The sequence below is a fragment of the Bufo gargarizans genome, unplaced genomic scaffold (genome assembly GCF_014858855.1).
Source record: "Bufo gargarizans isolate SCDJY-AF-19 unplaced genomic scaffold, ASM1485885v1 original_scaffold_1742_pilon:::fragment_2:::debris, whole genome shotgun sequence".
Taxonomy (NCBI): Eukaryota; Metazoa; Chordata; class Amphibia; order Anura; family Bufonidae; genus Bufo; species Bufo gargarizans.
Genome location: NW_025334490.1, coordinates 36,946 through 181,124, shown reverse-complemented (window position 1 = coordinate 181,124; position 144,179 = coordinate 36,946). Strand labels below are relative to the sequence as shown.

At 44.6% G+C, this 144,179-nt stretch overlaps 1 protein-coding gene across 2 annotated transcripts; it reads right to left on the bottom strand.

Annotated features, from left to right (window-relative positions):
- Nucleotides 1-33,797: 33,797 nt before the first annotated feature.
- Nucleotides 33,798-127,375, bottom strand: FBLN1 (fibulin 1). Of its 2 annotated transcripts, XM_044274413.1 has the most exons (17): nt 127,250-127,375; nt 89,663-89,771; nt 85,753-85,891; nt 83,703-83,856; nt 83,545-83,607; nt 83,162-83,263; nt 81,243-81,380; nt 80,505-80,642; nt 79,486-79,629; nt 78,929-79,057; nt 78,566-78,691; nt 78,323-78,442; nt 78,007-78,138; nt 77,809-77,932; nt 52,231-52,367; nt 50,930-51,064; nt 33,798-34,682 (listed from the first exon to the last, which is right to left on the bottom strand). In XM_044274413.1, the coding sequence occupies exons 1-17, from the start codon at nt 127,305-127,307 to the stop codon at nt 34,543-34,545; spliced, it is 2,088 nt and encodes a 695-aa protein (XP_044130348.1). In that variant the 5' UTR covers nt 127,308-127,375; the 3' UTR covers nt 33,798-34,542. The 2 variants fall into 2 exon arrangements, with proteins under 2 accessions (XP_044130348.1, XP_044130349.1); XM_044274414.1 differs by lacking the exons at nt 33,798-34,682; nt 50,930-51,064; nt 52,231-52,367 and adding an exon at nt 57,835-58,287.
- Nucleotides 127,376-144,179: the final 16,804 nt, after the last annotated feature.

Genomic DNA, 144,179 nt, shown 5'->3' with positions numbered 1-144,179 from the left:
TGTGGGTAGAAATTGAACATGTTACGAATCCCCACCTCGCAACAGGCATATTTTGGTTGCCCCCTAACTCCCTATGCAACCTCCCGCAGGCCCATTCTGATATGTTCCTCCCTACTTTAGCCGCCTCATGGATAAAGTTTGCAACCAAACTAAATTTGGCTAAGATCCCAGGTCCCCTTTCAGTGCTTACTGATCACCCAGATTTACCTGTGGGACTAAGGCAGGTACCCGCCTTTCGTGCTAACCACACATCTACTGTCAGACTGAGGGACGTCTGTTCTTCTACTGGGATACGCCCTCTAGAGGACCTATCGCACATACTCCCACCATCTCCCGGAAGATGGTTCCTCTATTTTCAGCTCAGGGGTTTTGTTGGTTCTCTGATGCCTGGTTTGCAGTCCCACACATCTCTAACAGATTTTGAAAAGCTATGTGTTGCTCAGACGGCCCCTGGCCATGCTATTTCTTTACTTTATATCATGTTGAACGCCGAGGAGGCTGAGGGCAGCCAATCTGGAGATTCCTACCCCAAACTCAGGTTTATGCTTGATTGGGAGACGGAATTGGGTGATACATTTACTGGGGATCAATGGAAACGTTCTTTGCTTCTTACGCATAAGATCTCTATATCGTGTAATCTACAAGAACTCAATTATAAAATACTTACCAGATGGTATCGGACACCGGAGAAATTGCATCGGTTCTACCCCTCGGTTTCTGAACTATGTTGGAGATGCCATAGTGATAGGGGGACCATGACCCATATATGGTGGGGTTGTCCGAGACTTCACCCACTGTGGATGGATGTCTTCAAACTTTATAATTTTCTATTCCGGGCCTCCATAGCATTTTCCCCTTCTATCGCTCTGCTATCTATTTTCTCAGGGTGGATTTCGCATGTTAAAAAAGGTTCATTGAGGCTCTTTGTGCTGGCCATGAGGCAAATTATCCCATGCAATTGGAAGTCAACCGAAAGATTGAAAAGGATCACTTGGGCATCGGCTCTGGATGCGCTGTTTCACATGGAAGAGATGTGTGCCTCTGATCGTAATCAGATTCCGGCGTTTCTCCGGAGTTGGGAGCCATGGTCCAGGTTTAGATCTTCTGTTTCGTTCTCGGTTTGGGTGGCATCTGGGGTGCTCCCTGATTCCCCTCCTTAATAGTACCTAGCTATTCTCTAGTTATGCCCTACGATTTCTCCCCCTCCCCCCCCCCCTCCTTTTGTGTGTCGTCCTGTCTTCCCCCCTTTTATGTCAAGATTGTCTAGAATTATTGGCCTTTACATCATTTGTTTGAGGCCTTGTTAATCCCTTCAGGGCCTCTGTTTCCGCCGACTTCTGTCGGCTGATTGTTTGCTTATACAAGTACAGATACATGCGTATGCCCTGTTTTTGATGCTGTACTGCTGTTTACGACTGCATGTCGCAATGTAACCTTGTGCGCGGTTTGTATACTGCAATGTGTGATGTTCTTTTATGAGTACGAGAGATAATAATAATAAAATCTTATTGAACCATAAAGGAAGCTTATCATGAAAATGCAGTGTAAGTTTTAGGCGGCATGTTATAGAGCAGGAGGAGCGGAGCAGATTGCTGTATAGTTTTGTGGGGAAAAGATTCAGTATAACACGTCCTATCGGTGATTGACAGCCTTCCATATTTGATTGTGAATACAGAAATAGCTGTCAATCTCTGATAGGACCATCTTCTTGACTTTAAATCCCACAATGAGCAGGATTTTTTTTTATGCTCATTTTATTGAAAAGCACTTGACAGAGACATATTACAAACCTTTGCATAGTACTGTACAGCAAGAGTACAGCTCATTGTGCATAGTTTGTGTAATACACAAAATAGGGACAAACATCAACAGGTAATTAAACAGATATTGCCTTGTGCACATTCATGTTTGCTGGCTGGCTGGTTGTTGTGTATAGAGCTATGTATTATGTCTTGTATTGCAGTAGGAGAAGGATAAAAATTGTTGGTTGCTGACCTCATTCAACGTTCTGCGTAGTCTGTCACATGCACGGTATATTGGGTCTGTGAAGACCGGCACCACGGTCCCCGCACCCTGTCATACTTAAGCGGTACCTTTCTATGCTTATATACCAAAGAGATAAAGGGTGGTATCTGGTTAATTTGTATCTTCCCCATACTCAGTGTGGGAATGTTATGTGAACAATGGATTAGGGGGCACACTACTAAAGAGATAGAGTGCACTGGCGGTTCAGTACTCCAGACAGGCCACATGGCCCAAGAAAACCCCAATTAAATGCACATCCACTAAATGTAAAAATAATATATCAAATTTTATCGGGAGGAAGTCGGACTTCACCAGCGATGCACGTGGGGTGTCATTTCTTTGACCCAGGCCCACCTTGGTAGTCCTTTTACCTTTATTTTATTCAGGTACTAGGTGTTTTGATGCCATATTATCACTTATCATTCATTTATTGTGGATTCTATAGTGCATCTTTGCTGTATACTATTGGATACTGTTATTTTGGACTACACACATTGCGCATATGTGTGCCTTTTGGTGGGAGCTGTGTTGGAGTCTTGTCTTATTTTGTACCAGCACGTGCTATATTGTATACAATTTTTAATCATTTCTGTGTGTTTTTGTAGCCTGATAAAATGTATATATAGTTTTCACATTTAGTGGATGTGCATTTCATTGGGGTTTTCTTGGGCCATGTGGCCAGTGTGGGAATGTTAGGACTATATCATCTATGCAATACATTTTCGTACCATGGATAAAGCCTCCCAAAGGAAAATTCTAACATAATGATCCCACTGTTCCGCGTCCAACAGCCCAAGTAGGCAGTTGTCAGGAGTAAAGGGAATTGTAAGAGACAGTAAAGTGGATAGAAATTGGACTACATCTTGCCATAGCTGGTGAATGGGAGGACACATCCACATCATATGCCAAAAGTCTGTCACCAGTGCTTGGCATTGAGGACAGTTTGTGGATGTAGCTCTTCCCATTCTATATAAAGGTATCAGAGTCAAGTATGTTTGATGAATAAAGTAGAGTTGTATGAGTCTATTAATTATACATGGTGATACTGAGAGGTGTGACTGCAAAAAATCATTTACCAAAATATCTAAGAGTGTGGGAATTTGCCCTTTCCATTTGTCTATTACTTTCAATGAGGTCATTCTATCAGCGTGGATGTTCCTAACTGGTTCCCAGGAACTTCCTTCTGGTCCATAACTTCACTATTCAACAAGATAATGGTGCTGTCTGCAAGTAACTTGGAGTGAAAGACCTTATGAACCACAAGTTCCAGCTGACCATGGACAAGATCAGGTTGCAGTGTAAAAGAAGACACTGACTTAAACGGTTATTCCATCTAATTGTTTCCACAATGTGTTGCATTTAACACCAATACTAGCTGAGCCAAAGCCCATTGACCTTACTCCAGTGACTTTACAATCCTGACCCTCTGTCAGAATGGTGGAATTTCAAACCCCAGTGAATGAAGATTCTTTGGGATAAAAACTATAAATATGGAAGCATAGAGAGACATTAGTGAATGCATGAAACATAAGGCAAACTCTTCCCACAGCAGAAACTTTGAGCAATGGTCATGTAATTCTGAGACATGACACCAGAGATGTTGCATTAATGAAAGGTTCACTCTCTCACTCTGACCATTAGTCTGTGGGTGGAGAAGCTTGGAGTAATACACAAATTAGCTCAGAAAGCTTTCTAAAATCTGGCTACAAACTGTGTACCTCTGCTAGATGCAATATTTTCTGATATAAGTCTCATCACTTCAAAAATATAGCCAGCAGATGAAAAGCAAGACAAGGGTATGGAATGTACCATCTTACTGAACCTGTCCATGAAAACCTGATTGGCATCTCACCCTCATGATTTGGGCAACTCACTAACAAAGCCCATGGATATGTGCATCCAAGGTCTCAGTGGGAAAAAATCTTAATTGATCAAAAGGTAGGGCACTACATGTCTTATTGCAGGCACAGACGTCACATTTCCCAATACAATTCTCCACATCTTTTACCATGGCTGGCCACTACACAGATCTAGACAAGGTCTTACAGATGAACAGCCAACTTGCTACCATGGCATTCCTAAAGAATGGCATACCTAAGATCTCTTGGCAAAACCACAGTTGAGTGAGTTTTTTGGAGGTGAGTCTGAGCCTGCAAGAGTAAAATAAAAAATGTGCATTAACTCTGCCACAATGTTATTAGGAGGAATGATAGAAGAACGTACGAGAGTCTTCACATATTTTTGTAGAAATCTATGAGACAGGGCATTGGTTTTTAGTTTTTTGGCAGGTAATAAAATCAAACCTACAAAAAAACAAGGCCACTCTAGCCTACCTTGGGTTAAGCCTCTTAGCTTCTTATGCATTGTTATGATCTGTATACATTACACCACAAGTGTAAATTTGGATCCTTGGTGCCTCCATTCTTCAAAAGACCAGTTTTTACCAGACAACTGCCAATTTTCACTATCATAGTTTATTTCTGCAATAGAAAATATCCGATAGAAGAAGGCACAAGTATGCAATTCATGGTCTTGAGGATGCTCTTGTGAAAGAACAGTTCCTGTTCTCAAATCAGAGTTGTCCACCTCAACAATATACTGCAGCTAAACCTCTGTATGTCTTAAAATATGAGCAGAAAATAAACACAAACACTCGTTCATTGGGTAATTGGAAGGTTTAAAAACATTGTTTGCTGCCAGCAAAGAGTGATTCAGTATGGGGACGAGCGATGGCATTAGCGATCGCTCACCCTCATACTGTGGAGGAGATCTTTGCATGTAATAGCAGTAGTCTTCTCCGTTGACAAGAAGGCAATTGCCAGGAAGGAAAGCTTCCTTCCCAACAATCGCTTAGATCAGCGGTGGGAAACCGTTTTGCTGCCGAAGGCCAATTGGATATTTGCAACATCGTTCACTGGCCATACAAAATTCTCAACTGAAAAATGTGACTGCTATATAATTGACTTTGTGGTAAGTTACAGATATTGTGCTTCAATTACAAAAAATCCAAAGCATTGTATTCTTGCAGCACAAAATGCCACCTGCACTATATATACTGTATATTATATGTAGTACAGGCACCATTTTGGCCAAATATAGCAGTCTAATTTTTAAGTTGAGAATGTTATATATTTAGTTCTTTATTTGGCATTAATGGCAGCCAAGCTCATCCAGAGAGGGGTTCACCCAGCTTTCACTCTTCCTGCCACTCCCTGCCTCTGCCTTTGGAACTATCCCTGCCTTTGTCCCTTTCTCAGATCTGCCCCCCCCCTCCATCAGACTTTCCAGCCTACATTAGCGTCAGATCAGACCCCGCCAGATTAAGATCACACCTTCATCAGATCTTAGCTAGCCTCATCAGCCACAGATCAGACCCCTCAGATCAGATCCCTGTCAGACCCTCCTCAGTCTCCATTAGCCTCAGATCAGATTTCCCAGCCTACATTAGCCTCAGATCACAACCCCATCAGACCCCCCCCCCCCCCCCCCCAATCTCAGATGAAAGTGGTCATTAGCATTTGCACTATATGCTCTGGTAGGGAGTCGGGGGCCACATGAAATGATCCCGCAGGCCGTATGTGGCCCCTGGGTGAGAGGTTCCCCACCTCTGGCTTAGATGATCTGCAGGTCTAATATAAGCCATAGAACCGTAATGGAAGCACTATTCAAGAAAATGATCTAATAAACCTCATATAGTAATTGACAAATCCAAATCTCTGCACCACCTTGCCATTGGTAGGAAGTGCCCAATGTGGCCTGGGCTTTCTCTAGTGGCTCTCCAGGAGTTTTACATTAATGGCATACCTTTAGGATAGCTCAACAGGGGCGTAACTACCATAGCGGCAGACCATGTGACTGCTATGGGGCTCAGGGCCAGAGGGAGCCCAGTCTTAGTTGGGATCAACCCCTCTTCTACTGGAGTTCAAAACCTAGTCAGGACTCTACCCTCTAAAGCAGGGGTACACCCATTTTTTTTTTTGGTGGGGGCCACATTGTCAGACTGAGGGAATCCCAAGGGCCGAAAATAAAAGTTAAAGGGGTATTACCAATTGATATCATGCATTTATTGCATATTGTACATACAGCATATACTATGAAAAATGCATATGAGCAGCCACAAGACATACACATACATGTCTGTCACCATATCGTTGGAGGCCACACAGAATGATATCAAGGGCCGCAGGTTGTGCACCCCTGCTCTAAAGGAACAACTTTTAGCAAATTAAGCAGTGGGAAAATAGCCCAACGGTCATTGAAAAGGGTTTAGGCAGAAACCCTTCTGTCCTGTGTGGGGGGCCCAGATTGATCCTTGCTATGGGGCCCTTCTCTATGTACTCCACTGCTCATCAATATCAGATTGGCAGCGGTCTGACTTCCTGCACCCCCACCGATCAGCTGTTAATGCAGCAGCTTTACCGCCAGAAAAAGGCCTAAACTATACTGTCTACGGAGGGTGATGTCATTCTAATGACTAGCGCTAACCCACCATCTAAAGTTCCAGATCTGCAGAATATTCCTTAACTGTCCTGCATTCTTGGTTCAAGGCATGAAGATGAGTCGCAGTTGATGTTGCAGCATCAGGATCATCATCGAGGACCAAGTCCCAAAGCTGATTGAAATGCATCCGAACTTTGTAAAGCAGCATCTCTAGATCTAAGACTAAATGCCCAAGGCTAAGGATATCCCTGCAAGTCGTAAATTTTGGGTCTCTGACCCCTGATGATCTAGGCTTTGAACTAAAATACAGTTTACGATACTCATAAAAATTTATAAACTGAGTACAGTCACCAGAAAAACTGTTTTATAAATTTACATGAATTTCAGGAAAACCGAAGTAGTATCACAGCTAGAGATGAGCGAATTTTTCAAAAATTTGATTTGCACGCTTGGATGAATTTCTCAAAATTTTTTGCTTTGTTTGGAATTATTTTTGTCACAAAGCTAGTTAAATCAGCTATATCCCAGCTTTCAGGGAGAGTATATCTCAGTGTACATCACTGTGCCTTGCAGCAACATGCCTAGCTAGTCCTTTCTGGTAGTGAAACAGTTACTATGCGTCAATATAACAGGGAGGTCTCATACAGCATATGGATGTGCACATCGTTCGTGCAGGACACCAACAGTCCTAGCTAATCCCTAGATAAACAAAAAAAATACAGCAGCCTTTAGTAAAGTAAAAAAAAAAACACTGCGCGCCCCTGCAGAAGCTGTGTCCCAATGACTTTTTAGTGGAACAAAGAAAGGACATGGAGGCAGTGACAATAAAGTAGTGGAGAAAAAAAAAGGTTCTTTGAATTCATGTTGTAGCAGTGCAAACACATGCATTTGAATCACTTCTGTTAGCTGTAGAATGACTGTGCATCACTATTAGGATTAGTTCACACTTCACTTACAGGTAATTTACAGGTCAAAAACACAGAACAGGTGGAGATCTTTTTATAATACCTTATCTGAGAGCAGGATTGGCTCCTGATTTTGGCTCACCATACAGTAACTGCTGGAATTAACTGACCAAATCAGGTCAAGTCAGGTCAGGTATAATTTTCTTAAAGGGTTTCTGTCACCAGAATTAACCCTATTAAACTAGCTGACATTAGCGATATGTCAGCTGAACCTAACTAGCCTATTCCTATTTTTATCTATGCCCCAGTTACTCCAGAAATATAACGTTCATATGCTAATTAGCCTCTAGGTGCAGAGGGGGCATTGCCCCTGCTCCTAGAGGCTCCGTTCTCCCACCTCTGTACATGCCCTGCTACACTAGATTGACAGGGCCAGGCAGCCTTCACCTCCAACTGCCGGCCCTGTGTGCTGGGGAAATCTCGTGCCGTTCGGTATTCGGAGCAGACAGCGCCCTTCACTCACTGCACCTGCGCCGAATACTGAACGGGACGGCGCAGGCGCGATATTTACACGGCAGACAAGGCCGGCAGTAGGAGACCAATGCTGTCTGGCCCTGTCAATCTAGTGTAGCAGGGCGTGGCCAGCTGTGGGAGAACGGAGCCTCTAGGAGCAGGGGCAAGCCCCCCCCCCTGCTCCTAGAGGCTAATTAGCATATTATAAAAGCTATATTTCTGGAGTAACGGGGGCATAGATAAAAGTAGGAATAGACTAGTTAGGTTGAGCTGACATTAGCACATTGCATGTCAGCTAGTTTAATAGGGTTAATTCTGGTGACAGAAACCCTTTAACTGTGCAGTGGCCCAAGATTCTAATGTAGTGGGAAAGAGCTGTCTCATTTTCACTTTTTGTGTAGTGTCCACATTGATAGACAACCTGTTCTGTTAGTGGGAAAGAACTGCCTCATTTTACACCGTCTGCTGTTTCCTCCTAGATTGATAGATAGCCTATTTTGTTAGCCACTGATACAAGTAGTGGCTGTAAGTTTGTATTAATGTCACTGTTTATTTTTCCCTTCTTCTGGTCCGTTAGAAGAACAACCCAAGAAAATGGATCCTGTCTTTTGAGCATCCGCCTTCACACAGTCAGTGTTTGGTCAGTAATTGATCAGTATTTGTTGTAAGGCAAAAACAAGATTGGGTCCAAAACAGAGATGACATGTAATGGAAATATTCACATGTATTCTATGTTTTGGACCCACTCCTGCTTTTGTCTTCTAAATCATGAAAAAAGCCTGATATAAATTACTGACCGTGTGACCGAAGCCTTATGGATGCTCCAAAGACAGGATCCATTGTGTTTTCAAATTTTTTGCTCTTCTGACAGATCAGAAGAAGTGTAAACAGTGATATCAACAAGGCCAGAGGCACTAGTGGTTAGGGTGGCAACAGTATGAGGAGTCAACATAATTGCTCAGTCACAGAGTGGTGAAGGTGGCAACAGCATAAGGAGTCAACATAGTGGCCCAGTTGGGGAGGGGAGGCAACAGCAGTGGCAGTAAATACAGAAGATGGTGGGAGTCGTAGAAGAGGACAGCAGGTGTATGACATCAGGCGGGTGGCAGCATCAGAATAGTGGCTGAAGCATGTGGCCAGAAGTAACGGGCCATATTTCACAATGTTCTGCTGTGGCAGCACACTTCAGTCAGAATACTACTGCCACAATTATCTAGTCTGATGCATCAATCACCAGTGTGTTGAAATCCTGGCTAATCCATGCCTGATTCATCTTTATAAAGGTTAATCTCTCAACATTTTGTGTTGACAGGTGACTTCTCTTTAGGGTAACTATGCCCCCCACCTCACAAAACACCTGCTCTGATGCCACACTACTGGCTGGGAAGGAAATCTTGGGCAGGGCAAACTCGTCCAGTTACGGTGAAAATTCTAGTTCGGCTGCCCAGTAGTCCAAGGGATTTTGGATCTGGAGTGACGGGGTGCAGTCCAAGTGTGCCACTTCCTGCTGGTTCAGGCTCTGCTCCATGTCCTGCTGCTGGCTGTTTTCATCAGTTGGCGGGTGAAGAAACATGCTCATCAGAGACTCGAGATTCAAGTAACTGCTGACGGAGCTACTGCTGCTCCTGCCCCCCAGCCTCCAACAATCATGGCAGTGAAGCATGAGTTGAGAGCAGAGGGTCCCCCTGGTCAGACCTTTGTGAGGATGGACAATGGTGCACATAGGCAGTGACAAACTGACTACATAAGATGTATCAGCATCTGCTCCAGGACGTGAAGGAGTGGAATGACATCAGTCATCCTGTAATCCTGGCGACTGACAAATAAAGTGGCCTCATCAAAAAGCTTGAGCAAAAAGCAGTTGTCATGCATAAACTGTCACTGGCTTACATCAAAGTTACACAGGGGGAGTACTCCTATTCACCTGTATCATCAATAAATTGTTCACAGTCTTCCTTTGTTCATATAGTCGATCCAACATGTGGAAGGTGGAGTTCCAACATGTGGAAATGTCATATATGAGGTGATGTTGGGGAACACCATTCTAACTTTTCAGCTCAAGGAGGGTGTGTTTTGCACAGTAAGAGTGGCTAAAGTGCATGCACAGTATCCTGGCCATTTTTAAGATGTCTAATAGTTGGGTGGAAGACTTCAGGAACCGGGTTACAACAAATGCCGACAGAATGTTCTTCCTGTTATCAGTGACCATGGTTCAAATTTTCAGTTGGCAAGGAAATAGTCACAATTAGATTTTTTGATGAAGGACGTGGAGCAGTTTGTTCCTGTGGTGACTCAATTTGCTCAGGCTGGCCAGGTGCAGAACAGCATCACACTGCCCTGCTCTGCATAAGTGGTATGCTGGTGGACCACTCAGAACTATGCCTACAGTGGAGGCTGAGGACTGGGTGGAGGACGAGGAGGCAGATATTGTCCATGGCCATAGTAACAGCTCCACATGTTGAGCTGCCATGAACTGTACCAAACACCAACAGGCTCAATGACTGGCCCACCTTCTGCTGTATATACATATGCATGGCTGGTACAGCTTTTTTAGCGAATTAGTGACAGCTTGGGCCTCTCCACCTTGGCTCAGCACAAGCCATCAGTTCTTTGAAATGTGCAGAGTCAACCACATGGAAAGGAAGGGACTGTAGTACCAGCTACTTGGCAAGGAGCACGTTCAGCTTTAGCACCATCGGATGAGTGTATGCATACTGTTCTTTCTTTGCATTCACCTCGGTGATCGATTTATAGCAAAACAAGTGACGAGGAGGAGCATCCGGGCCATTAGACGATGGGATGCTGAGGTAATAGAGACTTGACTGCGGGAGAAGGGGTGGGGGCCACTGCAGAAGGAGCAGCAAATGAAAGAGGCAGGTTCATAACAGGTAAGGGCACAGAGCGTGTTCCTTCCCATGCTCTCCATACAGTGTGTAAAAACTCTCTCTACGATCGTCCTACACTGTCCCCTTACTCTCCCTATCCAATATTCCTCAATTAAAAGCTTTTAGCAACACTGTCCCTAGCGCTTGTCACATCACTTTCTATGCTCAGCTCACAGTGAAAATGCAGAAACCGTGTGGGATGAGGCTTTTAAAAGGCTGCAACGTCACATGGACTGGCTAGCTGTTGATTGGATTTCTGCACGGCCTCTTACTTTTACTTTGTAACACATGTAGCTGACATTTTAGGAAATAAAGATTCGTTACCACGAAGCGCTAATTCCACAGGATGTTTTCCTTCGCTGAACACTAATTGCAACCCTGCAAATTGCGTTGTATTTGTTCCTGAGTTACTAAGCTGGCTATTCACAAGACTACAGAACTGGACTTCGTCTAGACCAGTTGTCTTTTTCTAACAGTGTGTCTGGGTACTCAGGTGGGGCAGAATTGCATAACAACTGGTTGGTTGCCAGAAAAATATATGAAGCGCATATCAACAAATGTAGACAGAAAATACACAGAAATACCACGCTAATAGATAACAGGAACCAAATGACGGTGACAACTAAGGAGATGGAAGTTCAGCAATGATACATATGGCAGATGGAATTTGGTTTACAGAGCAGTGAATCACAGTGAGAATAAATATAGACACTACTGAACACATTTTGTTGCAGAAATTTCTGTGATCGAAAATCAGCTCTCTTGGCAAGCACATGGATTTCTGCACACCCCATTAAGATGATTGGAACTGATTTTCAGTCACATAAATTTTTGCAACCAAATTTACCATGTGTGAAGGCACCCTTACCGGGCAAGACAAATCGAAACCAAATAGAAATAGAATTCACAACAAACTCAACTACCATGCAGCAATGAAAGCTAGTAGAATCACAGGTTCCAGGATAATCTGATACTGTACCAGTGGACTAGACTATGATACAAGAATCTGGAAAGATATGCACAGAGATTTTTCTACAACAGGCCAAAAGGCACAGGCACTCTGAAAACTTAAAGACAGGCTAGCCAATCAAAAACTGTTCCTTAAATTAACCATGCTAAGCAGGTTTATAAGATGAACCAAATTCAGATGTAAGGCAGTTGCAAAGCAATTACCTAAAATACAGTGAAACAGTAAACAGCATAGAATGAGGCAGCAAATAATCCCAATGTAGCTAATAACAATCCCATGGAAGTCCCAATACTTCTACATCTTCTCATAATTAATATAAAGGGGTTTTCAAGATTTGAAATTTTGATTATCTATTCTTAGGATAGGCCATCAAGATCTTTATATTTTTTTTACTGTGTCATTACTCGGTTTAATAGATAAACAGTATACAATATGCTACTCATCCCACTGCTTTTTTTTAAAATATATTTTCTATTACAGAAAATCATGACATGGGTACGAGTACTACAAAGCCCACATGTCGGTTCTTTTTAATGTCCCTTCATCAATCCTTGCATTGAGTGTTCAGAAAATAAAACAAAAAAACAACAACAGGGACTTAACATCCCGGATAAATGGGAATAATAAAATAAAAAACACTTGAGGATCTAAAGATGAATTCACCACTCAGAGTTGAACTGCCTGTAGCTAATAACAATCCCATGGTAGTCCCAATACTATTACATCTTCTCATAATAAATATAAAGGGGTTTTCAATAATTTAAATTTTGATGATCTATTCTTAGGATAGGCCATCAAGATCTGATATGTGGGGTCTGACACCCAATAAATTAATTGAAGGTTTTTCAATAGAACTCAACTGCATTACGGGGCACAGCCTCATGTTCCTGGTAAACAATAAATGAGATGCAGTGTTCATTGCAGCTTACTGACTGGTAGCTGAATCAGCACAAAATAAAGCAAACAAAATTTAATCCAAATTGTGTACAATTGGAGACACATGGAGGTACAGTATGGGCCCATGGTATTCTAGAGCTGCGTGATATTGACTTCATATACAGTCATGCCCATTTATAATGATGTAAGTTTTTAGAATTCATAATATTCATTAGAGTCCCCAAGATCTAAATGGGACCAGTACCTAGAGGAAATCTCTAGCAGAATTTCTTGGACTCCTAAAAACATTGTTATATTAGAGATGATTTTACTGAGAAAACTACCAAAATGTAAGGAAACATTTTTTGCCTTTCTAAGAATCTCAGAATAAACTAAGTTATTGAAATCTCTTAGTCAGAGTATCCCTCAGTCCAAACCTATTTTTGGCTTATTTCTAATGATAGGCAATTAGCCGGTAACTCTATATTCTGATTTGCATTCCTTTCTGGGTCAACGAACCATACATTGTCTCCATTCAGTTCAAGGTTGTACAGCAATTAGACATACAAAGATACCATATTGGTTTCCAAGGCTGTAGCCTGTTTCCAAGTTTTAACAAGGACAAACTAAGAGAACTTATTTCGATTTTTATGTGGTTTGGCTTTATGAGGTGCTCAAAAGAGGAGGCACTCATATTCCCCTATACAAGTTGCAAATTCAAGGTCTGAATGGCATTGAAAGCGGTTTACAATGGAAGGTCTGTGGTGGAAGCAATGACCTTAAAAATGAGGGATCACATCTCTAGGATTTCTATAGTCTTTATCACATTGTAAGACAATAAGTCCTGTTGGGATCTACCACTGCAGTTTGGGCGCCTCCTGGATAAACATGGATGGTTAACTGATGATGTAGCTTGACTTGACTATGCACGCAGTATTTATTCATACAAGCTGTGTCAGCAATACTTGGATCTACAAGACTACACAAAGGGAGAGAGTTATCATCTCCCTGCGCCAGTTTTCTGGTGGAAAAAATTACAAACAACAACTGACTTTTTAAATGCAATTGCGACAAAATATTGATGCAAGTGGAGTTTCTGCACTGCCCTCACCACTTTTCTGAAAAGGAGGAGCGGGGGAAAGCTTGCCTGGTAAATGTATCTTCTTTTATGCCAGTTTTCTGGTGCAAAAGAAGACTGGAATCTACGGCAGCTCTGAACTGTCGTAGATTTCAGTTTAGGCGCACGTACTTCCAGAGTATGCACCTGGCAGTGCAGGGAACATCATAGACTGGTGTAAAACAACGGTCTGTGATAAATCTCCCCCATAGAGTATTGGAAGACAAGTGTCATAGTAATTTACTTATTTCCTAATTGGGAATTCTGGGATAATAGAGGGAGTGTCTGTATTTGGGATCTCTTTAAAACTAGCCAGATTAGCTACATCGAGTGTTTGTCTGATGGATCCAGACTGTCTTCTCCATACACAAATGGCCCATTGACTTGAATGGGCACCATGTAATGTGTAGCTCTGCAAAGGAACTGAACACTGACTTCCTCATTCCTCACAGATTAAGCTATTTCATTTGATCATTGACGATGAATGGGGACAAAACGGAAGCGTTTTTTTCCGATCCTATGATGGATCTCAATACCGGAAAATATTAACGCTAGTGTAAAAGTAGCCTTAAATGATTAGCTGTTCATTCCTCATTGCTAATTTGTGTGTGGATACTCACCCCCTTTTCCCTCTTGTGCAAACCAGCACTAAAATATATTGAGAAACAACTCATTAGCGCACACATAATGTTAAGGACTCAAAAAGTCCTCTCAATGTACTCCAGCACCTGTATTAGAGGGCACAATGGGGGAACGGGGTTGGGTATCCACATACAATTTACCGATCTAGAGACAAGTGACAGCAGGACCATGTAGAACTGTACTTAATAGGGTTTGCAAAGGTGACAGATTAACTTTGTGCATAATTGTTATGTTCTTCCTGTAAATGATGTCTCTACTGTCCATACTGGTTTGAAGGGAACCCACTTTCTTAAAGACTAAGGGGCACATTCCTTAAGATGCCGGTCTTAATAAAGGTCCATAGCTGGCGGTGGATCCGCCGAAGTTATGAAGAGGCGCCAGTCACTTCATAACTTCGGCACATCCAGCGCCAGTTCTAAATGTATGACCGCTTACGTACTGTCTTACATTTAGACACTGAAAAAAGGCATAGAAAATCACTAAAACGGGCCTACCAGCCCGTCCCCTTCCCTGCCACAAGTTAAGACCTGGTGTGAGCAGGGCAAAGTCGCAGATAGCAGAGAAACTAACCATTGCGCCTCCATCTGCGCCTGAAATATGCCTAATTTAGGCGTATTTCAGATTAGTAAATGACCCCCTAAGTTCACTGGAAAACCAAGTCACTCATCATAAAGTTTGATTAGTTGCAGCTTCTATATTTCTACACGGTCAATTGTATAGCAACTTGTATACTTGCTGTATGGGTGACTTCCATTTCATTACATGTAGCTACATGTACAAAAGTGGTCACAGGACGTTAGGACTACCTCTGAGAGCCACAGTAGCTACAGTATTTAAAATAAGGGGTGGGTGCTAAAAACATTGAGTTACATGCTATCCTGTAATCTCAGCATTTCAGGGTTAAAATAATATTGAGCATATATTATATATTGCTTGTCAAACTATTCCCCAAAGACCGCACTGAATTCTTGACCCTCATTTGGAAACCAGGGTTGCATTTTGTGTTTAAACAAGCCAACAATTTGCGAATGGAACCTATTTTTCCTGCAGCTTATATATAACATAAATTCAGCCACAGAGCGAACAGTCTTGAGGGTTTCAGCTCAAATATATAGTAAAAAATGTAGTTGTGCTGAGTAATGGTATTGTAGGGCCTTTTATATCAACATTATTGCGACCTATATTCTGGCAGCAAGTCATTTGATTTAACCTCCCTGGCGGTATGATTATGACAGGAATTTTGTACCAAAAGTGGTACAATTTTTTGCATAAATATTTTATGGGCACAAATGACAGTAAAATGGCAGGCAAGGGTCACTGTACAGTCAGATCTGAGGTTATACAGTGTAATCCTTTCAGATTACAATGTATAACCTCTTTTATGTGTGTTTGTCACTTTTTATGCTTATATTTATTTGAATTTCCCGCCAAGTTCCACTTCCCATGCGCAGCTGCTGCTCGCAGGGAACGGAACCAGGAAGTCAAATGCCGGCCGGTGTTCTGCCAGATCTCTATACCTTGCGAAAAGTCTATACCGGAAGTGACGCGGCCGCACAGGAATCAGCTGGAGGAGGGTGTGCGCTGCACAAGCGCACATCCACTGGCTTAGGAAAGAATCATTGCAGCGCCGCGATAGAAGTACTTCGTGCACCGCGCACAGAATTTGCAGCGCAAAATGTTACATCAGATCCCCCTACCCCTGAGAGCGCACGCGCGCACAAATCATCAGATCAAATCAGGATGAACTGCACTGATGATTTATGCGGGGTAGGGAGATCTGATGCAACATTGTACGCTGCAAAATCTCTATACCCCTAAGTGTGCACACGCGGTACACAAAGTACTTCTATCTCGGCGCTGCAACGCCCTCCTCCAGCTGAATCCTGTGCGGCTGCGTCACTTCCGGTATAGACTTTTCGAAAGGTATAGAGATCTGGCAGAACACCGGCGCTCTTAGCGGAGGACATCGCCGGATCGCCGGCAGAAGGTGAAGGGACTCTGCAATGTTACCCCGAGCGCGGAATGTTACGCCCGGGAATACCGTCAGGGAGGTTAAAGGGGTTGTCTCACTTCAGCAAGTGGCATTTATGATGTAGAGAAAGTTAGTACAAGGCACTTACTAATGTATTGTTATTACCCATATTGCCTCCTTTGCTTTCTGCATTCATTTTTCCATCACATTATACATTGCTAGTTTCCATGGTTACGACCACCCTGCAATCCATAGTGCTCGTGCACAATAGGAAAAAGCATCGGCCTCTCTGGTGGTCGGGACTGTGGGAGTGCACATAGGCTAGTACTTTTCCTATAGTATGTAAGCACGACCACTGCTGCTGGCTTGCAGGGTGGACGTAACCATGGAAACAAGCAGTGTATAATGTGATGGAAAAATGAATCAGCCAGCAAATGAAGGAATATGGATAATAACAATACATTAAGAATGCCTTGTATTAACTTTCTCTGCATGATAAATGCTATTTGCTGAAGTGAGACAATCCCTTTAATATGTTGTTTTTCCCAAAAATCTGTATGCCCCTACTGTTAATGGAATTTATCATTTCAACCATGCACATTTCTAAAAGAGATACTAAGTAAGAGACTGACTAATTGATTTCTGGTCATGGTGTGGCACCAGTCACTGTTACTGGCCTGTGAAAAAATGTCAGGGCAATGACGGCTTATCTTATCTCACTCAGAGAGGTAGCAGTTGTAGCAGTCACAGTGTTATTATGGGTTGCATAGTTGTCAACTCAGCCTAATCAATCACCCATCAATCAGAGAGCATACTTTTCCTCTGATTGTCACATATGGGGTCATTTTTTTGCAGAAAAGGAGTGAGAAGATAATTGCTTGACCATCTAGTCACCCTTCTGGGCCTAATTATGTTTTGTTTTTTTATTCACACCCCAACCCAGACATTTTCCAGCATATGGATCCCAGGGTCAAACACACAAACATCTATAAAGTTTACATGTTAGGCCTTTTTCACGCCAGCCAGCGCCATTGATTTCCATTGTTCTGCTCCATAATAAGAGCAGACCGAAAATAATTAAGCTCTAGATTCTTAACCCAAATGCAGCCACAGAAATCCCATAGGGTCCATTCAGTTTCCACTCAGGAGTCTACTTTTTTAGTGGAGAAAAAAGCCCTGCATGCAAGACTTTTCTGTATTCTGTTTTTGATGGAATCTGCAAATGGAGCATGCGATGTATATATGAACAAGCCCTTACAATATCCGGACTGGATGTCTTTAGTGTAAAAATGCGCACCAGTAGTGTTGATCAAGCACCAAAGTGTTCAGGTGCTCTGGCCAAACACATCGGGATGGAAGTCAATGGGAGAACTTGAGCTTTAAACCAGGCACCCCCTGCTCTGAAGAGGGGAGGATGCCCGGTTCATAGAAAAAGGTCAGAAAATGATGAAAACACACCTAAATGGTTCGGGAACAGCATGGGGAGGATGTCTGGATGCATCTTGGACTCCCAGGTCGCTGCTGGGAACGATGTTGTCCGAGTAGTACGCCACTTTTGCAGACTGACAGTAATACGCACCAAACCGAAGATAAAATCAGTTTAAGAGGAAAAATTGTTAGGAAACATTCTTTCCTGTATATTTACTTGTATATAAAGTGCAAGTGCTGCCAAAAATTACAATGAAGAGGCACTCAGATACAACCTGTATATCACATAAAGGAGGGCCTCATTCACATTGTTGTACAATTGTTCAGGTAGTGGGACTCCTACGCTCATAAAGCCTATGCACTAAGTGAAAGGGCTGCCAAAAATTACAAAGAACCGACACTCCAATAAACCCTTCATTACACATAAAGGAGGGCATCATACACAGCCTTGAAAAATTATGATTGATGGCCTGCTGGTGACCCTTTAAAACATTTGGAGCAAGGGCCTGCTGATCTGACCATCTAAAACATTATGGGCGAGGGCCTGATGTCACTTCGGTGATTCTAGATAACCTGGGGCCAATCGCACGTCCCTGTGATGGCGATGATCCATTTGGATGTCTGACCTATCAACTTTCGATGTTATTTTCAGCGCAAACCATGTAGACCATGGGTAACGGGGGAATCATGGTTCGATTCCACAGAGGGAGCCTGAGAAACAGCTACGGCTACCATATCCAAGCAAGACAGCATGCGCGCAAATTACCTATTAGGTATAATTAGGTGAGGGCCTTCAGGTGAGCTGACCCTGTAAAAGATTGTAGGTGAAGGCCTGCTGGTGACCCTCAAAAACATTTGGATCAAGGGCCTGCTGATCTGACCATCTAAAACATTATGGGCGAGGGTCTGCTGCTGCTTTGGTGGCTCTAGATAACCTGGGGCCGATCGCACTTCCCCGTGACGGTGACAATCCATTCGGATGTCTGCCCTATAAACTTTCAATGTTATTTTCAGCACAAACCATGGTGACCACGGCTAACAGGGGAATCATTGTTCGAGTCTGGAGAGGGAGCCTGAGAAACAGCTACAGCTACCACATCCAAGCAAGGCAGCATGCTTGCAAATTACCTATTAGGTATAATTAGGTGAGGGCCTGCAGGTGAGCTGACCCTGTAAAAGATTTTAGGTGCGGGCCTGCAGGTGAGCTGACCCTGTAAAAGATTTTAGGTGCGGGCCTGAGGGTAAGCTGACCCTGTAAAAGATTGTAGGTGAAGGCCTGCTGGTGAGCTGACCCTGTAAAAAATTATGTGTGAGGGTCTGCTGGTGAGCTGACCCTGTAAAAAATTATATGCGAGGGCCTGTTGGTGAGCTGACCCTGTAAAAGATTTTAGGTGCGGGCCTGCTGGTGAGCTGACCCTGTAAAATATTTTAGGCGCGGGCCTGCTGGTGAGCTGACCCTCTAAAAGGTTGAAGGTGAGGGCCTACAGGTGAGCTGACCCTCTAAAACATTATAAGCGAGTGCCTTCAGCAGAACTGACCCTGTAAAAGATTGTAGGTGAAGGCCTGCTGGTGAGCTGACAGTGTAAAATATTATATGCAAGGGTCTGCTGGTGAGCTGACCCTCAAAAAAATTATATGCGAGGGCCTGCTGGTGAGCTGACCCTGTAAAACATTATATGCGAGGGCCTGCTGGTGAGCTGACCCTCTAAAAAATTATATGCAAGGGCCTGGTGAGCTGACCCTGTAAAACATTATATGCGAGGGCCTGCTGGTGAGCTGACCCTCTAAAAAATTATATGCAAGGGCCTGCTGGTGAGCTGACCCTGTAAAACATTATATGCGAAGGGCATATTTGCGAGGGTATTATATTCGACGAATAATCAGGTGCTGATATGATGGAAGAGAAGAAGAAGGATGAGAAAAGGAAGATTCAATCATATACCCTTGTTTGTGGTGGAGGGGGTGCATGAGAATACAGTGTATTCAGTACATTAGAAACAACACATTTAAAGTGCCTTTATGTTCATCAGCTTTGGGGGAGTCGAGAAATCATGGTCAATCCAGGCCTTGTTCATTTTTATAAGAGTCAACCTGTCAGCATTTTCAGTTGACAGGCGGATACGCTTATCTGTTATAATGCCACCAGCAGCACTGAATACCCGCTCAGACAAAACGCTGGCGGCAGGGCAGGCCAGCACCTCCAAGGCGTAGAGCGCCAGTTCATGCCACGTGTCCAGCTTGGACACCCAGTAGTTGTAAGGCACTGAGGGATCATTGAGGAGGCTGACACGGTCTGCTATGTACTCCTTCACCATCTTCCAAATTGTTTCCCTCCTTGTGACACTAGGTCGCACATCAGGATGAGGGTGCTTGTGGGGTGTCATGAAACTGCCCCAGGCTTTGGAGAGTGTTGCCCTACCTCTGTTGGAACTGCTGTGTGTTCCCCTTGTCTCTTCTCCTCGGTCGGACAAGGAACTACAGACTCTGCCGCCAGTGTTGTCAGATGGAAATTTTTGGAGCAATTTTTCAACAAGGATCTTCTGGTATTGCACCGTTTTGCTCGTCCTCTCCACCAGAGGAATGAGAGATGAGAAGTTCTCTTTGTAGCGGAGGGCGAGAAGGGTGAACAACAGTAATCCGTGTTGTCTAAAATGCGTATAACGCGCGGGTCGTGGGAAAGGCAGACTAACATGAAGTCAGCCATGTGTGCCAGAGTACCAACAGGCAAGACTTCACTGTCATCATCCGGAGGATCACTCTCAATCTCCTCCTCCTCCTCCTCTGCCCAATTAAACTTCCATGGGTACTTCCCTTTGTAGCGGAGGCAACCATCTCCTGCTCCTCCTCTTCATCATCCAATTCACACTGAGAAGACGAACTGAGGGTGATCTGGCTATCACCCTGTTTAATGTCTTCCCCCATTTCCACCTCTTCCAAATGCAAGGAGTCGTCCATAATTGTGAACAGTGAGTGTTTGAGTAGAAGTGGGATGCTTACGCTGATAATAGCGTTATCGACCCTCACCATCTGTGTTGATTACTCAAAGTTTCTTAAAACCTTACTTAGGTCAGACATGCATGCCCACACCTCGCTTGTGAATAGCAGAAGCTGACTGGAAATGCGACGACCATGTTGCAGCTGGAATTCCACTGCTGCTCACAAAGCCTGACCAACATGTGGAACGTGGAGTTCCATCATGTGCTCACGTCGCACAACAGCCGATGAGCTGGCAATTTCAAGCGCTGCTGCAGCGTTGACAGACCGGCTGAAGCTGTCGATGGCTTGCGGAAATGTGCACCTTCACCAGTAGCTCGGGCAAATTGGGTTAGGTTTTGAGAAACCGCTGAACCACAAGGTTGAACACGGTGGCTAGGCATAGGATGTGTCTGAGCTTGCCGAGCTTCAAAGCCGCCACCAAGTTACGGCTATTATCAGACACAACCATGCCTGGTTGTCGGTTGAGTGGCGAGACCCACAGCTTAGTCTGATCTATTATCCCCTGCCACAGCTCTGTGGCGGTGTGCTGTTTGTCCCCTAAGCATATCAGCTTCAGCACGGCCTGTTGCCGCTTCCCCACTGCTAAGCTACACTGCTTCCAGCTACCGACTGATGACTGACTGGTGCTGCACACAGATAATTCAGAGGTGGAAGTGGAGAAGGAGGTGGAGGAGGAGAAGTGGGGTTTGGAGCCACTAACATAGGTGCTAAGTGAAACCCTGATCAACGTAGGGCCCGCAATCCTTGGCGTTGGTAGCACCTGTGCCATCCCAGGGTACGACTCTCTCCCGGCCTCCACAACATTCACCCAGTGTGCCATCAGGGAAATGTAGCGTCCCTGGCCAAATGCACTTGTCCATGTGTCCGTGGTTAAGTTGACCTTCCCAGTAACTGCGTTGGTCAGGGCACGTGTGATGTTACGGGACACATGTTGGTGTAAGGCGGGCACAGCACACCTTGAAAAATAGTGGCGGCTGGGGACTGCGTAACGCGGGACAGCCTCCGACATCAGGCTGCGGAAGGCCTCAGTGTACACAAGCCTAAATGGCAACATTTCCAGGGCCAGTAATTTGGAAAGCTGCGCATTTAGTGCTATGGTTTGTGGGTGGGTGGCTGAATATTTTCGATTGCGTTCAAAGACCTGGGGTAATGACATTTGGACGCTTTGCTGGGACACGGAAGTGGATGTGGTCGCTGATGGTGCTTGCGATGGTCCAGGTGCAGGGCGGGAGGCATCCGGGGCTGCGCCTTGGACAGGGGATTGGCCAGCACGTAACATAGAGAAAGAGGAAGCAGTGTGTGATTGTGGACCCAGGCGTTCGTCCCACTTATTACGGTGCTTGGATGCCATGTGGCGGATCATGCTGGTGGTGGTGAGGTTGCTAGCGTTCACGCCCCGGCTCATTTTCGTATGGCACAAGTTGAAAACTACTATTTTTTTGTCGTCCGCACTTAAAAAAAGCGCCATACTGCGGAACATCTATCCCTTGGCAAGGGAGATTTCCGCATGGGGTGCTCTGTGGAGCGGCCTGTTTGGTGTGGCCTGCCTTCTCCCCTTTGGCACCCCACTGCCTCTTCCAGCCTGTTGGGGTGCTGCAGATCCCTCCCCCTCTGTACTGCTGTCCTCGCTCGGCTTTCCACCTTCCCAGGTTGGGTCAGTGACCTCATCATCCACCACCTCCTCTTCCACTTCCTAACTCTGATCATCCTTCTGATTTGTTGACCTAACCACAACCTCAGTGATTGACAACTGTGTCTCATCCTCTTCATCAACCTCTTGAGACAGTAATTGCGGTTGACTCATTGGCAATTGTGTCTCGTCATCATCCACCTCATTAAACACTAATTGCGTTCCCCACCGTCATGTTCTTGTGACTGTGGATGCTTAAAATGTTGGGAATCAGGGCACAAGATCTCATGTCCCTCTTCAAGCATGCTTGGCGAGAGGGCCAAATCAAGTAATGGCGATGAAAAGAGGTCCTCTGAATATCCGAGTGTGGGATCACTTGTTTGGCCCTGTACATGGTGGGACGAAGGAGGATCAGGGTGAGGATTGCTTTGACCAGACTCCTAGCTACTGAGACTGACTGACTTTGCGAGCGTTGTCCTGTGCCGTCCTGCAAAGTGGGACATGAAGCTAGGTATCGTGAATGATTGTTTTTCTTGTGCTCTGGCAGCAGGCACAGTTTCTCTGTGCCCAGCGCCACGCCTCTGTGTGCACCAACAGCATCACAGCCACTTCCCCGTCCCTTACTGCTCGCCATCTTCATTTTAAATGTGATATATGTTTGAAAGTATGTCACACGTACAGTAGCGTAGGATTTGGAAGTGTATGCCCCAAAAAATTTAGAAAGGTACTTGTGATGAACGTTATACAGTACAGGTACCACAGGTAATGTCACTGTTCGCAGTGTCTACGGAAAAAGTACACTGGATGTCACTGATATTTTAGGGATGCGCACACTTTTAACAGGAGATGTGGCGCGGATAATTTAACTGTCCGCAGCGGACACTGTCTATGGAAAAAGTACACTGGATGTCACTGATATTTTAGGGATGCGCACACTTTAAACAGGAGATATGGCGCAAATAATGTAACTATCCGCAGCGGCCTATTACACGGTATTTAACGCAGGTGCTGTCACACACAATAGTCCTTAAAAGGACTTTTGAGTCTCTGAAAAGTTTTTTGTATAAAAGTCTTCCTATTACACTCCCTACACTGTCTGTCCCTTCCTATGCACAGCTCTTCCTAACACTGAGCAATTTAGCGCAGGTTGCGCTACAAACGTATATTGCTGCTGTCACACACAATAGTCCTCACAAGGACTTTTGGGTCTCTGAAATGTTTTTGTACAAAAAAATATTCAATTACAATCCCTACACTGTCTGTCCCTTCCTATGCTCAGCTCTCCCTGACTACGAATGAGCCGAACATGCGTCATCAAGTGCTATATAGCACCCGATTACGCTTTCCGGACAGCCAATCACTGTAATGCCAGTAGCCAACATGGCATTACAGTGAGGGCAGTACTTACCTGCACGTTTATTGGCTGCATAGCGATACTCTTCCTGGTCCTGTTCTGGTCGATGGTCAGGAGGAGTATGAAGTTGAACGGGTTATTGACTCCCGAAAGGTCCAAAATTCGGTTCAATACCTAATACATTGGAAAGGGTATGGACCAGAGGAGAGGTGATGGGTCCCCAAAAGGCATATCCATGCTGGTAAGTTGATTGCTGAATTTTATCATAGTATTCCGAACAAACCGGGTGGTGAGAGCCCGGAGGTCTCTTCTCAAGAAGGGGGTACTGTCAGGCAGCCAGGGAGACAGGCGCAGTCTCGCCAGAAGCATGTCACCAGTGCACCAAGACGTGTCGCTTATTCTCCCAGGGGGTCTCTGGCCCTCCGGCAGAACATCCATCACTCCTCGCTGGCCACGAGTGGAGGGTTGTCGCCTCTGGAGGGAGGAGCTAGTAAAGGTTCACACTTTACGCACGTGTGTCACCTTGTGGGATCCATTACAGATCTTGGTGTTGCTGTCATTCCCAACGCTGACGCTGGTCAGGGTTCCCGGGACAACGAAAACCCCTAGCGTCAGCTGTTGCCAGGGAACCTCTGTTGTCATGTCTCCTGACTTGTGTTGGGAGGTTCCTTCCTCTGCACACTCTCAGCCCTCACCTGTGCTTTCCTGGTCTGAGGGTGGAGATTGAATGTGACCTCATCAGTGTCAGGTGATCTGTGGAGGGATACTTAAACCTGATATTTTTCCCCACTCACTGCTAATTACTCAGTTGCTCCCCTGGCTCTGGATCTGAAGCTATCTGGTGGGTGGTTTCTCTGGTTATTGACTCTTTCTCTGACTCTGGGTTTGGTTTTGGTTATCTTCTGGTTCTTGTGCCTTGGCTTACGTTTACTGACCATTCTCGTGTTTCCCTATTGACTATTGCATAGTATCATGGTATTTACTTAGGGGGGTTTTGCCTAACTGCAGCCGGCAACCAGCCACCAGCTGCCCTGCTGTTGACACCTGGGAAGAGCTCTGCCAAAGTCGCCCTTCCTGCTGGAGGCGGGTGAAGAGTACCCCGGCCCTCAAGGGTATTCAGAGTGTGTGATGGCTTGCGCAAAGAGTGTCTCGTATGCCGCGTTTGCTGGCCGTCAATTTGGCTTTATCATTTCATTAGCATTACACCTGCCTACGGTTCTGTTCAGAGACTTTAAAGAGACAGAGAGGAGTACTACAACCTCCACTATTGCTGCTGTCTATGGACTTCTATCAGGGAGGGATTGCACTGTTATATTCCTTGGAACTGTGTCTTGTTTCTGTCGGATGTACTACTACTCCTATCCTGCATTTTTGTAAAGGGAGATTTATTTATTGATACCAGCTGTTGTGGTTACTGACTCCACCATTCACCAGTCATTGCACCTGCTTTCCTGCTACCAACAGGCAGAAGCCTCAATACCAGAGTGTGCCCCGAGGGATTCACTGCACGGCCCTAGGGAGCCATAACCACTGCTCCAGTCCTCCGCTTGTTCCTCCTTGGCCACTGATGCTTGGCAGTGGTTGTTATGATCCACCCAGGAACCAGTATAGAAAGTAACTATGAAATAACTTAATTTTTAGTCTCTAAGGCAGTGTTTCCCAACCAGTGTGCCTCCAGCTGTTGCAAAACTATAACTCCCAGCATGCCCGCACAACCAAAGGCTGTCCAGGCATGCTGGGAGTTGTAGTTTTGCAACAGCTGGAGGCACACTGGTTGGGAAACACTGCTCTAAGGGACCTGGACTCGTTACCATTAGAAATGAGCGAAGTTTAGAAAAATTAAATTCACAAAGAAATTTGCTTTGGGACATATAACTTTGTCACAAAGCGCATTTCTTTGTAAGTAGCGGGCACAATGACTGGGAACAGCGATTGCGCTATTCCCCGTCATTGAACCCCTCAGATGCTGCGTTCATCACCGATTGCAGCATTCAGGGCCTTCTTTACCAAGTTGCTCCTGGGGGGCCCAAGGCAGCTGCCTCTTGAGCCCTGCTGGCCACTGCCCCGGGTGTCAGGCTGTCAGCTACACAGGGGGTGCTGCCATGCCTGCCGGCACTGAGTCCAGGCATCGTACTGTGTTAGAGCTGTGATCTAGGACCTTAGATGACATCATCACCATGTGACTAGTAACCTAGAAATATTACTGGTCACATGGCTATGAGGTCATCACAGGTCCTACCAGGAGTGTTGCAGAAGTTAACTGTGGAGCTTTTTTGTGTGAAGATTACATCAGAAAAAGGTGACAGGGGCTGTTATGTTAATATACTGTAAACTACTGTATAGTGGGGTGCTGTATACTGTGGGGGGCCTTTATACTGTGTGGGGGGCTGTATGCTGTGTGGGGGCCTGTATACTGTGGGGGGACCTGTATACTGTGTGGGGGGTTGTATAGTGTGGGGAGGGGGGCCTGTATAATTTGGGGGGGCCTGTATAGTGTGGAGTGCTATACTGCTGAACTGTATACTGTGGGGGTCTGTATACTGTATACTGTGGGTGCTGTATAGTGTGGAGTGCTATACTGCTGTACTGTATAGTGTGGGGGGCTGTATCGTGTATAGTTTGGGGTGCTGTATACGGTGAGGTTCTATACTGTGAGGTGTTGTATACTGTGGGGTGCTGTATACTGTGGGCTGCTATACTGCTCTACTATATACTGCGGGGTACTGTATAGTATGGGGTGCTATACTGCATACTGTGTGGTGCTGTATACTATAGGGTGCTATACTGCATACTGTGGGGTGCTGGGGTGCACTGTAACACTAGGGTGAGCCGAGCCCTGGTCTCCTTCCTGCAGAGCGGTGCCCACTTCCAGCCTGAGCCCAGCTGCCCAGAGCACTGATCCTGAGCCGCTGGAGTCTTCAGAACTGGAAGTATTTACAGTCATTCACTGTACTCTACCAGATGTGTGGATTTTTTGTGTGTGTGTTGTGGTGGAGGGCGTGATTGCCTGCTAAGGTGTGGGAAGGCGGGATCCAGGGGGCCCAAGTAAATTTTTGCCCAGGGTCCAATCAATATTAAAGACGGCCCTGGCAGCATTTGAGAAATTTAATGAGGGCTTTCAGGGGTTAATCTATATTGATGACGTCCTCTCGCTGGCCCGCGTAGTGACGTCATGCGTCACCGCACATGAAATATTTTGCAGATTCTTCAATCAAGATGGCCGCCTCTTTGCACTCAAATGGATGAGGTATGTTTTAATTTTTTTACCGCCATTTTAGGGAAAATTGATTCGTTACCACGAAGCACGAGGAAATTCAGCTCTGCGGTGAATCAAATTTTTCCTGAAATTCAGATCAAAGTCCTCTTTGGATACTTTGATTCGCTCAACTCTAGTTGCCAGTCCCCAGGCAACAAGACCTCCATGGATTGACGAATCAGTATAGGTAAATGATGATGTAGTGAGCAACTAAACTCTAGGCAAAAGATGGATTTTCAGCTTCTGCCAAAAGGGCCATATTAAAACACAAGATGCTGATTTTTTACAGAAACTTCAGTGACTGTCCCAATCATTAAATGGGGCATGCTGAAATCCATGTGCTTGAAAATAAATCTGTTCAGATAAATAGAACTGATTTTCAGTTGAAGAACAAATCTGTGTACATATACCCTTAAAGGGATTGTTGGTCCTGAAGTAGTGATATGCCGTATACAGACATGTACGGTATCCGCTGCCGACCAGTCATCGTCCTCAGTGGTAATTGGGCACAAAGAGTAAGTATTCTTAGTGGGAAAATCCCTTTTAACTTTCTGTACAGATTAAAGCCCATGAAATACTTCCATCTTGAATAATCATTTAAGCTGAACCTGTCACTATGAGAATGCAGTACAATTTGCAGGTAGCACGTTTTAGAGTAGAAGGAGCTGAGCAAATTGATATACAATTAATATATAGTTTTATGGTACATGAATCAGTAAAACTTAATAAATGTAATTTATTCATTTATATCTTTGCTCTCACTGGGCTTAGGAGTCATGCTGGCGGTCCTACTTCCAGATTGACAGCCTTCCTTGCATAACTGTGTGACACTGCATTCAGACAGATAGCTGTCAGTCACTGATTATTACCACCCACATGACTCCTAAGCTCTTGCTCTATAACATTCTGCTTGAGGATTGCAATGTATTTTCATGGTGGCAGGCACACTCCAGGAATTAAGAAAAGTAAAATACTTAAATATTACCTTAGTATAAATATATTCCCAAATACATTTCATTAGCTATAATGGTTCATTTTGTCTAGGGAGCAATCATTAGGAGTGGTAATAAATTAGCACACACAAAACCTGTCCTAGTCACACAGCAGGACAAGTTATTTCACAACACTGAGGTAAAGAGCTGCCTCATCCTCCTCTCTGCTCTGATTGTCAGGGATTATGATCCTGAATACAGATGATAAGATCTTCAGCTGAATCTCTGTAGAAATAGAGTTCATGAGGAGACATAAAGTACAGAGACGATGGACAGTACAGGATGTGGTAATGTGGGCCTGTTGTAATGGAGAAGGCATACAAGTGCTGCTACTCATTATCTATACCCCTACTATCCTCTTTATACTTCATGTCTCCTCATGAGCTCCATTCCTACAGAGATTCATCTGAAGATCATATTAAACTGTATTCAGGATCATAATCCCTGACAAGTAAGAGAGGAAGAGGAAGATGGTACAGCTCTTTAACTTGTCATCCTGAGTAATTAGGACAGGTTTTGTGTGGACTAGTAGGATGGCGGACATTTTATTTTTCCTGATTGCTCCCTGGACAAAGCGACCCATAAAGGTATTTGGCAATTTATTTATAATAGTAATAATTTAATATTTAAGTATTTTCATTTTCTTAATTCCCGGAGAACCCCTTTAAGTTAAAAGATGCCAGCTAAAATAATTTTTCAGGAGACTAAAGATAAGGGCTACAGAATGTATAGTTAGAGCGCCAAGTCAATGGATCTATCAGGTTCTGATCGAGGGACTCAGCACTCTATTTAAATCCCTTCCTGGCCATACACTATTGCCAGTGATAGTCTATGACTCACCAACTGTGTTCCTGGTTCCTGCTCCTGTGCTTATTTGGATCACTTGTGCTTCTGACCCTGGCTTGTCTTCTGACCACTCTCTGTCTCTTGTTTAGTACTGCATAGGCCGTCAGGTTCTGACCCATGTTCGTACAACTCTGGTATTGGGTTTGTCTATCTTTGTTTGTTTCTCTATCCCTGCACTTAAATAGCTTAGGGACCGTCGGGCAGTTACGGTCTAGCTATCTAGAGCCTGTACTGCAAGTAGGTAGGGAAAGTGGGTTGGGTTCTAGCCTGTCTTTGTCTGTCCCTACCTACAGTTGTAACAATCCCTATTTGTGTGTCGCCTTATCCTGTATTATTCTTGTATTTCTGATACAGAGCTTTACATTTTCTTCATAGTGTAAGAGATCGCTCTCTCTCAGGGTGTCGCAATCACAGACTTCTTCGCAGACAACAGGATTTACTGTCCAAACTGGTGCTTTATTTTGGCACTTCAGCACCCGCACAAACAGAAGCATCAAAAATAAACACCTGCCCGTCTGGGCTCTAACTAATACACAGTACTTTTCCCTGACTCACCTCTAAGCACAGCTTATACACAGGGACTTCAGCTCCATCCCTTAGCAGATCTGGTCACGAACACTAGGGGAAGAGATCTGGCTACACGTAGCCTATTGGCCCCTCAGCCCTCCTGGCTAAGACCACCCAGAGCCTCTGTAGGCCTCTGTTTCCAAGTTTTCTCTTCCCAGACTGACTGTCACGAGGGTGTCAAGAGCCACGTCTGACTCCGTTGTACCCAGGGTCAGGAAGTCGCAGCGGGTGGCTGCGCGCTCTATGTCTAAAGATCACGCTGTTTCTTAATGATAGTTTTCTGTGTTTGCCTTACTATCCTTTTTGTCTCACTCAGGGATCCGTAGCTTCTCCTCCTCAGCTGTTTCTTGTCTGTCACTCCCAATCTCCTTATATTCTCCTCTCTCACTTCTCTGGTTGCCAGATATAGAGCTTCCTGCCTGGACTTCTATACTGACCCACTGGAGCTGTGAATCCTGGTTGTTGTTCCAGAGTGTTACCCTCCGGATCCCTGTTGGGCTTTTTGTTGTCTTCTGTTGTCGCCCACCTGGGATTATATGTTGTCTGTATTGTCTGTCCTCCCCTTGGTGTTTTCCTTTAGAGTTAGTGGTGCGGATTAGTGTTCCCACCGCCCTATTCACTATCTAGGGCTCATCTTAGGGAAAGCCAGGGTTTTAGGCACGCGATCGGCGTACGGGTGAGGAACCCGTCTAGGGACGTCAGGGCAGTCAGGTGCCAGCCTCAAGGTGAGATAGGGGTCACCATCTTTCCCTCTCCCTTGGACAGAGCCTTCCCTTTTCCCTCCCTTTGTGTCACGTATGTGATAGGCACACCGGTCGTGATACTGACACACAGAGGGTTGGTTTTATCCCTCCTTGATTACAGCAGGCCTCACCTATGATGGCCTCAGGTAAAAGAGAACATACGTACTGGAAAAGTGTGGACTGGCAGATCCCACTACCAAACCTATCCACCAGTCCAAATGAAATCCAGCCCAGAACAAAATGTCAGAAGTCAAACAAACAAAGTCACACATGCAGAGAACGCTAGTGAGGTAATAAGACCAATCACAGGCAACCTGTGGCCAGCAGGTTAACTGTTTAAATAGGTCTAATTGATGGGTCACGTGACATGGCGAGCATCACGTGACCCATGTTCATCAGATCTAAACACCTGAGCGCTGACTCATTGCCATCAGCGCTCAGTTCCCCCCTGCTCATTGTCTAGGGGATGAAGGACACCGGCCACGCTGAGGAGGCGTGCGTGGCCGGGTCCTCCCTGAGCCCCTTGTTACTATGGAGACGAGGACGCCTTGCTCCTCCTCAGGGATAGGATGCCGGTGGCGCTCCAGGGAGCGAGCATGTTGTGGGCTCAATGTTACAGCGTATGAGCTTAGCGTATACTGCTTTATTGTTGAGTTTGATGTATAAACAGTATGCACTAATGGTCCCAGCTGTCTTGGGTGTATTTTTACTTAAGCTATTTCGGTTACATATTCACTTTACGCATTCTTAGCACCCTGTCGTATGCAACATAAACTGGGTACATCTGTATGCTGTAAGCAGGGTAAAAAAACAAAACAAAGCAATGTCTACTTTAATACAGCTATTTATTATACCATTAACACAAACCACAACCTCGTACTCATTATAATATCATACAACCCTCAAATAAATTGTTACATAAAAACTAAAACTGAATAATACCAGATAGTTGTGCATATCTGTGGTTAAGAACAGGTTATACATGATGCAGATGAATCCAGTATTTCGTATCAACCAGCAAGCATTTCATGAAATAACATCTGCAGCTACGAGTATGAATCACGACTAAGTATATTTACATTATTAATTAGCAAAAATCAACTTTCGTTTTATCAAAATAATGAGATTTTAAAAATCCATCCAGTCTAATATCGATAAAGCTTAAAGGGGTTGTGTCCGAGTTGTTATAGAATAGATGTATCATACTGGGATACTGTTAAAACATTGAAAACAATTCTCTTGCCTTCCAGCACAGCTCCGATCCAGCGCCAGCCCTCCATCTTCTATCCTGGGCTGCAGCAGTGACATATTATTTTGGCTGCAGAGGTAATGTTCCAAATACTGCAGCCAATCAAAGGCCTCAGCAGTGAATGGCATGAGACTGCTGAGGCAAATGATTGGTGGTATACAGGATATCACCCCTGCATCCACAATACATCACTGCTGCAGCCTAGCGCATGGGACCAAGTGGTGCCGCTAGATTGAAGAGGGCCCTGGATGGTAAGGTAAGGGTTTTTATTGTTTTAACAGCATCCTTGCAAGCTACATCTATAATATAACTATTCAGACTGTGTAATTAAGAGGGCTGTTTCACCTCAGACTTTGATGGCACATCGCTAGGATATGGCATCAAAGTCTGAGATAAGACACCCCCGTTAACAGTTATGCAGCTTACCAATATATTTTGAGATCTATTGACAGCATTTCCAGTCACTGGAAGCAAGCAGACATCTTCAAAACTGTACGGAACTGCTGCATAACTTTTCATCATTTGAGGAGCAAGATTTATTAAGAAAAAAAATAGATAACCCCTTTTAAAATACTGGCAACTAACAGTGGCAAATGGCATATTACCTGACGATATAGAAATTGGACGGAGGTAATTTTATATATTTTTCTTCTCTTATGGACCCTGAACCATAATTACAGAGAACGGTCTGAACTAGATTAGAAAAATAGGATGTTTCTTAACATAAACAGTGCTTCTGGTACTGCAGCTCATACCCATTAAAGTCAATGAGGCTAGACTGTAATACCCGACACCACTCATGGACAAGGGTGGCACTGTTCCTGGAACAATAGAAACATACATATTTTTAATGTCGGACAGAACAGAAAATCCTTGTAGGAATTCCCTAGAGAACTTTGTGAAGAGTGGGTGCTAAGTGAGTCTACAGAGTCAGAAGGGCGGATGATGTGAGGCCACTGACAATGTCAGATTAGTCATGAGGGATCCTAATTTTTATACAGTTTATGTAATGGTAAAAGGTCAAAATTGGCCTTCACATGAACCCTCTAAGCACTTCAGAATGGCTCAAAAGAATCAGGAAACATTTATAAGTGGAAAGGGGTTCAGCCTCTGTGGCTCGAGTATTAATGAGGCCTCTTAGCAAGTGCATAACCACCCTGTAATGGACCTTTAATAAAGCTACTAAATTGAAGAGGTCTGTGTGAGTCAGATATTCCAGGTCCTGGAGCTGAGACCCCCACTGATCACTAGGGGGCAGAAACGCAAATTTGGGCTGTTTTATTTCTGTTCCCGTCTGGTCACTGCTCCTCACAGAGTACAGCTATAGTCTATGGACTTTCTATGAATCCATATACCACTTGATCCATAGGATAACTCATCAGTATCATATTGATGGAGGTCAAACACCTAGTCCCCCCTTCAATAAGCTGTAAGCAGCACCTGCAGTTCTGGAAGAAACCAAGAATGTCCATTACACATTGTACAGATGTGATGTTCTGGTTCTGTACACTGCTTACTTCCAGAACTGCAGCCTCTGCCAACATCTGATTGGTGGGGCGCCTGGTGTCCGACCCCCACTGATCTGATATTGATGATCAATATCTTAGTCCCAGAAAACCACTTTAATAAGGTGCTTCTGTCCATTAGCTGCCTCCCTGACAAAACCTTCCAGACCCACCTATAGTTCATGAGGTCTGGTGCTATTTGTTTCTGTCATTTGACATAAGCACCTCTTCCAGTATTTTCATTCTTCCAGAACAATGAAAATAATTAATGGCAACATGAATGAAGCCTAAGGCCTCTTTCACACTTGCGTTGTCCGGATCCGGCGTGTACTCCACTTGCCGGAATTACACGCCGGATCCGGAAAAACGCAAGTGTACTGAAAGCATTTTAAGACGGATCAGTCTTCAAAATGCGTTCAGTGTTACTATGGCAGCTAGGACGCTATTAAAGTCCTGGTTGCCATAGTAGGAGCTACACTTTACCATGGCTGCCAGGACTTTAGCGTCCCGGCAGCCATGGTAACCATTCAGGAAAAGCTAAACGTCGGATCCGGCAATGCGCCGAAACGACGTTTAGCTTAAGGCCGGATCCGGATCAATGCCTTTCAATGGGCATTAATTTCGGATCTGGCCTTGCGGCAAGTCTTCAGGATTTTTGGCCGGAGCAAAAAGCGTAGCATGCTGCGGTATTTTCTCCGGCCAAAAAACGTTCAGTTCCGGAACTGAAGACATCCTGATGCATCCTGAACGGATTTCACTCCATTCAGAATGCATTAGGATAAAACTGATCAGGATTCTTCCGGCATAGAGCCCCGACGACGGAACTCTATGCCGGAAGACAAGAACGCAAGTGTGAAAGAGCCCTTAGAAAGTTGTAGGCAAAAACTCTATTTTTATTGATCATTTAAACCAGTTTGTGGCATAAATTGTGACTTACAAAGCCACAATATTTGCACAAACCTTTTTTTTTTACTTTACTCACCATTTTTGAAAAATAGGTGATGGAGATGTTTTAAGGTCAGAAAATGGCACACATTTTGTCGCTGTTCTATACCAAGTCATACCAGGAGCAGATTACATTTTCTGACTATTACTCCAAATTGCAAATCACTTAACTATCTTTTCTACACCCTGGCAAACGTCGGGCCCTTACATTTTTGTTAGACAATTAAGTTTACCAGATAGCAAAGTTTTAACAGTGTGTGTGTTGTAGAAACTAGCATTGTTGTTACCACTGACAGCCAATCAGATTCTAGCTCTCATTCTTTTGTCATTTTAAATTTATTCTTGGCTTAAGGCAAATCCATGTAATGTAAGGCCCATTCATATACCCACCTCATATAATAGTGCTCTACATTAATATCTGTTACGAAGCAAAGGTGGCCCAGTCTGCACCAAAAAAAATGTAATAACACCACTAGACCCATTATTTCTGATGTCTGAAATAATGGGTCTAATTATTTGGAAGATCAACTTGTAGATGCTGTGAAAACTGGTCTTTGTAAACGGGGGTGTTACTTCAGAAAAGCCTTTGATGACCATTTGCGACCCCAGTGGGCCATATTTAATGTTACAATGTTAGGCTTCATTAGATACGATTACTGATGGAAATAGAAGATTGTGATATCACTTAGAACCAGAACTCTGATACAAATATGTGGACATTGACAATGTTCTTGTGAGATACCACTCCACCCACGGCATAACTCATCTCCAGCTTCAAAATGGTATGCATTGGCCCCACAATGGGCTTTATTTGGCGCACAACACCTGAGTAAAAAGAAAGAAGAGGTAGTAAGTAAAGATGCTCTGATACTGGAAAATACTTATCCTTAAAACCTGTGAGGAACATTGGCTTGTTTTCAATAGAGACACAACTAACAGTAGCAACCAGCATTATCCTGAGTAAGTAGGTTAAGCTCCAAGATGTGTTATTCCCTGGCTGATACATTCTTTTTAGGAATTTCCCATAATCCTTTCTTTCTGGAAGGTAATATTGTCCATATTGTCTGATTTGCTGGCTAGATAAATTTTTGAGATATGGTGAGATAAGGAGCCTGAAAGTCAAAAGTTCAAAAGATTGTTACCCTTTTGCTCGTCAGTGTAAATTTGACATATTAAATGCTTGCCACTCACAGCCCTAACTAGTTGGTGCTTATGAGCTTGCTTCATACTATTTCATTGTGGAGTTTAATGAATTAAAGGGAACCTCTCATTTGCTTTGGGTTTGCTAAACCTATAACAGCTGTGCGCATAGGCGTGCGCACGGGGTGTGCCGGGTGTGCCTGGGCACACCCTAATAGCCACCTCCGTGCTCACTGCCCGCCGCTGATTCCCCTGTCTGTTATGCTGGCTGCCGCCGCCCGCCGCGCTGTAAGTTAATTTAAAATACGTGGCTGTGGGCGGGCGGCGGCTAGTATTCACATAGGGGGTGGAGTCCTGGAGCCAGCGGAGGCAGAGAGGGAGCCGTACAGTGCGTGCTGTGCGGCGCAGGCTGAGTTGACGTCATGTCACGTCACGTCACGCTGCGTCTGTGTGCACCTAGCGCGCCTGCAAGTTGGTGAGGTGAGGTGGGGGTGAGGGCTGAAGGCACATAAAAAAAGAAGTATGTACCTTTGTAACCCCCTGTCCCACAGTGCTACGCCTCCTCTGTTGTCCCCTGTTTTACCCTGATACCCCTCAGTTATATAATATATCTGAGGGGTATCAGGGTATATTATACAGGGGGTAAAATAACTAGGGGTATCCGGGTACATGAGGGGTAATATAGCTGAGGAGGGCTGGGCTACTATCAGACATTATACAGGGGTAATATAACTTATCTTACCCCTCACCCCTGTATTATGTCCCTGATAGCCCTCCTCAGTTATATTACCCCTGTATAATGTACCCTGATACCCCTCAGTTATATAATATAACTGAGGGGTATCAGGTTAAATTATACAGGGCAGGGTAATATGACTAAGGGGTATCAGTGGACATTATTATACAGGGGTAACATAACTGAGGAGGGCTATCAGGGGACATTATACAGGGGTTATATAACTTATATTACCCCTGTATAATGTCATTGATAGCCCTCCTCAGTTATATTACCCCATGTATAATTTACCCTGATACTCCTTGGTTATATTACTCCATGTATAATTTACCCTGATACCCCTCAGTTATATTACCCCCTGTATAATTTACCCTGATACCCCTCAGTTATATTACCCCCTGTATAATATCCACTGATAGCCCTCCTAAGTCATATGTAATCCGCAGGTCCCCCATAACAGTGTGTCATCCACAGATGCCCCCATAACAGTGTGTCATCCACAGATCCCCATAACAGTGTGTCATCCACAGATCCCCATAACAGTGTGTCATCCACAGATCCCCCATAACAGTGTAATCCACAGACCCCCATAACAGTGTGTCATCCACAGATCCCCATAACAGTGTGTCATCCACAGATCCCCATAACAGTGTGTCATCCACAGATCCCCATAACAGTGTGTCATCCACAGATCCCCCATAACAGTGTGTCATCCACAGACCCCCATAACAGTGTGTCATCCACAGATGCCCCCATAACAGTGTGTCATCCACAGATCCCCATAACAGTGTGTCATCCACAGATCCCCATAACAGTGTGTCATCCACAGACCCCCATAACAGTGTGTCATCCACAGATCCCCCATAACAGTGTGTCATCCACAGATCCCCATAACAGTGTGTCATCCACAGATCCCCCCATAACAGTGTGTCGTCCACAGATCCCCATAACAGTGTGTCATCCACAGATCCCCATAACAGTGTGTCATCCACAGACCCCCATAACAGTGTGTCATCCACAGATCCCCCATAACAGTGTGTCATCCACAGATCCCCATAACAGTGTGTCATCCACAGATCCCCCATAACAGTGTGTCATCCACAGATCCCCCTCCATAACAGTGTGTCATCCACAGATGCCCCTATAACAGTGTGTCATCCACAGATCCCCATAACAGTGTGTCATCCACAGATCCCCATAACAGTGTGTCATCCACAGACCCCCATAACAGTGTGTCATCCACAGATTCCCAATAACAGTGTGTCATCCACAGATCCCCCTCCATAACAGTGTGTCATCCACAGATTCCCCTCCATAACAGTGTGTCATCCACAGATCCCCCATAACAGTGCGTCATCCACAGATCCCCCATAACAGTGTCATCCACAGATCCCCCATAACAGTGTGTCATCCACAGATCCCCATAACAGTGTGTCATCCACAGATCCCCCCATAACAGTGTGTCATCCACAGATCCCCCATAACAGTGTGTCATCCACAGATCCCCCATAACAGTGTGTCATCCACAGATCCCCATAACAGTGTGTCATCCACAGACCCCCATAACAGTGTGTCATCCACAGATCCCCCATAACAGTGTGTCATCCACAGATCCCCATAACAGTGTGTCATCCACAGATCCCCCATAACAGTGTGTCATCCACAGATCCCCCTCCATAACAGTGTGTCATCCACAGATGCCCCTATAACAGTGTGTCATCCACAGATGCCCCTATAACAGTGTGTCATCCACAGATCCCCATAACAGTGTGTCATCCACAGATCCCCATAACAGTGTGTCATCCACAGACCCCCATAACAGTGTGTCATCCACAGATCCCCCATAACAGTGTGTCATCCACAGATCCCCCTCCATAACAGTGTGTCATCCACAGATCCCCCATAACAGTGTGTCATCCACAGATTCCCCTCCATAACAGTGCGTCATCCACAGATCCCCCATAACAGTGCGTCATCCACAGATCCCCCATAACAGTGTCATCCACAGATCCTCCATAACAGTGTGTCATCCACAGATCCCCCATAACAGTGTGTCATCCACAGATCCCCCATAACAGTGTGTCATCCACAGATCCCCCATAACAGTGTGTCATCCACAGATCCCCATAACAGTGTGTCATCCACAGATCCCCCCATAACAGTGTGTCATCCACAGATCCCCCATAACAGTACGCCTGCGCACTGAGGAGAGACTGAAAGCAGGGGAAGATCCGCGGAAGCAAGCAGAGGAAGGCACAGCAGACGACTGAACAGCTTCTTTTGTAAGTAAATTATTTTATTATAGTGCTGAAACTGCTTTAAACTCTAAAGAAAAGTTTTGGAGAGTGTTTCTCTCTTTCTCAGGTCTGAAGCAATATCGAGGAAGAAAGGAAAACTCTTGAAAGCTTGTCTTTTAAGTATTAGGATAGTACAATAAAAAGGTATCCCTGCATACCGCAATACTCTCGGATTTAGTAATCTTATTTATATATACTTATTTAGTTTTTTTCAGTAGTATGATTAAGTGGTGAAAATTATTAGTGACCCCCCCATTTTTGACTGTGGTATCTTATGTGCCCCCCCTATATATTGTTCCTAGGCGCAGAGGACAACACTAGGGTGAGGCCCGGCCTGTGTGTGTATGTATATAATACATATATATATATATATATATACACACGTGCGCGGGGCGTATGTGTTTGTGCTTTAGGGTGCACACCCTAATGCAATAGGCTGCGCACGCCTATGGCTGTGCGTTAGTTTTCTGATAATGCCCATGTAAAACAGGGCCATTATGAGATTACCTACAAAAAAGATGTTAGTTTACTGTAGATGAGTTGGGGACTCATCTCCAGCAACAACGGGCACATGTGCATTGCGCATATGAATCTGAGGACAGTACAATGCGCATGCACAGTGAAGCAAAGTGTACTGCAGTGGTGTATCTTGGTTTTGTGCTTCCCTAGGCGAGACTAAACTCGGGCACCCCCCTAATATAAATTTTACCCACCCCTTCCTGTCAAGGCCAAACCCCTTCATCTGTAACCCCCCACCCCTTCTTCTTTAGGCTCCACCCTTTCCTGTTAGAGCTTCACATCTTCCTTTCTGTATTTAAAAGTGAATAACGAAGGCCAATATTTTGTGTTTTCTGTACCAAATGTTGCATCTATTATTTTAAGAGAATCTTTACATATAATAATATAAAGTGTACATTCAACCACTTTAAAAAGGTCAGTCATCCTGGTCAACTATACTATATTGATCACAGACACTCAAATTGTTTGAATTAGCATGTGGTCAGTCTACATGATACAAATACAATAAATATAAATAAAAGTATCATTAGTCTAAAAATTAAAAAAGCACAACTTCTAACACAAATGTATTTTACAGATTACTTTTTTTTTTTTTTAACAATTTGCAGCTAGAGATAGTACAGTATTAACCCCTCCCTAATTCTCCCCCCACTAACCACCCAACGGGTCCCAAACCCCTTACCCTATAAAACAACTAAGTAATAGATTTTTTGTGAATTACTGTAATTTAAGTACTTAAGTACAGTTTTTGAAGACAGTAGGCTCAGGGATAAGTGCATTGGTGGCCGGAGCCTGGCCTCAGTGTTCATGGTGACCGTGTGCAGGATCCGTTCTGCACTTGAAGGTGATAAGGCTCACCCTAGCGTTGCCAGCCCATGACTCCACCTCCGTGTGACGTCAAAAGGCAGGGGGCGGTTGGGAGGAAGTTAGGAGGCGGAGGAAGTAAGTCTTTCAACTCCTTCACTATGAGTCGACGGCGATGCCGCACGCATAGTGAAGGATTGAATCGGACAAGAGGCAAACAAAATATTTAGCATATTGTGTAACTATCACTAAGCAAACAAGGCATTTTGCTGCCCCATTGGCAAATGCCGCCCTAGGCAAATGCCTTGTTTGCCTTGTGATAGATACACCCCTGGTGTACTGTCAAGGCTTTCATATGCGCAATGCAGTTTCCTCATTAGAAAGGTAAGCCCCTGTTACATGAGAGCATGCCGGTGGTTTAGCACCCCCAAAGAAGTGACTGGGTCTGTTTAGTATCATCAGTAAACTTCCCTGGTGGTTTCTGCTGTTAGCAATTAAATATTTCAAATATATGGGGGAGATTTTTTAAGAACCCTGCTCCAGAATAGTGGCATCATAAAAGTTGCACCCTGTTTTTTAAGAACCCTGCTCCAGAATAGTGGCATCATAAAAGTTGCACCCTGTTTTTTAAGAACCCTGCTCCAGAATAGTGGCATCATAAAAGTTGCACCCTGTTTTTTAAGAACCCTGCTCCAGAATAGTGGCATCATAAAAGTTGCACCCTGTTTTGCGCATAAAATGTGAGACTTTACACCCTTATATGTCACACTTGGCACTTTGGTAAAAAGTGGTTGGGAGGAGGAAGGCCTATGTAGGCAGACAAATGTAAGATTACTTTTGCCAGTTATTTGGCACAAGTAACACTTGAAATGTATGCTAGGCGTCTGCCTCTTGATCTTTTTGGCACATCTTAATCCACAGCTAAGTAGATCAAAACTACTGTTAGTAATGCCAGTCCTGACAAATTCCCACCAAGTCTATGAAGGAGATTTTGAGCTCTTTATGCAGAGCTCTAATTGCTATAAAGATATATATTGTGAAATTAATCTAAATGGCATTTTCGATTCTCTTAGATTAAAATAACAAAATGGTGTTCAAAGGTGGACATTGACTTGAAGAATGGTGGATTCCATGAGGAATAGACCTGCGGAGAAGAGATGGGTCATCAGCGAGAGTCCATTAATCTGTGCTTATTTACATGCTGCTAATAATGGTTGGATATTTTTCTTGTATATATGACCCAATTTATAGAAAACCTCAGTGAATTTTGAGCTTGAGGCCAAAACCCATGCAGACATCACTAAGTTCATCGGCAACACATTGTACATACAGAAGTTAGAGCTGAAAATGGAGTGAGGTTTGGGCTCAGTACAAACATTATGATCACAATGAGGAGTAGTACTAACCTCAGAGGCGTATACGTATCTTTGGGGTTTGGCGTGTGTAAAATGGCTTCAGAATTTGCCTGCTTTGGCCCCTGGGCAAACCCAAAGTTCTTTAAACTGACAAAAACGCAGCTATCTGGAATCACTCAGACTTAAATAGGTTTAACAATGTCTGGCATTAATGCTTCTGGGATCAAACATCTGGCTCGGCTTCCATCGAAGGCTCAGCTCTGTGGCCAGAGACTCCTCTGCAGCCTTCCAGGGACTGTGTGATAAATGTGTCAGCGGCTATTGACTTTACAGGTCTCTGATGGGTCTGAATTAAAAGGGGAGCCCCCATATACAATTAGATGCAACACTGTTAGGGCCTGTTAGTTTCCCAAAAGACATTTGGTATGTTGTAGAGTTCCCTTGTTCAACCATTTCCTCTTAGATCACCCTACTAGAACTTATGTCAAAACCTTGGCTTCATAAGGGGATATTCAGGTTAGCAGGCAAAGAAAATCGTATCTTTTATTACAATCTGCAACCTTTCATCTACCATTTTGCTTCAAATCCAACAATTTATATAAATGGTATTTAGTTATGCCAGTCGCTACACCTACTGCCTTTGAAAAGACTAGCAAGATGGGACTTTTGCTAAGGTGCTACTATGAGACATCAAAAAAATTCTCATTAATCCCAAATTGAATCTTAAGCATTCATATCTGGAATCATGAGAAAATTTCTGGGTGCTCATTTAGACCCTGGAAACGTGGCAAATGATTTTGGGAAATGCAGCAAAAAACTTCTTTCTGCTCCACCCATATGGAAAACCATATGGTATTGCTCTGGTGGCCGTGCTTGCACACTATAGGAAAAAGCGCTGACCTATGTGCGCTCTTATGGTCCCAGTCACAAGAGAGGACGGTGCTTTTTTCTATAGTGTGCCAACACAGCCACCGCTGATGGATTGCAGGTTGGTTGTAACCATGGAAACAAGCAGTTTATAATTTGATGGAAAAAATGAATGATAATATGGATAATCACAATACATTAGTAAGTGCCTTGTATTAACTTTCTCTACATGATGAATTTAATTTCCTGTAGTTAGACAACCCCTTTAGTTTTTGGGCCTGTTTGAAAGTTTGTAGGAATTTTGGGGTCTGTATTAATTCTGTGGTCTGGTCTGGGAGTCTGTATTAATTTTGGAGTCTCATCTGGAGTCTATATTAAGAAGTGGTTGTCCATGTGAAATTTCCATTTAAAAACTTATTAGAATACTACAAAAAAGTTGTGATACTTCTCTTATCCCACTGTTCTCCCCAGCTCTTGCTGGTACTCCCACTCATGGCCGAATGAGGTCGGCGGCGAATGGTGCAGACTGTCAACTGGGAATTTTTTCTGAGTGCAACCCATATATCCAGCTGAGTTTTAGACCTGTGTACCTATATATCTGATTTTCATTATTCACATTAATCATAGGATATCCGCTTTAACCAGCACACACATCATGACATCATTGGTGCACTGTAAATGTATAGCTGACACCTGGCCGCAATAATGGGGATCTGATTAAGGTCATTTAGCCCCTCAGATGCCACAGTCACTAACAGGTCAACAGAGGGAGAAATCACGGGGCACCATTTGGTTGTGATGACAGCCTGGCCCCTTGTGAACATTCCCAGGACTGCCATAGCAAACTGCTTGTTAAAGGTTTTTTTTAAGACTTAAATACTGTATCTGATCGGTGGTGGTTCGACACCTGGGAACCCACCTATCAGCTGTAGTGATGACATGTTTATCAGTCACATGGCATAGGCGCAGCTCTGCCCCACAGAAGTGAATGGGGCTGAGCTGCGATACCAATCACAACCACTATATAATGTACGGCGCTGTGCTTGGTGAGCATGGAGAAGGCTCTGGCGCCCACAGGAGCGCTGGTGCCTTCCCAACCAACTGATGGTGGGTGACCCCCACCTATCAGGGACTGATTACCTATCCAGAGGATAGGTTATCAGTATTTAAATCTCTGAAAACTCTTTTAAGCCATGCCTGTGGTAGAGCTTGACAGGCAGCTGGTAAAAATCCCATAACTTACAAAAGTATTCTATTGCAGCCTATGGTACATGCGATCAGAGGATCATATATGTAAGTCCCCAAAGGGCATACCTCCCAACCATCCCAGATCCAGTGGGACAGTCACAGGTTTTGGCAGCTGTCCCATGGTCCAGGATGCCAGAGATATGGCCTGATTTCAACAGCCTTAGGATAAAGATACAGTTAATCACAGTGGTGTCTCCCTGCTTCACCATTACCTGGCCTGCACTATCCCCAGCAGCAGGCGTGATGTGGTGGCATAATCATCGTGTGAAGGTACTAAGGGGCAATAACTACTGGGTGGGATTAGGCATGTAAAATTGGGCAGGGTTAGAGACATGGAATAGTGTAAAAAAAAAAAAAATCTGCAACAAGCTATTGTCCCTCCTTGGGTTTTTAAGGACTATGCAAAAGGGGACTATACTTTACTATAAAAAAAAAGGTAAAAAATTTCAAAAAATATCACCCCATTCCCAATTTTACATATAAAAAGAAACATGCTTGGTATGGTCTGAAAATGTCAGAATATAAAAAAAGAAAGAAAATTAAATAAAAAGTGATAAAGAAGTTGTATGTATTACACCTCGCCCTACAAAAAAACAAAATACAACTTGTCCCATGAAAAACAAGTCCTCATATGTGAATGGGAAATGTAAAAAGTTATGGCCCTTGAAAGGCAAGGAAGAAAAGGCAACAAAAAAAAGAAGTATCTATCCTGAAAGGGTTAAGGGAGCTAATAGTTGTATTATCTTACAGCACTGAATTTTTTTACACTGTTTGGTCCTTTGGATAATTTTTGGGCTTTTCATGGACATTGAAATTATGATGTTTAGTATTTTTGCTGCACAATTAAAATGTTTAACAGTAAAGTCACAGATACAGTATAAAGCATATTTTTTATTTTTTTTGCCAAAACAAAATCTATGAAAATTTAGTATAGCTGCAATCGTACTTACCCAAAGAATGCTTTTCTAATGTAACTTTTTGCCACATACTGGACAGTGTAAAAACAAAACCCTAAAAACCATGGCAAAATTGCGGTTTTGCATATTCTATCTCACCAATTTTTTTTTTCATCATTGCAATACATTATATGGAGCAAACCAGTGTGATTAGAAATATGTCCTGCAAAAACAAGCCCTCATCTATCTATCTACAGTTGCAAGAAAAAGTATGTGAACCCTTTTGGAATGATATGGATTTCTGCACAAATTGGTCATAAAATGTGATCTGATCTTCATCTAAGTCACAACAATAGACAATCACAGTCTACTTAAAGAGGACATTTCACCAGAATTAAACTTCTAAACTAACTATACAGGCATGTAGAGCGGCACCCAGGGATCCCCCTGCACTTACTGTTATACCTGGGTGCCGCTCCGTTCTCCCGGTATAGCCTCCGGTATCTTCATAGCTAGGCTCCACCCAGGGGAACCTGCCGGCGCCTCCTTCTCCCATGCTGCAGCGCTGGCCAATCACAGCGCTCAGCTCATAGCCTGAGAGTTTTTTTTTTCTCTCAGGCTATGAGCTGAGCGCTGTGATTGGCCAGCTCTACAGCATGGGAGAATGAGACGCCGGCAGGTTCCCCTGGGTGGAGCCTAACTATGAAGATACTGGAGGCTATACCGGGAGAATGGAGCGGCGCCCAGGTACAACAGTAAGTGCATGGGGGTCCCTGGTTAAAGGTCCATTTTAAACTAATAACACACAAAGAATTAAATGTTACCATGTTTTTATTGAACACACCATGTAAACATTCACAGTGCAGGTGGAAAAAGTATGTGAACCCTTGGATTTAATAACTGGTTGGGAGCAATAACTTCAACCAAATGTTTCCTCTAGTTGCAGATCAGATGTGCACAACGGTCAGGAGTAATTATTGACCATTCCTCTTTACAGAACTGTTTCGGTTCAGCAATATTCTTGGGATGTCTGGTGAATCGCTTTCTTGAGGTCTTGCCACGGTATATCAATCGGGTTGAGGTCAGGACTCTGACTGGGCCACTCCAGAAGGCGTATTTTCTTCTGTTTAAGCCATTCTGTTGTTGATTTACGTCTATGCTTTGGGTCGTTGTCCTGTTCCAATACCCATCTTCTGTTGAGCCTCAGTTGGTGGACAGATGGCCTTAAGTTCTCCTGCAAAATGTCTTGATGAACTTGGGAATTCATTTTTCCTTCAATGATAGCAATCCATCCAGGCCCTAACACAGCAAATCAGCCCCAAACCATGATGCCCCCACCACCATACTTCACAGTTGGGATGAGGTTTTGATGTTGGTGTGCTGTGCCTCTTTTTCTCCACACATAATGTTGTATGTTTCTTCCAACTCAACTTTGGTTTCATCTGTCCACAGAATATTTTGCCAGTACTGCTGTGGAACATCCAGGTGCTCTTGTGCAAACTGTAAACGTGCAGCAATGTTTAGTGTTTTACGTATCGTAGATTCTCTAACAGGGATGTTAGAATATGCCAGAGACTTTTGTAAGTCTTTAGCTGACACTCTAGGATTCTTCTTCACCTTATTGAGCAGTCTGCGCTGTGCTCTTGCAGTCATCTTTACAGGACGGCCACTCCTAGTGATAGTAGCAGCAGTGCTGAACATTCTCCATTTATAGACAATTTTGTCTTACCGTGGACTGATGAACAGCAAGGCTTTTGAAGATACTTTTATAACCCTTTCCAGCTTTATGCAAGTCAACAATTCTTAATCGTAGGTCTTCTGAGAGCTCTTTTGTGCGAGGCATCATTCACATCAGGCAATGCTTCTTGTGAAAAGCAAACCCAGAACTGGTGTGTGCTTTTTATAGGGCAGGGCAGCTGTAACCAACACCTCCAATCTCATCTCATTGATTGGACTCCAGTTGGCAGACGCCTCAATCCAATTAGCTCTTGGAGATGTCATTAGTCTAGGGGTTCACATACTTTTTTCAAATGTACTGTGAATGTTTACATGGTGTGTTCAATAAAAACATGGTAACATTTAATGATTTGTGTGTTATTAGTTTAGGCAGACTGTGATTGTCTATTGTTGTGACTTAGATGAAGATCAGATCACATTTAATGACCAATTTGTGCAGAAATCCTTATCATTCCAAAGGGTTCACATACTTTTTCTTGCAACTGTATATGCATTTCCAGGTAGTTGGCACTTATATCTGCAAGGATGTTTCTAATCGTGCAACTGCAGGAGTGGGAAGCCTGCCCACCACCAGGGACTGCAGGGTTCCACATAGAGAAGGCGAAGATGGTTTTCTACTGTCCTCGCCTTCTCTATTGCTGTATATGCAGTGATCTATGCAGGTTTTTTTTTTGGTTTAGGACCACGCTGCTACTTCGCCAATGGGGGAATCTTCAATCTAGCACCAAACCAACCGCATATCTGGACATAGGAAGCAGAATCAACCTCCACAAATGCACTCCTCTCCTCCCACACACTCCTGTGGGATATCGAGAGATCGTACCAATAGTGAAGCACTGATTTCTTCAGTCAGATATAAAGGTTTATTATACTCACAAAGCCAATCTTTGTTAAAAGCATATCACAAATTGATGAAATACAGTTCGTACTCTTGCCTGACCCGGGTTTCACTTTTGCGCTTCTTCAAGTGCTAGATTGAAGATTCCCCCATTGGCGAAGTAGCAGCGCGGTCCTACACCAAAAACGCTTAGACTGACTTTGTGAATACTACCCACTTCACATCAGGACCTGCACTACTAACAATACAGGCAACGTATTAGAGTGAATTTTATTTTACTGGCAGTGATCTATGACCTCTGTATATACAGGTCAGGAATTAGCAATATAGCAGCTTTCTGCTTTGGTCCCAGTGGCCATGTGATCGTTGGGGATTGGGTAACTGCACAGGCTGCTGGGCCTTAGCACACCTAGATCAGCTCTGCTGTGAGGCTGTACAGCATTCTAAAGCATCTGGGGGCTGTATTCCCCTTGTTACCAAGGACATAGCTATAGGGGAAGCAGGGAAAGTGGCTGCCTTGGAGCCCAAACTCAGAAGGGGCCCATCCAGGAGGAGGACTAAAAGGTTTTATTGTCAGGGTCCACTCAGCACTATTATAAAATTACATTATATACAGAGACACTGTAGGAAATGGATGGAGCAGCTTCCTGGCTTGGTCTGAGAGAGCGATCTTGACCACAGTGATCTTGATTAAAAATTTGCTTTGGGGCCTAATAATTTCTAGTTAGACCACTGATTGTTACTGAGGAAAATATGTCAGCCCGTTATAGAAGTCAGCAATAAAAAAGTTATGTTTAAATGTCCCCCAAAGATCTTTTATGATCTTTTGGGGGGCACAAAGAGTAAAAAAAAAAAAAAAAAAAAAAAAAAACTGTCACCACACTCCGCATCACAGCTTTGGCCTCACCCCCACAACCATAACCCATACATCCCTTATATCAAAATGACCATTATGGAAATGGGACATCTTTTTTTTTTAAAGTATTTTATTTGCACTTTGTGCTAGTAAAAAATAGACTATTTTTCCATATTTTAAAATTTTCCCAGGTTTAAGAAAAAACACTAAAATAAAGCCAAATATAAAAAATAAAACAACAAAATAAAGCCTCATGTATCACCAAAAAAGCTGCAAAAATGTGTTCCATAACAGATCGGAAAAAAAAAAACATAGCACATAACTAAAAAATGTTTATAGCACTTGCACTAAATAAAAACTATATAATGGTCAAGAAGGGGGGGCAAATGGCCTGGTCTTGAACTGGTTAAGTTATTACAATAATCACTAGTTGGGGTCACATGACTAGCTGTTATAGTCCCTTAACAGAAGAGGATAGTTGGGATAGTCCAATAAATTCTTACGGAAGTATGTCCTCCATTGTTTTTGAGACCCTGCTGAGTATCTGAGACATTTCTTAACAATCAGCTGTCAGCACTTGCTGTACTTAAAAGGCATAGATGTTACTTTAGCTGAGAAGCAAGGACATTTATCCATCTTCTGGGTAGCCAAAACATGAACTTTACCTTCAGGTCAATTGGTAATTGTATTTATGATGGTCCCAGGTGAAAACAGATGCTTGCTCCTGTGTGGGCCAATCTGAGGTTAGTTAGAGTAGAATAATTGCTTGGAGCAAGGGTTAAGATGTTGTCATAACATATGGGATAATAGTCCCCACCTACACTAATATTAGTTACCAGCAGTGTCGGATTGGCACACCAGAAAAGCAGAGGACCCTCCAGTGGGCCTAGGCTCTAATACCATAATGGGCCCGAATGTCCAGAGAATTTTTTTTTGGGAGCTGCCTTTAGAGACAATCAATTTCTACTAAGGCCTATTTCTTTGAAACCAACATAATCATAAACTTCTCATGTTCTGAACTTGCTACTGAAATTGGTTATGATGGATTGGAGCCCCATTCCAAGTTTTGCTGTTTTGCTGTAAGGCCCCATGGGTTCTTGCAGGAACGGCCTGTGAACTAGAAGTGGCCCTGGAAAAAAACTTAAAAGTGGCCCCATGTTGCAGGTGGTTCCATTTTGAAAGAAGGCAATATAATAGGCAGTGGCAACAGAAGTAGGAGGGCCAGAAATACCCTAGTGCAGAGCAATATACCTACCTAGCTGAACCAAATACCGCAGTGCAGCACAAAATACTGCCACCTGTGCCATAGTATTTAACTGTATAGCTGTCCTGAGGACGTCAAAACAGTTGAATTCAGGAGGGCTGCTGGCCAGGGGAATAGGAGAGAATCAGATCATTATGTACCCGCTTGTGGCTTTGAGGAGGACTTGGGTGGCCCTCCTACTCATTGGCCCACCAGGAAACTATATTAAGTTTTGTTGTGGTTAATGGTGAACACTCTATCACGGTAAAATGGGAAATTACCCTGAGCCTCTACCACTTTGCCCCAAGCATGTTGTCATTTATGAATTATATGATGTCATTATGTGGGCACTAAATAGTGATTTTGGGACTTTTATATATTCAATGTATGGCAGTATGTGGTAGCTTTATGTGGTCAGTGATATTTAGCACAGAGTAACAGTATTATTTAGTACACCTCTCCCATTATATGATGTCGTAAATGCCAAAAGTGGCCACTCGATAAATAAATACACATATGTACAGTAAGTTCTGTATCTAGAGCCTCTCATGGGCACAAAAATCACTTCTATTATGGAGCCCAAGCAGCTTCCCTCACCTTCTCTGGGCACAGATTCCAGGAATTAAAATAACTACCGTACATGAGTGTTTTAGTGCCCTCTGATGGCTACTGCAGGAACTGCAGCGCTCTCTGGTTTCAGCTAGTGGCAGAGAGCGATAACCAATTAATTTCTTGGGCCAATTTTTGATTTTCCTTGTGGGCATACCACCACAGTCAAGAAGCAGATAATACATACTATGTAGTTTTCCTTTGTATGCAGACCACCACTTTCCTGAAGCAACTTAGTAATATACATGGGATGCATGACCTCCCCCCCCCCCCCCCCCCCACCAAAAAAAAAAAAAGTCTTCTTGTTCCATTCAACGTGTTGTATGTGGTGGGGGAGACAACCACAACGATCTTTGCCGAGATAATCCATCCCACCTCACAGGTGTGGCATATCAAGGTGCTGATTAGACAGCATGAATATTGCACAGGTGTGCCTTAGACTTCCCACAATAAAAGCACACTCTGAAATGTGCAGTTTGATCACACAGTACAATGCCACAGATGTCGCAACGTTTAAGGGAGCGTGCAGTTGGCATGCTGACTGCAGGAATGTCTACCAGAGCTGTTGCCCGTGCAATGAATGTTAATTTCTCTACCATAAGCCGTCTCCAAAGGCGTTTCAGAGAATTTGGCAATACATCCAACCAGCCTCACAACCAACCGCAGACCACGTGTAACCACACCTGCCCAGAATCTCTACATCCAGCATGTTCACCTCCATGATCGTCTAAGACCAGCCACCCGGACAGCTGCAGCAACAATCAGTTTGCATAACCAAAGAATTTCTGCAGAAACTGTCAGAAACCGTCTCAGGGAAGCTCATCTGCATGCTCGTCGTCCTCATTGGGTTCTGGACCTGACTGTAGTTCATGGTCATAACCGGCTTGAGTGGGCAAATGCTCACATTCAATGGCGTCTGATACGTTGGAGAGACGTTCTGTTCACGGATGAGTCCTGGTTTTTACTGTTCAGGGCAGATGGCAGACAGCGTGGTGTTGTGTGGGTGAGCGGTTTACGTTGTGGATCGAGTGGCCCATGGTGGTGGTGGGGTATGGTATGGCCAGGCATATGTTATGGACAACGAACACAGGTGCATTTTATTGATGGCATTTTGAATGCACAGAGATACCGTGACGAGATCCTGAGGCCCATTGTTGTGCCATTCATCCACGACCATCACCTCATGTTGCAGCATGATAATGCATGGCCCCATATTGCAAGGACACAATTCCTGGAAGCTGAGAACATCCCAGTTCTTGCATGGCCAGCATACTCACCGGACATGTCACCAATTGAGCATGTATGGGATGCTCTGGATCGGCGTATATGACAGCATGTTCCAGTTACTGCCAATATTCTGCAACTTCACACAGCTATTGAAGAGGACTGGACCAACATTCCACAGGCCACAATCAACAACCTGATCAATTCTATGCGATGGAAATGTGTTCCACTGCGTGAGGCAAATGATACTGACTGGTTTTCTGACATCATCCCCAGTAAGGCAAAACTGTGCACATTTCAGAGTGTCCTTTTATTGTGGGAAGTCTAAGGGACACCCGTGCAATATTCATGTTGTTTAATCAGCACCTTGATATGCCACACCTGTGAGGTGGGATGGATTATCTCGGCAAAGGAGAAGTGCTCACTAACACAGATTTAGACAGATTTGTGAACAATATTGTTCAGCTCATGCAAAATGGGAGGAAAACCGAAAGTGTTGCGTTTATATTTTTGTTCAGTGTATTTTAATGACTGCCATGTAATACTACATGCCCCCTGTAGTTGGCGCTACAGATGATTGCCAGAGGTAAGAAAAGCTAGACCTCCAGTGATCAGCTGATCAGTGACAAGCCCTACTCAAATTTTATAGATTTTTGTAGGAAATGCTCTTTAGCTGTCTTGGTGGAAGAGAAGGAGTACTTACCGACTATGGTTCCATCCATATAACGTTTCTGAATATCAAAGGAGTCTCTTATATTTCCCTCAATGATATGAAATATGATGTCTGGCTGAGGGCCGGGTGAGTATGCAGGAGTCACAGCACGGAGGAAGATAATGTCTGTGGAGAGACATCACATAATGTACATTATAAAAACTGTCCTTGTTGCCCATAGCAGCCTATCACAGCACAGCTTTCATTTCTTAAACTACTATGGAAAACTGAAAGATTAGTCGTTGCCAGGGGCAATAAATCCCATTTTCTTTTTAGACAGTTTTGATTAATTTGGTCCTATGTGTGAAGGAAGCCTCAGGCTGAGTTCACGTCAGCGTTCAGCCATTCCGTTCTCATATTCCATTATAGGAGGAGAACGGAAAGGACGGATTAGGCACATAACTGAGCCTATGGAACCCATAGACTATAATGGGGTCTGCTAGGTTTCCGTTCAGAGGAAGATTTTTGAAGCGGAGACAAAACTGACCCATAGATTATAATTATTATAGTCTATGGGGTCCGTAGGCTCCGTTCGGCTCAGTTATGTGCCGAATCCATCCTTTCCGTTCTCCTGCTCCTATAACTGAGCAGGAGAACGGAAAGGCTTAACATTGATGTGAACTCAGCCTCAGGGCTCATGCACACAAACGTATTTTCTTTCCGCTTCCGTTCAGGTTTTTTTTTACGGACCGTATGCGGAACCATTCACTTCAATGGGTCCGCAAAAACAATGGAAAGTACTCCATGTGCATTCCGTTTTGTATTTCCATATTTGTGTTCCGCAAAAAGGTCCATGTGCATTCCGTTTTGTATTTCCATATTTCCGTTCTGCAAAAAAGTTGTGCATGTCTTATTATTGTCCACAAATCACAGTCCGAGGCCCCATTCAAGTCAATGGGTCCGCAAAAAATATAAAACGCACACGGAACACATCTGTATGTCACATGTATTTTATCCATATTTTGCGAATCCATACTGTAGAAATGCTATCCCCAGCCCATATTGCTCATGTGTTTAGTGATTAATAAGTTACTGTTCAAATTTTCGATCCGCAAAAAACTGATCGCATACGGAAACCATACGGATATGTTTTGTGGAATAACGGAAGAGGACTAAAATCAGGGAAAAAAAAACTCAGATATGGAACGGATCCGTGAAAAACGGACCGCAAAACTACAACGGTCGTGTGGATGAGCCCTAAGAAAGTGGACAAAAGCTGTCACGGGGACACAGGAGCAGAGGAACTTCACTCTTCAGACCAGTAAATTCATGGACTGCCTTCATCAACTCACCTTCTGGATGAATGAATTCCCGGAAAGTGGGCAGAGAGATGACAGTGTTGGATATGGAGTGGACAGGATCAGTTATGCAGTTGAAGTCACTTGGCCGGCAGGATTTAATACAGCGACTATTATCTCTTCTTTCATATCTAAAATGTGATGGAAAGAAATGTCAAGCATTACATAATACCATGTGGTGTGCTGAACAAACAGTACACAGTCAACCGTAGTCTGTGCCACATAACATTGCCAACCATAGGCAGTGCCCCATAACATTGCCAACCATAGTCAGTCCTCATGACATTGTCAACCATAGTCAGTCCCCATGACATTGTCAACCATAGTCAGTCCCCATGACATTGTCAACCATAGTCTGTCCCCCATGAAATTGTCAACCATAGTCCGTCCTCATGACATTGTCAACCAAAGTCCGTCCCCCGTGACATTGTCAACCATAGTCAGTCCCCCATGACATTGCCAAACATAGTCATTGCCAAAGCCTAGTCAGTGCACATGACATTGCCAACCATAGTCAGTCCCCCATAATATTGCCAACCATAGTCAGTGCGCCATTTACATTGTTGACCACTGTCATTGTCCTCATAACATTGTCAACCACGGTCAATGCCACATAACATTATCATCCATAGTTAGTGCCCCCATAATGTTATGAACCATAGATAGTTCTTCCATTAAATTGTCGACCATTCTCATTGCTCTAATAATATTGTCAACCATATTCAGTGCCATTATTACATTGCCGACCACTATCATTGCCCTCATAACATTGTCAACCACTGTCAGTACCCCATAACATTCTATTCTTTAGTAAGTGCCCCTTAAAGGGGTTCTGCCGATCAGCCTATTGAGAAGGCAGCGGCGCTGACAGTAGCGCCGCGGCCTTCTTGCTGTTTACCGCAGGCCCAGTGACGTCACAACTAGTAACAACTGGGCGGGGCTAAGCTCTGTTCACTTGAATGCCAGAGCCGCTGCCTTCTCAAACAGCTGATCGGCAGGGGTCCTGGGTGTGGGACCTCCACTGATCAGATGCTGATGATCTGTCCAGAGGATAGCTCATCAGTTTAAAAAAACTGCAGAACCCCTTTAATGTTATCAACCACAGTCAGTGCCTTCATAACATTGTCAGCCACTGTCTTACCTCATATAATATTTTCAACTATAGTCAGTGCTCCGATGATATTATCAGCCACAGCTATTGTCCCATAGTAATGTTAACTACAGACAGGGCCCCAAAATGTTGTTAACCACTTTTAGTGCCCTCTTAGCATTGTCAGCCATGATCAGTAGCCCCATGATGTTACCGACCACAGTCAGTGCTCCCATAATATTGTCAGCCATGGTCAGTGGCATTATAACACCATCATTTAAAGTCGATGCCCCCATAACATTATTAACCATTTACAGTGCCCCTATAACCTTATCAGCCACTAACAATGTTGTACAATCTAAGGCCTAATTCAGACTGCAGTAATTTCCATCTGTGCTATCTAGACTGCATTCACATGGCACATGAACTCATTAAAGTAAATGGTGCAGTTAATACTTTGGTTGTCTGTTTCTGTCCAAAGACTCATTCATTGAAGTGACACACCCTGACCCCCCTTTCAAAGAACTCTGACAATGATAGGACGCTAGAAAAATCTTTAATCTCATTAGTGGTCTAGTTGAAGTAATGAGGTGACTATGACTGTGTTCTGCATGTGCATAGGAGCATTTAGGAGGACCAACATAGCTTTACACTGCTACTTGCCAAGGGCGTACATACCTTACACTGCTGCCTGCCAAGGGAGTATATACCACAGAACCTGCTTGTGCAGCTATTAGGGGGCCCTTGAAGAGAGGATGTCCAGCCATGGTTGGTGCAATCTCCTTGCTATTGGGTGGCATTGTTAGCATGCAAGTTAGAGGGGTTAACCCAAGGGTTTTGAAAGAAGCCATCAACACTGAACCCTTCTGTCCTGGGTGTCAGAACCTGGCATTAAAATGGGGGCCATTTTGATCTTTACTATGGAGCCCATATCTTCTATATATGCTGGCTGCACTGAATAACACAGTTAATTGTGTGTGTCACGCTGGAAGGAATCCATGGAGGTAATAGTCTTATTGTTAAGAACATTCTGGAGGATTTATCAAAATTGGTGCAAAGGTGGAGCCGTTTCCCATGGCAAACAATAAGATTTCAGCTCTTGGGTCCTTGGAAAATAAAAGCAGTCACCTCATTGGTTGCTAAGGCTGACCACAACACTATTGTCTTGTATCTGTGTTTCAAATGGTCCCCTGACCAACTTAGCTCTTTCCATAACTTCAGTAGACCCTTTGCCCTCCATTCTTCAGATAAGTAGGGCTTTCAGAGGCAGGCCCCACTTATCAGACATTAAAGCCTGGAAAAGTCCCACATTTTTCTTAGTTCTCCCTTTTTTCTTCGAAAGTTGAGTGACAATCAAAATGGCAATGAATGTGGAGATCTCTGGACCCATGTGAGGTACAGGGCTGGTTCTAGCTTTTTTAGAAATATATTATCATGTACGTTATATCTGATTTTCATTTTTTACTTTATTCATTGCATAAAGCTCTTTTATAATCACTAAACTTCCCACACGACTGAAGAAAATTGCCTCATAAATATTCAGTGATATACCCTCTGCTACCGAAATTGGCAGAACTGCAGTTGAATGAAAACCTGTACACTCTTATGACATGTCTGTTTTAGCAATTACAAGCATTTCCCATGTAATACCAATGTAATACCAATGCGCATGGACACATCCCCAATTAGTAACTCTCAGCTGGAACTTTGTTGCAAAAAGCTAGTTATCTGAGTGATCTCCTCAGTATAGGGAGTAGAAATTGGTAATGCCATCCCTCTTCCCCATACTTAATCTTTGTTTGCCGGCAGCATATCTTCATTACACAGCAGGATTTGGTGCCTGCAAACTTAGATTTTTAAACTTGTTGTAAGATTTATATTGCCCAATTGAACGTTGTTTTGGTCTGCATCCGAGTCGCAGTTTTGGCGGTTCGGATGCTGACCCATTCACTTCAATGGGGCTGCAAAAGATGCGGACAGCACTCTGTGTGCTGTCCGCATCCGTTGCTCTGTTCCTTGGTCCGCAAAAAAAATATAACCTGTCCTATTCTTGTCCGTTTTGCGGACAAGAATAGGCAGTTATATTAATGGCTGTCCGTGCCATTCCGCAAATTGCAGAACGCACACGGACTCTATCCATGTTTTGCGGATCCGCAATTTGCGGACCGTAAAACACACAACGGTCGTGTGCATGTAGCCTTATCTTGAGTGTTCATAAAATCTGAGATTAGAGATAAGGAACTGTCAGCTGAGCTGCCTGATAGAACAGAAAATTCAGATCCTGCTACTAGAGAATCTCAGTGCTGTATAGAGAAATTGTTTAATAAGGACTAGTTGGAAAAAGGATTTTTAGCTTAAAATAGGTAAAATGCAATAATAAAAAAAAAAATTGCCTCTAAAAGGTATACATAGCTTCTAAAGGGGTTGCCCTACCATTCATTAGGATAGGTCATCAATATCTGATTGGCGGGGGTCCAACACCCGGCGACCCTGCCGATCAGCTGGTAGAACAGGAGACGGAGCTCCATACGAGTGCTGCTTCCTCTTCACTACACTGCACGTGGTCTTGGAAGCTACGGTGGTGCAGTGTAATGACAAGCAATCACCCCTTTCACTTGAATGGAGTGAGTAATTACACAATGCCACTACTCCAGAGGAGAAAACATATAGTGTAGCGAGGAGGAAGCAGCGCTTGCATGGAGTGTCACCACCTCTTCAGATAGATGATCAGCAGGGGTGTAGGTTAGACCCTGCTCAGCATTGGATGGGAGCTCCTTGAGCCCACTAGAGGGAATTATTCTCTGCGCCCAACCCCCATATCATCAATAAAGTCTATTAGGTTATGATTCAAAGAAATAGACCCTAGTGGCAATTTATTGTCTATAAAGACAGCTCCAAAAGTTTTTGTTTTTTCCTGGACCATTGAGGACTGTATGGAGATCTACCGTAACTGCAGAAGTTCTAATAAGAGAACTGGTTAATTTCATCCCTGCCTGCTTAGATTTCATGATGATATCACAATTGGCGATGTGGATGGGATTTGTCCTGCTGCCGTCAGTACTGACTGCCATTCTGCATGTATTAAATGCCACGGTGTGTGATGGAAACATATCCACATGACAGTTAGAGCTCCATCATCCCATCCCTTAATGCTCAGCAAGACACCTTACACTTAATGTTCCTGTCACATGTACTCTCTTCTTAAAGGGAAATGGATGCTTGCTGCATGTTACTTACAGGGCCCACTATGGGATCAGAGCCCGGGACCACCAGACGATCCTCTGGTGGGCCAGTCCGACACTGCCCCTGCTAGTCGCTCATGGAGTTTCTGCCATGAGTATAAATGGTGGTAAACCCTCATTAGTACCTGAATAAATGTTCTTCATCGCCACTATTATCTCCTCTTTGGACAATCTTTATAGAAACCTGGCAGGAAGTGTTTAATTTTCCTGCAGTGCCACCAGAGGCAAAACTGAGCATTACACACAGTGCCTAAGTAGGTGGGTTGTCTGACAAACAACCCACCTCCAGAATGAGCTAGACCTCTAGGAGAACCCATCACCTCCCTGGAAATGTCTGTTTTTTAGTAAATACTTGTATTGCCAAAAGAATAACATTTCTAGATCATTTTTCCTCAGGGTTATGGTATTCCTCTGTTATTCTTCCTAGAAATATATGGATAAATTGACAATGGTTTGATAGGCCATTCCCCTTATTAACACACTGTCTCCACACACTGACAAATTTAGAGATGAGCGAAGCTAAAAAAAACTTAAAATACTGTAGGGAGATTTGTCTGTGTACAGTATTAGAATGTATGGGCTCCGATGAGCCGAAGTTAGTTATTTACAAAGTCGCGCGGTAATTGATTATTACAGTGAAAACCGGCTCAAAACCGAAGCCAAGTTCAGTTCCAAATTTTGAAGTGTTTTTTTCACTGTAATAATCCATTACCGAAGTTATTCGACGAAGTCTCGCGCTACTTCTTAAATAACTGACTTCTGCTCATTGGAGCCCATACATTCTAATACTGTACGGAGATGAATCTCAGTTTAGTATTATAACGATTTCTTTGCTCTGCTCTGCTTGCTTCGCTCATCTCTACTGACAATGCCAACATTATTCGGGTTTAGCCACACTTACAGGTTCTTGATACTGTTTTTGAAACCAAAATCAGAAGAGGATAAAAAAATAAAAAATAAAATGTATTAGGGATTATACCAGTTCTCCACTTTGCATCCACTCTTTGTTTTGGTATCAAAAACTGCATTAAAAACCTTCCTGTGTGGCTGCACCCTTAGAACAGTGTCACTGTGTTCACACTCTCTTGATAAATTGGAATAATAATGATGAATTGCCAATGTATTCATCCATTTCCAGGAGGAATAACCGAAGAACAGTTCAATACAGAGTTCTAAGATCCATCACATGACTTCTTTAAACCAGGTTCATGCAACCAATGTATTATGACATGGAAACTTTACATATTCTCAAACCACAAGAACAACCGCATGCAACAAAATCAACTTTATTCAATCTAAGAACAAGTAAGAATTAAGAAAAAATAAAAATACAATAATGAGGATGAGCCCCAGAGCGGACATTTACTTCAAAGCTCTGCAGTGACAAAAACATTTAGTTTGGCTATGAACGTGTTCAAGGTCCCATGTCGAATGAGATTCATCTGGATAGTTAGGAGGAAGTCCTGGGGCTCTGTAATAGGCTGCTGGAGGGCCACCAGGCCACTGTGGGAGTTCACATTTTTGGTAACGAAATAACCCTTCTCGTTCCCGCTGGTAATGACCAGTTGAATGTTATCGCCAGGGACAGCATGGGATGGGCCCATACGGAAAATGTCGGTGGGGACTGGGATGTTGGTGGGGAATGATAGGTGGTGATAGGTAATTCTCAGGGGCAGGCTCTGGCACTCATTGTCAAAACAAGGCAAGCGCTCGCAGCGGCTGCAAGAAAAGTGAGAGACAAGACAAGAGAAGAATTAGTGCGCGTGAAGCAAGCCTGTCAGCAGAGCAGGAGAGACAACGAACAAGGGTGCAGTAACCAGCTGACAGGTATGTTATAGGGCAGCTCAAGCCATTGGGATACTTTTTCACTCAGACGCCACTTTTAACATCATTTTACAGGTGAAATGTCCAAAAAGTCCTGTGTAAAAAATAAACCTTCTACTAATTCTCTAGTCACATCTAGAGCAGTGTTCAGAGTTCTGGTAACTACTACTTCTAGTCTGTGAACTATACAGACGATGAGCCAGCAGAGGGCAGCAGTGAGATTCCAGGTCATGTAACTCATGGACTAAAGGTCCCTTTACTTGGGATGATGGACAAACAGATTGTTGGGAAGGAAGCGTTCCTTCCCGGCAATCTGCTGATCGCTAGCGGAGGAGACCGGTGTACTTACATGCACCGATCTCCTCCAGAGTGTGCGTTTCGCACGTTCATCGGGTAATCGGCAGTGCATTTAAACCGCCGACAAGCATTATTATGAACGTTCGTTAGCAATGATCTGTTCGATTCTCGGCCCGTGTAAAGAGCCCTGACCTAGAAGGAAGCAGAATTCTTGGAAAGCTTTTGATGTGAATAGAGTAGAAGATATAAATAGAACTCAAATTCATTCTAGCGAGAAGTGAATCAATTCGTATGAATCCAATTACTTCTGAACACATTTTCCATGTGTGAGGGACTGTACCTCGCAGATGATTCCCCACTCTGCCAGCAGACTAACATGGCCACACATCTCCAAGGCCATGCTAATCTCACCCAATGCGCTGTTACTACAAGTAGTGGTGCATGCACAAATGATATGCCTACAAGAACAAATCAGTGATTGTTCGCACGCTGGTAAAATTTGTTGCAAATTTGCTGTTTCAGATTTGTAGGCCTATCATCGCAGTACCGGCACATGCACGACATTATCATGATCTCAGGAGATATGAGGCCATGATAATCTGATGGCTGAGGCAGCATCCAGAGCTGTAGGGACACTCCTTCACAAGATTAAATCAATTCGCTCATTCACTACCTGAAACGGCAATGCCCACAACTTGTGCAAATGTGTATAATACTGCAGATCGGGCCCTTTCACTTGAAGGGCTGATCTGCAGTACTGAACATGGCCAATCACATATGGACATTGATGCTCCTAGTGGAGAGGGAAACACTAATATTATATACTGATAGACCATCAATTTAAAATCTCTGAAAATGCCTATAAAATCTGAGTAATCTGAGATTGGTTGCTATGGACATTCTGCCTGACAGGGTATCCCTAGTAACCATTCTGCCCTATCGGACGCAGCTGCTCTGGCCACAGCTGGATTGATACCATGCTGGCAGAGTAGGGTATAAACAGTTAGGCTGGTTTCACACGGGTGTTGCGGGAAAAGATGCGGGTGCGTTGCAGGAACATGCACGATTTTTCGGCGCGAGTGCAAACTCATTGTAATGCTTTTTGCACGCACGTGTGAAAAATCAGCATGTTTGGTACCCAAACCCAAACTTCTTCACAGAAGTTCAGGTTTGGGTTAGTTGTAGTGTAGATTGTATTATTTCCTCTTATAACATGGTTATAAGGGAAAATAATAGCATTCTGAATACAGAATGCATAGTACAATAGGGCTGGAGGGGTTAAAAAAAAAATAACAATTTAACTCACCTTAATCCACTTGATCGCGCAGCCCGGCTTCTCTTCTGTCTTTTCTTTGAGGAAAAGGACCTTTGATGAAGTCACTGCGCTCATCACATGGTCCAATCACATGGTTCATCGCCATGGTGATAGATCATGTGATGGACCATGTGATGAGCGCAGTGACGTCATCAACGGTCCTTTTCCTGTGCACAGGAAAGATGAAGACAGAAGAGAAGCCGGGCTGCACGAACAAGTGGATTAAGGTGAGTTTAAAACAAATTTAACCCCTCCAGCCCTATTGTACTATGCATTCTGTATTTAGAATGCTATTATTTTCCCTTATAACCATGCTATAAGGGAAAATTATAATGATCAGGTCCCCATCCCAATAGTCTCCTAGCAACCGTGCGTGAAAATCGCACCGCATCCGCACTTGCTTGCGGATGGTTGAGATTTTCACGCAGCCCCATTTACTTCTATGGGGCCTGCGTTGCGTGAAAAACACACAATATTGAGCATGCTGCTATTTTCACGCAACGCACAAGTGATGCGTGAAAATCGCGGCTCATATGCACAGCCCCATTGAAATGAATGGGTCAGGATTCAGTGCAGGTGCAATGCGTTCACCTCACGCATTGCACCCGGTGGAAATCTCGCCCGTGTGAAAGAGGCCTTAGGCATTAGTAATGCAATGACATCCCTTTCACAGCCTGCATTATCAGATTTTTCTTCTTTTTTTTTTTAATTGTCTGGAGGCAATAAGTGACCCTTCCATCATGAACATGAGATGTTTCTGCAGTTATATCAGTGGAGCTGGGTGTTAAAAAGTATTCCAGAAAGATGGCTTGGCAGGTCAGCTGACCTAGAAAACTGGATGTAAAGCATCTATAGGATAATACTGTGCATTCGGAAAGTCTTTAGGCCCTTTCACTTTTTTCACATTTTGCTATGTTGCTGCATTGAGAGCTTCAGAGGATCTGATTACAAGAATGTGAGGAACTCCCGAGGTGTGCGAACCATGTGGCATCATACCCAAGAAGACTGGAGGCTGCCAATGGTGCTGCAACTAAAAGTCCCGAGTAAAGGGTCTGAACACTTAATGCAAGGTTTTAGTTTTTCTTTTTTAATGAAGTGCAAACATTTCTAAAATCTTGTTTTCACTTTCTCATCATTGGGTATTATTATTTTTTTTATCTTATTTTATTACAAGGTCTCAACATAAAATGTGAAAAAGGTAAAAGGGTCTGAAGATTTTCCAAATGCACTATATATATATATGCAGCTCCATCAACACGTAAACTAAAAACAACATAAAACACATAAAAGCAGACAGGCATGGTCCTAGCTATAAGCAAGATGATGTAAAGCTTTAGTTCTATATAACCACCTATATGACCTTATAGCCATTTATAAGACATAAACTTCAGTTTCAAGTTGACATATTCTGCTTTTCCTGGGACCTGTCAACAATGTAAAGCCACCAGCAAACTTGCTCCAACAGTGAAACATTCTTGCATTATCTCTGCCCCTTCCTGCAGTCACCTGGGGTTTGACACTGCCTACGACATGCATGCTGCTGAGCAGGCACAGTCTGCAGCCTCTCATGTGCCTTAGACCTACTGTACATCACTATCTCTCCAGCGTCCTGCTCACAATTTTTGTAATCATTTATATAACTATAGAATCTGATTAGATGGGATCTATTCACACCTATCTATGGGATGCCAGGACAAAGTCTTGTGAGACGTAGTTAACAAAGCTAATGACTGCAGACAGTGATTTCTACAGCTAAGATGGTAGACAGAAGCTGCTTTGACAAGCAGGTCATAAGTGGCATGAGGGGGCAATAGAGGAACCCTATGGGCAAGGTCAGGAGGTGGTGAGAATGTTTTAATTTCTCTCCTGGAGTTTATCTTTAAAATGTTTTTCTGAGATTCCTTAGGATAGGTCATCAGTATCTGATCAGTGGGGGTCCGACACACAGGGATCACTGCCGATTACCTGTTTTGAGAAGGCACTGGCGCTTTGGTGAGGGCGCGACCTCCTCTCAGCTTACCAAGCACATTGCCATACACTGTACAGCAGCTGTGTTTGGTATCGCAGCTCAGCCCCATTCACTTCTATCGGACGGAGCTGCTACTAGGCCACGCAACACATGAACGTGTAGTCACTCAGCCTAGGAAAAGCGGAGAGAAGGATGTGGTGGTCACAGGTCCTCTCAAACACCTGATCGGTGGGAGTCGTGGGAGTCCTGGGCGTCGGACTCCCACTGATCTGATACTGATAGGTCATCAGTTAGAAACTCTTGAAAAAAACCTTTAAGATTAATCCAGAGCTGGATAAATATTGTGTAGGAAAAATGATCAATTATAGGGAGTTGTTTTCTCTTTTATATTGAATCATTTCTGCAAGTGTTCAAGCTTCTTCAGTGGCACTCAAATAGGTTTCTGCAATTGCCTAGTAACAGGTATCACTGATGGTGGGTGTTAACTCCAGATCTAACAATATGGACCAGATAGGCCTGTGGTTTGTATTGACATGACCATCAGCACTTCTATGCAGCATTTGCCTCAGGTATATAATCATACTAGCTGTGTGTGTCGTTAAAAGATATCAACAGTATCCACTATAACAGTGACATCCACAGCCCCCCACCCCTTAACACTGATCCCTCCCCCACAGTGCCCTATATCCTTAAAATGGGACCTCCACAGCAGCCCACCCCCTTAAATTTGACCTTTACAGCAGCCTGCCCCTTTAACAGTGAGTTCCACAGCACTCCACCCCCTTGACCTTGACAGTGACCTCCACACGGGCGCGCCTCCTTAACAATGACCTCTACAGCCCCCGCCCTTTAACACTGACCATAGGTTACAGTCCCCTTAACTGACCTTCACCATTCCTGGCCCTTTTAACAGAGACCTCCACAGTGACTGCCCCTTTAAGAGTGACTGCCACAGTACCCCGCTCCTTTAACAGTGAACTCCACTGTACCCCGCCCCTTTAACAGTGACCTCCACAGAGCAATGTTTCCTTAAAATGTGACTTCCACAACACCCCACCCCCTTAACAGTGACCTCTACAGCACTCCGCCCCTTAACTGTGACCTCCATAGCGGAACATCCCCTTAACTGTGACCTCCCTCCACAGCAGCCTACCCCTAGGGTAGCCAGAGGTCCGGTTTTAGGCCAGACAGTCCGGCTTTCAGACTCCCTATCCTCCGTTTGGTGTAGGGCCTGGACAGATGCAGGGATGTCTTTTTGAACAGCTCACTCTCAGACAGCAGCACTGTGCTATCTGAGCGTGAGCTGCAGGGAGAAAGTCACCCTCCCTCCCACCCCTGCAGCTGACAGAAGTTGATTTTTACCTTCATTTTTTCATTCCCCGTTGGCTGCGGAGTTAGAGTGGGCGTAGCCTAACCGGGGCGTGGGTTAGCGGGACCTGGGGGCGGGGTTTTTAAGTCCATCTTTAAGTCCGCCCCCTTTAAGTCCACCCTCTGAACTGTGAGCTTTTTGGGGAATATCTCAGGAACGGTACATGCTAGAGACCTGAGACCCGGTCTAAAACCTTCCCGGACACCTGATGTACCTGTGTGCCAAATTTCGTGATTGTAAATACGACGGTGTGGATTGCTTTAGCGGACATACATACATACACACACATACTGTAGGAAAGCGCAAGGATCCGTCATTGACAGAAGATGTGTCACCGAGGTTCCTGGCCTCGGTGAGTTAAGAGCCAGTAATTTTAAATGTCAGTGGCAGCTAGTGCTGACTGACACTTTTGGTTATTTAGTGAGGCTGTGAAGCCGATCCGGGCCGGCTGTTACTGGGAGCAGCCAAAGTGCAAGGGGTGTGGCTGTTCCCCACGTTCCAGGCCAGGTTTTGGTTAGGGATATAAAACCCAGCCAGTAGAGTTGAGCGAACACCTGGATGTTCGGGTTCGAGAAGTTCGGCCGAACTTCCCGGAAATGTTCGGGTTCGGGATCCGAACCCGATCCGAACTTCGTCCCGAACCCGAACCCCATTGAAGTCAATGGGGACCCGAACTTTTCGGTACTAAAAAGGCTGTAAAACAGCCCAGGAAAGGGCTAGAGGGCTGCAAAAGGCAGCAACATGTAGGTAAATCCCCTGCAAACAAATGTGGATAGGGAAATTAATAAAAATAAAAATTAAATAAATAAAAATTAACCAAAATCAATTGGAGAGAGGTCCCATAGCAGAGAATCTGGCTTCACGTCACCCACCACTGGAACAGTCCATTCTCAGATATTTAGGCCCCGGCACCCAGGCAGAGGAGAGAGGTCCCGTAACAGAGAATCTGTCTTCATGTCAGCAGAGAATCAGTCTGCATGTCATAGCAGAGAATCAGGCTTCACGTCAGCCACCAATGCAACAGTCCATTGTCATAAATTTAGGCCCAGCACCCAGGCAGAGGAGAGAGGTCCCGTAACAGACAATCTGGCTTCATGTCAGCAGAGAATCAGTCTTCATATCATAGCAGAGAATCAGGCTTCACGTCAGCCACCAATGCAACAGTCCATTGTCAGATATTTAGGCCCAGCACCCAGGCAGAGGAGAGAGGTCCCGTAACAGACAATCAGGCTTCACGTCAGCCACCAGTGCAACAGTCCATTGGCATATATTTAGGCCCAGCACCCAGGCAGAGGAGAGAGGTCCCATAACAGAGAATCTGGCTTCATGTCAGCAGAGAATAGAAACATAGAAACATAGAAACATAGAATGTGTCGGCAGATAAGAACCATTTGGCCCATCTAGTCTGCCCAATATATCTGAATCCTATGAATAGTCCCTGGCCCTATCTTATATGAAGGATAGCCTTATGCCTATCCCATGCATGCTTAAACTCCTTCACTGTATTTGCAGCTACCACTTCTGCAAGAAGGCTATTCCATGCATCCACTACTCTCTCAGTAAAGTAATACTTCCTTATATTACTTTTAAACCTTTGCCCCTCTAATTTAAAACTGTGTCCTCTTGTGGTAGTTTTTCTTCTTTTAAATATGCTCTCCTCCTTTACCGAGTTGATTCCCTTTATGTATTTAAAAGTTTCTATTATATCCCCTCGGTCTCTTCTTTCTTCCAAGCTATACATATTAAGGTCTTTTAACCTTTCCTGGTAAGTTTTATCCTGCAATCCATGTACTAGTTTAGTAGCTCTTCTCTGAACTCTCTCTAGAGTATCTATATCCTTCTGGAGATATGGCCTCCAGTACTGCGCACAATACTCCAAGTGAGGTCTCACCAGTGATCTGTACAGCGGCATAAGCACTTCACTCTTTCTACTGCTTATACCTCTCCCTATACATCCAAGCATTCTGCTGGCATTTCGTGCTGCTTTATTACATTGTCTTCCCACCTTTAAGTCTTCTGAAATAATTACTCCTAAATCCCTTTCCTCAGATACTGAGGTCAGGACTGTGTCAAATATTCTATATTCTGCCCTTGGGTTTTTACGCCCCAGGTGCATTATCTTGCACTTATCCACATTAAATTTCAGTTGCCAGAGTTCTGACCATTCTTCTAGTTTTCCTAAATCCTTTTCCATTTGGCGTTTCCCTCCAGGAACATCAACCCTGTTACATATCTTTGTGTCATCAGCAAAAAGACAAACCTTACCATCGAGGCCTTTTGCAATATCACTTATGAAGATATTAAACAAAATTGGTCCCAGTACAGATCCCTGTGGAATCCCACTGGTAACATGACCTTGTTTTGAATGTTCTCCATTGACTACAACCCTCTGTTGTCTGTCACTCAGCCACTGCCTAATCCACTCAACAATATGGGAGTCCATGCTCAATGACTGCAGTTTATTGATAAGCCTTCTATGTAGGACAGTGTCAAAAGCCTTACTAAAGTCTAGATATGCGATGTCTACTGCACCTCCACCGTCTATTATTTTAGTCACCCAGTCAAAAAAATCTATAAGATTTGTTTGACATGATCTCCCTGAAGTAAACCCATGCTGTTTTTCATCTTGCAATCCATGGGATTTTAGATGTTCCACAATCCTATCCTTTAATAGGGTTTCCATTAATTTGCCTACTATTGATGTCAGACTCACTGGTCTATAGTTGCTCGATTCCTCCCTACTACCTTTCTTGTGAATGGGCACAACATTTGCCAATTTCCAATCTTCCGGGACGACTCCTGTTACTAATGATTGGTTAAATAAATCTGTTAACGGTTTTGCCAGCTCACCACTAAGCTCTTTTAATAATTTTGGGTGTATCTCATCAGGCCCCTGTGACTTATTTGTCTTCACTTTAGACAGCAAACTTAGAACATCTTCCTCTGTAAAGACACATGCATCAAACGATTTAATAGTCATCCTTTCTAGTGGAGGTCCTTCTCCTTCTTTTTCTTTTGTAAAAACTGAACAGAAGTATTCATTAAGGCAGTCGGCTAGCCCTTTATTCTCTTCTACATACCTTCCGTCCTTTATTTTTAATTTAGTTATTCCTTGTTTTAATTTCCTTTTTTCATTTATACAGGTCCTTCTAAAAAAATTAGCATACTGTGATAAAGTTCATTATTTTCTGTAATGTACTGATAAACATTAGACTTTCATATATTTTAGATTCATTACACACCAACTGAAGTAGTTCAAGCCTTTTATTGTTTTAATATTGATGATTTTGGCATACAGCTCATGAAAACCCCAAATTCCTATCTCAAAAAATTAGCATATCATGAAAAGGTTCTCTAAACGAGCTATTAACCTAATCATCTGAATCAACTAATTAACTCTAAACACCTGCAAAAGATTCCTGAGACTTTTAAAAACTCCCGGCCTGGTTCATTACTCAAAACCGCAATCATGGGTAAGACTGCCGACCTGACTGCTGTCCAGAAGGCCATCATTGACCCCCTCAAGCAAGAGGGTAAGACACAGAAAGAAATTTCTGAACGAATAGGCTGTTCCCAGAGTGCTGTATCAAGGCACCTCAGTGGGAAGTCTGTGGGAAGGAAAAAGTGTGGCAGAAAACGCTGCACAACGAGAAGAGGTGACCGGACCCTGAGGAAGATTGTGGAGAAGGACCGATTCCAGACCTTGGGGGACCTGCGGAAGCAGTGGACTGAGTCTGGAGTAGAAACATCCAGAGCCCCCGTGTACAGGCGTGTGCAGGAAATGGGCTACAGGTGCCGCATTCCCCAGGTCAAGCCACTTTTGAACCAGAAACAGCGGCAGAAGAGCCTGACCTGGGCTACAGAGAAGCAGCACTGGACTGTTGCATGTCATTCGGAAATCAAGGTGCCAAAATCTGGAGGAAGACTGGGGAGAGGGAAATGCCAAACTACCTGAAGTCCAGTGTCAAGTACCCACAGTCAGTGATGGTCTGGGGTGCCATGTCAGCTGCTGGTGTTGGTCCACTGTGTTTTATCAAGGGCAGGGTCAATGCAGCTAGCTATCAGGAGATTTTGGAGCACTTCATGCTTCCATCTGCTGAAAAGCTTTATGGAGATGAAGATTTCATTTTTCAGCACGACCTGGCACCTGCTCACAGTGCCAAAACCACTGGTAAATGGTTTACTGACCATGGTATTACTGTGCTCAATTGGCCTGCCAACTCTCCTGACCTGAACCCCATAGAGAATCTGTGGGATATTGGGAAGAGAAAGTTGAGAGACGCAAGACCCAACACTCTGGATGAGCTTAAGGCCGCTATCGAAGCATCCTGGGCCTCCATAACACCTCAGCAGTGCCACAGGCTGATTGCCTCCATGCCACGCCGCATTGAAGCATCCTGGGCCTCCATAACACCTCAGCAGTGCCACAGGCTGATTGCCTCCATGCCACGCCGCATTGAAGCAGTCATTTCTGCAAAAGGATTCCCGACCAAGTATTGAGTGCATAACTGAACATAATTATTTGAAGGTTGACTTTTTTTGTATTAAAAACACTTTTCTTTTATTGGTTTTGTATTAAAAACACTTTTCTTTTATTGGTCGGATGAAATATGCTAATTTTTTTAGATAGGAAATTTGGGTTTTCATGAGCTGTATGCCAAAATCATCAATATTAAAACAATAAAAGGCTTGAACTACTTCAGTTGGTGTGTAATGAATCTAAAATATATGAAAGTCTAATGTTTATCAGTACATTACAGAAAATAATGACCTTTATCACAATATGCTAATTTTTTTAGAAGGACCTGTATATCTGAAGAATGTCTTATCCCCTTTTTTCATAGACTGAGCTAGTTTTTCTTCTGCCTGAGCTTTAGAAGTTCTTATAACTTGCTTGGCCTCTTTCTGCCTAATCTTGTAGATTTCCTTATCTTCATTGCTCTGGGTTTTATTTATAATTACAAAATGCTAGCTTTTTATTTTTAATGATTTGGGCCACTTCTGCTGAGTACCAGTCTGCATGTCATAGCAGAGAATCAGGCTTCACGTCAGCCACCACTGCAACAGTCCATTGTCATAAATTTAGGCCCAGCACCCAGGCAGAGGAGAGAGGTCCCGTAACAGACAATCTGGCTTCATGTCAGCAGAGAATCAGTCTTCATATCATAGCAGAGAATCAGGCTTCACGTCACCCACCACTGTAAGAGTCCATTTTCATAAATTTAGGCCCAGCACCCAGGCAGAGGAGAGAGGTCCCGTAACAGACAATCTGGCTTCATGTCAGCAGAGAATCAGTCTTCATATCATAGCAGAGAATCAGGCTTCACGTCAGCCACCAATGCAACAGTCCATTGTCAGATATTTAGGCCCAGCACCCAGGCAGAGGAGAGAGGTCCCGTAACAGACAATCAGGCTTCACGTCAGCCACCAGTGCAACAGTCCATTGGCATATATTTAGGCCCAGCACCCAGGCAGAGGAGAGAGGTCCCGTAACAGACAATCTGGCTTCATGTCAGCAGAGAATCAGTCTTCATATCATAGCAGAGAATCAGGCTTCACGTCACCCAACATTGGAACAGTCCATTGGCATATATTTAGGCCCCGGCACCCAGACAGAGGAGAGGTTCATTCAAATTTGGGTAGCCTCGCAATATAATGGTAAAATGAAAATAAAAATAGGATTGAATGAGGAAGTGCCCTGGAGTCCAATAATATATGGTTAAGGGGAGGTAGTTAATGTCTAATCTGGACAAGGGACGGACAGGTCCTGTGGGATCCATGCCTGGTTCATTTTTATGAACGTCAGCTTGTCCACATTGGCTGTAGACAGACGGCTGCGTTTGTCTGTAATGACACCCCCTGCCGTGCTGAATACACGTTCAGACAAAACGCTGGCCGCCGGGCAGCCCAGCACCTCCAAGGCATAAAAGGCTAGCTCTGGCCACGTGGACAATTTAGAGACCCAGTAGTTGAATGGGGCCGAACCATCAGTCAGTACGTGGAGGGGTGTGCACACGTACTGTTCCACCATGTTAGTGAAATGTTGCCTCCTGCTAACACGTTGCGTATCAGGTGGTGGTGCAGTTAGCTGTGGCGTGTTGACAAAACTTTTCCACATCTCTGCCATGCTAACCCTGCCCTCAGAGGAGCTGGCCGTGACACAGCTGCCTTGGCGACCTCTTGCTCCTCCTCTGCCTTGGCCTTGGGCTTCCACTTGTTCCCCTGTGACATTTGGGAATTCTCTCAGTAGCGCGTCTACCAACGTGCGCTTGTACTCGCGCATCTTCCTATCACGCTCCAGTGCAGGAAGTAAGGTGGGCACATTGTCTTTGTAGCGTGGATCCAGCAGGGTGGCAACCCAGTAGTCCGCACACGTTAAAATGTGGGCAACTCTGCTGTCGTTGCGCAGGCACTGCAGCATGTAGTCGCTCATGTGTGCCAGGCTGCCCAGGGGTAAGGACAAGCTGTCCTCTGTGGGAGGCGTATCATCATCGTCCTGCCTTTCCCCCCAGCCACGCACCAGTGATGGACCCGAGCTGCGTTGGGTGCCACCCCGCTGTGACCATGCTTCATCCTCATCCTCCTCCACCTCCTCCTCATCCTCGTCCTCCTCGTCCTCCAGTAGTGGGCCCTGGCTGGCCACATTTGTACCTGGCCTCTGCTGTTGCCAAAAACCTCCCTCTGAGTCACTTCGAAGAGACTGGCCTGAAAGTGCTAAAAATGACCCCTCTTCCTCCTCCTCCTCCTCCTCCTGGGCCACCTCCTCTTCCATCATCGCCCTAAGTGTTTTCTCAAGGAGACATAGAAGTGGTATTGTAACGCTGATAACGGCGTCATCGCAACTGGCCTTGTTGGTGGAGTCCTCGAAACAGCGCAACAGGGCACACAGGTCTCGCATGGAGGCCCAGTCATTGGTGGTGAAGTGGTGCTGTTCTGTAGTGCGACTGACCCGTGCGTGCTGCAGCTGAAACTCCACTATGGCCTGCTGCTGCTCGCACAGTCTGTCCAGCATGTGCAAGGTGGAGTTCCACCTGGTGGGCACGTCGCATATGAGGCGGTGAGCGGGAAGGCCGAAGTTACGCTGTAGCGCAGACAGGCGAGCAGCAGCAGGATGTGAACGCCGGAAGCGCGAACAGACGGCCCGCACTTTATGCAGCAGCTCTGACATGTCGGGGTAGTTGTGAATGAACTTCTGCACCACCAAATTCAGCACATGCGCCAAGCAAGGGATGTGCGTCAAACTGGCTAGTCCCAGAGCTGCAACGAGATTTTGCCCATTATCACACACCACCAGGCCGGGCTTGAGGCTCACCGGCAGCAACCACTCGTCGGTCTGTTGTTCTATACCCTGCCACAACTCCTGTGCGGTGTGGGGCCTGTCCCCCAAACATATGAGTTTCAGAATGGCCTGCTGACGTTTACCCCGGGCTGTGCTGAAGTTGGTGGTGAAGGTGTGTGGCTGACTAGATGAGCAGGTGGAAGAAGAGGAGGAGGAAGTCGAGTAGGAGGAGGTGGCAACAGGAGGCAAAGAATGTTGCCCTGCGATCCTTGGCGGCGGAAGGACGTGCGCCAAACAGCTCTCCGCCTGGGGCCCAGCTGCCACTACATTTACCCAGTGTGCAGTTAGGGAGATATAGCGACCCTGGCCGTGCTTACTGGTCCACGTATCTGTGGTTAGGTGGACCTTGCCACAGATGGCGTTGCGCAGTGCACACTTGATTTTATCGGATACTTGGTTGTGCAGGGAAGGCACGGCTCTCTTGGAGAAGTAGTGCCGGCTGGGAACAACATACTGTGGGACAGCAAGCGACATGAGCTGTTTGAAGCTGTCTGTGTCCACCAGCCTAAATGACAGCATTTCATAGGCCAGTAGTTTAGAAATGCTGGCATTTAGGGCCAGGGATCGAGGGTGGCTAGGTGGGAATTTACGCTTTCTCTCAAATGTTTGTGAGATGGAGAGCTGAACGCTGCCATGTGACATGGTTGAGATGCTTGGTGACGGAGGTGGTGGTGGTGTTGGTGGTACATCCCCTGTTTGCTGGGCGGCAGGTGCCAACGTTCCTCCAGAGGCAGAGGAAGAGGCCGAGGCGGCAGCAGCAGAAGAGGCCGAGGCGGCAGCAGCAGAAGAGGTAGCAGGGGGAGCCTGAGTGACTTCCTTGGTTTTAAGGTGTTTACTCCACTGCAGTTCATGCTTTGCATGCAGGTGCCTGGTCATGCAGGTTGTACTCAGGTTCAGAACGTTAATGCCTCGCTTCAGGCTCTGATGGCACAGCGTGCAAACCACTCGGGTCTTGTCGTCAGCACATTGTTTGAAGAAGTGCCATGCCAGGGAACTCCTTGAAGCTGCCTTTGGGGTGCCCGGTCCCAGATGGCGGCGGTCAGTAGCAGGCGGAGTCTCTTGGCGGCGGGTGTTCTGCTTTTGCCCACTGCTCCCTCTTTTGCTACGCTGTTGGCTCGGTCTCACCACTGCCTCTTCCTCCGAACTGTGAAAGTCAGTGGCACGACCTTCATTCCATGTGGGGTCTAGGACCTCATCGTCCCCTGCATCGTCTTCCACCCAGTCTTGATCCCTGACCTCCTGTTCAGTCTGCACACTGCAGAAAGACGCAGCAGTTGGCACCTGTGTTTCGTCATCATCAGAGACATGCTGAGGTGGTATTCCCATGTCCTCATCATCAGGAAACATAAGTGGTTGTGCGTCAGTGCATTCTATGTCTTTCACCGCTGGGGAAGGGCTAGGTGGATGCCCTTGGGAAACCCTGCCAGCGGAGTCTTCAAACAGCATAAGAGACTGCTGCATAACTTGAGGCTCAGACAGTTTCCCTGGTATGCATGGGGGTGATGTGACAGACTGATGGGCTTGGTTTTCAGGCGCCATCTGTGCGCTTTCTGCAGAAGACTGGGTGGGAGATAATGTGAACGTGCTGGATCCACTGTCGGCCACCCAATTGACTAATGCCTGTACCTGCTCAGGCCTTACCATCCTTAGAACGGCATTGGGCCCCACCATATATCGCTGTAAATTCTGGCGGCTACTGGGACCTGAGGTAGTTGGTACACTAGGACGTGTGGATGTGGCAGAACGGCCACGTCCTCTCCCAGCACCAGAGGGTCCACTAACACCACCACGACCATGTCCACGTCCGCGTCCCTTACTAGATGTTTTCCTCATTGTTATCGTTCACCACAACAACAAAAATATTATTTGGCCCAATGTATTGTATTCAAATTCAGCTGAATATAAATTTGAGGCCTAGTATTTAGGCGCTGGGTGACCGGTATAGATTTACTGACAGAATTAGACTTGGAAATGCACAGTAGCGTGTGTGTGAAGTTATTCTGAATGACCCTATGTGCACCTTGAATATTATATACCCTTTTAGGGATAGATTTCAAATAGCTCTGATACATCAGAAACCACTAAATTATGAAATTGCTAAATTGGGAATTGTATTTCAACCCAGAACAAAAAATGTGCTTTGACGGACACTAAATAACTTGCCCAGCCAGAACAGTACAGCGGTAAAGACAGATTTAGCGGGATATAAATTTGAGGCCTAGTATTTAGGCGCTGGGTGACCGGTATGGATTTACTGACAGAATTAGACTTGGAAATGCACAGTAGCGTGTGTGTGAAGTTATTCTGAATGACCCTATGTGCACCTTGAATATTATATACCCTTTTAGGGATAGATTTCAAATAGCTCTGATACAGCAGAAACCACTAAATTAGGAAATTGCTAAATTGGGAATTGTTTTTCAAACTAGAACAAAAAATGTGCTTTGACGGACACTAAATAACTTGCCCAGCCAGAACAGTACAGCGGTAAAGACAGATTTAGCGGGATATAAATTTGAGGCCTAGTATTTAGGCGCTGGGTGACCGGTATGGATTTAGTGACAGAATTAGACTTGGAAATGCACAGTAGCGTGTGTGTGAAGTTATTCTGAATGACCCTATGTGCACCTTGAATATTATATACCCTTTTAGGGATAGATTTCAAATAGCTCTGATACAGCAGAAACCACTAAATTAGGAAATTGCTAAATTGGGAATTGTTTTTCAACCCAGAACAAAAAATGTGCTTTGACGGACACTAAATAACTTGCCCAGCCAGAACAGTACAGCGGTAACGACAGATTTAGCGGGATATAAATTTGAGGCCTAGTATTTAGGCGCTGGGTGACCGGTATGGATTTATTGACAGAATTAGACTGGGATATGGCCAAAAAATAACCACACTATTGCTGGTTAAATGCACTTGGTGTGACAGCTTGACCAACCACACTACTGAGAGTTAAATGCACTTGGTGACAGGCGCAGCTTGCCCCTGATGTAGTATATGGCCAAAAAATGAACAGACTATTGCTGGTTAAATGCACTTGGTGTGACAGCTTGACCAACCACACTACTGAGGGTTAAATGCACTTGGTGACGGGCGCAGCTTGCCCCTGATGTAGTATATGGCCAAAAAATAAACAGACTATTGCTGGTTAAATGCACTTGGTGTGACAGCTTCACCCTGATGTAGGCTTTAGCCAAAAAACAACCACACCATTGAGGGTTAAATGCACTTGGTGACAGGCGCAGCTTGCCCCTGATGTAGTATATGGCCAAAAAATGAACAGACTATAGCTGGTTAAATGCACTTGGTGTGACAGCTTGACCAACCACACTACTGAGGGTTAAATGCACTTGGTGACGGGCGCAACTTGCCCCTGATGTAGTATATGGCCAAAAAATAAACAGACTATTGCTGGTTAAATGCACTTGGTGTGACAGCTTCACCCTGATGTAGGCTTTAGCCAAAAAACAACCACACCATTGAGGGTTAAATGCACTTGGTGACAGGCGCAGCTTGCCCCTGATGTAGTATATGGCCAAAAAATGAACAGACTATTGCTGGTTAAATGCACTTGGTGTGACAGCTTGACCAACCACACTACTGAGGGTTAAATGCACTTGGTGACGGGCGCAGCTTGCCCCTGATGTAGTATATGGCCAAAAAATAAACAGACTATTGCTGGTTAAATGCACTTGGTGTGACAGCTTCACCCTGATGTAGGCTTTAGCCAAAAAACAACCACACCATTGAGGGTTAAATGCACTTGGTGACAGGCGCAGCTTGCCCCTGATGTAGTATATGGCCAAAAAATAAACAGACTATTGCTGGTTAAATGCACTTGGTGTGACAGCTTCACCCTGATGTAGGCTTTAGCCAAAAAACAACCACACCATTGAGGGTTAAATGCACTTGGTGACAGGCGCAGCTTGCCCCTGATGTAGTATATGGCCAAAAAATGAACAGACTATTGCTGGTTAAATGCACTTGGTGTGACAGCTTGACCAACCACACTACTGAGGGTTAAATGCACTTGGTGACGGGCGCAGCTTGCCCCTGATGTAGTATATGGCCAAAAAATAAACAGACTATTGCTGGTTAAATGCACTTGGTGTGACAGCTTCACCCTGATGTAGGCTTTAGCCAAAAAACAACCACACCATTGAGGGTTAAATGCACTTGGTCGCAGCTTGTGCTGGCGCACCACAAGACACAAAATGGCCGCCGATCACCCCAGAAAAAAGTGACTGACAAACGGTCTAGGCAGCCTAAAAACCGTGAGCAATTGAATTTCAGCAGCTCAATGATGCACAGCTGCAGATCGATCGATTAATCAAGTCCTTTGGAGGAGTTAATCTGCCTAATCTCGCCCTACTGTCGCAGCCGCAACCTCTCCCTATGCTGATCAGAGCAGAGTGACGGGCGGCGCTATGTGACTCCAGCTTAAATAGAGGCTGGGTCACATGGTGCTCTGGCCAATCACAGCCATGCCAATAGTAGGCATGGCTGTGACGGCCTCTTGGGGCAAGTAGTATGACGCTTGTTGATTGGCTGCTTTGCAGCCTTTCAAAAAGCGCCAAGAAAGCGTCACAAAAGCGCCAAGAAAGCGACGAACACCGAACCCGAACCCGGACTTTTACGAAAATGTCCGGGTTCGGGTCCGTGTCACGGACACCCCAAAATTCGGTACGAACCCGAACTATACAGTTCGGGTTCGCTCATCCCTACCAGCTAGCAGTCTCAGCTGGTGGTGGATTATCCTCCATCTGTCAAGGAAGCTGTGGAGTCTGTTTTTTGAGATCTAAGGATGTGTGCCGTGCTAAAGGGCTGAGAGCTGCATTTCTGGGAAGCAGGCCCCTAAAACCTGTTTTGGACTGCTGCTGACAAAACCGCTGACAAGGTGAATGTTTTTTGTTCTGTGGACTTGCCCTGGTGTGAATGAACACCAAGACGGCGAACTGTCATTTTGTTTATGTGTGAATAAACACTGAACTGTTTAAGTTAAAGACTTTGTTTTTGCCTCTGTTCTGCGTCCGTTAATCTGCCTACCAGAGCGAATCCCCACAATACATACACTCAGCTTTATATATTAGACTAGCTGAAGGACCTAGCTTTGCTCGGGTATATTTAATCTATTTAATTTAATGTTTGTGTGTGTTGTTAAAAGATATCAACACTATCCACTATAACAGTGACATCTACAGCACCCTGCCCCCTTAACAGTGACCTCCACAGCCCCCCACCGCTTAACACTGACCCCCCCACAGTGCCCCGTCCCTTAAAATTGGACCTCCACAGCAGCCCACCCCCTTAACTTTGACCCTTACAGCAGCCTTCCCCTTTAACAATGAGTTTCACAGCACACCACCCCCTTGACAGTGACCTCCACAGGGGCCCGTCCCCTTAACAGTGGCCTTTACAGCAATCTGCCCCCTTAACACTGATATCTATAGCGGACCATCCCCTTAACTGTGACCTCCACAGCAGCCTGCCCCTAGGATGGCCAGAGGTCTAGTTTTAGTCCGGCTTTCAGACTCCTTGTCCTCCATCTGGCGCAGGGCCTGGACGGACACAAGGATGTCCTTTTGAAAAGCTCACTCTCAGACAGCAGCACTGTGCTGTTTAAGTATGAGCTGCATGGAGAAAGTCACCCTCCCTCCGACCCCTGCAGCTGACAGAAGTTGATTTTTACCTTCATTTTTTAAATCCCTGTTGGCCGAGGAGTGGGAGGGGCGTGGCCTAACCTGATCAGGGGTGTGACTTAATGGGGCCTGGGGGCAGGGTTTTAAGTTCATCTTTTGAGGGTGGACACATTGTGGCAGGGGGCGTGTCTGGGCCTTTCCTACAAGAGTGACGCCCCTCTGGGCACCTTACTGGCTCATTTGCATACCAAATAAAGTGGATTTTCAGAGGATAAAAACATCTATTGCTGGGACAAAGGAACATCTAGAAATAAGGTACTAAGTGCTATTAGGCCATGGCTTCACTTCAATAGCGATTATCCTAGTGACAAATTTCCTTTAAAGCTCACCTACAGCAATGAAGAAGAATGGCTGGGTTGTTATGGAAACCTGGAGTAAGGGTCCATTCACATGTTCTATTTTTTTGCGGAACGAAGTGCGGATCCGGAAGTGCGGAAAGTACATTCCGGCCCCATTGAAAATGAATGGGTCCGCAGACCCATTTTGCGGACGTGTTAATGGACACTAAAACTGTATGTGGAGGCTAATGGCTTGCGAGCTTCTATTAGCTGATAAGGGTTATGTGACCAAGCTTCTATTGGCTAATGCATTTTTTTTTTATATCTCAGGAACGGTACGTCCTAGAGAGCTGAGACCTGGTCTAAAACCTTCCCGGACACCTGATGTACCTGTGTGCCAAATTTTGTGATTGAAAATGCGACGGTGCGGATTCCTTTAGCGGACATACATACATATACATACACACACATACACTCAGCTTTATATATTAGATAAGTGGACTGATTACAGACTCCTATAGCATCAGTACATTCCCCTCCTAAAATACTCTGTGCTGCTGTGTATCATTTACTAGCCTTCAGTCTTTCATGTAGTCTGTTATCATGTGTAGTCCAGTGTGGACTAAGATAATCATACAAGATGGCTTGGCACCTCCTCCCACAAGATCAACACACTGCTCTCCTGAAATCCTCTGTGCTGTTTCTACCTCCATAGGCATGTGATCTTCTACCAGTCTTGTTTCCTATTTTGATCCAGTAACACTGCCCCTGTCGTATTTCGGCCCGTCCTCACTAATTCTACAATGTTGTGATGCAAATAGTATATTTGGCCATAGGCAATGTCTGTGGGCAGCCTGACATGTCTGTGGACATGTTGCATTTCATCAGCCTGGTCCTCTCTCCCGCCAAGATAAGCGACATCAGGGTCTGGTAGCCACTTATCCGACTTTGAAGTCTTAAGAAAATTACTTTATTCTTGGACCTTTGGCGTTATATGAAAATGGAAAAACTAAGTCCATGGGCTGTGTGTGGTATTGCAACTCAGACACATTTGGTGCCTTTCCTGTGAATTTCTATGAAATACATCAATCAGATGTGAATATGGATTAGCTTAAATCCCGCATATACAATGGATTTACTTACGTCTCAATAGCTTTGCGGTAATTCTTGGGACATTCGAATGAAAGACACTTGAATCCTCCTTGGATATTGAAGCAAGTCTCAGACCCGCTACAGTTATGTGTTCCCGTCACACACTCATCCACATCTGTGAAAGATATATAAATGGATGACACCACGGAACGGTTAACTCTTTCAGTGGCTTCTTGCTTTAGTACGTACCTTGACAGTTTCGGCCATTAGGAGCCAGTGCATATCCGGTGGGGGGGCAGGTGCAACGGAAGCTGCCAGGAACATTGTTGCAACGGTAGGCACATATGTGTCCACCGGTTGGCAGAGCACATTCATCAATATCTATAATTATAAAGGAAATAATATATTAGGAATAAGTGATAGATACGAGATGGGTGGATGATAGATAAAAGCGGAAAGCTTCTTTCCGCTATACAATAGACTGTCGTTCTATGCTGCACAGTTTTGCTTTCGGTCCTTACCAATTAGGCAACAGGAAGCTTAAGCATGAGAAAATAGTTTTTACCTTCACATGTGATTCCATCCACATCGCTTAGCTGGTACCCTCGACGGCAGTAACACTGGTATGATCCATAGACGTTGGCACACTCCTGGCTGCAGGGATTGCTACTACATTCATCCACATCTGAACAATAAGCAGACAAAAATTTGTCATCAGACTAGTCGGCTGTAAGGCAACTGGCTGCAGTAGCAGCCCTCCCCCACTGCTCTTTTGTATGTAGGTTCTTTAAGAAACCGTTCATTATACCTTCACAAGTCCGGCCGTCCAAACCCAACTTGAAGCCAGTGGAACAGCTGCAGTAGAAGGAGCCAGCAGTGTTTTCACACTTGTGGGCACAGACACGACCTAGGTATCCTCTGCACTCATTAATATCTGGAAAACAGAGGCAAAGTGATTCACAGAACAGTGATAAATAAAATAAATTAAAAAGTCTTTAGGGGTTAACCTGCATTAACATGCTCCCTTCCTGGTCTCTCAGCCGCTTCCCCCTCTTTTTTGGTGACTGAGGAGGTTTCTGAGCATTTACAGAGGTAGGTATTCGTTAAATCCTCTGATATGATAATCTGGTATTTCTATAGTCCTCATGGACTACGTGCCTGTAATACTCACCAGCACATGATCTGCTGAGGGTGTCAAAGTGATATCCAGCTTGGCATTCACATCTATAGGAACCGGGCACATTTAGGCAGGTGTGCCCCTCGCCACAGGGGTTCTGGATGCTGGAGCACTCATTTATATCTAAAATAAAGACCAGAATATTTTGCTTTAAATTTATTTCATGAAATCGGAGTGTTGTGTCACTAGAATGAGATGGATTTTTTGGGATGGATACTTTTGAGCTTCCTCAGTATTGTCAAGATCTTTGCTTGTTGTCACTTTCTTCTCCATCGGGCTGCCGATTCCACCATCTTTGCTATGTTCACATGACCTCCTAGCCTGGGTGCGGGTTCTTCCATTGAGGTCATGCCGGATGTGCACCTGAGGCCATGTGTGCCATGTGAAAGTGACACACCATAGTAGGCCATGGATGATGGATACTGACCAAATGACATAATAGGCCTAACTGGCACAACAGGCAGAAGTCTCCATTTAGGCCCTTTAAAAAGTTCTGCATGTTTTGTATAGCTCTTATGGGCACTGCCCGTATGAGAAAGGGTGTGACTTACCTTCGCATTTTGTTCCGTCAGCGCTTAGGTGATATCCCCTTCCACAGTTGACCACGTGCCGCTGACAAGTGTAGGAACCTTCAGTGTTGATACAGGTCTGACCTTGAGGACATGGTGCATTGACGCTCAGACATTCGTTGATATCTGTATAGAAACAAAGAGGGGGAAGGGGGTCATCATGAGGGGAATATTTAAAGTTAGTTTTTCTTGATTCTGCGTTGACGTACTTTGCTTCTCCAGTGTTCTGCAACTCTCCCTACTGGAGTAGCTTTGCAACTTTTGTGACAGTTCCAGTTATAAATCTGTAGTGAAACTCGTTAATGTACCTAACCATGGCCACTTTTCCACCAACTTTTCAGAAATGGAGTGAGTGGTGTAAAAATACTAAACGTTGCAGAAAATTTGCCCAAGTGACCTTTAAGCCCTATTTTGCGACTTTGAGAAGACAGAAATCATGGGGGTGATACATTTTCCCCAAAAGTTAAGAAACCCTAGATTGGTAGGGGTCTGTACCCTGAGAATAGCTGTTTTTAGTCCCGTTGATGGGGGGATGGGGGTAAGTAGGCCACTGTTTAGTCATTGAAAGACATGCCAATTATGGATACTGCTGAGAAACTGGCCTAAGGAGGACACTACCCTTCTTTCCTGCTATCAATGGGCAAATTGGGGCTATGAAGCCCCAAACTTGGGATCCAGTGATCTGCTGTAGAGCCATATAAAATCTGAACTCCTCACCCATGGTTATTGGTGTCAGATGCTATAAGGATTGCCCCAATCATGAGATGCCCTCACCTTACTGTTAATCTATGTCATAAAGGATTCTATGGGTTGTCAGTAGTAGCACCTGACATGATTTTCCTGATTATGTGGTCTCAGTGGAAATACCAATGATGGTGATGGTGGGAATACCTGAGTAGATCAGGGGCAGGTCTAGCATCAGCTTTGTCATATGGTAGAGGGCATAGTAGTCAGCCAGCAAACCTGAAATTCTCTTAAATCCAAACACATTCTGATCTTACCAATACAGTTGCCCAGGGCATCCTGAATGAACCCACTGCTGCACTGAACTTTAGGGTGACAGCGGAAAGATCCGGCCGTGTTCTGACAGTTGAATGTTGGGAGACAGTTGTGAGTCCCTGTTGCACACTCATCAATATCTGCAAATCACAAAATAATACAGCTTCTTGAGATGTTATGAGAGGCAGTTCTGGCCTGCAGCCACTAGGGGGCGTCAATGTGTTATGGAATAGTGATTACTATTCTTAAAAAATAAATAAAAAATAATGACTCTTGCCACCAGACGGCAGTATCCTAAAGGCTTTACTATAGATGCAACGGCACAGAGAAAGTTCAAAGTTAATGTTACCACCAAAAACATAACAATGATAGTATATTGGAAAATTAAGGTCCAATGGGTGCAAGTAGGTAAAGATTAGGTCTACATGATGATATTCTTGCATGCCAGAGTCCGAAGCATCAGAGTGACCCCTATATGGTAGATTGTGGGTGACAGTCCTAGTGTGAACATCTAAGCTCTTTTTAGCTTTACCTTCACCACTCCCTGGACCTCTTCTGCAGTTGTTGGAGCTGCCTATGTCCTCACCGCATACAGTGTCAGAACGTAGTGCACATAGGCATGCAGCATGACCTAACGTTGTCTGTGACATCAGGACGTAGTACAGCGCTGGCAACCATCCTGCCCCAAGTGAACTTTTTGAAAAAACCAAAATATGGTCACCATAGTTTACATCCCATACCTTTACAGCTGTTATCCTCTGTAAGTTCATAGCCAGTGCCGCAGTTTATCTCCCTCTGACAACGGAAGGAACCGATTTGATTGATGCAGATCTGTCCCACCTTACAATTATGTGTCCCAGTGATACATTCATTTATATCTGTGCAAACAGAAACAGGAGATGGATGGAGGTCACCCATGTGCATGGAATAAGTCATCCAAGTCTATGGAAGAAATAGAAATGGTGCAAGCCTGATCTCGTGCACCCAGACCCTTCTTATATTTAGCACTGATCTTATGAAAAGCTGGTAAATTTTACCATTTTAAACACAGCTATAGACACTGCATCTACATTTACCTGTAGAGATTGGAAAAGCTGTAGTTGGGAGGCATTAAAAAGTTCCTGGAATCAGAAAAGGACTGCTGGTACAGTACGGAACCCAAGAATGGTTTAGGGGGTGACAAACTGGGTATATTCCCTGACCTTTTGATTCCTACTTGTAAGTACAGCATGTCAACCTTCACTGTCGTAGATAGTACCAGGGGCTTTACTATTAACCCCCTTAACTACTTAGGCATTACTGTGTGGGGAATATATGGCAGTGTTATGTGGGCATATACACGGCTATAGCAATCCTGAAAGGGGTTATCCCAGGACTAATCTAAAAAATGAAAATCAGACGTCTTTTTCTAACAAAGCTAGAACCAGCCCTGTACCTCACATGGATCCAGAGATCTCCCCATTCAATGCTCTGCTAGATTTATATCAAGCTGGCAGATTAAGGGGAGTGTCTTTCCGGCTGCAGCTCAGGGGGCGTGTCCATGCTCTCCCTATCACAGCGCAGGGGGCGTGTCCATGCTCTCCCTATCACAGCTCAGGATGAAGGAAGAAACTGAGCATGTGCGGCCTTCTCAGTGAGCAGGTCAAAAAAATAAGACAAAAACAAACAGCAGGTGGTGCTATACAGATACATTTTTTTGAATAACTCAGTGGCTGTGCAAAATTTTTAATTACATGCAATTACAAAACTATTCAGATCCAGGTGCTGGTTTGAAAACTGTAGAATATTTTCCATGGGACAACTTGACACTCAACTCATTAAAGGGGTTACAGATGTTGATGACCTATGCTGAGGATAGGGCACCAGTATATGATAAGCTATTCATAGCAGCCAACTGTGAAATAGCACAGTGGACAGAGCCAGAAGGACAGCGCTGTTCTCTGTGTAGTGGCTGTGTCAGATTGCTGAGCTGGTCTGTGTGGGTGCCAGGTGTCAGGCCCCCACCAACTCTGTTAGTTCCTGCTACAAACAGCTTATCGTTGGGGTGCCAGGTGTTGGACCCCCACCAATTTGATATTGATGACTTGTCCTAAGTGTAGGTTATTAATATATGTAGCCTTGAAAAACCCTTTAAATAAACAGTTGCAGCTAATTTGACATTCGCGCAAGGAAAGCAGCACTTCAGGGAAAAAAAACTGTATATGGGTGGGAGCAAACGTAACCTTGATCCAGGGTCCACATAAAAAAAATGCTGCAACTTTGCCCCATATGAAGGAATGCCAAAACCGGATCTAAAAGTGAACCTGTAATATATTGACAGTAGCCATATATATTTTGGATCTGAATCAACCTTTGGATCTTAGCCACCATATGATGTCTATGTGCTCACCTTTATGCCCACCAGCCTGGCCCTATTTCTAGAGATTTACGTAGATCATGTGCTGGAATGGTTAAACTGCTAAGACCATACATGCAAGCAAAGAGAAAAGCAGATGTAAAAAGTATTTAAATGGTGTCTCTGGGATCTGAATCAGAAGATATCTGGACTCCATCTAACATGTCTTCATCACCCCCCAGCTCCTTCTCTGACCCTGGATAAAAACCTGAGTTGCCACTGATATCACGCACACTGCCGAGAGGTTTTGTATTTTACTGATACCGTCACAGGTGACTCCGTCAGGATGGAGCTTGTAACCCGCATAACAGGAACAGACCACGCTGCTTCCGGTATCTCTGCACTGCTGGGTGCACGGCCCGCCACCTGCAGATAAAGAGACATGCTTATTACATGATTTTCTGCTGCATTGCATTGAGAGAGATGTAGGGATTTTTCATAATCCACTATGGAAAAAAAAACTTGCTATACAGATACTGAAAAAATAGCAGACTGCAGAATGTTAAATAATGTAATCTGAAAGACTACAGGAAAGAAACTGAACCTCGGATGCAGCTTTGGATGTGCATGGAGGATAATGAAAGATCAGTGCAAGGTAATAAATATATGTAAAGTCACAATATTACAATCCCTGGCACAGCGCTCACCTCGGCATCTGTCATTCAGGGAGGGGTCTTCATTATCGGTGTTGGAGACCACAGAGTTGTTGGCTTTGGGAATAAAATACATGGTTAGTCACATCCATTACCTCTTGGCAGCTCTATCGTTACCAGTAGTTGTCAGCATGTGATGCAGACTATTGCACCTTCATCCTGGTTGGGGGCTTCATTCCCCTCTTGTCCTTTCACACAGCAGGCTCTGAACACCAGGCTGCATTGGTAGCCCAGGAACGTGCTTTGTTCACAGCTTTCACCCCGGGCCTGGGCTTCTTTACCCAGCAAGCAGCAGTTGCAGCACCTCTGTAATAGAAACAAGAGGCCATAAAGTCCCATATAATATATGTACTACCATGAATCCAATGCACTGAATTGTTCTGGTGGCATTCCTTGGGCTGCCCCTACCCCACATATGGCTATGAGGCACACGGGTACAACAGTGAACTACTGGTACCTTCCCTGCCTATTGGCTACCTGCACACGACACTAGGGGGAGCTCACTGCATGTTGATTTACAGTACAGCTCAAGTTCAAAACTAGATGTACAAGTCCATATGCAGTTATCTCCCTCTAGTGGTGGCTGTGGATATACAGAATTGTATCATTTATCAAATCATAAAAAAAACAGCCCTCCTATCAAGATATATTATCAAATGAATGAGCACAACATTTTGAACCTGGTGTAGTGTCCCACTAGGTAAATGTGGGCACTACACAAGGGTCAATTGGGCCACGTTGTTCTCCAACTCCTGTGGAACAGTGGCATTGTATTTTACATTGCATTTTAATATATATTGCTATGTTACTTATGTGTATTTTCCCTGTGTTTCTGTGTATCAGGCCTGTTAGGGTGTAGTTCCTCCTCCTAGACAGTAGAGGGAGCTAGGGAACCCCTAATATATATAGTCAGGTCCTGTTCAGGGAAGGGTGTGTAGACTCAATCAGGAGTCTGTGTAGAGCCAGAAGAGAGTGTGCACTTTAGCCAGAGAGGAACTGAAGGCCACCTCCTGACATGCTGTTAGATAGCCCAGGCTTCTAGTTGCCACCAGGAGAGGAGTTACCTCCTGAGGAACCTGCAGTTCCTACAAAGTACAGTGCAGAGCAGAGCAGAAGTGTTTCCAGCCAACCTGAGAGCTGGAGGGCAGAAGGATCTATTTAATGCAAGGAGATATATACCTGAGGAAGTTTCCATAACCAAGGATAAAGCCATCAATAGGACATACGGGCCTTGGGATAAAGACAGACAGGATTCTGAGGAAAAGTGCAGCCTGATCTGTAAGTGTTTAACCCTCTGAGTGTCTTGCAAGAACATTGAGCCTGCCATTTGTGTAAGCCTGCTATTGACTGCTGCTTTTATATGGAACTTTGCCAAAAAGACTGTAAATAGTTGCTTGTTCCAGTAAAAGGAAGTTTTGGTTCACCAAAACATCGTGTTCCTCAATTATTCCTATCACAAATCGGTTTGCCACCATTACCGGCACTGGCGTCACAAAACTTAAAGGGATCTTGCCACAGGCACATTAAACCTGCAACACCTAGGGCACCTCACCTACCACCGGCCTGGTCCCTATACACAGAGAGTGCCCCAGAGGACCCCTGTGCCAGCCTCTCCATCACTGCTGTACGCCTGCCCAGGGTCTTTTATGAACTGTGAGTACTCTGTGCAACCCTCGTTCTGCCTAATAACCGTGACCTACCACTCACCTAACCCTGCAGGGCTGCGTACTGCACTGGAATACTGGAAATTAACCTTAATAAAGGCGTTTAACATTTGGAGGCGGTCTTAATGTGGGGAGGGCTTGTTCTGGCTTTTTCCGGATTTCTGTAAACGCCTCTGATTAACACAGGCTCTGCTAATTTGGGTACTAATAATCTAGCAATGATACTGCAGGTGGGTTAGATTTAACAATCTGTCCCCAGTCATAAGATTACAAGGCTTTTAGGACTATCCAGCAAGGTATTGAATATACCTACGACCAGACTACTATAACCATATGAGGATTTGGAAACATACAATATAACCAATTATGCACCAGTTCTGATGGGGGCAGACTTATGAAACTATCCATAACAGCCAATCACATTGCGGCTTTCTTTTTTTTTTTTTTTGAAGGGCAGAATATGAAATGAAAGCTGCACTGTGATTGGGCTACATCTCAGGCCTTGTAGGATCACTGATCCCAGTAGATCTCCACTCACCTTCACAAACCTGGCTTCGCAGCTAGAAGGTTTTTCCTGGTCGCTTGTATCACAAGAATTTTTCTCGGTGGCGATGTTGATGCCGGTTGTACAGTGCAGTTCCTCCAGTTGATTAAGGCAACATTGTTCTTGGATTACACTAAAGGAACAGGAGCAAAGAAATATCAGATGTTTCATGGGCGCGCCTGCTAGAGATACTATATATGCAAATCATGAACTAAGTAAAATAATTCAACATGGCTGTGCTTTTCTGGAAACAGCGCCAAACCTGTATACAGTTTGGTTGTAACATTGCAGTTCCTATTAAAAACTGAACTGCAATTCTAAACACTACCATGGACAGATATGGTGCTGTTTCTGGAAGAAAGACATCAATTTTATTGTAATTCCGGTCAACTCCTAATTTTTGAATAAGGTGTCTAGCTTTATGGGCGGAGGACTAAAGCTGACTAAACCCGATCAGTTCTACTAAGGCCAACAATAAAAAAATAAAAAAAGACTGCAAAAAAACTAAAGCTCATAGGCATCCATTTATGAAAAATAATAATATTTTATTGTTACAAAATCAAGAATATATAAACTACCATTAAAAAAGGGGGGAAAGGAGCAGGAACACCATCCCAGCAGTAGAGATCAATAATTACAGGTGTATGCGTGTCAAAAACCAAACATACATAATCTTTAAATATGTAAAAAGTGAGTCCTAATGAATATGTCCCAAGGATACTACGCAATGCAGCTGCTAAATTACAAAAGGTGCTCACAGAGGATATCATGTAATGTAACGCAACAAGAAGCTGCGGTATATACCCTCTGGAACATATGCAAATTGTACATAACAGCACAAGAATCAGAATAACATGGACTCACTCAAAAAATTGAGACCTGAGTGCCTGGGATGGCGTTACCCCGATGCGCGTTTCGGCATACCTTCGTCAACAATAGCAACAGGCATAAACGTAGACAGGCTGTCTAGACCTGCAATGGCTCTGGCTGATTATAGGTGGCATGCAGGGATATACACCTTTGTCTAGCTCTGTACCAGCTAATGGTTGGCTTACTTTGAGACAGAATTTGATACCAGAATAGTGGCGCAATTTTGATGCCAAACAGTGCATCTTGGGCCCACCCCCATTCCAAGTAAGCTCCACACCCTTCCTACTACGCCCTGCCACCTTTTCTAACAAGTTGTGCTAACCTACCCAATTTTCACCTCTTTTTGGACAGATTTAAGGCGCAGACAGGGCTGGCACCACCCATAAGCAGAGTAGGCCACCACGTAGAGCACATTCTTGCTGGGGGCGCCCACGCTCTGGAGTCTGGCCGCAATAGAAGTCACAGTAGCAGACTGCTACTAGCAGTAGCGTTGTGAAGGGGGTGTGGCGGGTGCGGGCCGCACCGGGTGACATGTCTGATGGGGTGATCCCGGTCCGGACCCAACACGCACGCCTGTGCAGCCATTCCCGCCCCTTTAAATGTACACTGTCCCAGCTCCCTGGTGGTGGTCAATGGGCGGAGTCAAGGGTGGCGGCAAAATTAGCTTTTGCTTAGGGTGGCAAAAATCCTTGCACCAGCCCTGGGCGCAGACACATTAATAAATCTGGGCCTAAGAATTATATTTAAATAATTACTAAGAGGAGCATAATGCTCCTAGTCCAGGATTTAGAGGGGTATTCTAGCCATTTATATTTATTACATATAGATAGAACGGGGGACATCAGTCTTTGGTCTGTGGCCACATCATTCGGAGGTGTGGAGAATTTGTGTGGAGCTGTGGTTGTCAGATTTGTCTCTCAAGTGTTTCCGAACCTCCCATTAAGTTTTTTAAAACAGCAGCAAACATGCTTGGTCACCACTTACTGCTGATGAGAAGGTACAGAGGTCATCAGATGTGATCAGTAAATAGATGATAAATGTTGCCGTGAGGAACCCTATTCTCCAAAAGGCAGTTCCAAATTATTTAATGCAGTGTAGCTACAGTAGGTGCAGAGGTAGTAGTAAAGCACCCAAAGTCCCCTCTTCCACATACGAAGACACCAGTTGGGAGGTCCTAGTACAGATTTTGCATTGGGACCCAAGAGCTTCAAGCTATGCCTCTGCATAGAAGAGTTGACTGGATGTATCTGGATATCAGATGCTGCCCTCTCTAGCTACTGAATAGCACTCACATGTGATTCCTCTTTCAAGTCTTGACATTATCTCCCAGGAGACAACTTTCAAAGAAAAGTGGATTTCCTAATTCAATCTGCAGAGAAGTATTCCCGCTTATTTGTGTCTACAAGATAAGCTTGTTTAGCTAAAGGCTTAGAAAAGACTTCTTTTATGAAGAGCCAGGAAGCCCAGAACCAACTTCGATATCTTCAAATGATTTGTAGAGCTGTACTTTAACCCTGTATCCGTACCCCCTAAACCATGGGACTGCGGTGACGTGTTCTCATCACAGAGAAGGACTTATGAGGATCAGGCAAGGAATAAAATGCCTGTGAACGTTCAAGATACACTCATTCTTCGAGTTGCAAAGCAGATCCTCCACTATGTCATTAAAACGTTCTCATCTTCAGTTATAGGTTTGCTTTTAGCATTGAATTACCAGTTTTCTACAAAAAAAAAATTGTAGATATTTCTATAGGGGATCTGCCTTATTTTTTTCCAAAAACAGCACAACTCTTGTCTGGTGGCTTTGTCTGGTATTGCACTCATTGAATGAGCTTCAATACAGTTGCTCAATGAGCTTCAATGCCAGACAAGAGCAGTTCTGTTTCTGGGGGGGGGGGGGAATCCCTTTTTTATAATCCTGGAAATTCTCAGAAAGGGCTAGAGTATTAAGGATACCTTATATTTTTTCTTATTAAAGCATGGTAAGCTGGTAAGTAGGGTATTATGTGCATACCCCTCCATTAATCCATTAACCGGACAGGGGAGCTATAGAAATCAGTGAAATCCATTAATTTCAGTGGGCTTTCTGCAATGTTACAGGTCACAAAATTCCCCAGAAATGGCAGTGGGTCCCATGAGTGTCGAATAAACATAACAACCCTTTTAAAGATATTGAGGGGAATTTAACATAGATTGCCATTTTACGCTGACCTATTATATCCCCATGCACCTCTTAATAAATTAGGCTCAGCCTCTGGCAGTCCGTGCACCTAAACTGAAATCTATGTGAGCCCCTAGCTGTCGTAGATTTCATTCTTCTTTTAAGACAGAAAACTGGCATAAAAGAAGATTATTGTGTTGGGCCCACCAGCCCTGCCCCTTTCTCCCTCACAAAGCCCCTATTGGGAATGTGGCGAGGGCAGCGGAGAAACGGCACTTGCACAAAAATGTTTGCAAAAGTGGAAGGAATAAAGTTGCAAACATGCTGGCATGGGGAAATTATAAATCACCCCCCCCCCCCCCATTATATATTTCTGAATATCTGATATCTGAATAGTTGTGGTGTATACATACACAATCTGAAAAGTTAGAGTCAGAGTCACTTAGAGTCAGAGTCAGGCGTGAAGAACACTACAGTCCATCCCCAACCTAAAATAGCTGATAACAGAGGGCAATATATTGCAGTCAACTTCACAGAGCTTACAAGGATTTTAACCACAAAACCCATATTTACCAGAGAAAAGAACACCCCCTAGGTCTGCAAGGTATTTGTAAGCAAACACTCAAGTGAAGCAGCTCTGTATGCTTCTCTCAGAGCAGTAAATCCCAGCATGACATATACATCTGTTACAGATGTGCTAGTACTTTCTGGCAATTTGAGTTTTGCCTATTTGCAGATCAGTTTGTAAATGCAACATCGTTTTTATACATGTATTTTTTTCATGTTGCTTGACTACTGATTCTTAGCCTATTCACCCAGCCATATCATATTATTACTTTGCTTTGTTATATGATTTAGTTGGACTTCACTCACCTGCACTGTTTGGAGTCTGGGACAGCAGGCAGGCCAGCACAATCCTGATTCAGTGATGCCCACTCATATCCAGTGGTGCAGCAGACATCTGCCTTCTCCTGAGCAGCAGCTGCAATAGACAACATTGTAGTCCCCATTACATATTTGCAACAATGGTAGAAAGAGTGACTTGAAACATTACATGAATATTTCATGCAGGACAGTCATTGAAAGTCATTGTGGCTGAATAATTCCAGTCAGAGGAACCATGTAACCACAGATAGGTTCTCCCCTTCTCCTCTCCCTCTTTTGATTGCATTGAACTAGGATTTTATAGCCATACTCTTGTATGTTGCTCCAATGGCTGATTCTGATACTGTGAATTTTCTTGAAGGGGTTATCTCATGCTAATGTAAAAAGTGAAAAGCATACATCATACAGTGCACCATAAAGTACATGACAATCAAAGTTAGAACCAGCCCTGTACCTCACATGGATCCAGAGATCTCCCTATTTATTGCTCTGCTAGATTTATATCAGGCTGGCAGCTCAAGGGGAGCGTCTTTTCTGCTGCAGCTCAGGAGGCGTGTCCATGATCTCCCTATCACAGCTCAGGAGGCAGTTTCAGGATGAGACTGAGCATGTGCGGCCTTCTCAGTGAGGCGGACAAATAAATTAGAAAAAGAACGAAGAGCAGGTGACGCTGTACAGATATATTTTTTTGAATAACTCAGTAGCTATGCTACATTATTAGTTACATGCAATTACAAAAGTATTCAGATCCAGGTGCTGGTTTAAAAACTGTAGAATTTTTTTCATGGAACAACCCCTTTAATGGGCAGTATAAGTTTCTGACATCTACATTTCCCAATTAAAAACAAGAGCAGCTTCCAGGAAGGGAAAGAATATTCTGAGACACATGGGCTATATAAATTAAGTAAGGTAGATGACCCGTGAGGGTCTATTCATTAACGGTCAGATGTTAGTAAAAACTGTGGCGGCTGTTCACTGGATGATGTCCTGGGTGGAATGTTCTCTTGGCAACCCCCACCCTATAATGTACTGCCATGCAGTGTACAAATTACAACTAAACCATGCAGGAGAGTGCCCAAAACAGTGTCATAACTAGCTAAATAACCCTTTGATACAGTTGTCACAATGCTATATGGTCACCGTCATATACTGCAAACATAATATACCATACTTCACCAAAATATCAGTGCACTCCACTAGAGTGCTGGCAATATATACATTGCCCTAATAACAGCTTCAAACATACAGAAATCTACTACCGTTACTACAAAATGTCTAAAACACAATTGGTGGTGGGCACCAGCCTCAGGTACCAGGCCCTCATTGGCTGCCCCCTTCAGAAGGGACAACTGAAGCACAGGGCAGGTTGCATGCTTCTTAGCTACCATCTCAAAGCAATCTGATCTAATTGGGTAAATTAAAGTCACCTCCTGGGCCCCATAATAAAGATGGGCCCTGCAACAAGTCAGAAGGACAGGTAGGGTGCAGTTATGGAGGCAGACAAAGGGCAAAAATTTAACAGCTCCTACCGTGATCTTTTGCTTTATATGGAAATCGCCATTGCCCTGTGTGGTTGAAGGGAAGGAACGGCCTGTAGGGTAGCCACAAAAACCTATTGGGGGACATTTATCAGGTGTAATGCTAACGAAAGCTTTCTCAGAAACAGATCATTTTTCATCCTCCTCATTCTTCGTTATGTTAGACTTCCTCATGTGTTAGGTTTTATGGAATAGTTTTCAGCAGCCTGTGTGGATATTCCGGAGACTCAATGTAGAAGTGTGTGCACATGATGCTGCCAACCAGCCGCTGCACTCGCTGTATAGACGACTTGGCAGGCGAAGCCTAACACATCATCCATCAATATTGAAAGCATCAAACTGCTATCCTGAGAGTATAATAAAGCACACACTGATTTTATTTATTTTTCATTCTTTACTTTAAAAAAAATATATAAAAATTTGAAACAGCCTAATATTCAAAGGAGATATTTTTCTCAAAAGAATATATACACTGTGGGAGATTTACTAATCAAAATGTGGCAGAATTGTGGTTCAATTTACCCCCAAATATAGTGTTTTACAACTAATAAAGGCTGTGGCTTGCTGAAAAGGGGTGTGGTTTCACTGTAAAGAGGCTGCTGCTTAAATGTGGCAGCATGCGTTAAAAAAAACACACCAGGCTTGGCCTTTTTTTGGAGCCAAGTAATAGGAGGTGTAAAGTCAGACTAGACAGTCGATAGGTGCGCCAGATTTATCATCCATTATCAGACACCGTGATAAATCTGGCACAGTTTAAGGCTCCATTCACACTTCCGCAATTCTGTTCCGCATTTTTCGGAACGGAATTGCGGACCCATTCATTTCTATGAGGTCACACGATGTGACACTTCTGGGTCTGCTATTTCGTTCCCGAAAAAAATAGAACATGTCCTATTCTTGTCCACAATTGCGGACAAGATTGGGCATTTTCTATTAGTGCCGGCGATGTGCGTTCTGCAAAACATTGCCGGTGTCCGTGTTTTGTGGATCTGAAAAACACATACGGATGTGTGAATCGACCCTAAAGGGGGTTCTCCAGGATCGAGTTTAAATGGCCGCCAGCAACCTTTCCTACAATATAAGCAGGACTGATGTGATGCTGCCTATGATACAGTTGAAACCAGAGGTTTACATACACTATATAAAAAGACACATATGCATGTTTTTCTCAATATCTGACATGAAATCAGAATAAACCTTTGCTGTTTTTGGCCAATTCAGATTACCATAATTAGTATTATTTGACAAGTGCCAGAATAATGAGAGAGATAATGTTTTAAGGCATTTTTATTACTTTCTGCAATGTCAAAAGCTTACATACACTAAGATTACTATGCCTTTAAACAATTCTGGACTGCCCGTATGATGATGTCATGTGTTTGGAAGCTTCTGTTAGTTTTATTGGCAACATCTGAGTTAGGCTACATGCACACGATCGTATGTGTTTTGCGGTCCGCAAATTGCGGATCCGCCCAAAAAAGGGATGACGTCCCGTATGTCATCCGTTTTTTTTTTGCGGATCAGTTTTTTTTGCGGATCCATTGTAATAATGCCTATCCTTGTCCGCAAACTAGAAAGAAATAGGACATGCATTAAAGTACCCTAAACTGTATGACTTGGGACAAACGTTTTGGATATCCTTCCACAAGCTTCTCACAATAGTTGGTTGGAATTTGGGCCTATTCCTCCTGACAAAACTAGTGTAACTGAGCCATGTTTGTTGGTCATCTTGCTGCACCTGCCTTTTAAGCTTTCTCCATAAATTTCCAATAGAATTGAGTTCAGGGCTTTTTGATGGTCACTTCAAAATATTGATTTTGTTATCCTTAAGCCACTTTGTAACCAGTTTAGCAGTATGCTTCGGGTCATTGTCCATTTGGAAGACCGATTTCCGCCCAAGCTTTAACTTCCTGGCTGATGTCTTGAGATGTTGCTTCAGTATTTCCACATAATCTTCTTTCCTCATGATGACATCTATTTTATGAAGTGCACCAGTCCCCCCTGCAGCACCCTCGTGTTTCACTGTTGGGATGGTGTTCATAGGCTTTCAAGCTTCTCCCTTTTTCCTCCAAACATAACGACGATCATTATGGCCGAAAAGTTAAATTTTAGTTTCGTCTGACCACAGGACATGGCTCCTAAAATGTAGGTATTTGTTCCTGTGTGCATTAATCTGGCTTTTTTATGTATCTTTTGGACTAATGGCTTCTTCCCGGCAGAGTGCCCTTTCAGCCTATGTTGATACAGTACTCGTTTCACTGTGGATATTGACACATCATCCTAACAAGGTCTTTTGCTTTTGAATTGGGTTGATATGCACATGTCGGACCAAAGCACGTTCATATCTGGGACACAGAACCCATCTCCTTCCTGAGCGGTATGATGGCTGGACATTCTCATCTTATTTGTACTTGCATATAATTGTTTGTACAGATGAACGAGGCACCTTCAGGTATCTTGAAATTGCACGCAAGGTTGAGCCAGACTTGTGCAAGTCCACAATTCTCTTCCTGATATCTTGGCTGATTTCTTTAGACTTTCCCATGATGCTACACAAAGAAGCAGTGTGTTTCAGGTGTGAATTTAAATACATCCACAGGTATGTCTCTAATTAACTCAGATGTTGCCAATAAACCGAATCTTCCAAACATATAACATCATCATATGCGCAGTCCAGTCTCCTTTCTGGAGAACCCCCTTTAAACTATGCCAGATTTCTCACAGTGTCTGATAATGGATGATAAAAGCTGTGCGCCGCTGTTCCCCTGCTTACCGCCGGGTCCCGGGCGCCATGTTCAGCGGTGATCTGCTGCCAGTGTTTCCTCCTAGCCCTGGCTACAGCATGCTTGCTGCTTGTTTCCTGCAGCATTTCCTTAAGGGTCGGCGCTCGTCACTTCCTGTGTTTTTGTCACGGACACTCCCATGACAGGTGCCAGGAGATCAGAGAGACTGGCAATATGTGGGTTAATCTGACTGGTTCCTTGTGGATCATTTATGTCTGTGTTGTTTTGGTAATGACCACACCTCTTGCAGGTGTTGTTGGTTTGGTCATTTAACTTCCCCTATTTATTACTGCTTACCCCTTCTGGGGGTGCGGTTCATAGCTTCAGTTTCTGGACTCTGGTTATCTAGGCTATCTGGTTGTTGGATCTCGGTTGAGCTCCTGGCGCTGCCTTTGCTCCATGTGAAGTTAAGTGTCATCTTCCCTATTTGTATTTTGTTTGTTGTATTTCCCTGTCTTTTGTATCTAGGACGGAGGGAGACTCCTGTTCATCCTTCTGGTGGAGGAATAGGTTTTCACAAATTCTGTCACTATACCAGGGCCCTACAGGGTGTGTTCGGGCTCTAGGTTCCTGTGTATGAACTTTCGTACTATTGAGGTCAGTTCATACTGGTAGTCAGGATTTGAATTAGGGTTGTACTAGGAGGTGACCTTCTCTTTTACCCTAGTTTCCAGGCCAAGTTCCTGTCCCCTTCCCTCCTGTGCGTGATTAACAGCAAATAAACCTTACCACTCTTACCTCTCAGACTGTCTGCAAAGACCGCCGTTTTCGCAGCATACAAATTATCTGTTAACCATCCTTTTTTTTGCTGGGATTGTTCCTCCCAACCCCTCCCTTCACCTGTTGATTGATTTAATTGTGCATGGCACCAATTGATGTGCTGCCATCCCCTGCCCTATAGCCACCAACCCAACACCAATCGCCTTATAACTACTACAAAGACACTGATCAACCCTTATCTATAATCTTGACAGCAATCACAGCCATAACTACTGCCCTGACACTTGTCACCTACTATACCCACCATCCCAACACTGATCACCTTTATAAATACCACTTCAATGCTGAGCACCTTACATACTGTACACCCTACCAACAGCAATAACTACCACCCGGCTACTGATAACCCCAATAAGTACCACCCTTTCAATGATTGCCCTGATAACTACCACTATGACTCTGATAACCCCATAACTACTGCACTTATAACCCTCATATCACCCTCTGCTCATTATCTCTCATACCAACACCATGAAATCGATCACCCCACAACTACCTCCCCACTGATCAACTCACCTCACTATAACTACCACACTGAGGACTCTTATATGTACCACTCTGAAAACTGGCCACCCTCGTAACTATCACCCCAAATGCTGATTGTCCTGACGTGGCAGAGGAAGTTAAAAGCTCCTCCTGTACCATGAGCCATTCATGACCCTTTCTGTATAACTATACCCTCAGCCCGAAGTGTCAAGATCACTCTCTATTCTTACCACCCTCATGGTCCTTCAGTAGAGCTGGAGTCTGCATGCAACAACGCGAAGCTGATAAAACAATCCAGACATAAAGGTCTCTTTTCCATCCAGACAAATAAACACATATGTAGTCATTCAAGTCATCATTTTCACTCCCAGCATCAATCAGACACAGTGAATAACAATATTGTATAATCACAACAATCCCAAGCCAAATACACAATGACAGAGCAGCAAGAATGTGCTACGCAAATTGGGTACGTCCTCATCTTGCTAAATGAACGCATTTAAAGCCAGCCTTTAAGTGTAAATTAAGTCATCAGGATAAACAATAGTATAGGCGAAACCAAGATTGTCAGCCAACTTGTTAGAGAGGGATAAACATGGACATTTCTACATCATCCACTGGACACATTTTAGTTTACAGCTGGGTATTAAATTAGATTAGATTAGATCTATGTTCTCGAATATGTGTAGAGACTTTGAGCCAAATGATTAGCATCTCACAAGATTGACATAAAAGAGCAATCTTTGTCGTATCATGCAGGAAAATGTTTAGAGGTCCAAATGTCCTGTCCAGGCTAGATATTTATACCAGTAGCATCTACGTTGTAGGTGGAAAGTGGATCCTTCACATTCATGCATGTAAATGTTCTTGAAGGTACTGGAGATATGTGAGATAAGGCAATGATAATAGGAACAAGAATATTTCTTGACACTTTATCAACTGCAAAGCAAGAGATAAGATAGACATTGGGCCAGATTTATCACGACTCTGACAGCTCACTCCACTTTAACATATGGCTAAAGTAAGTTTTAGCCAAGTCAGATTTATGATTGGCCCTTTAAGACTGTAATAAATGTGGTTTGACAGGTACCAGTTTATCAGTCAGTAAGCAGCTTTACAAAAGTCGCACATCTTTACGAAAAAGTTGCACGTTTTTATGAAAAAGTCGCATGTTCTATTAAAAAGTCTCATAAGATAAGCATGGTCCTCACTGGAGTGAAATTGCGACTTTTTTGCGACTTTTTAAATAGCCTCAATAGTAAATCTGTCTAGAGATTCATTTACATAAGAAAACACGCCCACTTTCAGAAAACTGGCGAGCATAGTGCAGAGCAGAAAAAAGTCACAAATTTTTGCACAGTTTAAGCGATTACGCAAAAATTTGCGACTTTTTCACTCCATTATTCTGACTTAAGCTAATGATAAATCTGGCCCATTAGGTTTATAGGGGGTTTTCTTAAGTGTAAAACATGCCCCCCAATGCCCAAGCCCCGCATATAGATAACACTAACCCTGCCCCCGGCACTCACGTCGCTCCTGTTCCCCGCACATCTACTGCTGCATCTCCCCGTTGCATGGATCAAAACATCCGGTGACGGGGGGAGCAGCCAATAGCAGGCCGCAACGGGGACGAGCCTCCCTAGCGTCACCTGCGATGCAGCGGCGGCGTGTGGGGAGCAGGAGCGACGTGGGTGCCGTGGACCGGGGTAAGCATAATCTATATGAGGGGCCCGGGCATTGGGGGGCATGTTTTACACTTTGGATAATCCCTTTAAGGTTACTAAAAAAATAGCATCATGGTCTGCAGTCAGTAGATGACCACTTGAAAGAAGGCTATGGGTCCTCAGGACTTGTTAGAAGAGTGAGGTAAGAAGCATCTGGCAGACTGGCATGAAGTATTGACCAATGCAATTTTTTCTGTAGTATAGTTAAACAAGTTTTTATACTAGGGCAGAGTGTCATTTTGGCATGGTTCATAGTTGGCACTTTTGTCAAAGTTTGCACTTTGATGTCCTCTTGTGGTTGGAACATGTTCCTCAAATTATGTTAATGCCAAAGGTGCTATGAGATAGTATCTCCATGAGGATCTAGCATTGAGAGATTTGGCAGCTGTAGACCTTAATGGCAACATTCAGAGATTACCCAGGAATATGCTGCTCATTATGAAGCAAAGATTTGTTTGAAAAACCATTGTGATCCTGAGTTACAAACTGTTGACAGGCTCTGATTTGACCTCCAGCAACTATGATGGACATATAGTGACTTCTGAGGAGATTCCAGGCTCTTACTGTCATTACATAAAGAGCCTGGGCCACCTTAAAACTGTACACATTCAGTGTATGCAAAGCATGGATTGGGAAATTTGAGACAAGTTGTAGATGGAATGTGTAGGGGTACACTACACGTGTAAGGGGCTTGGGTGAAGCTTAGGCACAGGGCATTTTGGCACTGGACTTTTCAACTGTGTGGGAATGTGTAACACTATACAGCAAGCAGTACTGCCAACCTCAGTATGTAGGGTGGGAGGCAGATTGAGCAGAGGTGGTATATTTTATTTGAGCTGTGCATGAGTGATAAATGATTGATTATTATAATACAGGACATTATAAGAAAAATGTAACTATTATAAGCACAGCTGGCATCAGCATCATGTATAGCTCAGAAGAACAAAGGGCCCAATTGGTTGGGGGAAGGGGGGAGGACATTGCAATCTGTTTCGAGGTTCTAAACAGGAGGACCCCTTTGACGTTATTGCCCAAAGGTCCATAATTACAAATGGACCTGGTCCTAACCAAAACCATACTAGTCCTGAATCCCAGCTACTGTAGATGTCAGCCATATTTATTGCACACATTAAATATTATCTGAAAGGGGTGGTACAAGAGTACAAAAACATGGCTGCTTTCTTCCACAAACTGCTCCTCACATGTCCATGGGTTGTGTCTGGTATTGCAGATCAGCCATATTGAGGTAAATTGGATGTCAATACCACACACAAATGCTGTCAAGGGAGGGTCTGGAGACTCATTACAGGATCAGCCAACCTTTGTGTAGTATGTATGGGCACTTCAATACTTGACACTTAGACATGTTTGAGTTCCACAGTGGGTAAAAGATGAGGCTTCTGAACAGAAGACACCACCCTTAACTAAATTCCCTAAAAGGGTATACGAATTATGAAAATGTTTTTTGTTTTTTTACTGAAAAACTCCTTTGACAATGATTTTAGACAACCTTCAAACTCTTTGAAGATTGTCAGACATTTACTCTGAGTCCACTCTGACTATGTGATAAAAACAGGTGTTCAAAGAACTCTTGCCCTCTTGTCATTCACTTTAGCTTCAAAGCCATCCCCATCATTTAATCTGGAATAATTGCCCACGTTTTAGGACGTGGTTGTTTTGAAACTTGTGATCAAAGAAACAAAAATGTTTGGTTTACTTGTCCAACATGCTTCGAGACAGAAATAAAGATAAAGACTGATATACTGTATATATGTTAAATCTGAATTACAGGATGATTCTTAAAAAGGCTGTCTGGTTTCAAACGGCTTATATTTCCATACTTTAATAGAGAATTTTGAGTTAAAGGGAGTCTGTCACCACATTTGAGCATATTAGACTGATCAAATAGCGTTATATGTGCCACCGAGAACTTAAAAACGGTACCTTTGTTGTATCTAATGGAGTTTTCTTTCAGCCAAAAATGAACTTTTAAGATTCTGTAAATGCGCCCTCTCAAGTGCCCAGGGCGGCGTCTTAGTCGTCCGAGCCCCAGGCAGCACCTCCTCAACGGCTCATAACCCCGCCCTCCGTGTGCCTCTGCCCGCCCGTTTACTCTCCTCCTCTCTCCTTTTCCACTGCACCCGCTACGAATTTGACCGCGCAGCCGCAGTGGAAAAGGAGAGAGGAGGAGAGTAAATGGGCAGGCAGAGGCACACAGGGGGGTGGGCTTATGAGCCGTTGAGGAGGTGCTGCCTGGGGCTCGGACGATTGAGACGCCGCCCTGGGCACTTGACAGGGCGCATTTACAGAATCTTAAAAGTTCATTTTTGGTTGAAAGAAAACTCCATTAGATACAACAAAGGTACAGTTTTTAAGTTCACAGTGGCACATATAACACTATTTGATCAGTCTAATATGCTCAAATGTGGTGACAGACTCCCTTTAATAGAAGGGGGTCCCCATTCCTGACCCTGGGTGGGTACAAAGAGTGTCTCACTCGTGAGGATCCTGTATATGTTTTGCACAGACAGTCCATTGTTTTCAATAAGAACTATGTAATGCTTAATTTCCTCATTGGTAACATAAGACCTCAGGGGTGGTCCTCCTCAGTCTTATGTTATGGCACAGGTTGAGTCACAGCAGGTTTAGGCCCCTTTCACACGAGCGTGACGGATTAGGTCCGGATGTGTTCAGTGAAACTCGCACCATTTTACAAGCAAGTTTAGTCAGTTTTGTCTGCGTTCAGTTTTTTCCCGCGAGTGCAATACGTTTTGATGCGTTTTTCACGCACGTGATAAAAAACTGAAAGTTTACAAACAACATCTAGCAATCATCAGTGAAAAACGCATCGCGTCCGCACTTGCTTCCGGATGCAAAGAGTTTTCACTGAAGCCCCATTCACTTTTATGGGGCCAGGGCTGCTTGAAAAAAACTGAATATAGAACATGCTGCGTTTTTCACGCAACGCAGAACTGATGCGTAAATAAAAAACGCTCATGTACACAGACCCATTGAAATGAATGGGTCAGGATTAATTGTGGGTGCTATGCGTTCACGTCACGCATTGCACCCGTGTGGAAAACTCGCTCGTGTGAAAGGGGCCTTACTGTCAACACAGCAATCAACACATGGTCTCACCAGTCTCCAGTCACGGTCTTGCCAACAACGTGGGGTCTTATAGCAATCTTCTCCATAGAGAGGCACAGTTTCTTAAATGTTTAGTTAACTATAATACAGTTTACAGAAGCAATGGTTGCAATGGTCATTTTGCTGTTGCATCTACAATATGTTAGTCCTCAGGCAAATATCAATGGGACCTCCCTGATCAGAGGCGGATTGGGAAACTTAAAGTTGCCCTGGAAAAAATACTAAAAAAGAGGCCCCATGTTGTAGACTGGTCCTAATGGACAAAAGACGATCAACAAAAGTAGACAGGGACAACAGAAGTAGCCAGGGCTTGTAATACCATAGTGCAGCACAAAATACAGCCCCAGCAGAATCAAATACCACAGTGAAGCACAAAATACTGCCTCCCTCGCAACATTATCCAACTGTGTCAATGTCCTGAGGATGGTAATACAGTTGAGTTCAGGAGGGCACCTGTGGCCGTTAAGCATAAGATCATTATGTACCTGGCCTGTGGCCAACAGGAGTGAGTGTCCCCCTGGACATTGGCCTACCGGGAAATTTCCCTGTAATGTCTATGGCCAATCCGCCCCTGTCCCTGATACAGGGGCTGGCAAATCTCCACAAGATCTCCTTAAAGTGTACCTATACTTAAAAAAAAAAATTATACGTCATAGTGACATGTCAAAGATTTTAATCGGTGGGGATCCAAGTGCTGAGACTCCACCAATCGCAAGAATGAGGAGAAAGATATGCTCATGCGGAACGTTCTCTCTTCTCGCTGCAGGAAAGAGGCTCAGTAGAAAGTCTGAGCCAATCTCAAGCCCTCCTCCTACAGCGTGGAGAGAGTGCTCTTTAGGAGCACTTGTTCCCCACATTCTAGCGATTGTGGGGATCTCAGCGCTAGGACCTTCATCAAAACCTCAAAACCTTTGATATGTCACTATGACACATAAAAAATACTTTTAAAGTAAAGGTAAACCTTTTTAGACATTGGTGGGATATTTCTAGAATGTGTCACCAGTGTCAGATAGATGTGAGTCCAAAGGAGCCTGAAATTGAAGCAGACCGCACCGTGCAAGCTTGGCCACCGTCGAGTCACTTCTATGGGAGTCACGAAAATAGCTGAGCATGTTCGCTCTGCTATTTTTGGCACTTCTATGGAAATGAATGGAGAGCAAACATGTGAGGTGCGCTCTTCTTTATTTTGGGGGGCCCATTCTAAAGATAGTTGCAGGTCACAAAGGTTGGTAATATGATCTTTTTAACCATACATTTATGAATCGTGTGTACTACACAGTGTGCACTCAATTAGATCCTGAACTCTGGATGTCACCTAAACAATGAGAGCTGAGGTCATCCATTGTAGTCATACCATCTCATCATGTCAAACTCTTGGAAGTCATATGTAAAGATCTAGCATAATAATCTCACATCTGGCTGAAGTACAGCTTCTCCTCCATCCAGAGCTGTTTTACATCATATCACAGCGGTGCCAGGACAGGGACTAATAGAGTGGTGGAGAGACAAATCAGCTAGCGATAGTCATTAGTGTTTAGTTATATTGCCTTCTGGAAACATGGCAGGGAGGTGAGGTATAATGGTGACTAACCATTTTTTTGTAAATACCTAAAATAATATAAAACTTCACACAGCTGAGGGTTTGCTGCAGCTGTGTCCACTCTAGAAAAAGCCAAGTACATCAGCAGCACAAACATTTCTCTTGTCCTGATAGTTTCAAGCAAAGATCTGGAGAATAATGAGGATTAAAACACAAAAAGGCAAATTTATGAAGACTGAAGATTCCTACACCAGTAAAGAGGTTGACCAATCTCAGACATTGATGGCATATCGCAAGGATATGCCACCAACGTTGAATAGATGTCAGTCCGACCACTGAGACCCCCTCCTATCTCCAGAATGGGGCCCCCAAAGTGAAGGAAAGCGCACAACTAGGATGGCTACTTGCTTAACCCCAAAAAAGGAGGCCGTCCAAGGCCATGCCCCAACCCACGCCCCCAACTCTGCTAAGTCAGACATCCTTTCCCAGTAACAATGCCTGACAAGAGAAAAAGTAGCTGCACGCAGGCCCGGAGTGCTTCTCTCACCCTCAGTCAGTCAAAGTGATATGTTAGCCTGCTCTAGTCACTGACGGGGGGGTGGGGGGTGAAAATGCGTCAGTCAGTCTGTAGCACACAGTGCTCTTGTCTGAGCATGGAGCCACAAAAAAGAAGGACACCCAAGCATCCGTCCAGGCCTTGCTCTGAAAGGGGGACCAGAAAACCTGACTATCCGGCCTAAAGCCAAATGTCTGGCGTGCTCTCCATTCACTTCTATTCACTCCCAAAACATAGCCAAGCAAGAGTGTTTGGCTATTTTTCAGAAGTTCCATAGAAGTGAATGGCGAGCACACCACACATACATGGGCACCTCTGCATTCACCGCCATAGGACTGCTGGTAAAAGCTGAATCAGTTCTCGGGACGGTGGTCATGCTTGCTCGGCAGCTATCCGATGGTATACATTACAAAGTTATAACATGCAATAACAGACATTAGTCTGCCCCAGCAGAGTAATAGCTACTAGACATCTAGTGCTATCTTTTCACGTCACCTAAAAGTATCCTTATTGTTACCCCTACAGGCTAAATTATAATGTTATAATGCTGCAACCATGAGTTCCATATTTTCTCAAATTTTTTCAGACTGTTTTGTTTCTGGTATACATATCTTTCCAATCGTATCAATGTGTGAATCTTCTCCACCAATTACCTAACTTTTGGGGGATGTTAATTAATCCAGTAATAAGCAATCGATTTTCTTGCTTGATACAGTATACGCATAATAGCTAATCTTTTTTCTGGCGTTAATTGCAGCTTTTTAACATATCCCAAGATGCAAAGTGTTGCTGTCTGATCTACCTGTATACCAAATACCGTATGTAGCAGGTCTATAACCTCGGTCCAGTAGTGTCTTAGTCTAGGCCAATTCCACAAAAGATTAATTAGATCAGCGTTTGGTGTCCCAGATCTTGGGCAGTCATCATCCTCCCTATACCCCATTTTTTTTTCAGTACAACCGGGGTTCTATATACCCTATGGAGCAGATACAGTTGGGAGACTCTATGGGCCTAACTTACTGCCGCTGCCGTGAACTCCTCTAACACTTTATCCCAGGGATGCTCAACCTGCGTCCCTCCAGCTGTTGTAAAACTACAACTCCCATCATGCCCTGCTGTAGGCTGATAGCTGTAGGCTGTCCAGGCATGCTGGGAGTTGTAGTTTTGCAACAGCTGGAGGGCCGCAGGTTGGCCATCCCTGCTTTATCCCATTGTTCTACAGTCAGATCCGTTAAATCCTTCTTCCACTTATCGTATAACTGTAAAGGGTGTTTTTTAAATTGCATCTCCATTAGGCTTGTATAATGAAGAGAAATAACTGCACTAGTGCCCCCTTGTGAACTAGTAAGGTCTATGATAGAATGTTTAGTGGCAGGTACTATCTTCCCCTGCTGTTCCTGTGACTGTATGGCATGCCGGAGTTGCAAATATAGGTAAAACTTGGTTTTCGGTAGTGTAAATTATTTTTGTAGCTGGTATATTCCTTACCATTATCAAATAACTGATGTATGCGGTTAAGCCCATATGCTTCCCAAATCTGGGCATTTGCTACTTTATCTAACTCCTTAAACATAAGGTTGGGCCAAATCGGAGTGAACTTGGTATAACCCGTGAGTCCTGCAATAGTTTTAGCCTTCCACCACACTCTGTGTATAGTGCAGAGCAGGCAAAATCGGTTCCCTACTTTAACCATTGTACCATCCTCTATTGCGGACATTAGGCTTTTACCATTAATCAATTGTTTTACAATCCATCCAGCTGTACTAAGGCCACCATGTCTCCCCAGCCCCTGATATGCTGCAATTGGGCTGCTAAGTAATATATCCATGGGTCTGGGACATTTAGTCCTCCTTGAGTTTTGGGCCTACATAAAGTAGCAAGTTTTATACTCGTAACTCCCCTCTTCCAGATAAGATCCCTGAATATCGCATTCACTGTATAGAAAAAACGGAGGGGTATCAAGATTGGAGCAGTATGTAACATATATAAAAGTTGAGGCATTAAAACCATTTTAAGTAAGTTAGTACGACCGACTATAGTAAGAGGTAGACGAGTCCAAGTCTGGACCTTCTGTCTAAATCTATGCAACAGTGGTATCAAATTTAGTTCCTCATAACCCTGATCGTTATTCGATATCTAAATGCCCAGATACTTAAAGGAAGTAACTATTTGTAAACCTGCCGCATGTGCAGAAGCATCCCTCTTACTATTATCCATTAGCATCAGCAATGACTTCACCCAATTTATGGTCAAGCCAGACAGCTTACCAAAACCATTTATAATGGCCATAGCTTCTGGAAGAGAGAAATCTCATTCGTCTAAGAACAGCAATAGGTAATCGGCGTATAGTGCTACTTTTTCCGTTAATGGGCCATAACAGAGACCTTTCACTGTCTCCGCTCTCCTCAGGGCTTCTGCAAGGGGTTCTATTGCTATTGCAAACAATAGGGGAGATAAAGGGCACCCATGCCTGGTTCCCCTGTGTAATTTAAAGGACTCAGAGAGCCTCCCGTTTATTCTAAGTCTAGCAGTGGGGCATTTATATAGTAGTTGTACCCACTTAATGAATTCTGGTCCAACCCCCGTTTTCTTGAGTACCTTCCAAAGGTATCGCCATTCCATGCTGTCGAATGCTTTGGCCGCATCAAGAGATGCGACCACCGTATTTAAGCCGTGGACCTGACTCACCTGAATATTCAGGAATAATCTCCTTATATTTACTGCTGTTGACATGTTAGGCATAAATCCTGCCTGGTCAGTATGTATAAGAATTTAACCTATTCGCCAAAAGTTTTGCTAGGATTTTGACATCTACCTGAAGCAGGGAGATAGGCCTATAGGACTCTGCCGCCAGACTATCTTTTCCCGGTTTTGGAATAACTACTATAATTGCTTCATTCATAGACATGGGCAATTTTCCTTGACTCTGGGCTTCCTTATAGACCTCTAATAATTGAGGTAGTAGTGTAGAGGCATAAGTTCTGTATATTTCAACTGGTAGCCCATCTCCACCCGGGGCCTTATTATTTGACATATTACCCAAAGCATCTTCTATTTCCTTTACAGTTAGAGGCGTCTAGGAAATTTCTCTGTTCCTCAGTTAGTGTAGGGAGTGGCAACTAGCCTAGAAACCCTGTAGTCTGTGTCATCAGCATCCGCTTTTGATTTATATAAGGATGAGTAGAACAGGTGCATGACCTCTAATATGTGTTCTGATGTCGTGCACAAGTCTCCAGTAGAGGTACTGGATGGTTGTTGGGCCTTAGATATTAGTACCAGTAATCTTCCTGTTCTATCCCCCTCCTCGTTATACGATTGCTTTTGAAAACAGCGTTTATTAGTTGCGTTAATAAGAAAGCGATCATTTAGTGCTTGTTGTGCTTCTTTCCAGTGTGCTGCATGTTCTATAGAGGGTCGCTCTACATAATTTGCCTTTGCCCTTTCCACCCCCAACAACAGTTTCTGTACAGCAGCCCTAGTTTCAGTTAGTTTTTTATTTACTCTTAAGAAGGCCTTCATGGTATCCCACATCACCAAACGAGATGCAGTAGGTAAATTATATGTGAAGAATTCCTTCAGCCTTTCTCCCACTCCCAACATATCAGCTAAAACAGAGAGCCAGTGCGGAATAAATTTCCACATTTCGCCTCTGTTCACGGTCGGGGGAAGGAAATTACCGGCGCTAGTACCAGAGAATGATCAGAAAGTCTTCTGGATAGATATTGTATTTCTTGAATAAGGTGACCCATTTCAGCATTACCCAGAACTAGGTCTATTCTGGATAACGATTCATATGTACTGGAACAACATGAGTATTGTTTGGTTTGTGGATTTTTCAACCTCCAGAAATCTAACAGGGAAGCCTCAGCTAAGAGCTTCCCAAATGGAGTAATCTCCTCAGAAGGTAATTGGGTAGATGCCCCCATTCTATCCAGTACCGCGCAGATCACATTAAAATCTCCTAATATTAACGTTGGGACAGTAGGTAAGTCCGCGAGGAATGAAAGCACTCTCCTAATAACTAGCGGTAAATATGGCGGGGTATATAAATCCCAATTATGACACATGGAATATTGAAGATCGTGCCATATAAATAAACATAGCACCCTTCTTCATCAAACTTGTTAGGTATACATTTGAAGATTATATTCTTATGAATGAGTATGCTCACTCCCCTCGCATAAGTGGACTAAGTGGCATGGAAGCATTGACCCGCCCACTGAGGTCTAAGTAAATGAGTCTGGTCCAGCATTAGATGAGTCTCCTGTAAGCAGCATATCAGGGGCTGGTAGAGTTTCAAACTTTCCATAATGGCCTTTCTTTTAGTGGCCTCTTTTATCCCTCTGACATAACAACTTAAAAAATTCACTGGTTTAGTCATATCTATCCCGGGGTGTCATATCCGTGGCCGTACCTCCCCACCCAGTGAAGAGTACCCCTAGCCCATAACTTTGCAATGTCATATATAACATGTACAAGCACCACAATGACATTTTCCCCCTATCTGCATATCCTGTGTTATTAACCCTAAATAATCCCTGAACCATGCCTAAATTAGGCGATTAGCAACTAAAACTAGAATGCTTGAATGAGCTGGCCTCCCTGACAGGTCCCGATTAAAAACACCTAACTTTAGGTCTTAGGTATAAAAAAAAAACACCCGTCAGCAAGGCCAGGCAATCCGGACAGCTAGTCCACCGGAAAAGAGAGAGGTGGCAGCCCTGCAAGTAATAACAGGAACTAAATTAACACACAACAGTAACTGTGTTATCTAAACTGTTAGAGCCGGTTGCGTCGTAGCTACCCGCTCTTTTCCCGCTCATTATTTATATTGGGATTACAGATGCTAAACCATATAATATACCCACTGCACGTTACAGCTACATGTTCCGCTCAGTTACAAACTGTCTAAAGAAATAACATGTAAAGTAAACATTCTAGCATTGGCACATGCATACACCCAGTCAGTCACATTCACGGAGTATGATCTGTTGACTTGTTTACTTGCCCTGGAGCCTGAGGACTAATTCTCAGTCATGTCTGTCCAGCCATCTCGATCCTTCTTTTGGGTCTTCAAAAAAACTGGACTACCCTGAGTTTCGCTGGGTACATCATAGAATAGGAGACTCCATATTCTCTAAAGCAACGCTTTATATCAAGGAATCTGGCTCTTCTTTTCTGCACCTCTATGGAGAAATCAGGAATCAGTGACACCTTGTGGCCGTTAATTGAAAGATCCGGTATATCCCTGCCCTTTCTGAGAAGAATATCACAATCTGTTATGGAGTATTTTCATGAGTACCAGTCTCGGGGCTGCACCCGGTGGCAACAGGCGAGTAGGCACTCTGTGAGCGCAATCAAGTGCAAATAGCAGAGTTAATGTTTCTGCCCCAAACCGGTCTTTTAACCAGGCTTCAATAAACTCTGTAGGGTTACCACCTTCCACTTTTTCTGGTACTCCAACTAATCTTACATTGTTTTGTCTCAGATGATTTTCCAAGTCGTCTTGTTTGGCAGCCAGTATATCTAGCCTGCAAGCATGTTCCGTAGTGTCCCTCTTGAGAGGAGGTATAGCGTCCTCCATTTCGCCCACTCGCTCCTCCAGGTCGGTTGTGCGCTCTGCCAACTTTCTAAAGTCCTGCCTGACTATGGACACATCTTCTTTTATGGCTCCCATTTGCATTGTCAGCGCCTTCAGTGACTTGCCGCATTTAGTAATGGCTTGCATGACATCCTTAAGGGTTGGCGCCTCAGATTCTGATTCCTGAACCTCTGACTCAGCACCGCTCGTCTGTAGGACGCCATATTTGTTAGGGCTACTGTAGCGGCTTCCAGCCCCTCACTGTCAGAGTCCAAGCCCCTATATGATGGTAGTGCCTCACCCTTGTCTCGGAGCCGTCTTGTGATCAGCGGTATCGCTGAACGAGCATATTGTCCCAGCTACGCTGCAGCTTCCCGCTGAGTCGGCGGCCATCTTGCGTGTCCTTGTCGGTGCCTTTCCCTTCTCTTTCCCTGGTCATGGCAGTAAAATTTTGCAATTGTTGTATTCCCAAGCGATCCCCAGTGAGTCCACCGCCGGAAAAACGTGCAAGCAGCAGGATAGGCTAATATTTGCAGGATAATTGGCCGGGGTAGTGCAGGAGTTCAGCCGACACACAGCCGCTAGATGAAAAATTCATTAAGAGACACAGGCCTGTTAATAAATTTGGTGCTTCGTTGTACTGTTCATCAGAAACTGAAATCTACGGCAGCCATGTTCTCATCTATTATTTATGGCAGTTGTTTTCAGCTGTGGCCCCAATCCCTTTGCACTAAGTCCCTAACACTTTTTTGAAAAGCTGGAATCAAAAAAGGAAAAAGCCACAAATACTTGTGCAAAAAAAAAAGTCATAATACAAATTCTGACTTTATTTTACAACAGTAAGCTGGTGTATGGAGTTTCATAAATTGCCCCCAAAGTCTATTAGAGAAGAAAGAGTCAGCAGGGCTATCTGGAGCTCCATGTGACTTCTTGGTACTGGAGCTAGACCCCATTCAGGTAAATAGGGATAAGTGCTGACTTAAGATGCACTTCCTAGGCACAGCCCATGGACAAGAGCAGTGCTGGATCAGATACTGCAGTGAAGGGGCCGATGTTCCTTCTTCTTAAAGATTATTGGGGGTACTGGGTGGCAGAGCCTCCGACTGTGACATACCTCCAATAGAGGCAGACCAAGCAGCTGCTATGGGGCCCATGGGAAAAAGGGGCCTGAAGCCAAAAGCCTCGCCCCCTAATTATACGTATTACTGTCCAGCTCCAGTATAGTATCCCTATCATCAGTGGAGAAAGCTAAAGGACCTGTGATTATGTCATCACAGGTCCAGTACATCTAGTAAAGGAACTGCGCAGAGCCTTATCACAGGTCCTTCAACCCCCAACAGCATAGAGAATAGCTGCATGATGATCTCTCCACTGAGACTAGAATGGAGTGGTAAGAGGAGGTCCTCCTCCTTTCTCTTCATTTCACCCTATTCCCTATTTTTACTCATATGTTTTATATACAATATATATATATATATTTATATATATATATATATATATATATATATACACAGTACAGACCAAAAGTTTGGACACACCTTCTCATTCAAAGAGTTTTCTTTATTTTCATGACTATGAAAATTGTAGATTCACACTGAAGGCATCAAAACTATGAATTAACACATGTGGAATTATATACATAACAAAAAAGTGTGAAACAACTGAAAATATGTCATATTCTAGGTTCTTCAAAGTAGCCACCTTTTGCTTTGATTACTGCTTTGCACACTCTTGGCATTCTCTTGATGAGCTTCAAGAGGTAGTCACCTGAAATGGTTTTCACTTCACAGGTGTGCCCTGTCAGGTTTAATAAGTGGGATTTCTTGCCTTATAAATGGGGTTGGGACCATCAATTGCGTTGTGGAGAAGTCAGGTGGATACACAACTGATAGTCCTACTGAATAGACTGTTAGAATTTGTATTATGGCAAGAAAAAAGCAGCTAAGTAAAGAAAAACAAGTGGCCATCATTACTTTAAGAAATGAAGGTCAGTCAGTCCGAAAAATTGGGAAAACATTGAAAGTGTCCCCAAGTGCAGTCACAAAAACCATCAAGCGCTACAAAGAAACTGGCTCACATGCGGACCGCCCCAGGAAAGGAAGACCAAGAGTCACCTTTGCTGCGGCGGATAAGTTCTTCCGAGTCACCAGCCTCAGAAATCGCAGGTTAACAGCAGCTCAGATTAGAGACCAGGTCAAGCAGAGACCAGTTCTAGCAGCAGACACATCTCTAGAACAACTGTTAAGAGGAGACTGTGAATCAGGCCTTCATGGTAGAATATCTGCTAGGAAACCACTGCTAAGGACAGGCAACAAGCAGAAGAGACTTGTTTGGGCTAAAGAACACAAGGAATGGACATTAGACCAGTGGAAATCTGTGCTTTGGTCTGATGAGTCCAAATTTGAGATATTTAGTTCCAACCACCGTGTCTTTGTGCGACACAGAAAAGGTGAACGGATGGACTCTACATGCCTAGTTCCCACCGTGAAGCATGGAGGAGGAGGTATGATTGTGTGGGGGTGCTTTGCTGGTGACACTTTTGGGGATTTATTCAAAATTTAGGGCATACTGAACCAGCATGGCTACCACAGCATCTTGCACCGGCATGCTATTCCATCCGGTTTGCGTTTAGTTGGACCATCATTTATTTTTCAACAGGACAATGACCCCAAACACACCTCCAGGCTGTGTAAGGGCTATTTGACCATGAAGGAGAGTGATGGGGTGCTGCGCCAGATGACCTGGCCTCCACAGTCACCGGACCTGAACCCAATCGAGATGGTTTGGGGTGAGCTGGACCGCAGAGTGAAGGCAAAAGGGCCAACAAGTGCTAAGCATCTCTGGGAACTCCTTCATGACTGTTGGAAAACCATTTCAGGTGACTACCTCTTGAAGCTCATCAAGAGAATGCCAAGAGTGTGCAGAGCAGTAATCAAAGCAAAAGGTGGCTACTTTGAAGAACCTAGAATATGACATATTTTCAGTTGTTTCACACTTTGTTATGTATATAATTCCACATGTGTTAATTCATAGTTTTGATGCCTTCAGTGTGAATCTACAATTTTCATACTCATGAAAATAAAGAAAACTCTTTGAATGAGAAGGTGTGTTCAAACTTTTGGTCTGTACTATATATGTATATATATATATATATATATATATATATATATTATACAGCAGTGTACTAATATGTGAGGTACGAGCTGTAATTCATACTCATACCTCACATATCAGTACACTGCTGTATATACTGGCCAGGAATGGGTAGTGGGAGGGACTATAAATGGGGCATGGGGGCCCAATTTAGATTCTTGCTATAGGGCCCAGTGATTCCTATGTACACCTCTGCCCCCCAATCACACATTAATGGCCAGTAAGGAACCTTGCTTGGGCTGATATTACTAATACTCCTATCGTCATATAAATCTTTGTAGATACAGTTGAACGGTTTCAGGGCACAATGGGATTTGTAGTTTTGCATCACATTTTAAAAGTAGGCATTCAGAATTTTTTAAGATGTTCTAAAGAGTTACACCCATCTTTGGGTGGACGGCAATGGAAAATACTTTCTAAAACCAAACCCAAAATAGTTGAGTCTTTCCATAATATTATTTTAATCTGATTCTGCAGATAAGCACTGCTTGCTCTGTTTTGCTACCAGAATCAATTCAAGCGTAAAACAATTGCTGAAAGGAAAGTTATTTATTATGTAACCGGAAATTAGAGATTTTATATTGAAGGCCTCTTCTCAGGAAAGGCCATCAATATCTGATTGACGGGGGTCCAACATCCCACATCCCTATTGATCAGCTGTTTTGCGGTAGTTTGGAATTGCACAGCATCGTCCATTGTGTAGTGGAGCTGGTTACTACAGCTCTGCTCCCACTGAAGTGAATCTAGGTCTGCAGTGAGAGGACACCATAGCAAAGATCCAAACTGGACAGGAGAGACTGATGTTTGTTTTAGTCTCCATGCTCTTGTCATGACCCTCGACTAGTTCCTCACCCCTGTTGTTCGCTAACAATGCAGTTCCTTTAGAGAGGGGATTCCTGCATGGGTTCTCACCATCAAGCAAAAGGCAACCACAAGGACTTGCCACACTTTCTTTAATGACCCCATGGCAACTGCCACTATGGCAAGTATGCTCTTGATAGTACTGTGAGAAATACGATTTGGAACTAGGTATCTAAAGAATCCTTTTCTGCTGAGTGCTCACCTTCTTCTGTAAGGCTGGCCATACACATTAGATAGGGGTCAGCTGAATGCTCGTTCAATGGTAAGCTATTACCTGAATCCTCTGGTGGTGGCTTATGACCCTGAAAACAAAAGAATTGGGTATGTGGAACATGCAACATGTCTGACCCTTCACTCTCCCCAATATCTGCCTATGGGTAGAGTCATACACATTGGATGACTGATATTTAATATGTATTGACAGCTCTAGTCCATGTCTTAGGCCATACACCTCCTCGCAGGTATGTATGGCCTTCACAACTTAAACAGGTTTTCTAGGAACACAACTACAAGGGCACTGTGTCTTATAAGAATTGTAAGTGGGCAATGACAGGCACCATTATTGGAGTACACCATTGGGTGATCATTTTGTTTTATTGACCATTGTAGTGGCCCCACACATTCTGACCCGCTGGTATTGTTTTGGGGCTCTGTGTCTTAGTGTCACTACCAGAGCTTTGAGACGTTCTCAAAGCTCTGTGTCTCCACCCCTGTGATGATGTCACTTAGGGTTGGAGGTTTTCTCACTGTTCTGTTTCTCCGCCCCTGTGATGAGGTCTTACTCTCAGCTGTCTCTCCTGCGTTTGATTTCTCTGCCTTTAAATCACCCCTCCTCCTATTGCAGGGCGTGGATTATATTTCTCCTTTCAGTTGTAGCTCTGCCTTGAGTATCTTCACTCCTTTAGCTACTAGTTCTCTGGACCTGTGTTCTGCTGCTGCAAGCACTCCGGATATTGCCAGCGGTCCTTGGATCCGTCTTCTCTACGGCTGCAGCTCCATCAGCTAAGTGTGCAGACTTTGTTATGTACCTGGTGATTTCCTGACTGGATCTGAGGTGGCCCTGGTTCCCTCCTTATTCTGTGCAGGGCATCGGAGGCCGTGCCCCTTCCACTATTGTAGGGGTTACAGGGCTCATCAGTCTAAGGTACGCGGGCATGCCTCGTTCCACCATTTGGATCCGGGCATGTGCTTTAGCAGCATAGGGAGAGTGTTGAGGGTCTGACAGGGGTCACCCTTTCTCTTCCCTAGTTTGGGTCCGGTCAGTAGCTCTTTTTACTGTGTATACTCTTGTTACCCTTAAACAGCCGTGACATTATAATCCACCAAAACCGTCCTTGTTGACATGGATCCGCTTTCTGACCTGGTTGACCGCATGCAGGGTCTTTCTTTGGAAGTAGCGGATCTCCGTCAATCTCTGACTCAGCTACAAGCATTGGGCTCTGCTCCGGCTCATGGAGTCTGTTGCGAGCCAAAGGTCTCACTTCCGGAAACGTTCTCCGGGGGTAGTGAGAATTTTGTTCGCTTCAGAGAGGCATGTAAACTCCATTTTTGTTTGTGTCCCCACTCCTCTGGTAATGAGGAACAGAGGGTGAGGATTGTCATCTCCCTGCTCAGAGGTAATGCTCAGACTTGGGCTTTTTCGCTGCCATCAGGGGATCCTTCTATGCGATCCGTGGAGAGGTTTTTTGTGGCCCTGGGGCAGATATATGATGACCCGGATCGTGTTGCTCTGGCAGAATCGAACTTACGTGTTCTATGCCAGAACAAACTGTCTGCGGAGCTTTATTGTTCTGAATTTCGGAGATGGGCAGCTGATTCAGGCTGGAATGATGCTGCACTCCGAAGTCAGTTCTGTCATGGTCTCTCAGAGGGTTTGAAAGATGCCTTTGCTTTCCATGAGAGACCAACATCCTTAGAGTCTGCCATGTCATTGGCGGTACGCCTTGACAGGCGTCTAAGGGAAAGAAACAAGACCTCTCCGTCCAGCCATTGTCAGTCTAGGGGCAATGGTGCGGACTCATTCAGTATGCAGGGGTCTCATCCTGTCTCGCTCCCCTCTGAGGAGGAGCCCATGCAGCTAGGCCGACTTGCCCCTGATAAAAGAGGATTTAGTCCTCAGAATATGGTGTGTTTTTGTTGTGGGGGTATAGGTCATTTGGCAAATGTTTGTCCGTCTAGGAGATTCCTGAACTGTACTAAGAGCGATAATAAGAGAAAAACCTCAAGAGGTAGATCATCAAGTTCTGCTTCATCTGCTACTTTGGGCAAAGTTGATGTGGGAATTGATGCTTTTCCTCTGACCTGCAGTTCCCGTTTTCTCCTGTCTGCCAGGGTGGCGCTAGAGAGCAAGGTCATTCCTTGTGAGATTTTTGTCGATAGTGGAGCGGCCGTCAATCTTATTGACACTCAATTTGTAGCTTTGCATGGGTTTCAGGTTTGTACATTAGAAAAGGATATACCTGTTTTTGCTATTGACTCTGCCCCACTCTCGCAGAGATCTCTGAAAGGCATTGTTCACAATATCCGGCTAGCTGTAGGTGACACTCATGTGGAGGAGATATCTTGTTTTGTCCTTAACGGATTGCCTTCTCCTCTAGTTTTGGGGCTACCCTGGCTCACTAGACATAACCCCACTATTGATTGGCAAGGAAGGCAAATAAATGAGTGGAGTGACTTTTGTAGAGAGAATTGTCTCACAGCCACTCTTGCTGAGGTGTCTACTAAAACTCTGCCATCATTTCTCTCTGATTTCTCGGATGTGTTTTCCGAGAGCGGTGTTCAGGAGCTACCTCCTCACCGGGAGTTTGACTGTCCCATTAACCTCATTCCCGGCGCCAAGCTGCCAAAGGCACGCCTCTACAATCTCTCACAACCGGAGAGACTCGCAATGCGAACCTATATCTCTGAGAGTCTCGAGAAGGGGCATATTCGTCCCTCAAAGTCGCCTGTTGCCGCGGGTTTTTTTTTTGTTAAAAAAAAAGATGGCTCTCTGAGACCTTGCTTAGATTTTAGGGAGCTGAACCGTATCACGATTCGCGATCCCTATCCCCTTCCTCTGATCCCGGACCTCTTCAACCAAATTGTTGGGGCCAAGGTGTTTTCCAAATTGGATCTGAGAGGCGCGTACAACCTGGTCAGGGTCAGAGAGGGGGATGAATGGAAAACGGCCTTTAATACCCCTAACGGGCATTTCGAGAATCTCGTTATGCCTTTCGGCCTGATGAATGCTCCGGCCGTCTTTCAGCATTTTGTTAATAGTATTTTCTATCATTTAATGGGGAAATTTGTATTGGTGTATCTTGATGATATTTTGATTTTTTCCCCTGATGTTCAGACTCATCAGGATCATCTTTTTCAGGTCCTGCAGATACTGCGGGAAAATAAACTGTATGCCAAGCTGGAGAAATGTCTTTTTATGGTATCAGAGATTCAATTTCTGGGTTTTCTCCTCTCTGCTTCTGGTTTTCGCATGGATCCGGAGAAGGTCCGTGCTGTGCTGGAGTGGGAGCTTCCTGAAAATCAGAAGGCATTGATGCGCTTTCTGGGTTTTGCTAACTACTACAGAAAGTTCATTTTGAATTATTCCTCTATTGTCAAACCCCTTACTGACATGACAAAAAAGGGGACGGATTTTTCCTCTTGGTCGGAGGAGGCGCTTGCAGCCTTTTCTAAGATTAAAGAGAGTTTTGCGTCTGCTCCCATCTTGCTGCATCCCGATGTTTCCTTACCTTTTATTGTTGAGGTGGATGCTTCCGAGGTGGGTGTGGGTGCAGTTTTGTCCCAGGGCCCCTCTCCTGCCAAATGGCGACCTTGTGCCTTTTTCTCTAGAAAACTCTCCCCGGCAGAGAGAAACTATGATGTGGGAGATAGGGAGTTGTTGGCCATCAAGTTGGCTTTCGAGGAATGGCGCCATTGGTTGGAGGGGGCCAGGCACCCTATCACCGTTTTTACCGACCATAAGAATCTGGCGTACCTGGAGTCGGCCAGGCGTATGAATCCGAGACAGGCCAGATGGTCTCTGTTCTTCTCCAGATTTAATTTTGTTGTTACTTTCCGCCCTGGGATCAAGAATGTGAAGGCTGATGCTCTCTCTCGCTGTTTTCCGGGAGGAGGAAACTCCGAGGACCCGGGTCCCATTTTGGCGGAGGGGGTAGTTGTTTCTGCTCTATATTCCGATTTGGAGGCCGAGGTCCAGGCTGCCCAGTCTGAGGCACCTGCCCGTTGTCCCTCCGGGAAGTTGTTCGTGCCTCCTGAGCTACGTCACAAACTCTTTAAGGAACATCATGATACAGTTCTTGCTGGTCACCCCGGGAGTAGAGCCACGGTAGATCTCATTGCTCGGAGATTTTGGTGGCCGGCTCTTCGTAAGTCTGTGGAGGGTTTTGTGGCGGCTTGTGAGACGTGCGCTCGCGCTAAGGTCCCTCGTTCACGACCTTCAGGTTCCCTTCTCCCGTTACCTATACCTTCCCGTCCTTGGACACACCTGTCCATGGACTTTATCACGGATCTTCCTCGTTCCTCGGGGAAGTCGGTGATCCTGGTGGTCGTGGACCGTTTTAGCAAGATGGCTCATTTCGTTCCTTTCCCTGGTTTACCCAATGCTAAAACGTTGGCGCAAGCTTTTGTCGATCATATTGTTAAATTGCACGGCATTCCCTCTGAGATTGTTTCCGATAGAGGCACGCAGTTTGTGTCCAGGTTCTGGAAGGCTTTCTGTTCTCGCCTGGGGGTTCGGCTGTCCTTCTCTTCTGCTTTTCACCCGCAGTCGAATGGTCAGACTGAGCGCCTCAATCAGAATCTGGAGACATATTTGCGCTGTTTTGTGGCAGAGAACCAGGAGGATTGGTGTTCATTTCTCCCTCTTGCTGAGTTTGCTTTGAACAACCGTCGTCAGGAATCTTCTGATAAGTCACCATTTTTTGGTGCATATGGGTTCCATCCGCAGTTTGGGACATTCTCGGGAGGGGCTCTTTCTGGTTTACCTGAGGAGGAGAGATTTTCCTCGTCTTTGTCTACCATTTGGCAAAAGATTCAGAGTAATCTCAGAAAGATGAGTGAGAAGTATAAGCGTGTGGCTGATAAGAGACGTGTGCCTGGTCCGGACCTGAATGTGGGTGATCTGGTGTGGTTGTCTACAAGAAATGTTAAACTGAAGGTTCCCTCCTGGAAATTGGGCCCCAAGTTTGTTGGGCCTTATAAAATTTTGTCAGTCATCAATCCTGTTGCCTTCCGCCTTGATCTTCCACGGGTTTGGAAGATACATAATGTTTTTCACAGATCTCTCTTAAAACCATATGTCCAGCCCACGGTACCCTCCTCTTTGCCTCCTCCTCCGATTTTGGTTGATGGCAATCTGGAGTTTGAGGTTTCCAGAATTGTGGACTCTCGCATTGTCCGCGGTTCTCTTCAGTACCTCGTTCATTGGAAGGGTTATGGTCCTGAGGAGAGGATGTGGGTTCCGATGTCGGACATTAAAGCCACTCGCCTTATCAGGGCATTTCATAGGGCTCATCCTGGGAAGGTGGGTCCTGGGTGTCCGGAGTCCACCCGTAGAAGGGGGGGTACTGTCACTACCAGAGCTTTGAGACGTTCTCAAAGCTCTGTGTCTCCACCCCTGTGATGATGTCACTTAGGGTTGGAGGTTTTCTCACTGTTCTGTTTCTCCGCCCCTGTGATGAGGTCTTACTCTCAGCTGTCTCTCCTGCGTTTGATTTCTCTGCCTTTAAATCACCCCTCCTCCTATTGCAGGGCGTGGATTATATTTCTCCTTTCAGTTGTAGCTCTGCCTTGAGTATCTTCACTCCTTTAGCTACTAGTTCTCTGGACCTGTGTTCTGCTGCTGCAAGCACTCCGGATATTGCCAGCGGTCCTTGGATCCGTCTTCTCTACGGCTGCAGCTCCATCAGCTAAGTGTGCAGACTTTGTTATGTACCTGGTGATTTCCTGACTGGATCTGAGGTGGCCCTGGTTCCCTCCTTATTCTGTGCAGGGCATCGGAGGCCGTGCCCCTTCCACTATTGTAGGGGTTACAGGGCTCATCAGTCTAAGGTACGCGGGCATGCCTCGTTCCACCATTTGGATCCGGGCATGTGCTTTAGCAGCATAGGGAGAGTGTTGAGGGTCTGACAGGGGTCACCCTTTCTCTTCCCTAGTTTGGGTCCGGTCAGTAGCTCTTTTTACTGTGTATACTCTTGTTACCCTTAAACAGCCGTGACACTTAGTGACAGGTGATGTGCCAAAATGTTGCACTAGGGCCCATCAGCTCCATCTCTGGATTTAAGTGTTATTTACAAGTAGGGTGTAAATGCTAAAAACAGCTTTATACTGCTCCTAAACCTGTTGTCACTGAACTCAGCCAGCTGCTAACAACATCTCTCTACTTAGATTTTCCATTACTTTACTGAGACTGAATGTTTCAGATGATCTGCTCACAGGCCCCATTTCACTCTTCTGCAAACTTCACATTTTAGAAATCATGGCACTAAAAGTAAAGGCATTCTTATTAGCTCTGTCTGTTATTGATTTCTATCAATGTAACTCACTCAATATCTATCTATCTATTGTGGGGTTTTGATCTGGTAGACAGGCTAGCGGACGCAGTATAGAGGCAAAAACAAAGTCTTTAACTTAAACAGTTCTGTGTTTATTCACACATAAGGAAAAACAAAATGACCGTTCACTCTTGGTGTTTGTTCTCCCTATGCAATGTCCATAGAACAAAATCTTCACCTGGTTAGCAGTTTTCCACCCGCAGTCCACAGCAGGCTTTAGGGGCCTGTTTCCCGCCATGCGGCTCTCAGCCCTTTAGCATGGCACAAATTTACAGGTCCCAAAACACAGAGCTTCTCTGTCAGATGGAGGATAAACCACACCCAGCTGAGACTGCTGGCTGGGTTTAATATAGGCCAAAAAAGACCCGGCCTGGAGCGTGGGGAGCAGCCACCCACCCAGCACTTTGGCTTCTCCCAGTAAGAGCCGTCCCGGATTGGCTTTACAGCCATACTAACAACAAAACAGTGTCGGTCAGCACTAGCTGCCGCTGACACTTAAAGCTACCGGCTCTTACCTCACCGAGGCCAGGAATCTCGGTGACACATACCTTCCATCAATGACTGCCCCTTTCGCCTTCCTACATACCTCCCCCCTTTGTTCAACCCTGAGGGGGTGAACACCCACCAGACAGTGTACCTGGGACAGAACATCTGTGTTTCCCTGTAACCTGCCTGCCCTATGTTCCACAGAAAACGTGAAGTTTTGTAAAGATAAGAACCATCTGGTGACCCGAGCTCTTTGGCTTGGCTCATCCACTTGAGAGGGGAGTGGTCGGTCACCAGACGGAACTTTCTGCCCAACAGATAATAGCGGAGAGACTCGAGTGCCCACTTGATGGCCAGGCACTCTCTCCACTATACTGTACCTAGTCTCGGCTGGGGTAAGTTTGTGGCTCAGAAAAACAACAGGATGTTACTCCCCATTGATGTCCTGAGAGAGTACAGCTCTGAGGCCTACTTCAGAGGCATCGGTCTGTACCACAAATTCCCTCTTAAAGTCAGGCATCACCAATACCGGGGACCCACACAGGGCAGAATTCAAAGCCGAGTAAGCCTTTGCCGCCTGCTTATTCCACTGAACCGTCACTGACTTGCGTCCCTTCAAAAGGCCTGTCAATGGTGCGGTGACTGTAGCAAAATTGGGGACAAACCTCATATAGTACCCCAACATACCCAGGAACGACTTTACTTGCAGAGTAGTCATAGGTCAGGGCCAATTCCTAATTGCCTCAATTTTGTTCACCTGAGGTTTAATAATTCCGCGCCCAATTACATACCCCAGATACTTGGTCTCTTCTAACCCTATCGCGCACTTTTTTGGGTTAGTGGTTAAGCCATCTTTCCTAAGGGAGTCCACTATAGCCTGTACTTTAGGTAGGTGACTTTACCAGTCGGTGCTGTGGATAACGATATCGTCTAGGTAGCCAAAGCATATCGAGGATGTGGACAGAGTACAATGTCCATTAGCCTTTGAAACGTGGCGGGAGCGCCATTTAGACCAAAGGTTAAAACCTTGTACTGATACAGCCCCTCTGGCGTGAAGAAAGACAAATTTTTCCTTGGCAGCCTCCATCAAGGGTACCTGCCAGTACCCTTTGGTGAGGTCCAACACAGAAAAATACCGGGCTTGGCCTAACTTCTCGATAAATTCATCCACTCGGGGCATGGGATATGTGTCAAACTTGAACACCTCATTTAGTTTGCGGAAGTCATTACAGAACCAAAATGTCCCATCCGGCTTGGGTATTAATACCATCGGACTGGCCCATTCACTTTTTGACGCCTCGATGACACCTAGCTGGAGCATTAGCTGCACTTCCTCCGCGATGGCTTGTTGCCGAGCCTCGGGTACCCGGTATGGTTTTAACTGAAGTTTTGCCTGAGGCTCAGTGATAATGTCATGTCGGACTATGAAAGTGCGTCCAGGGAGGTCCGAGAACACATACGTGTTCCGACTAAACAGGTTCCCCTATATTTCCAGGGTTTGAGCAGATTCACATGGTACACCTGCTCTGGCTTTTGCCTCCCTGGCTGGTGCACCTTGTAATCTACCTGTTCAATTTTTTCAAGCACCTCGTAGGGCCCCTGCCACCTAGCTAGAAACTTACTGTCTATGGTTGGTACCAGAACCAATACCTGATCACCCGGGTTAAAGGTCTGGACCCGAGCCTGCCGAATATAGATTCTACTCTGGGCTCGCTGCACTCCCTCCATATGCTCCCTAACCAGAGGTAAAACTGTTTCCATCCATCCTTGGATGTAGGTTGTTCCCAAGCCTCTTTGGCCACGTCCAAAAGACCACGAGGGTGTTTGCCGTATAGCAGTTCGAAGGGCGAGAACCCAGTAGAGGCTTGGGGCACCTCTCGCACTGTGAACATGAGATAGGGCATAAGAAGGTTCCAGTCCCTCCCATCCTTAGAGACCACTCTTTTTAGCATATTTTTTAATGTTTGATTAAACCTCTCTACCAGGCCATCCGTTTGCTGATGATACATGGACATCTGTAGCTGTTTTATGTGGAGCAACTTACAGAGTTCCCTCATGACCTTGGACATAAACGGGGTCCCTTGGTCAGTCACAACCTCCTTAGGCAGACCCACGCGAGAAAACATCTCCATTAACTCCTTAGCTATGAGATTGGCTGATGTATGCCGCAGTGGCACCGCCCCTCCGGGTACCGAGTGGCGTAGTCGCGGACAACCAAGATGTGTTGGTGTCCTCTAGCAGACTTCAGTACCGGGCCTACGAGATCCATAGCAATTCACTCGAACGGGACCCCGATAATCGGGAGGGGTACCAGGGGACTACGGAAATGTGGCTGGGGGCTCGTTATCTGGCAGGTTGGGCAAGACTTACAATATTCTTCTACCTCTCTGAACACACTGGTCCAGTAAAACCGCTGTAGAATCCGATCCTGCGTTTTTTGCATTCCAAGATGACCCCTGAGAACAAGTTGGTATCCATGGGTTCCCCCCGATGGGGACAGTCGGCCCTTATAAGTCCAGGCTCGTGACACCGCCAGCAAACCACCAGGTCTGGGTCTGCAGGGGATGCACCGGCCGTTAGGTCTGGGGTGGCACTTGTGCCCGGGGAAAAAAAACAAAAACTTTTCGGCCTTCAGGCCTCCCTCACTGCGTTTGCCCGCATCCGACACCAATTGTGGGGTTTTGCTCTGGTAGACAGGCTAGCGGACGCAGTATACAGGCAAAAACAGTCTTTAACTTAAACAGTTCGGTGTTTATTCACACATAAAGAAAAACTAAATGACCGTTCACAGTCTTGGTGTTTATTCACACCATGCAATGTCCATAGAACAAAATCTTCACCTGGTTAGCAGTTTTCCATCCGCAGTCCACAGCAGGCTTTAGGGGCCTGTTTCCCGCCATGCGGCTCTAAGCCCTTTATCACGGCACAAATTCACAGGTCCCAAAACACAGAGACTGCCCAGCTTCTCTGTCTGATGGAGGATAAACCACACCCAGCTGAGACTGCTGGCTGGGTTTTATATAGGCCAAAAAAGACCTGGCCTGGAGTGTGGGGTTAAGCCACCCACCCAGCACTTTGGCTACTCCCAGTAAGAGCCGGCCCAGATCGGCTTTAAAACTACCGGCTCTTACCTTACCTAAGCCTTGCACCTTACTACACTATCTATCTATCTATCTATCTATGTATCTCTTATCTATCTATCTATCTATCTATCTAATCTCTATTCGTCTCATTTAAAGGAGGTGATTTAATAGCCTAGTTACATGGAAATAATACCTTACTGGACAGATGTCATTCATTTTCTTTACTGCACCAACATACATGTATGTCTAAGTTCACTGAAGCAAATGAGAAACAATATTACAAATGGGAAAATCTTAGCTATAACTTTCTAGGATCTATCCCTTTTCCATAGCAGTAGCGAAGGCTCCCAGATTACGGCATTATTAAAGAGCATCTGTCAGCAGATTTGTAACTATGACACTAGCTGACCTGCTACATGTGTACTTGGCAGCTGAAGACATCAGTGTTGGTCCCATATTCATATGTGCCCACATTGCTGAGAAAAATGACGTTTTAATATATGTAAATGAGCCTTGGAGCAATGGGGGCATTGCTTTTACTCCTAGAGGCTCTGATATCTCTGAAAATGTCTCACACTCTGCACTTTGATTGACAGAGCCATGCAGTGTAAACATGATCATACCTGGGCCTGACTTTTCATAAAGTCAATCAAAGTGGAGAGGGCACAGCAGTTGCAGAGAGCTGAGCCTCTAGGTGTAATGGTAACACCCCCGTCTCTTTTAGAGGCTCATTTGCATATATTAAAATATAATTTTTCCCAGCAATGCTTGCGCATATAAATATTGGACCTGCACAGGTGTATTCAGTTGCCAAGCCCATATGCAACAGGTCAGCCAGTTTCATAGGTACAAATATGCTGACAGATGCCCTTCAAACAAGCCCTCTGCTGTTACAATTCTTCAAGGTATTGTAGTATAAAAATGAAATAGTAAATTAACATAATTAGCCCTGATGCTTCTTATGTGCCTATAGAAACAGTGTTCCTGAGTAGATGTTAACTGAGTGGATGATTTTGAAGGTCTTGAGCCTCCCTAAATTTGACTTTCTTTAAAGATAAGTCAAATTTCATTGTAAGTTTTTGATGAAGTCTTTGGTGCCAGAGGGACACTAGAAATGTGACCCACTGAGCTGTGTGTTCCTCACTTTTTATGATCTTTAAAGAGTCTTTGATGTGAGAACAGGATGTAAACAGATACTTAAACCTGTCTTTAATCTCACCCCCCCCCCCCTTAGACAAACACCCTGTTTGACATTAATGGCCCTGGCTCTTTAAACAGTAGTCAGCAGGAGGCCTTCACCACAGGTTCCTTTAAATATCCAGTGACTAATTGTAATTAAATGGGAAGGTAGATGGAAGAATATTACTAAGGAGAAGAAAAATACTTAAGATGAATCTTAATTATATCTTAGCTATACTACCAGAAGGGCTGGTTTTGAAGTACTGAACACATAGTTGGCCAGATTATAGTAGAGGCCTACAGAGATTACATATTGGCGGCTCCAAAATGTGCACAGAATTGTGGGTAATGCCAGGAATTTTATTTTCCTGGTTAAGCAAATAGTCTTGTTTTTAACTATCTTTGAGGACCTGTTGTTTCTTTAATTAGCAGTCTTTTGTTTATGAAGGGTAGCCAGGCTGGTGGCCAAAGTTGTTGTTTGAACAACTGTAGTTCAGGTTCTGGGTCCACTTTAGTCAACCTCTGAATGGATGCAATATAGGGTATCCAATTAAATTCACCAGAGCTGGTGGTCAGAAAAAGTAATACAATACATTATTCTCTCAAGGCATTTACAGTCTGATCTAATTATGCCATACGTGGAGGTGGATCACTTTCAATAATTAAAATACAGATTTTATGACATGCTGGAAGTTCTGCCCTTTAATAGTTGACCACCCAAATATCTAAATTTGGTTTGACAAGAACCAAATGGTAAGGGTCAAGTATATCTGGTGGGGCACCTTTGCTTCCTAAATTACAGTGAGTCCAGTGGTGGTTCTTCACCAGATCTATTAACAGCCTTTGACATGTCCCCAGCCTAAAGTTCTCTAGAGTTATCTAAAATATGGCCAACAGCTATTGCTCCCGACTCCAACATGTTTCTTCAAAGGGACAGAGAAATAAGATTACCTCCGACAGGGGGTAAAGAATCAGAAATGTTGAAATCCGGCATACCATATGCTTATATCCAACACATTCGATAGTCAGCCAATCCTGATGAAATTAGCAGGTTCTGATTAAAGTCTAATGTGTATGGCTAGCATGAAGGTAGTATGTAGACATCCTAAAAGTTTGTATGATTTTTTTTTAGGAAGGCCAGACATTCCTGGACAAGCCAAATAAAATCAAACATGACAGAATCTCTTTACGGTCTGCCAATGTTTACACATGATTGCGAACAATCAAAGTAGTTGTCCCCATTTGGTATAAACCTGGTATAAACCAATTTGTGTGGGTAACCTGGTCTTGTATCCTGAGATTTGTTTAATAACTTTCATCAATTTGATTACGCTGACCACCTATAGGCAGACAGACCAGATAACGTCATATATCTTCAAGATACCAATGGTTGGTCAGACATCTAGTTGTCCTCAGAACAGTTCTTATCTTCAGCATGGATACCTTGAGGATTCATTTGAGAGAGTCACTGATTGAGTTTAAAACAATGTAATGTGAAGGATATCTACATGGAAGAAAGGATACAAATGAATAGTTCCACAGAGCTTCACTTAAACAGTTTTGAGAGAAAACAGACCTGGAGGTAAAGTTCTATACCTGTGTCATTTACTGAATCACCAGAGATTTCTGCTTTCTTATGAGATTGGGTTATTCACTCCGAGGATCTTGAGGTTCAGTTGGGAAAAGTGTGCCATTGATCTAAAAGGATCATCATTACTAATATAGGTATTGGTTGAAAGGCTAAATCCCCAGCGTTTGTGCGGAGGTTTATCAGACAAGTGCAATAGTGGGTTTGGGGGATGTCTGTAATTTAGGACCCTAGTAATTAAAAGAGGCCCTGATGGCTGGGCAGTTTGGACTATGATGCATGCCTATTGCTCTGTTGGAGTCAGTGGATTTCCATGTCCAGCCATTACAAAGTCATTGGTCGTTCAAAGGAGTCTAGCCATGTGCCAGAACCCAATAATTCAGGGCAAACTTGTAGCTCTTGGGCCCCAAAGCAAAATTAAAAACTACCTATTATGCCTTTTATAATAATTGTGTATTTTATGTAGCAGAGGGACTACTGGGCCCCATCAGTTACCAGGGCCTGCTAACTCCAAAGCTTTGTTCCTTAGAGCAAGATCAAGGGTCCCAGATCTTCAATGTGAAATCACAGAAAATATCTGAAAGCCTGGGACACCCTTAGTAACCCTGAGAATATTCTATGGTATAGTATGTATATATATATATATATATATATATATATGCTTAGCTAAATGGAGGGTTATACCCTAAAAGAGGTATCTGAGATAATTAGATATTTCGGACAAACCCTCCAATAGCCTAAAATGAAGGTGATTTTATACCCAACCCTTTCTCAAGTGCCATCTTCTGCAGTGCTAGTCCAGTGCAGTCTGCTCTCTTGCTGGATCTTATTTACACATCACCACTGCAGCCAATTACTGTACTCAGTGGTGGACCACTGGGACATTGGTTGCAATGGTCACATGCTGTATACTGGTACGTCACCTCTGCAACAAATCACTGTCCTCAGTGGTCTACCACTGAAGATGATGATTGACTGCTGTAGTGACATGCTATACACTTACATGTCATCAACTCTAAAGTATAGAGTGACATGCAGGTGTACAGCACATTAGACTGCTGACAACAGTGATTGACTGTAGAGGTGACACCGGCGGATCACCGCTGCAGTTTATAAACAAGCAACAGCTGGAGAACTGGATCAGCGCAGAGAACGGCTCTGGAAAATGGGGTGAGTATCAATTTTTAGGCTATAGGAGAACATGTCTTCAAGAACCCCCAATGCCTGGAATCAAGAGATAATACAGGAGGAAGAATATAGGTAGGAGTTGAAGGGCAAATAAGATAATAGTGCATGGCTGTTTTCAGAAGCGGATAAAGTACAATTCCATAGTTTTATGCAGGATTACTTGTCTTTTCAGTGTATGAGACCAGTACATTGTGCCTGAACTATCACTACAGTGTCAACATATTCTGCAACACAGTGCACAGAACCCATTGGCACTAGTCCCTCTACCAATTGCTGTCTAATCCCCTATTTTGTGTCAAAATATGAAATCTGCAGCCATGTACGCATGTATTTTGTCATGTGAACATACCCTAAACATGTTGGGGATAAAAGCCATACAAGCATTTGGGGAAACTTTGGTTTAAAATAGGACTGCACAAACTGTTAAAGTAAAGTTCTGCTACATCTGGATGCATAAGCACTACACCATGGGGCATAACATAGAACAAAGAGGTTCATCACAGAAAAGCTACATTGACGCTGGTTATAAGTAGAACAGATGGGGCAGAGACATCTGATCTTGTGCAGATGAGCTCAGCAATGGATCACAGTTAAAAGAAGTATCATATGGATGTAGCAGACCCTAATTTGTTGACTTCTTAGAGTTGCATTAGTTGTGATAGATTTACCTGAGGTCCTCTGTAAAACAACAGACAAAACATTGTGATAAAGCCATGAGTTCAACCAAATGACTGTATCAGCCCATCCTACATCTGTACAATTAATAGTAAGTTTTTGAAGGCACGTGAAATACCTAAGCATAAAAAAAATCACATCTTCATGAAAACAGCGTCGTAAACCAGATAGAATTGTGCTTAAGAACGCTGAATACCCAGTGACGTGGAAGCCAGTAGAGTATTTAATATGCAATTCAGATTGCAAGCTCTTGAGGACAAATATGACTCTCAATGTATCTCACCAAATGGCAATTCTTAGAGGATTCTGAGATATTTAACGGCACAAGACTCGGTGAGAGTACCAGTTCACATGGCTAGACGGCACCTGATATTACTTAGATTGTCAGCTCTTGGGAAAGGTTCTTTAACAAATATCATCAGTTTCCAGAAATCTGCGCAACATAACATTAACCCTACCATAACCAACTTGAATCTCTTAGAAGAAAATACTAAGAGTAGAAGGAAAATTGAGGATTTCTCCCAAGACTGCAGCCAGACAAGGAAGACTTCTTAACTCCAAAGAGTATATAAGGATTTGTCCCAATTCCACAACCAATAAATGCCCAATGCAGAGGTCTCCAGGGGCAACTGCAGGATCCTTCCATCTCCTTAGCCCAGACCCCCTTTGAACTTACCTCTGTTAAGCAGAAAAGGGAGAAGACTCAGTAGCAGCATCATTTCTGGAAGACTCATTGTGAAATACAGGCAATGAGACCTGGAATTGGAATCAGACTGAACTCGGCTAAGGGAGTGTAGGAGGAGCAGAAGGAAAAAAAGTCTACAAGGGGAGGCAGGGACATTCAGAAAGCAGCAGGAGAGAGGGCTGCCCTCCTCTCCGAAATCCTCTTCCCTGCAAGAACTCAGGAGGGTCTGGGGAGGGGAACAGATCAGAAAGACACACAAAGCAAAATCAATGCAAAATAGACACCTGGAGCATCTATGTAAGTGCCATATGGTCTAGAACTTTTGGCACCCTGATGTCGCTTTCCAAAAAGCTTATGAAAGACTTTTTCCAACTGGTAAGGCAGGGCAAGACCGATCAAAACACAGAAGCCACCAGTTTGTTTCTAGGTGCAAAATAGATTTTTGGTATAAACACAGACGATTCCCAAATTATTTTCCTCTACTGCAGACATTATCATAGACACAGCTAGACAATGTTGAAATAATACCATAATACAGCAGCCAAATAATAACACCATACCGTGGCCAAGTAATACTGTCATATAGTAGCCATATAATATCACTGTACAATGGCCAAATAATACCACCATGTGATGACCAAATGATACAACCATATAGTTGCCAAATAATACCACTATACAGTGGTCAAATAATACTACCATACAATGGCCATGCAGGGCTGTTTCTAGAGGCGGGTGAGGGGTGCGACCGCCCGGGGCGCATCCCTCAGGACAGAAGAGGGGGGGGGCACCGTCAGCAGGGCCCAGCGCCAGAGGTGGGCCCTTTCTGTCCGGAGGCAGCAGGAGTGGAGATGAACGCTTCCATTGTGGACAGCGATACAGATGATTGGTGCGGAGGAGCAGGGGAGAGACGTCTCCCTTGGCCCTTCCTCTGATAGACTACAGGCTTAGTGCTTGTAGCCTATCAGAGGCCGATGCAGGCGGCTCGATGACGTCATCGTGACGCCTGAGCCGTACAGAGAGGGACACAGGCCGGAAGAGGCCTGCATCGCATCGCTAAGCAGCATAAGGTAAGTATATGTGTTTATAAGGGGGATGGGGGCCCTATATACTGGCACAATGTGGAGGGGGACTATGGGGGCCCTATATACTGACACAATATGGAGGGGGCACTATGGAGAAGAGGGAAAGCACTATGGGGGCCCTATTTACTGGCACAATATGGGGGGACACTATGGAGAAGAGGGGACACATCTACTGGGGGCCCTATATACTGGCACAATATGGAGGGGCACTATGGAGGCCTTATATACTGACACAATATGGAGGGGGCACTATGGAGAAGAGGGGACGCATCTACTGGGGGCCCGATATACTGGCACAATATGGGGGACTATAGAGAAGAGGGGAAGCACTATGGGGGCCCTATATACTGGCACAATATGGAGGAGCACTATGGGGGCCCTATATACTGACACAATATGGAGGGGGCATTATGGAGAAGAGGGGACGCATCTACTGGGGGCCCTATATACTGGCACAATATGGAGGGGACTATAGAGAAGAGGGGAAGCACTATGGGGGCCCTATATGCTGGCACAATATGGAGGGGCACTATGGGGGCCCTATATACTGACACAATATGGAGGGGGCACTATGGAGAAGAGGGAAAGCACTATGGGGGCCCTATATACTGGCAGAATATGGGGGGGGCACTATGGAGAAGAGGGGAAGCACTATGGGGGCCCAATATACTGGCACAATATGAGGGACACTATGGAGAAGAGGGGACGCATCTACTGGGGGCTCTATATACTGGCTCTCATTATGGGTGGCTCTATGGAGAAGTGGGGGGTAAAGGAGCACTATGGGGGCATTTACTGGCACGCATTATGGGGGGGCACTATAGAGAAGTGGGAGAGAAGAGCACTATGGGGGCATTATATAGGTGCATTTAATACTGGCAACTATTTTGGTGCCACTATGGGGAAGGGGGAGAGGAGCATTATGGGGTCATCTATGTGGGGCAGTCTATAGGGGCATTTTATACTGGCACATTATGGAGGACACTATGGGGACAGGGGAGGAGCACTATGGGGCATCTTCTGGAGGCACTATATAGGAGTATTTTATAGATTATAGGGGCACTATGGGCACCTAAGCTCAACTAGCGGCACTAAGTGTTTTTTCTAGTGGCACAGTACGGGTCATTGGAACACATGAGGGCATTCTGGGAACATTGGCTCTACTGGGGGCACACAACGGGGCATTTTTTGCACTGGCGCACACTATAAATAGAATTATTACTACCAGGGGCATTATGGTGGGCTTTATTACAACTGGTGGGAGCATTATTACCGTACTTCTGGGACACAATTACTGTTTGGGGCACTGTAGGAGCACTATTACTACTAAGTGCACTGTGGCAAAGTATTATCTCTATTGTTGAGATTTTTGGGAGCACTATTACTGTGGGGGCACCCTGGCACAGTATCAGCTTAGCACAGTTTTTGGGCGGACATTATGGTTACACTATTAGTGTCAGGGACACTATTTGCTGGGTGCAGTTATTTTTTAGAGCATTGTGTTCCAATAATTATTGAAGGGTGCGCTGGGTGTGGAGGGGGACTATGGGGGCCCTATATACTGACACAATATGGAGGGGGCACTATGGAGAAGAGGGAAAGCACTATGGGGGCCCTATTTACTGGCACAATATGGGGGGACACTATGGAGAAGAGGGGACACATCTACTGGGGGCCCTATATACTGGCACAATATGGAGGGGCACTATGGAGGCCTTATATACTGACACAATATGGAGGGGGCACTATGGAGAAGAGGGGACGCATCTACTGGGGGCCCGATATACTGGCACAATATGGGGGACTATAGAGAAGAGGGGAAGCACTATGGGGGCCCTATATACTGGCACAATATGGAGGAGCACTATGGGGGCCCTATATACTGACACAATATGGAGGGGGCATTATGGAGAAGAGGGGACGCATCTACTGGGGGCCCTATATACTGGCACAATATGGAGGGGACTATAGAGAAGAGGGGAAGCACTATGGGGGCCCTATATGCTGGCACAATATGGAGGGGCACTATGGGGGCCCTATATACTGACACAATATGGAGGGGGCACTATGGAGAAGAGGGAAAGCACTATGGGGGCCCTATATACTGGCAGAATATGGGGGGGGCACTATGGAGAAGAGGGGAAGCACTATGGGGGCCCAATATACTGGCACAATATGAGGGACACTATGGAGAAGAGGGGACGCATCTACTGGGGGCTCTATATACTGGCTCTCATTATGGGTGGCTCTATGGAGAAGTGGGGGGTAAAGGAGCACTATGGGGGCATTTACTGGCACGCATTATGGGGGGGCACTATAGAGAAGTGGGAGAGAAGAGCACTATGGGGGCATTATATAGGTGCATTTAATACTGGCAACTATTTTGGTGCCACTATGGGGAAGGGGGAGAGGAGCATTATGGGGTCATCTATGTGGGGCAGTCTATAGGGGCATTTTATACTGGCACATTATGGAGGACACTATGGGGACAGGGGAGGAGCACTATGGGGCATCTTCTGGAGGCACTATATAGGAGTATTTTATAGATTATAGGGGCACTATGGGCACCTAAGCTCAACTAGCGGCACTAAGTGTTTTTTCTAGTGGCACAGTACGGGTCATTGGAACACATGAGGGCATTCTGGGAACATTGGCTCTACTGGGGGCACACAACGGGGCATTTTTTGCACTGGCGCACACTATAAATAGAATTATTACTACCAGGGGCATTATGGTGGGCTTTATTACAACTGGTGGGAGCATTATTACCGTACTTCTGGGACACAATTACTGTTTGGGGCACTGTAGGAGCACTATTACTACTAAGTGCACTGTGGCAAAGTATTATCTCTATTGTTGAGATTTTTGGGAGCACTATTACTGTGGGGGCACCCTGGCACAGTATCAGCTTAGCACAGTTTTTGGGCGGACATTATGGTTACACTATTAGTGTCAGGGACACTATTTGCTGGGTGCAGTTATTTTTTAGAGCATTGTGTTCCAATAATTATTGAAGGGTGCGCTATTTGTGTGTAACTAGTATTTTTGGGGGGTTTATCAGTTTATGCAGTATAGTTTTGGGGGTGCATGATGGGATGTTGAGAAGGTGGGAGGATGATGGAAAAGTAGGAAACTAAGATGTCTGTCAAACTCTGCAGAGAGAGCCTTTAAAAAAAAATAACTCTGCAGAGAGACGAGATGGCTGAAACAAATCATCATGGTGGTCTGGTCTGAATGGAGAAGATAAAGAAAGAGAACATCTACATCAAAGGACACATCACTGGATGTAATAGGTATGTGGGGCAGTATTAGGCTACTTTCACAACTGCGTTAGTGATTCTTGCAGGCTTTTCCAGCTGAGAGTAGCCTGACGGAATTCACTGGATCCGGCACTGCAGACTGAATGCCGCCGCCCCCATCAACTACAATGGGGTACGGCATAGATCCGCCCACAATCGGGGGGGGGGCTCTTTTTTGATGTTCGCCCTTTTGGTAAATTTCCCTAGAAACTGCACTGTGGCCATGTAATACTACCATACAGTGGCCAAATAATACCACCATACCGTTTCCAAATAATGCAACTATATATTAACCAAGTTATACAACCATACCACTATCTATTTAGTAAAAAAAAAAATATTGAATTTCTCCCTAAGCCAAGTTATTTAAAGGCAGCTACCGCTTCTGGGTTACTAAAAAAAAAAAAGACACTATGGAACAACCATGAGAACTTTTTGAGTAGGTCAGAACGTTATTAGCTGAAATCTTACCAGACATATAGCAATTTTTTTTCCAACACATTGCAGAAAGGAAGGCATTATAACATGGATCTCGAATACAGCAGTGTGAAATTATGGTTCTATTAGAAATATTTTTGGAGCACCTTTGTGGCTGATAGCTTTTAAAAGTCTCTTATTTTAATCAATCCACCTATCAAGCATGAATGTATGTACCACGACAGTAGTCGCTCATGTAGCCCCTGTAGAGAGGGGCCTAGCCCAGGTTGACTGCATGGTGAGAAGATGCAGAGGCCATGCAATGTCAAACAAGGGTTATGAAAAAAAGGGGGAGGCATACAAGTACTCAGAAATCCTCTTCAATGTTGTTTGAGGTGTGCTAATATTAACCAACTCCAGAGGGGGTTCCCATTTTAACATTTGTTATGGGGAGCCCATCACCTATAAATACGCTCCCTCGGTCTCAAGTGACTAAGGAAAGAAAACAACTTGTGAATCCAAACCTCCCATAAGACTCAAATCTGCTGTTTGTGTCTCTGTAGGTGGCAGCTACCTCTTCATACTCGGTGAACCTGAAAGAATGAACACGCATGGCTTCTGTCTTAGGACTGAATGTGCAAATAGTCTCCTGGCTGAAGAGCAGGATTTAATTCACTCAAGCTGTTTCCGTGTGGTGTGTGTGACTTCAGCATTGCCCTCAGTTGAAAGACAGACTGGAATTTTCTACCCATTGCCCTGAACTGAATCATATATTGATTGGTTGACCATAGATGTGGCAATTAGTGTTGTGCGAGCATGCTTGACCGAACACCATTTTGACTCAAAGATCGTGATGCTCGACACATCGCGGTGTTTGGCCAAACACTGCGTGTGCTTGAGTTAGATGCTCAAGTCTCCTCTCCGCATGTTTGTTGGCTGTAAATAAATGTGCAGGTGAGTACTGGCACTCACTGTAATGTCATAGCCATGTTGGTTACTGGCATTACAGTGATTGGCTGGCCGGAATGCGTCATCGGGTGCTATATAGCACCCAATGATATGTGGTTCGGCTCAGTCTCAGTCAGGGAGAGCTGCAGCAGAAGGACAGATAGTGTAGGGACAGGATTTTTTTTTTTTTTAAGGCAGGGTTTACTGTTGAAAGGTGTTAGAGACCCAAAAGTCCTTTTAAGGACTATTGTTTTATCTGGCTGCAAGATATATTATTAGAGCAACCTGCGCTAAATTGCATGCAATTGTTTGTCCGCTGCTGACAGTGACACAACCTCTGCTACATCTGTTATGTTACATTTGCGCAATATCTGACATTCAGCGCAATTGTTTGGCCGCTGCTGACAGCGACATTACCTGCGCTACATCTCCTGTATAACGTTTGCGCATCCTAAATATCTGTGACATTCAGTGTAATTTTTTCTTAGCCGCTGGTGACAGTGACATAACCTGCGCTACATCTCCTGTATAATGTTTGCCCATCTTAAATATTTGTGACATTCAGTGTCATTTTTTTCTTAGCCGCTGGTGACAGCGACATTACCTGCGCTACATCTCCTGTATAATGTTTGCGCATCCTAAATATCTGTGCCATTCAGTTTTAAGCCCTATTGTTTTATCTGGCTGCAAGATATCTTATTAGAGCAACCTGAGCTAAATTGTGTGCAATTGTTTGGCCGCTGCTGACAGTGACACAACCTCTGCTACATCTGTTATTTTACATTTGCGCATCCTAAATATCTGACATTCAGCGCAATTGTTTGGCCGCTGCTGACAGCGACATTACCTGCGCTACATCTCCTGTATAACGTTTGCGCATCCTAAATATCTGTGACATTCAGTGTAATTTTTTCTTAGCCGCTGGGGACAGCAACATAACCTGCGCTACATCTCCTGTATAACGTTTGCGCATTCTAAATATCTGTGACATTTAGTGTCATTTTTTCTTAGACGTTGGTGACAGCGACATTACCTGCACTATATAGAAACATACATACCGTAGAAATAGGGCTGCACGATATTGGAATTTTGTGCGATTGCGATTAGGGCCCTAAAAATTGCAATCAGCCAATTGGCGATTGCGATATGGCGATTAATTGCGATTGCTTTGGCGATATATTGTGCAGGCCTACGTAGAAACATAGAATGCGTCGGCAGATAAGAACCATTTGGCCCATCTACTCTGCCCAATATACTGAATACTATGGATAGGCCCTGGCCCTGTCTTATATGAAGGATGGCCTTATGCCTATCCCATACATGCTTAAACTCCTTCACTGTATTTGCAGCTACCACTTCTGCAGGAAGGCTATTCCATGCATCCACTACTCTCTCAGTAAAGTAATACTTCCTGATATTACTATTAAACCTTTGTCCCTCTAATTTAAAACTATGTCCTCTTGTAGCAGTTTTTCTTCTTTTAAATATTCTCTCCTCTTTTACCTTGTTGATTCCCTTTATGTATTTAACAGTTTCTTTCATATCCCCTCTGTCTCGTCTTTCTTCCAAGCTATACATGTTAAGGTCCTTTAATCTTTCCTGGTAAGTTTTATCCTGCAATCCATGTACCAGTTTAGTAGCTCTTCTCTGAACTCTCTCCAAAGTATCAATATCCTTCTGGAGATATGGTCTCCAGTACTCCAGTAATTAGGTCTCACTAGTGCTCTGTAAAGTGGCATGAGCACTCCCCCCCCCCCTTTCTACTGTTAATGCCTCTCCCTACACACCCAAGCATTCTGCTAGCATTTCCTGCTGCTCTATGACATTGTCTGCCTACCTTTAAGTCTTCTGAAATAATGACCCCTAAATCCCTTTCCTCAGATACTGAGGTTAGGACTGTATCACTGATTTTATATTCTGCTCTTGGGTTTTTACACCCCAGGTGCATTATCTTGCACTTATCAACATTACATTTTAGTTGCCAGATTTTTGACAATTCCTCTAGTTTTCCTAAATCCTTTTCCATTTGGTGTATCCCCCCAGGAACATCAACCCTGTTACAAATCTTTGTGTCATCAGCAAAAAGACACACCTTACCATCAATGCCTTCTGCAATTTCGCTGATAAAGATATTAAACAATATGGGTCCCAGAACAGATCCCTGAGGTACCCTACTGGTAACAAGACCTTGGTCTGAATATACTCCATTGACTACAACCCTCTGTTGCCTGTCCCTCAGCCACTGCCTAATCCATTCAACAATATGGAAGTCCAAACCCAAAGACTGCAATTTATTGATAAGCCTTCTATGTGGGACAGTATCAAAAGCCTACTAAAGTCTAGATAAGCGATGTCTACTGCACCTCCTTCATCTATTATTTTAGTCACCCAATCAAAAAAATCAATACGATTAGTTTGACATGATCTCCCTGAAGTAAAGCCATGCTGTTTTTCATCTTTCAATCCATGGAATTTTAGATGTTCCACAATCCTCTCCTTAAGTATGGTTTCCATTAATTTCCCCACTATTGATGTCAGGCTTACTGGCCTATAGTTGCCCAATTCCTCCCTACTACCTTTCTTGTGAATGGGCACAACATTTGCTAATTTCCACTCTTCTGGGACGACTCCTGTTGCCAGTGATTGGTTAAATAAATCTGTTAATGGTTTTGCTAGTTCTCTGCTGAGCTCTTTAAATAGCTTTGGGTGTATCCCATCAGGCCCCTGTGACTTATTTGTATTAATTTTAGACAGCTGACTTAGAACCTCTTGCTCTGTAAAGACACATGCATCAACAGATTCATTAGTCTTCCTTCCTAACCGAGGTCCTTTTCCTTCAATTTCCTTTGTAAAAACTGAACAGTATTCATTGAGGCAGTCAGCTAGTTCTTTATCTTCTTCCATATACCTTCCTTTTGTTTTTTATTTGGTAATTCCTTGTTTTAGTTTCCTTTTTTCATTTATGTATCTGAAGAATGCCTTTTTTCCCTGACTGAGCTAATTTATCTTCTGCCTGTGCTTTAGAAGCTCTTATAGCTTGTTTGGCCTCTCTCTGCCTAATCTTATAAATTTGCCTGTCATCCTCGTTTTTTGTTTTTTTATAATTCCTAAATGCTATCTTTTAGTTTTTTATGATTTTGGCCACTTCTGCTGAGTACCACAGTGGTCTCTTCCTTTTTTGCTTTTACTGACAAGCCTAATGCAATTTTCTGTTGCCTTCAATAGTGCCACTTTTAAGTAGTCCCATTTCTCCTGGACTCCAATGAAACTGTTCCAATCTGATAGGGACTCATATACCACTAATCTAATTTTAGAAAAGTCAGATTTTCTAAAATCTAAAACTTTTGTTTTTGTGTGGTGTGACTCAGTCACTGTACATATAGTAAACCACACTGACTGGTGATCACTAGATCCCAAGCTTTTCCCTACAGTAATATCATATACCAAATTCCTATTTGTGAATACTAAATCTAAAATGGCCTCCTTCCGGGTTGGCTCCTCAACTACTTGCTGTAGAGAAAATCCCAGTAGGGAGTTTAGAATATCTGTACTCCTGGCAGAACTAGCTATTTTGGTTTTCCAGTTTACATCAGGAAGATTGAAGTCTCCCTTAATGATAACTTCCCCCTTCAATGTCATTTTAGCTATTTCCTCAACTAGTAGATCATCTAATTCTTTCTAACGTTTGCGCATCCTAAATATCTGTGACATTTAGTGTAATTTTTTCGCCGCTGGTGACAGCGACAATACCTGTGCTACATCTCTTTTTATAACGTTTGCGCATCCTAAATATCTGTGACATTCAGTGTCATTTTTTCTTAGCCGCTGGTGACAGCGATATTACCTGCGCTACATCTCCTGTATAACGTTTGCGCATCCTGTTGTGGAAATTTTATTATGCGGACATTTTATTTTAGGATGTGTGTGTGTTTTTATAGATTGTCATCTGTCTCCCTGTGTCGGATTTAGCCAGAGAACACTCTAGCAGAGGGTACTTTGGGTGAATCGGGACCAGTGGTAAAACAGTCAGTATGAAAACCTTCTCATGGGCTTGGAGACGTGTTCTCAGTGTGTAGGGGGGCGTTTGCTGGTTTGTGAGCACTAAGTGCAAGCACTGGGCTTCTTCCCTTCAAATATCTATACACATTAGAGAAGGGAAGTCTGCATAACGAGAGATACACATTATACCTCTGTTGCGGCTTCGCTATCCCTTTCTGGCTACATATCTGCTTTTAAGACATGCATATCTGCCTTGTCGGAATACTCGTACCGTATACTGACAATAGCCGTAGCAATGTCTTGCAGATAATCTCAAACCTATAAGAACCAGTAGAATGATCTTTATTAGATAATGATCTCTTTTGAGCAGTATTGAATGAGGTCCATACTGACAGTGATGGGGGGTGGGCGGCCACCTGGCTGGTCAGACAATGGACATGACTCATCCTTCCTTATACAGGGATGGGTGTGTGCATTGTCTGCCCAGCCACATTGATTGCCCCTCCCTGTCCTTTGATATGTCATCACTTCCTGTATGTTATCACTTCCTGTATCCTTGTCTTGGGCCAGCCCCTTTTACAACTTTTGTGAGTAAATAAAAGGAACAGGTTGAGCAGGGAGGAGAGGAGTGCTCAGCAAGATGTAACGGTCACATCCACACACACACACAGGGGGAAGGATAGTGACCACTGCGCTCCACCCTCACCCCTGGCCCTGCCTATTTGCCTCACGAGTCCTGATGACAGGGGACAACTGGACGACAGTCCCTTACTTAGGATATGTGCAGGGAAGACAGACAAGACAAAATACGGAACGTGAACGGACCGGGTCAGAACCAAGAGAGCTACGCAGTACAAAGGGTTAAGCAAAGAATGGTCAGGACAAGCCGGGGTCAAATACCAGGAGAGTAGAGAAGTACCAGAGGAGTCCGCAAAGAGTAGTCAGGTGGGAGCCGAGGTCACAATACCAGGACGGATGCGCAGTACAGGAGGAGCAGGCAAAGGATCGTCAGGGAACAGGATCAGGTGAGTATTCAGTAGTCCAACAAATAGCCAGGAACCTAGAATTAACAGGCAACCTGTGGCCAGCAGGCTGCCTGTATTTATAGTAGGGAGTGAGGGTTGGCCACGTCACATGACCGACAGACCGACCAGTCGAGCACCGAGTGATCAGCTCGGCGCTCAAGGCAGACCTAGAAGCAGGGAGCCTCCTAGCTAGCAAAGCCGCCCTGGGAACGAGGTCAAACACAGATCCTCACTCCTGAAGCTAAGCAGCAGGTCTGCAGCTGATGGGAGACCGAGTGAACCTTCGGCACCCCGTTACACAAGAATTCATTCAATATGGTAACACTTGGGTCTGTCTCTGACTGCGGCTGAGGGAAAAGGGATTTACCTTTTTCCTTACACAAACTTTGATGCAAGCTGATTACAACTATTAATATTTCTACAACAATCCTAAATATCTGTGACATTCAGTGTAATTTTTTCTTAGGCTTAGCCGCTGGTGACAGCGACATTACCTGCGCTACATCTCCTGTATAACGTTTGCGCATCCTAAATATCTGTGACATTCAGTGTAATTTATTTGCGCATACACTTACAAAACCTGCGCTACTGTATGTGTGACATATTTGCAAGCATATATACCATTTAATATGCTCAAGGAGAGAATTAAGGGACGGGGAAGTGGCGGTGCTGCTGATGGTGCACGCAGAGGCCGTGGCCCTGGGCGTGGTGAAACTGTGCCTGCTGTCAGAGCATAAGAAACACACTGATCCACGATACCTAGCTTCATGTCCCAGTTTGCAGGGCAGCGCAGGACACAACTCTCGAAGTCACACCAGTCATGCGGCCAGAAGGTCGGTTGGATTGCAGCAGATAATGCTTCCAGTCGGTTAAGCACAACCCTGTCTTCCACAAAGTCCAGTCTCAGTAGCCAAGTGTCTGGTCAACAGAATCCTCACCCTGATCCACCTTCCTCCCACTATGGAGAGTCTTAATAAACAAGTGATCGCACACTCGGATATTCCGAGGAGCTCTTTTCAGCCCCATTCCTTGATTTGGGCCTCTCGCCAAGCCCGCTTGAAGAGGGACATGAGGAGATCTTGTGCACTGATTCCCAAACTCTTGAGCATTCACAGTCAGAAGAAGATGACAGTGGGGAACGGCAATTAGTGTTTCACAAGGTGGATGATGATGATGAGACACAGTTGCCAATAAGTCAACAGCAATTAGTGTCTCAGGAGGTTGATGATGAGGATGAAACGCAGTTGTCAATAAGTGAGGTTCTTGTTAGGTCAATAAGTCAGGAGGATGACTAGAGTGAGGAAGTGGAAGAGGAGGTGGTGGACGATAAAATCACTGACCTAACCTGGGAAGGTGGCAAGCCGAGCTTGGACAGCAGTACAGAGGGGGAGGGATCCACAGCACCGCATCATTCTGGAAGAGGCAGTGGGGTGGCAAAATGGAGAAGGCGGGCCACATCAAACAGGTCTGCAACTGTTCCCCGAAGCACCCCCTTACAGCCATCTCCCTTGCCAAGGGGTAGGTGTTCCGCAATCTGGCGCTTTTTTGAGGAAGGTGCGTAAGATAAAAGAACTGTCATTTACAACCTGTGCCATACCAAAATGAGCAGGGGCGTGAAGACTAGCAACCTCACCACCACCAGCATGATCCACATCAAAGCACCCTAATAGGTGGGCCGAACGCATGGGTCCACAATTAGTGTCTGCAGGTCACACCACTGCCTCCTCTTACCCTGTGTTATGTGCTGGCCAATCCCCTGTCCAAGACGCAGGCCCGGATGCCTCCCACCCTGCACCTGGACCAAGCACCATCAGCTATCACATGCACTTCTGTGTCCCAGCACAGTGCACAGATGTCCATACCCCAGGCCTTTGAACGAAAGCGCAAATACCCATCCAGCCATCCACAGGCCATAGCACTAAATGCGCACCTTTCCAAATTGCTGGCCCTAGAAATGTTGCCATTTAGGCTTATGGACACTGAGGCTTTCCGCAGCCTGATGGCGGCAGCTGTCCCTTATTACTCAGTCCCCAGCCGCCACTATTTTTCCCACTGTGCCGTCTGCACCTTACACCAGCATGTGTCCCGTAACATCACCCGTCCCCTGACCGATGCAGTTATTTGGAAGGTCGACTTAACGACTGACACATGGACAAGTGCTTTTGGCCAGGGACACTACATTTCTCTGACAGCACACTGAACGGGTGAACGTTGTGGAGATCGGGAGCGAGTAGTACCCTGGGTGCTACCGACGCGAAGGATTGCGGGCCCTACTTCCATCAGGATTTCCGCCACCACCAACATTAGTGGCTGCAACCTCCCCCCCCCCCTTCTCTTCCTCCACTTCGACCTCTGAATTCTCATCTTCTATCACCAGTCAGCCATCAGTCAGTAGTTGGAAGCAGTGTAGCACTGCAATGAGGAAGCGGCAACAGGCCATGCTGAAACTAATTTGCTTAGGTGACAAACAGCACACCGCCGCAGAGCTGTGGCAGGGGATAAGGGACCAGACTGAGCTGTGGCTCTCGCCACTCAACCTACAACCACGCATGGTTGTGTCTGATAATGGCCATAAATTGGTGGCGGCTTTGGAGCTCGGCAAGCTCACACACATACCGTGCCTAACCCACGTGTTCAACTTAGGGGTTCAGCGGTTTCTCAAAACCTACCCCAATTTTCCTGAGCTACTGGTGAAGGTGCGCCACGTGTGTGCCCATTTCCGAAAGTCATCTACAGCTGCTGCAGGTCTGGCAACGCTGCAGCAGCGCTTGCAATTGCCAGCTCACCGACTGTTGTGCGACGTATGCACGCGCTGGAACTCCATGTTCCACATGTTGGCCAGGCTTTGTGAGCAGCAGAGGGCAGTAGTGGAATAGCAGCAGCAACATGGTCGTCCACTTTCCAGTCAGCTTTCGCTCTTCACAAGCAACGAGTGGGCATGGATGTCTGACCTCTGTAAGGTTTTACACAACTTTGAGGAATCAACACAGGAATCAAAACAGATGGTGAGCGTAATCATCCCACTTCTGTGTCTACTAAAACGTTCACTGCTCACAATGAAGGCGGACGCTTTGCATGTGGAAGAGGTGGAAATGGGGAAAGACAGTAGACAGGGTGATAGCCAGACCACCCTCAGTTCATCTTCTCAGCGCGAATTGGATGATGATGAGGAGGAGGAGCAGGAGACGGTTGCCTCCGGTACAGTGGGTAGTACCCATGGAAGGTTTATTCCATGTTTTCAGCGTGGATGGGCCGAAGAGGATGAGAAGATTGAGTCATCCTCCTGATGAGGACAGCGAAGTCTTGTCTGTTGGGACTCTGGCACACATGGCTGACTTTATGTTATGCTGCCTTTCCCGTGACCCTCGCGTTAGAAGCATTTTGTCCAACACCGATTACTGGTTGTTCACCCTTCTCGACCCCCGCTACAAAGAGAACTTCTCATCTCTCATTTGTGTGATGGAGAGGACTAGCAAAATGGTGCAATACTAGAAGGTCCTTGTGGAAAAATTGCTCCAAAAATGTCCAGCTGACAACGCTGGCGGCACAGTACGTAGTTCCTTGGGCAACCGAGGAGGGGAGACGAGGTAAACACACAGCTGTTCCAACAGAGGCAGGGCAGCACTCTCCATAGCCTGGGACAGTTTCATGACACCCCGCAAGCTCCATCACCATGATGCGCAGCCTAGTGTCACAAGGAGGGAAAAGTTTTGGAAGATGGTCAAGGAGTACGTAGCAGACCTTGTCAGTGTCCTCAGTGATTCCTCTGTGCCTTACAACTATTGGGTGTCCAAGCTGGACACGTGGCACGAACTGGCGATCTACGGCTTGGAGGTGCTGGCTTGCCCGGCTGCGTTTTGTCAGAGCGGGTATTTAGTGCTGCTGGGGACATAATAACTGATAAGCGCATCCGCCTGTCAACTGAAAATGCTGACAGGTTGTGTCACGACCATGGTCATGACTCCTTGGGACCCGCGTGCATTTGCCCGCGGTCTGGTATTGTTGTCAACCACAGGTGAGGGCTAGTATCTTGCCTCACGTGTGGTTGCCGCTGGAAACTTGTGGTTGTTGGGCAGTGGAGCAGCCTGAGCTGGTTGCTGGGCGGCTCGCTCTCCATGCATGCGGTTGTCTTTGGCAAAGTGTGTTTATGTGTGCACTTTCCTTGTCTGGTGTGCACGGGGTTTATTGTGTGTATTTCCCTTTTAGTTGCTGTCTTCCCTTCCCTGCTGTGTGAAGGGTTAATTCCCTTCCTAGTGTGTGTGCACTGGGTGTGTCTGTGTGGGTGTGGCTACATGGGCTATTTAACCTCAGTTGAGATCTGAGTTCTGAGGGGTACTCCAGCCTTGTAGTAAGCTGGAGGCACTCTCCTGGTCCCATATACCATCTGCCAGTGAGGGCCACCCTTGTGGTCATAAATTGTGATACAATATGTTTATGTGATGTTAAGTTTATGTCTATGTGGTGTCTGTTATTATTGCAGCTATGGTTCTGGGTCCCTTTGTGTTTATGTGTGCTGTGTCCTTTTATGTTTGTGTGTGGACAGCCAGCACTTGTGTCCAGGGATCCAGTCAGTGTGTCTGTGGCAGGTAGAGGTGGAAGTCTTTCACACTCCTGCCATATCCATAGTCTGTTTATGGTTATATCCCATTGCAGCTCGGCCAGTTTAGACTCCTGTTTCTCCGCATCCAGGAGGAACAGGTGGTCTACCCAGCTCCTAGTTCAGGGATCGGCGGAGGGTGAGTAGGGATCCGAGGTTCCTGAGCATGGGCCCTCCTACCTTGAAGGTCGGCTCATGCAGCTAGAAGTTAGGGTTGGATTAGGGATGCGTTAGGAGGTGACCTGCTCCCTTATTCTGTTGTCCTGGCCGAGCAGCGACTAACATCTCATGGCATCACACAGCTGAGGGTTTTCCCCATCCTCAGCCGTGACAGGTTGACTCTTGTCCGAATGAACAAGGCCTGGATTGCCCCTGACTTCTCTACTCCACCATAGGAAAGTGGCTGAACATAAAGGCACTTTAAATGTGGCTTTTATGGTGTATTGAATACATTGTATTCCCATGCACCCCTTCCACCACAAAAAAGGGTATATGGTTCAATTTTTATTTTCTCGTCCTCCTCCTCCATCATATCAATATGCTTATTAGGCTGCCCTTGCTCCTAATGTTTTAGATGGTCAGATCAGCAGCAGGCCCTCGCCCCCTAATGTTTTAGATGGTCAGATCAGCAGCGGGCCCTCGCCCCCTAATGTTTTAGATGGTCAGCTCAGCAGCAGACCCTTACCCCTAATGTTTTAGATGGTCAGATCAGCAGCAGGCCCTCGCCCCCTAATGTTTTAGATGGTCAGATCAGCAGCGGGCCCTCGCCCCCTAATGTTTTAGATGTTCAGCTCAGCAGCAGACCCTTACCCCTAATGTTTTAGATGGTCAGATCAGCAGCAGGCCCACGCCTCTAATGTGTTAGAAGGTCACCATCAGGCCCTTGCTCCTGAAGGTTTTTGAGGGTCACCAGCAGGCCATCAATCATAATTTTTCAAGGGTGTATATGATACCCTCCTTTATGTGCAATAAAGGGTGTATTGGAGTGCCGCTTCCTTTTGGCAGCCCTTTCACTTAGTGTAACTAGTGCATAGGCTTTATGAGTGTAGGAGTCCCACCACCTGAACATCTGTACCACAATGTGAATGAGGCCCTCCTTTATGTGATATACAGGTTGTATTGGCGGGCCTCTTCCTTGTAATTTTTGGCAGCACTTGCACTTTATATACAAGTAAATATACAGGAAAGAATGTTTCCTAACTATTTTTCCCCTAAAATCGATTTTATCTTCGGTTTTGTACGTATTATTGTTAGTCTGTAAAAGTGGCATACTACTTGGACAACATCGTTCCCAGCAGCAACCTAGGAGTCCAAGATACATCTAGACATCCTCCCCATGCTGTTCCCAAACCATTTCAATGGTGTTTCCATCAATTTCTTACCTGTGAACCAGATACCCTCCCCTCTTCAGAGCAGGGGGTGCCTGGTTAATGCTCTGGTTTTCCCATTGACTTCCATTGTGCTCTAGTGCTCTGTAGAGCACCCGAGCATCCCGATGTGTTCCACTTGAGCATCAGAGCACCCGAGCACTTTGGTGCTCAATCAACACTG

Bases quoted from the DNA above. Each gene is read 5' to 3' on its own strand.
- FBLN1 (XM_044274413.1), bottom strand. From the start codon at position 127,307: ATGAGTCTTCCAGAAATGATGCTGCTACTGAGTCTTCTCCCTTTTCTG. The intron at 89,772-127,249 runs GTAAGTTCAAAG...TGTCTATTGCAG, and splicing joins CCCTTTTCTGCTTAACAGAG to CTGCTGCTCAGGAGAAGGCA. The intron at 77,933-78,006 runs GTACGTACTAAA...TATCTTTCACAG, and splicing joins TAATGGCCGAAACTGTCAAG to ATGTGGATGAGTGTGTGACG.